The 113,399-nt window shown below is 38.8% G+C and overlaps 1 protein-coding gene across 3 annotated transcripts; it reads right to left on the reverse strand.

Annotated features, from left to right (window-relative positions):
• Positions 1–222: 222 nt before the first annotated feature.
• Positions 223–91,096, reverse strand: cntln (centlein). Of its 3 annotated transcripts, none has more exons than XM_023960276.1 (27): positions 90,945–91,096; positions 90,495–90,582; positions 86,884–86,972; positions 85,004–85,088; positions 82,143–82,277; positions 81,056–81,235; positions 78,858–78,991; positions 77,428–77,590; positions 75,980–76,213; positions 69,203–69,337; positions 65,815–65,934; positions 61,102–61,223; positions 56,570–56,686; positions 41,335–41,435; positions 37,503–37,600; positions 35,113–35,630; positions 32,180–32,261; positions 29,692–29,773; positions 29,065–29,333; positions 23,670–23,879; positions 22,059–22,156; positions 19,258–19,384; positions 18,366–18,503; positions 17,453–17,638; positions 14,623–14,820; positions 11,296–11,370; positions 223–963 (listed from the first exon to the last, which is right to left on the reverse strand). In XM_023960276.1, exons 2-27 carry the CDS (start codon positions 90,573–90,575, stop codon positions 853–855), a joined length of 3,888 nt encoding a protein of 1,295 aa, XP_023816044.1. In that variant the 5' UTR covers positions 90,576–90,582; positions 90,945–91,096; the 3' UTR covers positions 223–852. The 3 variants fall into 3 exon arrangements, with proteins under 3 accessions (XP_023816044.1, XP_023816012.1, XP_023816082.1); XM_023960244.1 differs by having other exon boundaries at positions 29,065–29,360; XM_023960314.1 differs by lacking the exon at positions 56,570–56,686 and having other exon boundaries at positions 29,065–29,360.
• Positions 91,097–113,399: the final 22,303 nt, after the last annotated feature.

Raw genomic sequence — 113,399 nt, forward strand, 5'->3', positions numbered from 1 at the left:
TGTGCCTGGCTGGAATTCTATGACATCAAGTCTTTTGTGTATTGGAATAGAGCTGTGAAAGAAAAAGATTCACCAGATTTGCACCGCTTCGACATTTCACACCAGGACTCTTCCAACTGTAAGTGGTGGACAAGCACTAGTGAACAGTACTTAAGAAGCCCCTCCCTGCTTGTCCACTGCACGACAATTTACTCAAGACGGACCAAAACAACAACAACAAAATTGAATTTTGTTTTTATTTACAAACAGGCATTTTGTGAGCAAAATGACAATCCATGTTCAGAGATTTATAACATAATTGTCAAATAAATTATTAGACAAAACGATCAAGAATAGAAGCCAAGGAAAAAGAAATCTTTCAAAAAATGCATCCTTGAAGAGGATTTGATGCACTCAGAAAGCCGCTCTTTGGCTTTCTAACATTTGTGTTACTCTACCACAGTCCTGACTTGCCACTGCAGTGTTAAGCGATAATGAGCTTCTCAGTGTGTCAAAGAAAAAGAGCAGAGAGTGTCTGGTAAAGGTTTGGGTGAGCATATGTTTTATCACCTGGGTCTGAACTGTGTGAAGGAGAGTGGCTGTGCTGGAAATGAACTTGGCACTGGAGCACCTTGTCAGTTAGATGTAGTGCGGTGAGTACTAACACAGATGTCGAGGGCTCATTTACAAAAGCTGGAGTGCTGTGTTGAGCCAGTGGCCCTGAGGGAGGAGGCCGCGCTTTTCTCACAAATATTGGTTCTGCCGCCCCGGCTCAGCTTGGCTCAGCCCAGCTCCCACAGAGGAGGAACCGGGTAAGGAAAGAGGGAGGCAAAAAGAAGAGGATGACAGTTTTCCCAGTCGCAGCCCAGGGAGTCAGGGTTTTTCGCTGACTGGTGTTGTGAGCGCGGCCAGCTCTTCTGTCAGCACTTTCCTCTCCTTCATCTTCACACGCACAGCCTGCATGAGCTGGCTGGCTGTGGGGATCTGCAGGTGAACAAAAGACAGAAATGAGACACGGAGAGGTGATTTCCGATAGAGTCGAGGAAAATGAGGAAAACACAAATGCACCACTGTTAAAAAAAAATAAAATTAAATTAAAAAGTAAATAAAAGATTTTGGAGATTTGGAAGTTTGTCAGGAGGTCTGTTTGCCATTTTGTGAAACAAGAGAGCCCCAGATGGAGCCTTTGGACCTGTGAAATGCCCGAGGAAGTGTTCCTGCTGAATATTTTGACAATACAATTCCCTCTGCAAGCAACAGAGCTGCAGCTTTCGAGTCAATCCTGCTGCTAATTACATCTAAACCTACATTTTTGAACAATGATAACATGTTTCCGTATCATTGTGGATTTTTTTTTCACACATATCAAATTCCCATTAGTATATTCCACCAGTAGCATCTATTTTGAAAGTAAACGCGCTTCCAGGCTGTGCCTCTTTGACGGATTAAACTAGAAAATGATCAGAAAGGGGAGAAATTGAAAATATTTTTTAAAAATATATAAAAAAAAAACATTATTTTGGTATGTCAGTACCAAAAAGACAGACAGCCATGAAAACCAAAGTAACCATTCTTTAGCTGCTTAATATAGAATCTATTGATTAATGCTTCTTTGAAACCTCGACATTAAACTGCTTGGAAGCTCATGAAAATGGTTTTTAGCTTTATAAAAAAAAGAGCATATCTGGAGCATAAAATGGTTTGTGCAAAGAAAGGTCTCATTGCTGCAAAGACAGGATTGTGACAACAGTCCAATAAATCATGCAATATTCAAAAGGTTAAATACGGAGATTGTGTGTGTGTGCTTAGTTGTTATGGAAACACGAAGATGCTAAGTGTGTAGCTTTTTAAGAAATGAACATACCAGGAGTTAGGTGCAGTTCATCAAGCTTACTAAAATAACAAACTTTCACCCCTTTATTAAAAAAGAAAAAAAAACTGTTATTTTTTGGGGACAGCTATAGTGGTGGTAAATGTTCAGGTTGTGATGTTTGACTGACAAGTATCATTTTAAATGGCATTATTCCCTAAAAGGTCATATAACTATTGGAATAACATTTGTGTTTTAATGAAACAAACATTCCAACACCAGGATTTGACACCTTCATAAAATCATTTGTGATCTGCCTGAAAAGCCATAACCTACTCGCACACACTCATGTAGTCTTCCTACTCCATGACATCTTTTCCTCGTTATTAAAGGGAATTCTGGGACGTGTGCACTGTGAAGTTGTGTGTTTGTGCGTGTGTGTATGCACTGGCATAAATGTGTGAACTTCAGCAGCACCGGATGCAAAAACACAGAGCTGCTCCTCAGAGAACACTACTCTCAAGTAACTGCTGAGACATCTTCCTCTGGCTCTGTCCTCCGGGGAGGATTCACCCAGTCTTACACACACACACACACACACACACACACACACACACACACACACACACACACACACCACACACACACACACACACACACACACACACACACACACACACACACACACACACACACACACACACACCAACACACACACCAACACACACACACACAAGAGTGTGTGCGCAAACACACACATGTCTTAATCAGCTAATTGCATTTAGAGCCACTAACTATGCAAACAAATGCACTAAAATAGAGACACAGCCACAACACGGGGCTCTGTGGGACGGCAAAGACAGACTGGATCATTAAGAGTCCCGATACGGGAATGTGAGTAAACAACACCAACAGGTAAACATGAGCTAGATAAACTCAGAGTTTACTTTAAGTCAAAAACTGATATCAAAACGATGAAATAAATTTCTAATTTGACCCAATATTTAGTAATTTTATAAAGAAAAGCCTCCACAAATACAATTTGAACTTTTTAAACATTTAAGCTTTTTATGAGACTGTCAACACAAACACCACATGAGGAATTAACAGCTCCAGCACAGAGTCTTCTGAAAGTTGTCAAATCAAAAGGAAAAAAGTAGTTTTTTTTTTATATATATATTTCACACTTTCTAATGATTTTCTACCTCTGTGAGCAGATTTCTGGTCAAATGTATTCATCCACATGCTCACAAAAGGGACAAGCATGACTATCATCTCTTTTATCTAACCAGCACATTGGCTGAGGACTGATACCCTGCAGGATGGTTGGAGGTTAGCTCTGATGCAGCTGCTCTGCTGGATCCCCTGGGCTGCTTAAGGCTGTTTTAAGAACTGGCACTAATGTTATGCTACAGCTGATTTAGCTTGGGCCTCTGTCCCCTCTGGCAGAACTATCACCAGAACTAGCGCTAAGCAGTCACTGTTTTGCAAGTGACCCTGTCCCCCTTGGCAAAACTACAACAGCTACAGTAGCATCATCCCATGCTAACTCCACATCCATTACTATTCAACAGGCCCTGCAGAGCAGAGCTTTTCTCTAGGTATGATTTTATGAGCGTCTTTCAGGAGCCGACTGTCGTGTAAAGGCACAGACAAGCATGCGCGAATGTGTGCGAAGATAAGATCACGGACTGTGAGCAAAAAAGTGTTTTTAGGAGCCAATTAAATGACACCGCCATTCCACAGCCCTGGGGCGCACCTAAAGGCAAGGAGCAGCTCAAAGTTTCAGCCCTCCAGTGACTGCTGTGTGATAGTGGCATTACACACGAGAGTCTTCGCTTTTACATAAAAGATCGATCATTGCAGCTCTTTTGTCTCTGAACAGCTCGGCACCGTCGTTTCAAAAGGTCCAATTTGTAAGTCCCAGTGTCGAGCAGCTGGATATCTGAATGAAACAAAGAGGGGAAATCAAAAAGCCTAAAAGGTATAAGATGAAACATCTGCATGCTGTCATCAGATAAAGTCTTTTTATGGCTCCACTGCAAACTATTTGATACTTCCAAAGATTTAAAACCTTTTTTGTAGACATTCAAGATATTTTACCAGGTTTAGCAATAGGCTGCACAAAAAAAACGGAAATTTATTGCAATATCAAGCTGTGCAATACGCATATCGCAAAAGATGGTGAAAATTGCAATAAATAATTACCTTAAATGTGCTAAAACAATCTTATGGCAGCTTAAAGCATTTAACGAATCAAATACATCCATTTATGCATTTGACCAATCAGATGAAGCCATTGGATGTTAGATTCCTGCCTCCTATATAGACGAGGGTCATTAGAGTATAATTTATGTAATTTGTTAACGATTATTTAAATGAAACTGTTGCAGTGAAATGGAATTTTGTTGTTGTTGTTTTGCTATTTGTTCATGTATCGCAAGTTATATCGTCATCACAATATAGATCACTAATATCGCATATCGCAAGTTTTCCTCATATGTTGCAGCCCTATTTAGCACCTTTCCAAGCTTTTCTCAAAGTAATTTGATCACTTTTTGTCCCATTAAGAGGTAGGAACTAAAAATAAGAACATTACTTTTTTAAATGAGTCCAAGTCATTTTTCTTCATACACTTCACCATAGAACAACTTGATTTCAGACTCAGAAAATATTCAAGATCATCTGTCATTTTTGGTTCAATTTTAAGGACGATTTTTTTAAGTTCAATAAATATTCATATGTTTGACTGGAATTCTTTTTTAGTCTTTTGCAAATGATAAAGCAGATTTATGTTCTAAGAATAAGTGCTAGTTTTAGATTTTAAGAGGATTTATTAAGATAGCCCAACTTGTACTAAGCTGCTATTCTTCTCGTTTTGTTCCAAATGAGTCATTTCCACTTATTACACCATTTCTTTGTCACTGGAAGCAAAATGAACTACAATTAGTTACTCACATACCAGTTGCTTAAAACTAGCAAAAAAATCCTTAATGGGTTGTATAACATCTAATGTGAAGTTATCCTATATAACAGTTAGCTTTTTAAACGTATTTTTCCCTTTTTCAACGTGTGTGTGTATTTTGATATCTAGAAATACGATATAAAACTCTATCAAAATCAGTTCACTTAAGTGAAAATGTACTTGCGTACTGGATAGAAATGTTTTAAAACTTTCTAGTGATTTTCCTGTTTTTAGGCCAACTCTTTTTGCAGAGAATATTGTGAATAAACGATAGATTTGGACATGATTGGGCATGTTACCAAAAATATATGTTTTTATCATTTTTACAGTAATAATAAATAACCACTGATGCGCACAAAAACTATTCTTGCATTAAATCTTTGTCCCTCGCAGGTGAGTTCTCACCAATGTAGGCCACTTGTCAAGGTAAAGAAAAAAGTAGGTATGGTAGCTTTTTCCTCATAGGGGAGAAAATAAATCTCTTTGATCTTTGATCTTCTCACTTTTGTTTGAAAATCAAATTTATTAAACTGGGGAATAACAACAACAACATTATAAGTAGATTAAAAAAAGCACAAAGGTACCAAACTAAGAAGCCTTGCATTTGATTACCTCCAATAATGAATGTGTCACATAAGCAAACAGGGCTCAGGTAAGAAAAATCACCAACAAGCCTATTCTCCTGCTCTCCTTCATAATTACCACCCCTTGCAGCAAAGAGGATCCCTCTCTTTTTCTCCCTTTTAGGCCGCCAGGGACTGATATGAAAGGGAATTGGACACTTGGGGCCACAAATACTGTAATTAAAAATCTCTCATTTTCTTGATACACTGTTTGGAAACATCATTTCGATGTACAACATGAATTTGTTAGCGATCTGACCTAAATACACCCAAGATTAAACAGCAAAAGCCCCAGTCTTTGTTGCAGGTTCCTACTCATTAGGTGAGAAAACTAGGTGATTTGGGCACGATTGGAGAATAAATATAGAAAAGAGGTAAGCGCGCAAAAGAGGTGCAACCTGCAGGTGAAATTCAGCGATCAACAAGAGGAAGTTTGACTCACTGGTTGAGGTAAAGAAAGAACTTGATATGAGAGGGTGGCTGTGGTGCAGAAGTAGAGTGCTCCACCTCTGATTGGAAGATCACAATTTCGGTTCCTTCCTTGTCTGCCCATGTGCCAAAGGGTCTTTGGGCAAGACACTGAACCATACATTGGCACCGGTGTTAGGCAGTGGAGCCGCCATCAGTGTGTGAATGGGAAGGTGAAGCTACATTCACACCGCCTTCGGCAACACACGTTCAAGCGACCACTTCTAAAGGAAAGACAATGCATTCGCGTGTTTTGGGCTTCTCCATACAAAACTCTCACATGCAAGTTTCTACAATCTTCAAGTCAAAGTTTTAGAGTTAGAGGGTTTATATCATAAAAATTAACCTATAGAGCTTTAAAGTTTTTTATATTGTTAATTCCTCACAAAAAACAAACCAAAAGGGGTATTTTGATCCATGTCTGAGTATTCCATTAAAAACAAGCCCCTCCCAATCCACGAAAATGGGGGTTCTCGTATTCATTCATTTCATACGTATGAAAGACAGTCTGCGCTGCCAGCATGGCCCCCAGGCTAACATACACACTTTCTCCATGGAACAAGATCTGCAACAACGTTTCCTTTCATATGCACAGTATGCAACCATCCGTCTTTGCAAAAGTTTGGCTCTAGGTTGACGTCATGAAATGGGCGATCCCTACACAGAGCAGAAAGGCGGTGCCTCAGAGATCGAGTCGTCTTACTTCCGGGTAGGAAAATGAGCTTCGAAAAAAACTAACATATCATAAAAATGTGTTCATTTGTGTACCAAATTATATATTAAAATATATTTGGATATAGTTTACATGCTTCAGAAAGGCCCAATATAGGCCCCTTAACGTCCCATTAAGTGTCACGCACTTCGATGAGTTTTCCACGTTTGACCCATCCCCAAGGGGGGGGCGCTGAGCTGCAGACACAGTCACACTCAGAAACCATTTGGTGGTTTAACCCCGCCCCAATTCAACCCCATAATGCTGAGTGCCAAGCAGAGAGGCACTGGGTCCCGTTTTAAGAATCTTTGGTCTGAACTGGCCTGGATTTGAACTCATGTGTCTGGGGGACACTCTTCCACAAGGTCACTGGGTTGGTTTTCAAGCTTTACGTCCATTTTGCCCTCTTCCAACCCTCTTCCAATGGTCGATGACGGACATGCACTAGTCAACACTATCACAAAAAAAAAAGAAAAGGCACCCTCCCTGCTAAATGCGCATTTAGGAATCTGTGTTTGGTGCGTTCATAAGCGCGGGTCACATGCTCTGTGTGAACATAGCTTCACTGTAAAGCCCTTTGGACCGTCAAGGAAGGCAGAAAAACATTATATAAACTAACTTCTTAAGTGGTTTTAACACATCTAGACAATTTTTTCCTCCGAAAGGTAATATTAGTTTCACTGTGCTCCAGTAGACTAGATGCATTCAGCAAGCTCTTTTCCCAATCCCCATTGCCGTTTCAGTGACGCATTTACAGAATCAAGGCTGTGCTAAAGTCCCCTCTTCACAGATACAAATGCACTCACAGAGACAAAAAAAGAGTGGATGATTTAATTTGCTCAATCATTAAATGAGGCTTAATTAGTCACTTTCCTTCAGAGAGAAGAGTGCGAGTCGGAGCCGTTTCTTGTCATTACATTGCCATAATAGGCCACACAACACGCCGTCTGTCACCCTCGCAGGACCACATAACAGAAAAGTTTGTCTGCACATTACAGCTGTCGGGAAATAAAACATCCCATGTGTTGAGAGCTGTTAGTTTAAGCACCAATGGAGTAAGTGGAGGAACAAACCCACTATGTGATATTCATATACCTGTGTCTACCCCTAATAAGGCTAAGCAAGGCCTCTCTGAAATGATTTCTGTCTTGGAGACCACACATACAAGCCTAGCATATTATATAAGGTTATGTATGTTTGGTCCAGGTTGGTCTGGCCTGTCTCTTCATCTCTCTTAAAACAAGTTTACCTGCTTGTTATGGCTGGGAAGCTGATAAGAAGTGATGCTTGTACATCTCCCCAGAGTGTGATTCTGAGGTAAATATTAGCAGGCCCTCAGCGCCACCCCAACACCAGTAAACCAAAGCGCTGTCCTCTCATAAAGAAATCAACACAGTCAATGACTTTTTAAATCTTATTATACTGTCATGAGCTTTGAGATAGGTATACAAAATGAGTGTGAAAAATTATCTGGAGGAAGTGTTTGTGTGTGTGTTTGCAGACCTGAACACACACTCGTCCTTTCATTATTGGCCGGCAGCAGAAGCCAGTCATTTCCCTGTCTTCATAAAGACTCGGCCCATTAAATTCTACCTCCAGTCAATAATTAGGACTCCACAAATAAACCAAAGGCAATTAAATCAATGCTTCCCCGGGCTGGTGTTTGGAGCTCGTGGCCCACACGGACACTCCATCTTCACTGCTGGCCTTATTCATGGTATGCAGCAGTGGAGCCACGCTGTGCACTCCCTTGCCTACTCATGATTATTAGGTATCACTGTCCCTTGATCCCGGCTATGGAGCGCTCCTCATGGTGGCTCTCCCTTGTGAAGCATCCAGTTTGATTTCATTAACTCTCCAGTAGAGTTTAGGGAAGAGAAAATGAACACAATGTTTCATTTTGTTTTGAGCGGATATATGGGCTTGTGTGGGGGGGATCTATGGCTTCTTTGACATAAAGAGAGGAGGCGGTAAAGCAGCTCACATGCAGATACATAACTTTAGATCTCCGTCGCCCAATTTGCTAGTATTTCACACGGCTCTCCTTCTTGTTATGTTGACATGTGGCAGCGCATGACAGTGATTGCGAAAAATAACCCACAGTGAGTTGAAGACACACATACCTCTTTTGGAGACTTATGACATTGTCAAGTAGAAAAAAAACTTACCCACACACACACACACACACACACACACACCCACACACAAACACACACACACAAAGACGGCAAGTGATGGGTTTGGCCATTGACAGGGCCACTGAGATAATAAAGTGCTGTCCCACTGGCAGCTCCATTAGGCACTGACAGTGACAAGATGAGGCTGTTGTGAGAGCGCACGGCTCGCGCACAAGTGTACACGGATCCGGACGTGGCACACACCAGCAGATGGACATAACCTCATCCTCTTTCAGTGACAGAACAGTCAGTTAAGGACATGGATCTCTCCCGTCTTTCTTTTCACTGGATCTATTTCTGTCTCCCCGTCTTCATCTGAGGTAGACTGTGTAAGTTCAGGTCTGCGCATCATCATTCCACCATTAGGAAAGTTGGTTATTAATGTCACAGGCAGGGTGACAAGCCGGGCTGTTAAACTTCACAGATGTTCTGGTTGGTGAGATGTGCACAGGCTAGAGAAGAAGCTAGGAGTCCCTGAAGTCCAAGAGTTACCCAAGTCACAGTCGATTTGTAGACTTCAGCAATGTGCTGCTGAATTCTCTTAAAGTCCCACTCCGATCATCTTTTGATCTATTGTAAAAGCGCTCCCAGTGGTTTTTAATTATGATTATGCGATTTTTAAGCGCAATCAACAGGCCTGTCTTTCTTGGACATAGTTTCTGCAGAGCTGGAGTAGCAAATTAGAAATTACCCTCCAAGTTGTGGCACATAGTAATCTTTCCCTTCATTCCTTTGTTTACTCTCCCCCCTGCTAGCTTACAGCCCATAACAGCTTATATATGTCTTCAATGATGAGAAAAATGCCATTATAACATGTTAAAATACAGTTTGTAATTCTTTAGTTCTTTAATGCACTTATAATGATCAGCTTTGACAATGCGCCTACCTAAAAAAAATAAAAAAGCATTCAATATTCCATTTTGGTTTAGAAATGTTCAACTGTACATAGGCAGAGAGCTTGGTGTCCATTGGATACAAAAGAACAATTTAAAAACACAGAAAGCAAAAAGAAACTGGAAGACAGAGAGAAGTACATGTATATAAATAAATAAACAAAAAACAGAACAAGATGGACTTGAAAGGGGATAGAAAAAGTCTGATTCAGTGAAGGGGGATGACTGTGGTGGTCCCAGCGGTCCCCACAGGGACCTGGGGGCAAGTCTCAGCCTTGTCATACTCGGCTCTTCTCCTCCTCCACTGCGTACAGCAGCTACAGCCCCCCCCCCCCCCTTCCTTCACCACCCCTGTTCTGCCCACGGAAAACGTCGATAGCAGGCTGCCGGTGCCGAGGTCTCTAGTGGACACTAGCTCATTCTCCCGGCATCGACAGGCCCGCCAAATCAATATTTAGTTCCCCACTAACAAGCTGCCTCGGGGTCTGAGCCAGAGAGGGAGGGAGGGAAAGAGAGGAATGCGGGACAGTGGAGGACGAAAGACAGAGCAGGGACTGAGAGCTGTCCAGCTAGAAGGGAAAAACATGGATTCAGAGAAGTGCTGTGTGTGTGTGTGTGTGTGTGTGCGCGCGCTAGTGTGGGAGGGGGAGAGGAAGGTGGAAAGGTCAGGAGAAGATCTGGGGAACAAGAGAACTGTGTCTGGTGTGTGTCGTGGTGCGGAGGCGACGCATGAGTGCCTGCAGCAGCTCCTGACATGAACAGAGACGAGACACACATTCGACACTCTCAATCACTCTCATACTCTCGAACACGTATCACAGCTAGCAGAGGTTGACAGTGCTCAAGTGAAGCTCCAGCAGAGCACTCACAGATGAGTGGCTGAGTGCACACAAAAGGCTCCAACAGAGATGATGTACTCGCCTTTTTTTGTTTCATCTTTTACATCATTGTTCTTGAGCCTAGAGCACAACTACTGGGGCGGGATGGCAGTTCTGCGTGATCTATTGTTACTGGGTAAATCTTGGTGCCCTAATTACATTTAGACTAATAAAGTGGTACATTTGTCAAACTAGTTTACGGAAAAGTCAAGACCTTGAGATAAAACACAACATTTTAGTCGCTTTGAGTAACTAATTATTAAGAATAAATAATTACCTAAATTATTATAAAAGCCGAAAAAATGTAACATCTAATAAACTGAATAATTTATCATCCTATAAACATTTTTTTAACTTTTAAAAGCAAAAATAACATTAAAAAAACATTTGCACACTCAGAAAAAAAATGTTGAAAAAGATGCTTTTCTGTGATGACATTGTAGGTCCACAAGAGTTGCATCATGCTCCATGTCATAGAAAATTCCGTTTTCTTCTTTGCCCTTTTTTTTTAAACCTAATACTAAGGAGTTGAAAAGTGTCATTCTTTATATAAAGTTCAAGTATCTTAAAACTGTACGAGTGAATGCATATGTGTGTGTTAGGAATGCCTTTTGAGGGCATAAAAGTGGAAATCAAATTTATTTTTCACTTCCAGAACTATGTGTCAACTTTGATCTTGCAGAGAAAAGTAACGTCAGTTATTAGTGGCAACTGCAAAAACGTCTTGAGTGATATTTAGCTGGAGACATCAGCATTAAAAAAAAAGTTAAATGAATGTTGGGAACCTGACCTTCTGCTGGAGGATGAGGTTTAGGTGATCAAGCCACTCCTGGTCTCTGGAACTCTGACCGTACCCCTCTGTAGTCTGTAAATAAAAACAGCAAACACACATCATTTAAAAAAAAAAAAAAAAAAAAAAAAAAAACAGGGTATGAGAAATGGTAGACACTAAAAAATGAGAACTGTGCTTGTGTCTGAAAACATTGATTCTTTTAGGATTAGTAGTATTTACTTTGTAGACAGATTATGTAAAAAAAAGTCAAAACCTTGGGTATCACAGTGTGATCCTTCCAGAGAGATAGTACCACAGTGGCTTACCTCGGCCTGACCCTGCTTAAGGCTGAAAGGTAGCATCACATTAGGTGAGACCTTGAAGAAGCTCTCTAGAGGCACAGTGGCAGTGTATGCCAGTGCACCTTTGCATAGTGCTCTATAATAAAGACCTTAAAGAGAAGCAGCCTTGTTAGCGCTAATGAACAGGTTGGACTGCCCGCTCATGTGCACCTCAGCACTTATGCATTACCTCTGCACTGCAAGTCCAAGTGTTTGCTCACGAAATGATGTGACAGGGCTTCCACTGCTGTAAATTGGCACATGTGGAGGTGTGTTTGTGTGTGTAAACTTAGAGGTTGCACCTGCAAATAAAGTTGTGAGGTTTTAGGCATCTGTGCAACAGAAATCTGCAAATTGGTTAAGACTGACATAACACAGCATTCTCCTTCTTTCAGACTCTGCTGCCTTGAATACTGACTAAAACTAGGTCTAAAAATGGATGCGGTGGCGTGTTAGTAAAGACTAAGGGAATATGCTGTCTTTTGTTGCAGTCTCACACAAACTATATGTGTTCAGTCTTTCTCTAATTGTACTGTCATGAACATAATCCCTTTACATACCAATTGTCACCAGCAGGGTTTACCATTTAACTTTCGACTTTCTTGCAGTTCATCTGAGACAAACACAATCTGAGCTCAGAGTGAAAGGCTGAAAAACTTGCCTTTAATCAGAACTCTTGGATTTCTTAGAGCAAATCTGAGATTTTCAGATTAGCAAACAGTCTCTTTCAGCTGTCACATCTACATTCTAGTTACAAAAGACAGTAAGGGTGTTAGTCTTTCCTCAAAAGACACCTTAATGATGCTTGACAGCAGAAAGAATTTACCGGTATTTAAAAGTCTCGAGTCAGTACTACTTATTTTTAACTGTGCTTCTGATGAGCCACACTTTACTATAATTTAACAAATATAATTGATAATATTAAAGGCTTTGTTCAAAGTTACTCTTTATTGATATAATTAACATTACTATTTTTAGTTTTTTATCCATTTTCTTCCTATTTTTTTGACCAAAGGTTTGGTCTATAAAGAGTTTGAGAAGAAAGGTGAACTTTAAATTGCTCTTATCCCTATATCCCTATAACTACCCCATAATACTGGGAACGTCTGCTTAGTCTAATGCAGTGTTGGATAATGACTCAAATAGGGAAATGTTCAACCCATCAACTGCATCTATAAATTCATCCAAAAAATTTAAGGTGCAAACGTAAACCTTTTGGACGCGGTTAGAACGTTAATCAAAAAGCCAGGTTGCATGGTGGTGCAGTGGTTAGCAGTGAGAAGTCCCTGGTTTGAATCCTGGCTGGGTTCTTTTTGTGTGGAGCTTGCACGTTCTCCTCGTGGGTTTTCTCCAAGCTCTCCAGCTTCCTCCCCCAGTCCAAAAACAGGTGTTTCTACATTATCCCTAGATGGAAGTGTGAATGTGTTTAGTTGCAGCCCCATAACATATTGATGACCTGCCCAGGGTGTACCCTGTCCTTGCCCAATAGCAGTTAGGACAGGCTCCAGCAACCCTGGGATCCTGAAAAGGATTTAGTAGCTTTAGAAAATGAATGGATTTATCAAAACGTCACCTGAGTCTGAAACCACACAATCCTATCATTGTACAGTGTGTATATATATATATATGTTTAAAATGTATTGACCAAAAAATGAGTTTACAATGGCGAAGAAGGAAATTAAGATACAGATCTAAAAATAAATAAATAAAAATTGCTACAATAAAAAAAATTTGAAGGGACATGTACAAACACCATATTTAAAATCTTAACTTCTGAACCATTTAGTCATGTAATACATTTAAAGAAATCACTGAGTTCATAAAAGTACTTGAATGCAGACAGTGTAAGAATCTTTCACAAAATTTGATTTTTCTGCATTTAAGCAATTTTTTAATATAACCAGACAACATAGACATTGGTGCATCTAAATCATTTGTGTAACAGTTTTCCCTAAAAAGAGCACTTTCATGGGCCTAGTTTGATGTGTGATGACATTTGTATTAAAACAGTGAAACATTTAGTATTTGGATGTAGATAAGGTTTTCCTTTTTTTAAGTCCAGTTTAAGAGCTTGTTATTATAAATGTGTTTGGATAATTAGAGTAATCTTTGAGGTAAGTTCCACCCTGAACACAATCTGGTCTCTACCTGGGAGAAGTTGTACAGCAAAAAGTTTAAATTGATGATTTTGGTTTTTTATCTGACTAAGGTCATCTCAGTAAATGCAAAATTGACTCTCAGTGACCTTCCTGGTTAAATAAAGATTGGATGAAGGAAAAAATAAAACAAATGCAAATGATAAAATCAAGCAATGGTGTTTGTATGATCAAATTGGCTTCAACAAGTATGACTACAACCTGCTTACAGATAAAAGCCAATTTCTAGGATTTTTGATCTGAGAGGAAGGAACTGTACAACAAAACTAGAGTCAAAGTAACCCAGTCAGACCTGATGCAACATGTGGGCATTGAAAGTTTCAACCCTTGGAGGAAGCCTCGGGTCTAAAGGGTTAAACCTTGTATGAGGTTTAAATATATAGCAGGCATTGACAGGTTTCTGATTGAGTCCTAATTACTGACTCCTTTACGGCAGCGTAACTTCCCAAGCCATTGGCAACACACCATGGCAGACATTTAAACCCTAACTTTGGATGCAATCAAACTTTACTCATCAATAAAAAATTGTACAAAAGACGAGATTTTTTGGGGAAGTTGGAATTGGTGGAGGAAAAAAAAAAAACCCAGAGATCTACTTTCTCCTTATTTTGTATCTATCACACCAACAGGAATCAAAGTACCTCTACCCTGAGGCCAGAGTAAAGCAGATTTTCGTCAGTGATTTTATCTGAACTGAAACAAGTAGATCAAAGGTATTATGTTTAAATATATTTACACAGAAACAATTACATAAAAACTTTTAATTAGATCTTCTTAGTAGCAATAATCATGATTTACTTATCATAAAAACTGGTATGGAATCCTAAACGACTGCTTCTTCGCCTTACCTGATCGGGTTCCATTATGTCTGCTAGATCATTCTCTGACATGTTGAGAATGGAGGCAGCAACCGACTTGGCTTTGATCATAGACTTGGCTGATAAGTTGTTCCTCGCTGCCATGGAGCTAGCCTGCTTCAGTTTCCTCCTGTTCATCAGCTGCTGCTTGACCTCTTGAACTTCTAATAGTATTTCGCTGGCCAAGGTCTGAGGGGGAGGGGAGAAAAAGAAATTAAATTTTTTAAAAAAAAGAAGAAAAAGAAAAAGAAGGGATGATGAAACTGATGAAGAAAAACAAGAGGGATAGCGATGTCTAGCAGATGAAAAAACGAAATTGATCAAGCATGCGCCAGAGAGGCCTAGTACATTATGGAGGAATATTGAGTTTGACAAAGTCAGATTCTCTTGGTTTCGTCTCGCACTCTCCTGCAGGAACGTGGACCTGAGGGTTTGTTGCCCTGTCGATTGGAAGCTGAGGGAGCACGGCTTTGATATTAAACACACCCCAAGTTTTGCAAAATTCTCCACAGACAGAAAATGATGCATCAGAGAGAGGGCGAGAGCTACTAACACATAAAATACAGCCATTCATTTATTTATTTGCTTTCTGAATGTCTCACGGTACAACAGGGCAGCATAACGCAGTTAATAATTAAGCTATGAGGGCCGTTTCAAATGGTGCCCAAGTGTATGGCAGGAAAGAAGAGGAAGGCCAAGGATGGCACGGTTATCAGGCACTAAATGAGAGTTTGCTCTAAATACAGAGAGACAATTAAATGTTAAAACTGCCACTGTACACAGGAAAGTCAATAAAGTAAACTCCCCTTTGCTTCATTTTGAGCTTATTGATCGAGGCAATAATCTTCTATATCATTCCCTTGTAAAGCTACTGAAAAGCTGACCTTGGTTTGATAGCCGTGGAAGAAAACTCAGAATACACAAAAACAAAACACAAAGCGATGCGCAACATGTCGTAGACGGGTAAAAAAAAAAATCAAATGTGTTATTACACATGCACACTGAAAAATGCTTTAAGAGACGTCATCACAAACAAAACCAGATAAACATCTTTGATTTTTTCTTTGCTTCATACAAGTTTCTCAGGGGAAATTTGTTCTGAAAAGTCCATGCAGACTCTGGTTTTCATAGTGTTTTCACTAAATACTTTATTCTTTAATTGTTTGGTCTTACCCTAAACCTTTTATTTACCACTTGTTATGTCCTAAATCTTTAAGACTCTGTGGCCCAAGTCGCCATTACTTGCAACATATTTTCATTCTTAACAATATTTTTAGTTAAAACAGAAGCCGTGTTATTTTTTGTTTTTGAGTTGACATATTTAGAACAAAACATAAATCTTATGCTGGTGATCTCAAAGCAAAGTTTAGCCAGAAGGGATTCAAATCCCATTGATTAAATGTTCTTTTCTAGTTTATTTACAGCTTAATAGATGTTCAATGGCACCAGGTAAGAGTTACATCAAACTGCAGAAAACACAACTAGAGAAGAGATCCAGGAAAAGATTCCCTCATTAAATAATCCTTGAAGTGATGATGGGGAAAGATGATGGCAAGCTAAAAAATATTCTTTTAAAACTTATGACTTACTTTTTCACTCAAGTAACCTCTCAAAATAAATATGAAAGTGCAGAAGGAGATTATAAAATATGCCCTAAAACATGGGTCTAACTGATGAAAACATTGTTAAATCACTTTTAAGGTTCTTTAAGTCTAAGTTGTGCAAAAAAACAAAAGTATTTTTGCAGCTTTTTGTGGTTGTTATTTCTCAGTGGTGATGACTAGTTAAACGTGCAGAAAACAGATCCGGTTGTGTGAAAGTGTGTATTATGTGAAATAGTCACAGCACAAGGTGCCACTGTTTAGCAGTTCAAGAGCAGAGCTTACAGCCTAAGGCGAGCACAGGGGCCAAAAGAGAGTCTGGCACACAATAAAAAATTCTCCAAACATAAATACACACACAGTGCATACGGGCACAGAGAACAAAAGAAAAAAGAAACCTTATAAAAGACACATCTACACGCATGCACTAACACACATGCAGCCCTCCGGTCCTGATCAATACATGACAAGAGTAAATCTCCTCCGGACGTCAGCCAGTCCAATCAAAGGGCTTGGTGTTCTTATAGGGGATCACAAGAGCCAGAGGGAGACAAACAATGATGTGAATCCTCAACAACAGCAAAATGGCCACAACAGCTTAGGGTTATGGGAATGGAGGAGAAGACTAATAGAAGCACGACTATTTATTTACGTGTTTTTTTGTGAATAAGCCTTGATGTGTCATGCAGCTTTCATTTCAGGACATGAGGCTTTTATCACCATCTGACCCCAGATGCAGGTAAACACAGCATCACTTGGATAGACGAAGGTCGTGGGATAAAAATCACATCGAAATGAAACAAGGCAATTTTAGAAACTTTTCCAAATTGTAGCACTAAATGGTTGGCACTGCAAAGAGTTTATTATTTGTTTTTTGTTTTGTTTTATGTGTGTGCACAGCAGCTCTGCCATGGTTATCTATCTGACAGGCCCTTTTCTACTCTGGTAGACACACGTCAGCCAAGCAGAGGAGACGAAAAGCCTTCATCAAGCTTAGTCAGGGTCTCCAATGTTCACAAAAACTAGACATTGAATTAGGCCAAAGAAACAATAATTGCAGTTTTCTTTAACCCAAAACACAATTGGGTTTTTACAGAGGTTGTTATTGAAAAAAAAGAGCTAACACCAGTCAGCAGATGCTGTTGACAGGATTCTACTATATTTATAAGACTTAATGGAAACAGCATACAAAGTGTGCACTTTTTCATTTACTGCAGTACCTTAATGAAACAATGAAGCTGCTCCAGATGGGAAGAGATTTGGCCAAGCTGTCTCTGAAGCTTGGCAATGGTGTTGGAACTCTGCAGGGTCAAACCCTCCATTTGTTCATGGGCTGTCTTTTCCAAGGCGGCCAAAGCCGCCTCACTGGCTGCTACGTGAGACTGCAGGGCTTGAATGCGCTGCTCCTGTTAAGAATAAATACGCAGGTGGAGTTAGTTACCTGATTTCAACTTAACTCAAAAGTGTAATTAATTCATTAATTAAAACTCCAAACAATTTATTTAATTTATAAAATTTCGTACAAAGTATATTCAAATAAGTGACTGCATTTTGAATCTTTAAAGCAAAGCTTAATTATTTTAAAGTCATCATCTTCCATGCCATATTCTAATTTTTAAAATTAGTAGAATTGAGCATAAAGAAGCGTACTTAAAGTGATTTTTAATGAATACAACTTTACCACTGAGAGAAGTAACAAATGTTGAATACTAACTTTTGTGTTTTTCAGACAACTAATGCAGTGAGAAAGATTTTCTTTTCCATATTTCTTTTAGTTTGGTAATAGACTCCATTCAGATACAATAAAACTGAGATCTCCATAGAAACCTCAGGTTTAAAACCACCCCTAACGCAGCTCACAGGTGGAAGCCAGGGAGGAGGGTGGGGCGACAAACGCAGAGCTCGCAGAATTGAACGAAGAGGGCTTGAGCCGCACACCTGGATCTTCAGTAGGACGCTGAACAGGTGAATTAATTGGGCTGAACCGCCCGCAGGGAGGAGTAATCAGGTTAAACGCACTGCTCGAGCTGCCTGCCCGAAATACTCCCAAGGTTGTTCATTTTGATAAGAATTTGCAAATACCTAACATTACACAATACTACTTAAAACTAAAGAAATGCTGCTTTTTTTTACCTTTTTCCCAAGACCCTCTTTCAGTTTTGCACAGGAATCTTCACATTGGCTTTTCTCTGTTGTTGCCACATTTAATCTTCTCTTTAGAGATTCAATGAAGGATTTCCTGTTGGTGCCTTCCTCTGATAAAGCCTTTACCTGTCAGTTAAGAAAAATAAATATATATGTATTTGAAATTAAAATCAGAGACATATAAAAAGAAGAAAGTCCGCCTTTAAAAACTAAAAACAGAAACTAAATCCTCTAACATATTGTTTGCTGTTAAATTGGTTACAAAGAAGTGAGTGTACACCTGGTATATACATTTAACACAAGTTAAATAGATCCTCAATTACTTTGTGTCAACTAAAATGATAAAAGAACATGTAATATCTTTTCTGTTACACAATAAACATTAGGCTTCACAACAAGGTAAAAAAGGTCTAAATGTACCTAATATTCTGTTAAATGTCATTTGCACCAGATAAAAGCACAGAAAAGCTAGTTTATTTGTAAAGTAGTTTTCATACACAGAGACAACTTGAACTGCTTTGCAGAGCTTGAAAAGCTTTTACAGCATAGATAAAAACTAAATGTTCTTTTAAGTTCTGACTGGCTCTACCAGCTGGAGGCCAAGAAGGTCTGATAATTATAAACTAGCAAACGTTCATTAGAATCAATTTTATCAAGGGACTAAGGACAAAATGACCTGCAGCTTTTTACTCTTTTCCGGAAGATCAAAAGGAAAACAGTTACAGTAGGAGGTTACTGTACTGTTACTGTAGGAGCTGAAGCCCTGACCTGGTACCTCTTATCATAAATGACAATCACAGTCCACATGTTCCCTCCAATGTCTGACAAAGCCTTAAAACAAACTCTGCTAACTAGCATACTATGGGTCGAGTGCGAGTACCTTCTTCTCCAGCTCTTCTACTTGTCCCCGGTAACTTTTCTCCATCTCCTGCAGAAACTTCAGTCTCGTCTTCAAGTCTTCCACCAGCTGCCGTTTCATGTGAACATCTCGTTCCGTGTGGTTCATCCTAAAAATCAGGGATCCAAATATAAAACAAAAGCAGCTTAGATTCTGGATGGGACATTAATCCTTTTGCACAGAAATAGCCTTTGTGAATGCAATTATCTGCAAAAGATCCACACAAACACATACACACACACCACATACACACACACACACACAAAGCTGGCAGCCACACTGTCCCCATGCGGTACATCAGGCATGACAGCTCATTATGACAACTAAATACACTGGCATGCTGCTTGGGTAAGTGGAGGGGTGTGAAATAGGGATGCATATATAATTCTAACTGGCATATATTAGCTCAAGTGCTCTGGCAGGGAATGCTGCTTTAAGTGCGGCTGGGGAGCCCTTTTTGATAAACAGTATGTCGAATCAGCAGTGACATTACTTTAGAGACTGTAATCAAGCATTTAAATGTTTATTATCTTCAACTCAGCCTTATGGCAGTCATAGAAAAACACATCAGTGGGGACACTTTGCTTGGAAGGGACTATTTAGATGAGGAATCTACTCAAAAAGAAAGGACTGCTGAGACAAGTCTTCAGAAGCTTTCACATGTTAACAGCAGAAAACAACAGCGACGTGTCACTTCTCATTTAAGTAACCCACTGTGCAAACATGTTTATTACTCTAAGTTCTACACAAAGGCCTCCTTTTAAGTAGCCCAAGAATGTTAACATGTTTTATTCTGTTTTCATAAAAGCACATATAAGGAATTTTCATCGTCGATACCTCGGGGAACTGGAACAAATAGAATAAGGATCATAAGAATGCAGCTAATTAAGCAGTTTTGCTGTTTTTTTTTTTTAATATCAAAGATTTTGTGGTGCACACATTAGGTTGTGCATGCTTTATATAAACAGATGATGCAATGCTGCAGCAAACGCTTTCGTATGTGTAAATGTCCCTGCCTCTCTAGGTGCACGGCTGCCTGAGGGTGGACTGGTTAAATAAGTGCGAGCTTGTCCTATTGGAGTGACATTAAATTAAATGAGAGAGGAGTCTAGCCTGGGGACTTTGGAGTGGGGGGTGGGGGGTGGTAGCACGAGTTGGTTACCCAATGGATTTGGCCATTAATGAGAAAACCCATATTGAACCTTTCAGATGACTGTCTGGTGTTGACTTAAAGACGGAGAGCAGCAATAAGAACCCCAGCAGCTCCCTCTGCCCCAATGCTAATGGCAATTAGATCGACAACATTTATTTTAGATGTTCTGGTCTCACACACCCCAAAAAGAATAGAGGATAAAAAAGAATGAAGGATAGATGAAGCTTCTTCTGGAGTTAGTGATTCCTATTTATGAGCGTTAGTGGAAAGAAAGAGAACCTCAAACTATATCCCGATCACTCGACCGTTTGTTCCTTTTGTTCTTAGCTTGTTGGCAATATCGTTCATCAAACATGCGTGTATTGTAATGATAACAGTCAGTGGTGTGAAGTATGTGTGCGTTAGAAAGGGTGAGAGCTGACTTTTCTGTGTATGTTGTTAAGATCGAGGTACGGGTGGATGTTTCATGTGGCTGATAGACAACGGGGCTAAAGATGAAAGAAGCAGCTTCATAAATAAGGCAGGGCCATAGTGCCGGATATTGACTGAGGACATGCCGGTGTACTTTGAAATTCATTTCTTTTTTCCCCCCTTCTCTTCTTTAAGGCGAAGCAGCCTTGCTCCCTGTGTGTGTGCTGAGATTTATATTTCAGAGATGTCTAGACATGTCTTTCATTCTGAGAAGGGATCCCTCCATGGAGGCAAATGGAGTGGTAGACCAGGAGCTATGGCGAGCTACTTGTGTGTGTGTGTGTGTGTGTGTGTGCATGGCTGAGTGTGTGACAAGAGCTAAAACAGAGGCTGAGGCGGTCGCACAGCCAGAGCTAAGGGATGCTCAGTCTGTCGAGTTGTGATCCTCAATGCCTTGGTCACGCACAAACACATATCCACTGTGATAGTACACATGCCCAGGATGCATTATTGAGACTAGCGGGCAGAGGACAGAGCATACAAGACAAAGACGACGAGAGAGAGGAAAGCAAAGTGTTGCTTTTTTTTTTTTTACCTTTTTCTCAGTTCAGATAAAAAATGCAGTCAAGATCTCAACAGTCTCCCTCAGTGGATTATGTATTACTATGCATTAGTAAGACAGCAAGCGCTGCTTTGAGTGAACCGTGTAACTCATTGGGGCTTATGGCCCGCAGGCCAGAGTGCTGCTGTGTAGGTTTTGGTGTCATGGGCCAAAATGGTCCTTTTCTGCAGCACAGCAAGAATCAATACGCTGCTTTGATCAGCATTCCTCATCAGCAACCCACGTTCTCATCTCCAAAACTACATGACACAAAAGACACCCACATGCACACATGTGTACGCATAACCGCTCCTTTGGTTATGCGCTTGTCCACCAGGACGCGCACACATCCACTAGTGAATCACAGGGAGGAGACGCATGTGGAAGTGGAGTGCAGCGCATGGAGTTCTGCCACAGGGTGGAATCAAACACTGCAGATGAGAGCTGAGCTCGGCGTCTCTGAATGCTTGCATACACTTGCATACAGAGACGCTGGGAAACAAAGGCGGAAAAAGGGGTGCAGAAAGATGAAACAAAATTTAAAAAATAGGTTCTACAGAACACAAGTAAAAAAAAAGAGAGAAGTTGAAGTAATAAAGATAAAGGTGTGACACTAACTTGTCTTGCAACTGGCAGAGCTTTTCTTCCTTTTCTTGGAGTTGGCCATGCAGGGCTTTGTTAGCGGCCATCTGCCGTGTGACCTCGGCACTCACACTCTAGGGAGAGGGCACATGTCATGTGTGTTCATTAATGTGTGCAATAGAAGGTGGAGAGGTTGTTTCATGATACAGGTAATGGCAGGTCAAGCACAGCATGCCACCTCATTATAGTTACAGTGGGAGGGTGGACAACCCAAAAGGAGGTGAAGTGATGATACATTTTCAATAGAAATAATTGGGAAAAAAACAATAAACACACAACAGTCCCAACTTTATTTTAATTTTAATACAGAAGCTCACCTGTAAGCCAACAAAAAGTGTAGTAATATATAAAGTCAATTGAATACACTAGAAATAACATCTTTCTAACCAACATAATTCTTTTTTTTGAATATTAAATAACTGGTTAATTGTAAATCATTGGACAATGACAAGATTCTTGGAGATTCAAGTACACCGACTTCCCTTTAAATGGCCCCAACCTCTAAAGGGTATTGAAAAGCACCATCTTTTGAAAATGTGCTCACTCAGAGGGTGCACCCCCATTGCGTGTCTTCACCTCCCTTTCAAGCTGTCACCTGCCATGACTTCCTCAGACGTAACGACAGCAGCAATCTGTTTTGTGACACTGATGAGCTGGCTGCTGAGAGGGTGATAATGCTGTGTGGTGCACTCCCTCCTCGTTCCCCCTGTGATGTAGGGTAACGGCACGAACCTCTCAAATACTATCAAATGTTGAAATCTCACATAACTTCAGGTGGTGGAAAGTCAAAGGCTCAAGTTATCCATGTTTAATTGTTCTTAAACCTCAGTTATTTTGAAAGGAAAACTTTTACAAAGACTGATAACTTTTACCATCCTTAAAGGCCCATTCTGATTGTAGAAGGCATGTAAAATCATAATTCAGCTTAAAATAGCATGTCTGAGTATTTCTTTATTCAAGTTGTTGTGAATCAGGAGCAGATGAAAAAAATGAATTAGTAAGAAAGCAAAACAGATTGTATTTGTTACATAGAAAATGCCCTGGGTGGGTCACAAGCCTTCCACTCCACTTAAACAGAGAGCTCTCATCAACAGTCCACTCTGCAGAAACTATGTCCTAGAAAACAACAGGGTTTTCAAAAATGTTGACTAAAAATGGCATAGTAATGATTAAAAGACCACTGGGAAGGCTTTTACAATAGATCAAAAGATGATCGGAATGGGTCTTTAAAGAGGGAGAAGATGTTGAAACCAGAGAAAAATTTGAGGCCTTTAATTAAATACAAAAAGAAGACTTTTAACAAGCTTTTTCCAAAAAAGTAATATTTACAACATTAAATAACTGGAAAGTTGTTTTGTGTTGGTTGCCTAAACTTGTTAAACCACAGTGTACACCAAAAATAAAAAGATAGATTTGAGTTTTTAGCCTAGCCAGCTACTTATAAAGCTTATACCAATATATATTTTTTAGGTAATTGAAGTTTCATTTTATACTAACTAATACAGTAATTTCAACAATCAGTTTGGATTTATCTGTACAAAATGAAGGAACACTGTAAAGTCAGACAACAGTTGGGAAATTACCAACCTTCAGCCTGCCCTGCAGTTGTTTGACCTCAGCCTCCAGGCTCTTGGGGCCAAGGTTAGCTGAGGCAGGCAAAGTTTTGCCATGGCACTCAGTGTTTACCAGTGCAGCTGATGAAGTTTGTGGGGGTAATGTGATCCGCTTCCACTGTTCTAACTCCATCTCCAAAACTTTTTTCTGCTGCTCCACACCAGCCAAGTCAGAGGTCAGCTTCTACAAATTAACCAACAGACACAACGTGTAGGTGAGAGCGTTAAACTTTTTCACACCAAAGAGAAAAAAAGAAACGTGTTTGTGTGTGCCGAATGGAAAAGCCATAGAAGCTGGGATAAACAGAAGAATACAATGACAAAACTAATTATGCTGGTTAAAAAAAGGGTCAATTGCTTTTATATCACATCATGCATGTCTTTACATAAAACACATAGACACACATAAAAAACAACGGGGAAAATAAAATCACATACTAATAATATTGACTTTTGGCTTTAAAAATTAATTCAAAAACTGTACAGTTTTAAAGCTGTTTTTTTATATGTATGTGTGTTTCAATAAAAAATTGAAAATCTTTAAATAAAGTGTTCAAAAATAAAATAAATTCAAATAAACTAAGTGACTAAATCATACTTCCATTTACACTTTCAGATAGAAAAAAATACTATTGAATATTTGCTATTAAATTTAGTTTGATGTTTCTTCTCTAATAACAGTAACTATATTTTTATATATAATGTTTTTCAAAGCTTACAAGTCTTTTTTCTGTGATTGCTATGTTAATTAACAGCAGGTTATGAGACAAAATATTGTACTACAAGTAGGTTTTCAGATTCATGGTGTAATGGGCAATCCTGCAAGGATCAGGATGAACTTTTTAAGTCCAGCACACATTGAGCGGCTCGGTTTAGATTGATGAGTAACAACCATTTGACCTGATTGATAATCTGACCTGATAATTTCTAAAAGCTGAGATAAATGATATTACCACATACAAAATATATGAAAATAGAAATTAAAAATTCTCACCTTTTTAGACCAAATTTAATTAAATCACATTGTCACAACTCTGGTTCAATATTACAACAATAGCTGATATGGTATCATCTCAAAAATCAAGTATGCTTAATGGCACAAATAGGAGACATGATACGTTGTAACATATGCCACACTCATAGAAAACACACATGCACACACAAGTGAAACCACAGATTCCCTGGGGTTTGCTCTATGCTCTGCATACATGGAGGTTATTGATATCTGGTTGCTGCCTGACACCTTTTAATAGAATCCCTCTTGTTTTAGGTTTCCTCTGCTCTGCTGAAGACACACATGCCACGTCCCCAGAGAGGGTGAGGGAGGGAGGTGTAGAGAATGAAAAGTGGGGCTATGGCCTCGGTGGCAGCGCTGAAAAGAATTAAGAGAGGCATTGATGACGCTTCCTGGAAGACGCGCTTTGATTTTCAGGGGCCATTTTCAGCCCCGGTGAGAGACGACACAGACATAAACGGATATACTGCCCCCTCAATTAGAAGAGGAGAGATGACACCACTTCTTCTCTGGTCTCACTCATGACATTGAAAGAAATCGTTAGTGAGCTGAACATGCAAATACAAGAATGAAAAAAAGTGCCCTGCGCTAGAGAACATTAAGTCTTTTTTCTTCACAAATTAACAAGTACAGGTAAAGAAAGTTGAGAATACTTTTTTCTAGCAAGTTTAAGAAGTACCGTATTTTTTGCACTATAGGTCGTATTTAAAAGCCGTAATTTTCTTTTTGAAATGACAGTGCTCTTTGTAATACGGAATGTCTTATGGATTAATTCTGGTTGTGTTTACTGTTGTTGAAGTGAATTTAAGGGGAACACTGCTCTCTGTCCAAGTGTTGGGTTGTGAGTATGCTAATGCAGCTACCGTGTAGCAGTGTCGGACTGTGTTTTTTTTTTTACGTGTTACCAACGTGGTTGAAAGTTAGCGTAATCACAGTGACTTTTATTGTAGCTCTACCATTCTATTATTTTAAATGTTGCAAATAAGGTTGGGAATTACAGGTATTGTGAAGCAATACAGGTATTACAGGTATGTGTAGCATGCTACACACTAGCTCAAGACTTACTGTGAACGCGGTTAATAGTCTGAGTGACTATGTAAACACATATGAGTGTTTCGGGGTTCGAGTGAAGTGTGAGTAGCGTCTTTTTCAAAACACGGAAGTGCCAACCGTTTGAAAAGGGATCATGAAAGAGGAATTAATAACTGCGGTTTGTTCCAGGCCGGAATTGTATGACACAGAGTCTTTCATTTTGGACAAGAGCTGTGAAAAGAAAAAGCCTGGAGCAAGATTGGCGAGATTTGCACCTCTTCAACATTTTGCACCACGTCTATTCCAACTGTGAGTGCATGCGCTTGGACCAAGTAGCGACAGCTCAGTGTGAACACCGTCTGCTTAAAACGTGTTCAAGAACGCCTGTTTAGCTTGTTCTTGAACACGCATCACATGCCCGGTGTGTACATAGCATTTTAGTTTGGTGCACCTTATATAGGACACAAGTACAAAAATAGACCCATTCAGTGACGGTGCGCCTTGTTATGTGGTGCGTTTTATCGTTCAGAAATATGGAACACAAAAACGTGGATGATCAAAGTTAACAAACTGCTTAATAACACTAGTTATTTCTTCAAGTCAGTTTTTTTTTTCACTCAGCCTAAGCCCTAATCAGTTTTAAATGATGTGTGCAGCTTTTCTTTATGATATTATACCTGTTTCATCTGCTTAATCCTGTTATAATCCCTGACAACTAAAATGTTAGGAGAGGGCAGGACAGATCCCACTTACCGAGATAAGGATAGTGAACTTCGAGGTAATGTCAGAAGTTGTGGTATTACGATTAAGGGAAGAACATCCAAAGCTACCAAATAATCCTGTTTTTAGATATGCGTGAGTAGAGGCTTTACTCATCCGTTATACTTGGAACAGCCTAGTGTGCAGGTTCACTTTCGTGTTTGAATGCATACAGATCTTTTTTCAACTGAGACCTTTTATGTCTTCTTTTCTAAACCTACTGTATTGTATTTCAGTTGTTTTAACCCTCCTGTTATGTTCGTTTGTGAGGAACAGAGATGATGTTCCTGGGACAATTTGACCCGGTGAAGGTTTTATTAATTAAAAGATGTCTGAAACCCAAAAAATCCTAACAAGCAGTGTGAATATTTCATTACTAACTTCATTACTAATTATTCTATCAAAACTTAGTGAAATGGTGTTCCTGACCTCTAGCAGCTAGTGGTTGAATTATTAGATAATTCACTCGTTTTTCTTAAAAATATACATGTTCTAACTTTTTTCAAATTTTTCACTACTGTATTACTTTTAAAAGACCACCATATAAAATAAAATACTTTTACATAACATTGAAACATAATCTTGAAATTTTGTTTTACATGCATGCACTGTGAACCAGAAAAAAAACAAAATCACAATACAACAGACAAGAAATTGCAATATGAAGTTGTCCGTGTGTGTCTGTACATCTACATAGCACAAGAGTGATCAAGTTATGTTAAGAACAGAGAGCATTTCTCATTTTTTTGGTTATATACTATTATGTTATATGATAGACTTTTAGTTTTGGTTCTGTTAAAAGAAAAACACTTTTAAAGAGATTGGAGTACTTTAACCAACACCTATGTAAATGCAATCATTGTGAAATGTATTTATTTCTATTTGTTTATGAATCTAATTAAGCTAACTCATCAGGAGAAAGAAGAACAAACTTTAGTTAATGAGGACAATGGGCAAAGAAGGAAGCAAAAAGGACAGAATGGCTGAAAGATCAGGAGACAAAGCCAGACAAACAAGTCTCTGTGAAACTGCCATGCTACCTCTCACATGATGGCCCCTGTGGAGGCTGTCCTAAGCCAATTACAAGCAGAGAGTTTTAGTTAGAGACTTGGCCGGGACCGGCTAGAACAAGTCCAGAGTCCATCACCTCTTGCCCTTTCCAGAGAGCGAAACAAGACCTAGCTTTGACCAGTCAGTCAGCACCAACTTTCTGTAGTGGAGTGGCATTAATACTGCACGAGGAAAGAGGAAACAAAGAGGAAGACAACAATTCCCCCTCTGTCCACTCATTCACTCAACATAGTGCGAGTTTGTGTGTGAGCGTCCACGTGTGCCTATACTGCTGTTCTGAGTCTAAGGTCTGGTTGGGTTTTAGCAATCGGATGCCTGGATAGACATGGACCACTTCCTAGGCAGCAACTTTATGAAAGATGCACTATGATCTTTGTGTACAAGTCCACAATACCGCATTTGTACTATTTTGCACCAAAACATTCAGATGAAAACATGCACTTAGACATGTGTCCTGTGGGTCTTTGCTGGTTACACCTTTGTCTCAATTTACCTTTTAGCTTTTTTTCAATAATGACCACCTCTGCTAAAATGCTGCTTTGGAGTGTGTGCTCATTTGCAGAAAGAATTAAAGATTTAGGAGATTTTTATTCAGAACCAAAGAGTCATATAGACGTGCGATGCACATTCAAGAACACACTACATGCGGGTTCAAGAACCAGCATTTAGCACATGGTGTTAACACTGGATGAGTAGGGAGGAGATTCTTCTTTCTGTTTTCTACTCTTTACTAGCGCATGGCGTAACATAACTAGCGAAACGTCAAAGAGGTGTAAATCTGGTGAATCTTGCTCCAGTCTATTCTGACATACGAAAGACTTGGTGTCATATATTTCCAGCCAGGAACAAACTGCAATCTTTTAATTTCTCCTCCATGATCAATTTACAAATGGTTTGTACTACAGTGAATTAAAGGGGACGTCATCCATACGTCACTACCAAATCAGAGTGCCCGATTGGTCAGGAAGCAAGACTTTTTAATGCATTTAGTGCATTTAGTGCGTTTACATTGTCTTTTCATTGGAAGTGGTCGCTTGAACGTGCGTCGTCAAGGGCAGTGTGAATGTTAGAGTTTCTGACGTGTGTGCAGCAGAAAAGAAAACTTACTGTCTCCCAAACTAAGTTTGGAATTTGAACCTCCAACCAACAAATCGGAAGGTCAGCCACTCAACCCACTAAGCTATATTCACCCTTACTGTGTGTGTCTGTGAGAAGGAAAGCAATTTTTGGAATATGTTGACAAACAGACAGACAATTGGCTAAAAAATAACAAACCAGAGGAAGAATCGATGTAACAATCAGGGGGACAAAAAGTGCTTTGTTTTCAGTTCTATTTGGATGAGGTTAGGCCTGTCAGCTTACTCATTAAATAGCTGCACTCTTACTACTGAGAAAAAAGATATGCCATAAAAAGAAAAAACTTGGTAATAAGACATTTCCAAACAGAACTGCCCTTTTCCCTTTGCACATGTGCTTATTTCTCCCCAGTTACCTGTGTTTGCTGCTTGCTGCTGTGGAGTTTCTCAGTGAGTGTGTTGAGCTGTGATGTGATCATCTCATTGGCCCTTCGCAGCTCTCTGGCTGAGAGCAGAGCATCTTTCCTGGCACTTCGCAGGATGTCAATGTGGCGCTGTAGGGACTCGACGCGCTGCTGCAGAGAAGAGGTGGAGCAGCGCTGGCTCTTCATCAGCATCCTCTTCTTCCTCCACCTCCTTTTCTCTCCTCCTGTCCCTCGGTCCCACGGCTCATGCTGTTTATCATCTAACAGGAGGAAACGTGTACTGCTGCCTGAGAGTTGAAGTGCAAAAAAAAAAAAAAGTAAAAAAACTCCACCGAATCTTTGTTTGGTTGTTACGGCTGGGAGTTAACAGGGATATGTAAAATTGTTTGTGTATTCACAAGTGAAAACTGTGATATTTTTAACCACTGGAATGATTTACATATCTATTTACAACCAATTTATGATTGTCAAGCATAGGAAAAAATCCAAAACAGGGCTAAGTTCTCAAATATTTGTAACTGATCGACAGCGTGTAAATACATTGAGTGTTCTATCTGCTTTAACTAATAGCTGATTAGTTTTTTTTAGTCAAGCAAAAAAAAGGAAAACTTGTGCTACCTTGGGCCAGAACATGAGGTTGTCTTCTGTTAGATCCAACGGAGGTGGTTTCTAAGTTTGAGCTTGATGAACACCTGTAGGACTAGAAAAACCCCTGAAAAGTCAGTATGATGAAAAGCAGTTTAATCCAACACAACAGTTGACATGCTGCGTTTCCTGAGAGGAGCTTGCGACGACACGATGATCACAGTGTGCGTTCAGCTTAACGTGGCACGACAAATCACCCTATGCTTAAATAATTCACCTGAGCATGTTCAACAGATTCCAACTTGAACAAGTCTCACTGAGGGCATTACTTCTGACACATGCTCGCAAACGCCGCCTTTGTTAAATCACTGTCTGAGAACCACAACACACTCTGACGGTATGACAGGTACGAGTGTATCGATGTGTATGCAAGTGTGTATGTGCCACCTCCCCACTGCACCACCGTTTGTAGTGACATCAAAGGCTCCCTCCCTTCCCCCAGAACCACCGATTGCACCCTCCTTCCTCTCTGCCTACATCCTTTGGATGTGATCAGTGCCAGGTTTGATCACACATGCAGGGAGGAAAAGGAGATGAACCCTTTGGTTTGTGACGTGACACGTTTTGAGGGGCTCTGGTTGTCACAGCGATGAGCTCAGGAGGAGCTGATGGGCATATTTAGTGGATCAGGAAAGAGGAAACTGAAAGGGGATCTGAGAGAAGACTCCCGACAGCTCCCAGGTTACATTTACAACAACAACAACAACACCCTTTTCTCCTTTCATTGCGAATAAACAGAGGAGGGGAGAAAAAAAAGGCATAAACCTTTTAAAGACATTTCTTTGTCTCTTTTCTTGACTGACTTTTTCTCTCTTGGCTTTGGAGCTAACATGCCCTGCTGTGAATTGGTTTGATGTGGACTAGTGCAAGGTTTAAGAGCCCATTGGTTCCAAAGTAAGCGAAACCGTTAAGAGGTGTCAAAATATGCTACAGTGTCATATTTGCTAAAATACATATATTTCCATTTTAAATTTGTGTCAATATAAAATAATCAAACATCATTTGCTCAGAAAACAGTTTATGTAACCTTTTATGGTAAAGATCCACTATGATAAAAACTGTGTTGTTGATATTTTTAATACATTCTTGTGGCATTTTTATGATAGAAGACATATATTAAAAAAATAAGTTTAAAATTCTGAGTATTTTTTTTTTTAATAATTGTAAATCAGGAGAAGACGAAAAAATGTCATTTGAAAAAGAGCCTATTTGTGACGTATAAAAATTGCTGGGTGGGTCACAAGCCACCCTCTACCCCTTTGGGAAAGGGGGCGGAGTTGCTGTATGCCAACAATGCCGCCCAAAACTCAGAGGCAAATTTCTAACGAACGCTCTGTAAAAACTGCATCCTAGATAATGATAGTTTTTTTTTGATTACGGCGAAAAACATTATAATCCTAATTAAAAGACCAATAGAAAGGCTTTTGAAATATATCAAAAGATGATCAGAGTGGGTCTTTAAACAGTCTACTGATAACCTGGGAACCCACTTCATTAACAAAGATTATTTATTTCAGACAAATTATCAACAAACAGACAAAAATCTTCAAAATTGACACTTTTCTTTACAAAGCAATACAGATAATTAAATACATATTCATACAATGATTTTGTATTGGACAACTTTTGTATTTATATAGACATATAAGATTCAATGTTTGAAGTAAATACAATGTGTTCATATTGTGGTGTAGTAATCAGGCTAAAATACTAAATCAATTTAAGTTCACAAACTCACAACTCTGTTTGCTTCAGTACAATTTAATTGTAGAGATTTCCACTCAAAACCAAATTGTTTTGATATTAGAAAAACACTTTTAACTAGTGATATAAACTAGACAAAGGTAAACATTTCCTTTGTAAAATTCAGAATTCCTACAAAAAAGAATTGAATGAAAATCCATTTAAGGATTTGATGAATCAATATTGATTTCCTATCGATAGTAACACCTCGGCATGGTGTCTGCGTTTTGCCCGTGAATACAAACAACATCCGAACTTTTGCAAAGACGGATGTGCATATTGTGCATATAAAAAGAAAGCGTTCTGCCGATCACCGCTAGCTCCAAGGAGAAAGTGGGTGTGTTAGTCCGAAGGTGGTGCTGACTCTTCTTGGAAGGGGCTGTTCCTCACTTTGTGACATCACAATGTGTTTGTCATAAACACATTCTTTATCATGGATTAGGAGGGGCTGGTGCTCAGAGCGCAGGTTTTTAGAGGATTCCTCAGAAATGGATTAAAATACCACTTTGGGGGTGTTTTTTGTGATGAATGCACATTATAATACACTTAAAAGCTCATGATATAGGCCCTTTAAACTCCCTTTCTCATAACGTCTGCTAAAAAGATTTTAGGAAAAAGATAAACGGATCTGAAAGATATTGTTGGCAGAAAAAAATAATAGTGCCCAAATTTTCTAATTATTGTTCAACACGTCATCAAGTAATAAGTAAAAGCCAACCTTTTTAGTTGAGGGTTGTCTATGAAGTACAGCCCGCGACGGCGTCCTGTTGAGACTGTCCGAGAACTCTTCTCCACTGTAGCTGTTGAGAAAGGAAAGAAAAGAAAGTTTATTACGCAGCAGAAGTTGAACCAACAACCCTGCCTGTTAAAGTACCACCCTTAGACAAAAATCCAATTTACCTTTTATGGTTGATTTAGTTGACATCAAGCAAAAATATGTGCATTTCGCCCTCCTCCTTCAAACAGAAAATCAATGTCCCATCCAATTTCTGAGCTGGAAGTGTAAATGTGGGTGTAAATTAAGTGAAAAGCTGCAGTGTCTGATGCTGTTGGTGAATGCATCAACATGTATGAGAGTGGCTGTGGCCTTCATTAGCCCTCTTGGTGTGACAGACATGTATGAAAGGCACGGTTGAGCAGAGCGCAAAGTTGCATCTGATGGGCGCATGGTAAGGGCTTCCAGAGACACACAAACACACCACACACACACACACACACACAAACCCAACACAGGTTTATTGACAGTGACCTTTGACGTGAAGGTGGAAGCCACTGACATTTACGCTGGCGGGTTTATTACGGTGGGGCCTGGAGGAAGCAGCAGAGGTAAAGACCACAGAGAGAGGATCTAACTGGAAGATGACATGGCTGGGGGCTAGTTGGGGTTAAAATCAGTCTGGTGGGGGCACAGGGACCTTCTGAGCAGTACTAATCACCATTTTTAAGTGCATGTTAGTTGACAATTCAGAAAAGTTTTTATACTATACATCTTTAAACTATTTATTTACTATTTCTCATCTTTTGAGCTATTCTGAAAGTGCCCGCAGTGGTCTTTTAATTATTAACATGCCATTTGCTGCCCAAATAAAAAAAAAAAAAACGTGTGTTGCTTTCCAGGACAAAGTTTCTGCAGAGCAGCAGTAGTTTATTAGAAATTCGCCTCTGAGTTGTGGGGAGAACCTTTAGCGCAGAGAAACCCCACGCTCATTCCCCTGTTGCTGAGAGCTTGGAGCAGGGAAATTGTGGCCCTCCCAGCTTATTTCCTACGCAACAAATACACTCCTTTTAAACTGCATTTTTTACATCTGATCCTGATTCACAGTGAGTTAAATAAAGGAAAACTAGGAAATGCAACTTTGGGCTTATTTCTCTTAATATACTGTATGTCCTCCATCCTTGCAACAAGAATGTGTCACACACCAAAAAGGCAATTTTCATTGGAGTGGGTCTTAAAACACATTTACTTGTTCAATCTAGGCTCATCTAGGTTGTTTACAACTAACTGCCTTTCAAATATTAAAAAAAAAATCAATAACAGTACTCTTTTGACCTGCAACAAAACGCCTAATACTACAAAAATAAAAATGTCCCAACTTATTTCACCTAAGTTAAAGAATTAACTGCATAAAAAATGACACTATCACTGGTTACTTGGGTAGAAAGCCCATGCTCTTTGAAACAGACAATAAGAGTACTATTGTTGGTGCACTGAAGTCATTTGACAAAGCTAGAAGTACATAGGACAAGGCCAAAGTCAACGAGAAAAGAAACGGGAGGAAAGAAATGAAGCCTCATCAGTGGCCTGATCAGGTCTGACATCTATATTTGGCACAATTTAGGCCTCTGCTCCTCGGGCAAGCGTACTGTAAATCTGAAAGGCGTAGAGCAACATATCCATGAAAATAAGACACACAGAGGGCTTTACAGCAGCAAATCACCTGACAGGTGCCTTAAATAAGACTACATCTCAGTTTAGACTCCTTCACAAATCCGCTTAGATCCACCTCTCAGGTAAAGCGTTTATTAGACTGCAGCTTATTAGCCACATAGAGAGGCATTAGGAAAGCAGGGCATTGCTGCACCCATTCCCTGCTAACTGGCCTCATGTGGATACAAGTGGATTACAGTGTGATGAATTAGTTGGTGGAATACTAGTGAGTAAGCAGGACTGCGATAAAGACAACAGATAGATAAGGCATATTGGAAAAGAGAAAAAAGCGGATAAAAGAATATCCATTAATGTGTCGGAAATCAGCAGCTATCACTCAATAAATGTTGGCTCAGTAGCCTTTTTGCATAAAACATACATGGAATAATTACTGTTGATGGTTCGTAATTTAGAGGGTGTTAAACAGCTTGTAGACATCTGGTACAGATCCGAGTTAGGTCATTCAAAATTTATCTAACTAAATTAAGGTGAATAGAGAGGAGAGGAGCATAGGGTGGAAAGGATTTGTATGTGTGTGTTGGGAGGTGGTTAAGGGGTGGCTGGAGGAAATGAGAACACCACACACACACACACACAAATTTATGAATTGACATACCACAAAATAGCCAACATAACTAGACACAAGGTGGGGTACGCTTCCGTGGTTGTGTGCGTGTTGGGGGTGGTGGCTTTTAGCTGGGGGATCCTTGGAGCTGTCAGGGGGGTATTAGTAAATATGCAAAGAACCAGTAAATTAAATCAAACTGCCAAACTGTCAGTTTCAGGGTGGCGTGACTTGTGCATGAAAATGGTATCACTGGAAGGTATCAAGGCTTCGGCGGCCCCTTTATCCCTGGGCTTTTCTGGCATTGGTTCAACTTTGTGTAGAGAGGTGGCTAATTTTGCATGCAAATTTCAGTCAATGAGCTCCAAGCACAGTGTCCCAGGATATTTCAGAGGATCTGACAGTACATTCCCCCTCCTCTCAGCTTCTCTCTATCATTCTTGCTCACCTTCTTCTTTTGGCTCCTGAATATAAACTAGACAGACAATGAAATTCAATCACCCATTTGGTTATGGTTTTGCATATGCACGTTGTCCCCTCGATGCTACGTACCCCCACAATTCAGTCATCCTATTCTCTTCTCTCCAGCCTCCTAAAAATAATGAGGGGGAAGGACAAGAGAATAAGTATATTTGTGCATGTGCGTGTGTATCATTACCTATCTATGCTCATGTCCTCCCACTCATCCTTAGTGGGACTGGGGCTGCGGCCTTGCCAACTGGTAGCTTGATTAGGACTGACTGTTTGGTGGCTGTGCGGGTGAAGAAGACGTCTACGCCTGGTTGCCTTGAATTTGACCTTGTTGTTAATACTGGTAGAGTTCCCAGTAGTTCGTGTTGGTCCTGCTGCACGATTCCTATAGAAGTCCCTAGCTGCTCTTAGGATCCCCAGCTCCTGTCTCAACTTCAGCAACTGATGATGAAGCCTGGCGATCTCTTTCTTCGATTCGCCAAGCTGGACTTCGAGAGCCATGATATCACCACGATGCTGTGCCTCCTGGGCCAGAGCTGCCTCTTCCCGGACAGCTTCTTGCACTCGTTGATGATCCGCTGAGGCATGGAGTCTGCGGCAGCTGTGGGCCAAGTCTTTGTTGGCCTCCAGCAACTGCTCTTTCTCGTCTCTCAGCTTCTCATTCTGCTCCTCCAGGAGAAACATCCTGTGCTCCAGCTGTTCAATCTGAAAGTATCAAATATGAAGCTTTCATGGTTCAAAGATTCCATCTTTTTCCATCTGTCCGTCAATAAATTTAGATATGGAAGTCCTAAATATATTTCTACAAACTGGGGCCTAAAGCATGAAAGGCGCGTACACACAATGTGTGTTCTATGCACAGGCTGGGAAGTACAAAAGGAAAATATGGATAGATTTAAAACCATATTAAACCAAATTTTCTCACTTATTCTATGCACTTTCTGTATTCATGACACATAAAAAAATTAATACACACCTAAATTAAAATCTAAAGAGAAAAACCAGACCCTGGCTTAGCTGAGTGTGATACAGCAGAGGTATTGACCTGATGTATAATACAGGAAGAATAGAGTCTGATGGGTTTTTATTTTTCTATTTTTTTTTAGGCTACCATACATTTTTGGCACAGTTTGCAGTCAGACTGGGAGCCTAAGTTGCTTTAAATCTGTGGGCCTCCCACTACAGGGTTGAAGTGAACCTGCTGGCCTCCTTACGGCTCCCAACAGCTGATGCACACTAGTAGATGGAGTCTATGACACTCACTCACTGTGAATAACAGCAAATTTAAAAATCTTTTTTATTTGCCATACTTTGAAATGTGTTTGAACTTGTCATACGTTTGTAGGAGTGTACTTGCTCAGATCAAAAACTCCCACTCACTCCTGATTTTAGCTTCTGTCTTCCTTCAGTCTTCCTGAGGCAGCAACACACCCATCAGTAGCATGCTTCAGCCACAGACGTCTTCATTGAACACCAACTTTGGTATCAATCCAGCTGTTAGTTATCTTAACCGTCGCAAAACCTTCCAAAACCTGCTGTGTTCATAATTTTTTTTCCATTTTTCTGTTTCAGTTTTTCAATTGTACCTTTTATTGCCACAAAAGTGCATAAAAAAACTAAATTAATTTTACATTTACTCACTTTTTTGTGTTGATTTATTTCAATTTTAGCCATCAAAGCTATTTTAAAGCAATATGATCAAGTAAGAAACAGTTTGGATAAAACATTTAATAAATGTTATATAAAATTAAAGATGGGATGTATGAAGTGGCCAGTGTTCGTAAAGATTCATCCATTTAAAAATGCCTATGAGCTTGTGATTTTTGTGTATTTACAAAAGTTTAGTACAAAATCTGGGCAAACGTCTTTATGTGCGGCCCCAGTTGTTTTGCTCCTCATAAGCATTCCATCTTACATGCTAAAGAAGGGTGGGGGCCAGGTATACAGCCCCTTATTATGATCTCCTTTAACTACACAGCAACCAGGAGCACTTAGTCTTTTTGTTAGATCTTCAGTGGAAACTGTTTAGGAGAACAGAGGCTGCCTGCTGGGTTCATGCCTCCAGGCGATTTCCCCCTGTTTTGGTCCCACTTTGCCTGGTGGTGAAGTTTGGTACCTTTCAAACAAAATTAGAATGCCACACAAGCCACAGATGATTTATGAAAGCAGAAGTGGGAGGCAAGCAGTATATGAACTCATTAAAGCACTGCTTTAAGACCACATGTTAAAAAAACCCACCATATATATATATATATATATATATATATATATATATATATATATATATATATATATATATATATATATATATATATATATATATATTTTAAGGTGCAACTCAACAACAGTAAATATGCATTACACTGCTTTCACCAGGGTCCTATGGTATCTCCCACAATTTCATTTTTTATCTTAAAAAGAAAAACAAACTCCTTACTTGATCGAACAGCAAACACCTTTGAAATATTTTCAAAGCAAAAGCAAATTTTCTGAAAGAAATCTTCCTGGAGATGGCCCTGTCTAGTTTCCTTTCATTGGTAATAATAAAGAGCACTTAGTGGCAGCACAGTGCTGTACCTTTTTAAATGATTGGTCCATTCGGCCTGAAGAAAGCGGAGGCTTTTTTGGAGTGCTGCTTTTGACCTGCTGCTCCTCTGCCATTTTGTAAAGCAATTCTGTAAAGAGGAACAAAGCTCATTATTGTGACACACTGTCGAATTCAGTCTGCTCAATCAACAGAATAATGATGAAAAGGTCTACATTAAATCAATTAACATTAGTAAAGTCTAATTTCTTCTCTGTGGTCCACTTTCTTTGTTCTTCTTGTCAATCACATCCCTGCTGTTGTTTTCATGTGGCCCTGATTTACATCACTAACACTCTCCCCACATTTTGACAAATGTTAGTCTTCCTTTATTTGAAATCAGTTGAAAGGTGTTTTGTTTGGTGGTTCATATGGGAAACGGTGCTCCATGTGGAACCCTCTCTAAGGGTCTTAAACAATCCAAAAGAAGTGCCTGAATCCCCAGTGAACACAGCCCCAGGCTGCTCTGCTTTGTAGTCCACACTGCTTCCTCAAAGAACCAATAGTCCCTATAGACAACTCTGATGCTTTATTGTGGGAAGTGTATTGATAGGGATGAAAAAAATATGATTTAGGCCTTGTGATTAGAAAATAAGAGTTCAGGAGCATAGGGATTTTGCATACACGTATTTTGGGGAAAAAACAACTAGATGTTGCCACCAAAGAGGACGCTGATTCTTTGTTCAGCTATTTGCAAGGGCCAATACAAAACAGTATGATACTTCCTGCCTTTCACTCTTTCCACTTAAGGATTCATGACAAGATGACCAAAATAAGTGGTACAATGAGCCTGAAAACATCAAATATTCAGGATGATGACTCCTCAGGTCAGTCGATCTCATGGCCAGCGTGCTTGGAGAAAGGTAACAGAAGTAGAGAGTAGAATGAGAGGGTTTTGTTGTAGAGAGCTGCAGCTTCTTTGCTTTGCATTGACACCTTGCCCAAGGAAGTTTGTTATATTGAATTAGGTTGCCCTTTTGTCTTTCTAACATGTCACATTCAATCCCACAGAGCAGCAAATAGTACAGGAGGGCTGCTGTGTTCACTGGGTACATAACCAGGTTGAGAGACAATTATCCAGTACCAGTGCTGGTGGCATGGGAGTTGGTACCTCAGCACTATCTTGACAAGATGAAGTGGTGGCTCCCTAGTCACACTGTAGAAGGAGGTTCTGGCACTGTTGCATACATTAATGTCTCTCCCATGTCTCCTCATAGGATACAGCTCAAAGGCCCTCTTTCTTTCATCTGCTGCTTTTTGTTAGCATGATCCATGTGCGAGCTCCTAAAGCCCATTTGATCAGGTTACAGGGGTCCCAAAGAGTAAATGCTCTGACCATTCATTATATTCTCTTGCTAAGTCAGCGGCATCTTAGGCTTTAATTATTTTTTCGTTCAATTTTTTCGGAATGTTGCTTAAGCAGGTCTGAGTTTATATTGTTTGTGCCTTACTGAGTGTATGTGTGTTGTATTAAGTCAGACTGATTTTATTGTAGATTTCTATTAATGATTGTTTGTCTCTGCACTGTATTCCCACCAGCACTGGAAAAATAAAGCAATTTTGATTTGATTTGATTTGAGATGTTGGTTGCACTTCTTACTTAAACACAGAAAAGCAGAAGTTCATTATTTTAGAATGATACCCATTTATGTAAAACGTAGAACTAAAGGAACATGATGTTTTGGCCAATTTTGTATTATGAGTTTATGTAAAAACCATTACAACACAGTTTTAAAAAGACTCCTTAGAATTATACAAACCTTTTTTAGACAATTATGGGACACATTTTGAAGAAAATATGAGCTACACTCTTATACCTAAGCCTATGAAGTAACCAATGTAAAAGTAGATTCGACAGGTTATGCATCTCAGTGAAATGACTGATGCAATTTAAATCTGAAAGCTAAAGAAAAAAGGAAAGACATTCAGAAACTACAAAGTAGTTTATGAAATAAAAACATGAATACAAATCAATATTTTCACCCCTTTGAAAAATGTACTACTTGTTAGAAAACAGGTTTTCTGGGGGGGCTTTTATCCAAGTGTCCTTAGTACGGCGGTCAATAGGACAGAATTAAGCAAACTCTTTTGTGCTACTCCAGCATTGGTAATGCCTTAGTCATAACCACTGACAGTAAATGAGAACTGGACAAAGCAACCCCTCCCCCCTCGCGTTCCAAACAGGAAGTACCTGCTGGTCCCAAGAGCGTTCTAAACAGGAAGTACCCGCTGATCCCAAAAGGCCAAAATCCCATAGACTTCTACAGAGAAATAAACAGCAATTACTCAGTCATTATGTTCGTCAGAACAACTATTCTTGCTCTGCTAGCTTTTATTTATGTTGCTTATCCTAATATTTTTCATGATTTTATTAGCTGTAGTAAAAGTTATTCAAGTTACAAACTGACCGAGCAGTTGCCTCGCAGTCAAATCGTTTGATTGAAAGATTCTCCTATGCCTGTTTTCAGTAGAAGGGGTGTGGCCTTCTTACACGTTCCCTCCTAATTGGAAAGAGTGATTGCCATAGAAATGTAGACGGACCAATCACGGTGTACCGGGGACGTCTGGCTCCAATATGGCGACGGATATATCAGGGAAAAATGGCTACTGAATTGACTTCAAGTGGTTGGAACTGGAAGTAAGACATTTTCTTTGGTTGACGCCACACTCCCTCAGTCCAGTTATATCTTATAAAGTCAATGGTCACAACTGCCCTTACGGGTGGATATTGGCAAACCTGTACAGGGTATGCAGGTATCCTGCACGATAGTTTAAAATCGAAGACCACTCACTCGGTGAGCCCATAGAGAGAAAATGTTCATGCACATGCACAGCGATAGATCATAGCAAACACTTAAACAGCATGTAAGATAAGTAAAGGTGAAGTAGGTGAGATGCACCTTTCTTTTTTTCAAACTCCCAGATACCTGTGCACTGTGCAGGGAGCCTGTTAGTTCTGTTCAAGTGAGAAGTGTGTGCCCATTGCGTGCTTCAAGTGTGCAACCTGGCTGTTAGAAATAAGGAAATTAGACAATCAGAGTGTAGTTTGTGTGGGCTTCCTATAAGTACCTTACCGGCATTCATGTAACCTGTACACATTCCGTAAGTGCAGCATTTGCTTGTGGTCAGTAAGGAGCCAGTGCGTGCACTTTACTAATGACTAGAGTGCTGCGTTAGAGGACCGTACAACAGCATCAACCTTACATCATAGGTGCATGCAGTTTCCATTATCCTAACAGATACTTCACGATACATTTACCTCACGCACAACAACTATACATTTCATTTACATGATGTCGCTTGAGTCTCAAGGGAACTGCAAGACACACCTGCGCTCCCTTTAATTTGGGGCCATGCCTTTCTACGAACCTCCACGGACAACCCAAAAATCTGCAGCACCTGTACGGGTCAATTCCTGTATGGGTTTGTGTGACTAAGACATAAAGAAATGGAAAGTTGTACTTTAGGGAACTATATGATCAGCTCAGATTAAAAAATGTCACAGGAACGATGAGAATGATGTTGGCAGACAAGATGGATATTATCTATTGCTTTTATGAAATTACCAGCAGCTGATTGGGCATTATTAGACTTGTTCAACTAATTCCTCAGGGAGAAGTTTAATGAATTCTGCACAATAACACACGGGTCTTATGTAAAGTTCTATCCTTATGTTCATACTGTATTGGTAAAACCTAACTATAGTTGGTACAATTTATTACATGTCTCCACACTATGAGAGAAAAAGCTAGTTTAAAAAATAACAGCCCCCACTTTAAGGCCAATCATTCACCACCACCCATAAATAAATAGAAGTTACTTTACCTTGTTGTTCTTTAGTGAGGCAAATGTGTAGCTCCTTCACTGTGGCCCTGTCCATCGCACTTTGTACTCGCAGAATGTCCAATTCTTCCTCCAAGCTGGCCCTGTGAACACACAAACAGAAATTTGTTTACTAAGCAATGTTCCAAACGTTTTTTTTAAATCAAAAAAATATAATTTCGTTATAAAATCAAATCGTGTCTGGTTGATATAGCAGATTAACCAAATCTTTGAACTAAGCAAACATTTATTAGAAACTATTTGGTATGGTTGCTCCAAAGCCAAATTTAGGAGCAATTTATACTAATTCTAATAAATGTTTAGGAGAAGCAGTGAATCAATTATTGCCAGCTACCTAATAAAGGTTCTAAAGCCTAAGATTCTGTAAAATGTCCTTGTTAGACCAAAATTTCTCTTTTAAATCTTACATCCATGAATGGAAGATAATTTGTCGTTTCCTGTGGAGTACAGTACAGAGGTTTTTTTAAGCTTTATGTCCTAAAGGAAGTTACATTTGCTCCTGAAAGGGACAAAACAGGTTAAAAAGACGAATGAATGAAGGATATGAAGGAGTTCACTTTTAGCAGAAATATTTAGAAAATATATAAATAATATATAAATTTGAGTGAAATTTAATAGAAAACCGTCACTCTAAAAACATGGATGCTATTTTAGACTCAGTTAACAGGGCATACCCTGCTAAAAAAAAACATTGCACAGTAAAAGAATTCAACTAATTAAAATGTAATGTATGTGGAGATCAAAATGACAAGCACAAAACACCATTATAGAAGAGGAAGGTGCACATTTGTGTGTATGTGTACATGAATATAAGAACCTGTTGTACACGATGCCCAATTACCTATCTAGAAATGATCTTGATTCTCGCTAAAGGCTAATTATGAGGAGCCACGCTTCAGACTTTGCACTTTCAAGTTATTATTAGGACCCCAACTGGAGTCTACCGAGGATACACAAAAGCTCACTGACACATCCACACCTGAAACGCACACCCAACTTCCCTCCCCTCTGCTTCTTAGAGTCAGAGAGAAACACAAAAATCGGCCTTTAGCTAGTGTAGTGGCAGTGTTCCCAGAGTTGCTCTCATTTACAAACTCTTTATCTTTGATTACTTCTGTCGACATGCTTTAACAGGCAGTAGTGTCAATGACAATGAAATTGAGTTTAATTTTAAATATTGTTGATTCATTCTAATGTTGGAACATCCAGCTTCTTTCTGTACATATGATCAAATATTTGACATAGGAAAAGCTGTTTACACAGCACAGAAAAGGGAAATAATTAGCATTTTTATCACACACAGTCCAGAGGTCTGGTCTAATGGCTGACTGAAGCTTAAATAAATACACAAATGACTCTCCCCTGAGGCGTTAAAGAAGCAGATGGACATGTGTCGCTTCTCAAAAGATTTTATTTTCATAATTGAACAGTAGTCAATGAAGAACAGACTCTTTTTTGAATGACCTGGCTATTAATAAGGCCTATGAGCTGAATCTCCAGTATGTAGTGAGATTTTTCCATGTGTTTTCCATGTCAGGCTGTTTTAGATGTTGATAGTATTGATGCTCAAGCCGAGCTCATAAGCAAAATATTCATATTTTGTTGAAGGTAAAGTATGGGCTCCGGAATGGAAAAAGATTAGTAACTTAAAGACACGAGCCACCAGTTTACAACCCTGATAATTCGGTATAATGAACAGTTTAACCTTACTTCACAAAATCTGCTTTTTGGTGCCGTTCTGTGAAAAAATAATTATTATACAGTCCATGGAGGGGCTGGCTGACCATTAGCGTAGCAAGGACCTAGATGTCATTATATGCAAACATAGACTTCAATGTAAAGCTGCCCAGATTCCATTTTCCTTGCAAAGCTTTCCATCAACATTTGAAATGTTTCTGTAATTGTATTCTCAATTTGTGAGACATTTTATGTGTTCATGCACTGATGTTGGACTTGCAATCTACCTTTACAGTATGAATAGGTTTGAGTTTGAGGTTATGGTTTTCGAGCTTCTTAATGAATTCAACCTGCCATGTCTTTATGGATCCTACCATGTTTAGTGCGACACAGTTATTTCTAAAATAGAAAAATGGATCTTCCCAAAATGTCCCCAAAAGGGTGAAACCTTGTCCAAATGCCATTTGGGAAGACAAATGGGAAATGTGGGCTCCATAAATAAGAATTAAATTTATTCATGAAGCAGTTAAAGTTCTTACATTTTTTTCAGTAGAATACTTTGCAGAAACCAGGAGAAAAAAATGTAGATAATTCAACTTGGCTGACTTTATGTTTTTAGAACAAATATAACCATTTTAAACTTACTGGTTTGAAATACAGTCGGCTACATTTAGTCAAAAAATTGGTTCTGCTAAATTGTCTTAGAGCAAAATGTGGACGGCTCAAGTAATGGAATAAGGTGGATCATTTACATTCTGTATTAATTTCCCACTTTATTAAAAGGCAAAAAATCAAATCATGTGGCAACTGGAAGAAAACACACATGATAATTGGTAAACACTAAAGGCAACAAAAAGATGATGCATTTGGTAATGATACAGTCTACAGCGCATGACTGCGTCTCACAACTCGCTTATATTCCTGCTTAATAAACATATTTTGCTCCCATGTAGCATAACGGGTTTAGGCCCTGAGCCATCCACCTCATGTAATTTGATCTCATCTGTCCCTGTTTTACACAAAAGAGCTTAGAGCAAAGTTGAAGCTCCACAAGGTTGTACCACATCACTACAACCATCTTGCTTTAGTACCCCTGCCCTTGTGTTTCTTACTGCAGACAAGGAAAAAATAAAAAATAATAAAAAAAAAGATCATAAAAAAACAAAAACACTACTGGCGTTTTTACCTTTGGGGTTATTCCTACTTTGGATCAGGGTAATGGATACATTTGGGTAGATAAACCACCTTTATTAGCAGAAATATTGACTAAAGTACTTTACTTACTCTCATCTACTTTATCTGAGGGCACTACAGTAACAGGAGACAACACAGGGGCTTAAAAAACTAAAATTGGAAAAAAACAGGTACAGACACCTAAAACAAAAATTTTAAACAATTAAATCTATTGACTATCAAGAAGAGTGGAACATTTTCAACAAACTGAAATTGAAACTAGTGAGCTCATTTCAAACAAGAGAGTACTACATATTGTCGTATTAAATTCTAAACTGGACACCTTTTATTCAATTTTTTTTCATTGACTCAAACAATAAAGAATCTGATTTAAAAATGACATTTTGATCATCATTAAAAATCTGAGAAAAAAAAAACATTTTTTCATTTTGACATGGTAACTATTGCCCCAAATAAATAATGAGGATAAAACCTTGGCTGTCTCATTTAAAAGCATGCATAAAACATTCCGCTGGTGTGTGCATGCAAAAATGTGTCCCTCCTCCAACTAAGCCCTGGTCTAGCAAAAGACTCATTACATCTAATACCTTTTAGCAAATCAGGATGAAACGAAAAGAAATAGTGGAACATGAGGAACATTAGGGCAAACTTTATTAAACTTAATTAGAGTCAAAGTCGTTTATTGGGGAGGTTCATGTCCTTAATGGTCACTCTTTACACAGGAGCACTGCAAACGATCTCAAAGGCTTTTTCCCCAGTAATAGCGATTTAATTTATGCTTTGATGTCGTCTGAGTGCATCATCTTAAGTCTGAGGGTATATTTTTTATGTTTATGGAGTCTAAATAAACCCGGCTTCTTTTTTTGGCCAACACACCTTTACAACAATTAACAAGTTTAGCCATGAAGTATCGCAGACAGATGCCTAATGATCCACATAAAAATGTGACTTTTTTTTTAAGTACACATAGTATCTGTTTACTAGGGGTGTAATTTATTTTAACAACGATTCAATTCATATGATACGATTCATAGTCAATCTTTGTTCATTTTTGAATGAGCCGATTCAATGACATAAAATCGATCTTTAGCTTGTACTGAACAGTGCAGGTGACATTTTCCAGATTCCTTTTATATCTTGTAATGATGCCACTCTACGATCGTGTTCTTATTGTTGGGGATTTTAATATTCATGTGTGTTGCCCTGAAAAGCCTTTGGTGAAGGAATTTTTAGAGATCATTGACTCTTTTAATCTTGTTCAGTGGGTGTCTGAAACCACTCATGAACAAGGACACGTACTGGATCTCGTCCTCTCCCATGGACTACCTGTTTTTAATATTGAGATCTGTGACTTAGCTGTTTTAGACCACATGCCTGTAGTGTTTGAAGCTGGACTTTCACGCACTGCTGTTAAATCTACTGCCCCTCCTCAGCGTCGCAGGATTTTTAACTCTTCCACTGCTGGTCAGTTTTCCTCTGCTTTTAACCAGCTCGTTGTCCCTTCCTTTGCTGCTGATGTTCTTGAGCTGAGTTCCTTGTTCAATTCCTCCTGCACCAGCATCCTGGATTCTGTGGCTCCTCTAAAGACACTAAAGCCCCGTCTTAAACCTGAGCCCTGGTTCAATGAGAGAACCCGGGTAGCTCGGAGGGCCTGTAGGAAAGCTGAACTCAGGTGGAGGAAGGACAAACTGCAAATCTCACTACAAATCTTGAAGAATTGTTGGCATTTTAACCAGGGCACTGTAAAACTTGCTAAACAAGAGTACTTGGCTAATATTATTGTTCTTAATCAGAACTCCCAAGGGTGCTTTTTAAAATGATAAACTCTGTTCTTAATCCTTCACAGGCGGGGTCCTTAGAAGCTTCCACTGACCTGTGCAATATGTTTTTACAGTTTTTTAACAATACGGTATCAAATATAAGGGCTGGCATTACTCTACCTTCCTCCGACCCATCGACCTGTGTTCTCTGCCCAGCTGTATTCAGAGAATTTGAGCCAGCGTCTCTTCAATTTTTAAATGAATTAGTCAGTCAAAGCAAACCATCAGGTTCTCCCCTAGACTCCATACCTCCTAAGTTTTTCAAGGAGGTCTTCCCCAGCGTTGCACAGACGGTCCTCTCTATTATCAACAGCAGTCTGGCTGCTGGTGTCGTCCCCTCCACCTTTAAACATGCAACGATTCAGCCGATACTTAAAAAACCCAGCCTGGACAGTGCTGTGCTGGCCAATTTTAGACCCATCTCCAAGATGCCCTATATCTCTAAACTCTTGGAGAAAGTGGTCTACTCACAGCTGGAGGATTTCTTAAACAAACATAAAATTCCTGAAGTCTTCCAGGCTGGGTTTAGACCCCTGCACAGCACGGAGTCAGCACTGCTAAGAGTCAGCAACGACATTCTCTTGGCCAATGATGCTGGAGATTATGTTGTTCTAGTTCTGCTGGACCTAACTGCAGCATTCGACACCGTAGACCATAGCACTTTAATTTCTAGGCTCCAGAACCTGGTGGGGATTCAAGGTACTGCACTGGACTGGTTCAAATCTTACCTGGCGGAAAGAACCATGTGTGTCAGTTTAGGTGGTTATGAATCCACCACAGCTCGGGTTTCCTATGGGGTCCCACAAGGGTCGGTTTTGGGACCTCTTCTGTTTTCTTTATATCTGTTACCTTTAGGGTCCATTCTAAGAAAACACGGCATTTCCTTTCATTTATACGCTGACGACAGTCAGATTTATCTGCCGCTTAAAAAGGATAATCTCTCTGTGACGCGGCTCCTGTTATGTCTCCATGACATTAAGGACTGGTTGGCCCTAAGTTTCTTGAGTTTAAATGAAAAGAAAACAGAAGTTGTAATTTTTGGACCTAATGATTTTAGTGGACCATCCCCGATTGATCTGGGCTCTCTGAATGGTTTCTTAAAATCAACTGTTTCTAACTTGGGTGTTAAATTGGAGAGTAATTTTAGGATGGACCAACAGATAAGCTCTGTAGTGAAGTTAAGCTTTTTAAGCCTTCGTCAACTTGCTAAGGTAAAATCTTTTTTAACACCTGCACAATTTGAAACAGTAATCCATGCTTTCATCACGTCCCGGCTGGATTACTGCAACTCTCTTTATCTTGGACTCAGCCAGTCGTCTCTCTTGCGTCTCCAACGTGTTCAAAATGCAGCTGCTCGTCTTATGGTTGAAGCACGCAAGAGAGACCACATCACGCCGATCCTAGCATCGCTTCACTGGCTGCCTGTGCATTTTAGAATTCATTTTAAGATTCTTCTGCTTGTTTTTAAATCTTTACACGGTCTTGCCCCACTGTACCTCTCTGAGCTTCTCTCTCCCTATTCGCCGGCACAGTGCCTCAGATCAGCTGATCAGATGCTTCTGGAGGTACCGAGGTCCAGACGGAAGCTCAGAGGGGACAGAGCTTTTGCTGTAGCCGCTCCGAAGCTGTGGAATACTTTGCTGCTGGCCATTAGAGAAGCCCCTTCACTGTCCATTTTTAAAACCCGTTTAAAAACCCATTTTTATGCCTTGGCTTTTAGCCCAATATGAGACCACTGTTTTTCTAACCGTTTACTGCTTTCTCTATAGTTTTATCTCCCTCTGTGTCCTTCCAAATTCACCCGTGCACATGGGCACAGAAAACCTTTTTCCGATTAGAACAAACGGTCCCATGGCTCACACTTTCGGTCGGAATGAATGATTTGGGCATGCGCAGTAGGGTAAAATCACCCGGGTGAGGAACCAGGTCCCATTGTAAACAAACCGCTGCCACAGACAGACAGCATGTGCAGCAGCTCCGTAATACGAGACGATCTTCCAAACGTGCTTTTATTAATGTCATGATTATTATGAAGCGCCTGTTCGGTCATCGTTATATTTAATCCGTGTGGTCAGTGCTTTTTTGTGGAAGAATTAAGATGGAAGAAGGCTTAGGACAGGCTAACAACATGATTAGCCTGATGGACACAAAATCCAGGACCGTGCGAGGAACGCAGCAATCTGCATATTGGCTGCACGTAAATGTGTGGGAATAACATCAGCCTATATTTTGTTGAGACACAACTGGAAACACAAATCCATGTCATTGTTTGAACCGTTTCTAAGGACTGAGCGACATTTATTTCTGCTCTGAAAAGTTCACACACCGCTCCAAAGCCACTCTGTGAGCTAGCGGCCCGAGCTCTGTTCGAACGCGGTTCCTCCTGAGTCCTGCAGCCGCTAACACAGAGGGGCGGGACGGATCGCAGTCGGATTTCTCCCACACATAACAAAACAACAAAACGCACACGTAACAAGCATCCTCCTCCCATCAGACACAAAATTATTAATACGGCTCCTCTCCTCACTCGGGTGCCAGTGGACCGAGTGAGCGTCGGGGGGCACGAAGAGCTCCTGCCCCGCATCTCTCTCGTGAGGGGTGAAAGAGAGGGGAGAGCCAGCGGGGCGAGAGCAGAGCGGCGCTTTTCACGGGGCGTCCGTGGAGCAGCTGGCCGGTCCCGTATGGAGTGATATTTCTGCCACCATGTTGCACACAAAACTTTCTAAGTTGAACAGAAAACTTTCTAAGATTTTTGCTCAAAAATTATTATTTTTTTGCTCAAATTTTCTTTTTTTTGCTTTCAAAAACGTTTTTTGCGTTTGCAAAACACATTTTTTACGTGCGTTGTGTCAAATCTTGCTTTTGTCTTCTCTTTGATTTTGCTTACTTATGACTACTTTGAGCGCGACTAAGCGTGATGTGACTGCCACTGGCATCGCCAAAAAGAAATTTGCATGCGTTGTGTGTCATTTCACTTTTTTCCTATCTTTGCTAAGTTAAGTTTCGGTTTGATGTGACAAGCTGCCATCAAACAGCTGCTGATTGGTCCAGATTCTAACCAATCAAATCGCCATATGAATCTAACATGGTGTCTGCTACCGAGGCTCAGAGGCTGAACCAGCTCTTTTTACCCTCGTTTTTGGATGAAGACGTTTTCATTTTTTAAATAATTCATACTTTTTTTTAGCATTCGTTCATTTTTATGAAGTCAGATTTGTGAATTTATGGCTGAGGATCTCCTGAAACTGTAAAGTTTATCTGCTGACATTACATCAACACGTCTGTTTGATCTGTGAATCCTGCAGAGCAAAATATTAGTGAAAAGTCTGATTTTCTTTAAGGTCTGTTTGTTAAAACAAAACAATAAAAGATTTAAAGCACATATGATTTTATGCTGTACACGTGTTTGGGATCAGATGAACAGCAGTAATAAGCAAAAGAATGATGGCTCACCACAGGAGACTCAATGCATTTATCAGAAGCATTTTTAACTTTTGTGTAAATTTTCACCAGTGTCTCATGTTTTAGAACTTGTGAGCGTTTGTCCAAAGTTTAAAAATATTAGTCATCAAAAATGCTATTTTATCTTAATATTTCAACAATTATTTATTAAAATAAAACAAAAGTTCAGATACAAATCTTAAAAAGTTTAACTTCTTCCAGCTGGATGGAGTCGGAGCTCGGACGTTTTTTTTTTTTTTACTGCAGACGTTTTAAACACGTTGGTCTCTACACAGACAGGAATAAATACAAAACTCTGTTTTATTTTAGCTGCTTTGCTGCTCCTTCTGGGTTTAACTCTGAGACAAACGGGCCAGAGTGGGTGAAAACGGCAGAACCCCGTACGAACAGAACCGACACAAAGTCCAAAGTCAATGTCTGCCTCGGAGTACCGTCAATATGAGACGGAGACACTTTATCGAATTACATAAATGCCAAAAATTGAAAGGGCGTAAAGACAACCAAGCGGGCGTATTTAGAAACTGCGTGAGTGAACCCTAAAACTGTGATGGCGCAATTCTAACCAAGCGACCCCGTATTTTACAACTGAACGGCTGAAATCCTAACTGAACAGTGATCCTGCTCGGTCAATTCTCCTTTGCGCCCTCACCTGGATTTACGCTCAGTGTTAAGGGGGCGTTTTTGTCACTTGGGGGCGGTATTCAGGGGTGTGTTTGTCACTTAGGGGCAGGAACCTTTCTGGTTGATCTGATTGGCTGAAATTTGCATGCCAAGCAGCGGGGCGGGACTTTAATTTTGGGGCTTTAATAGAAAAGGAACGGCGGCTGTAACGTGGATTAAAAGCATTAAAATGGTTAAAAAATGCAGTTAATTTCACATGAGAAAACTTACAGCACAAAAAACCTGCTGCACTTTTTTTACCTTAGTTTTGGGTCGTTGGTTAATGTTTTAATCCGCGTTACATCCGCGGTTTTTTTTTCTATGATTGCCTCCAACAGGGGGGGGGGGGGCAAGTTTGACACAAAGAGCCGACATTTCTAACTGTGATAGTCAACCACACCACACACTGACCTGCCAGACAAACACACAATTAAAGCCATGTTATTTCTCATAACCCCCTCCTCTCCTCTCCTTACAACAGCACTGGATTAAACGGCGCCGTTTCAGTTTAGTGTTTTTTCTGTGTTTAACGTAAACACACATATCGGTGAAACGTGCACGCTGGTGTGTGTTTAAAAAGGGCAGCGAGCGCAAAATGAGTTGGTTGTGATTTATTTTTTCAGTCATCAATCAGCATTTAAAATCCATCAAAGTCCTCATCTTCTGCATCTGGAACAGCTGGGCTACATCTCTATCAGACACGCCGGCTTCCCTTTCCTCATCATCAGAGTCCGTCTCTTTGCTATGCGGCTCCAAAGAACAGTGACAGTAGACACCTCAGGCCAAGTTTAAGTCCTGCAGTCCCAAAGTGTGGCGTAACTCGCCGGTGCTGCGTCCCGATAAGGGGGGGGGAGGATGGACAGCGTTTCATTGTCATCTGCTGGAAGTAGCAGCGCTCAGCCTCGAGTCGATCTTCCGACACAGGCCTTTCCTTTACCGCGGAAACACAGCAGCTGCTGCGTCTTCTTGTCCGAGTTGGTTTTCCAGCGTCCTCTCTTCCGAACCATGGATTCATTATTTTAAATTCTCTGGCAGCTGAGGTTCGATAAGTTAGAAAGCTCTTCACATATTCAGAGTACTTCCTGCTTCAATAACTCTTCTGATCAACGTTCAAATATGTCAGCAAGTATCTAAATCCTTTCGTATTAACACAGAGAGTGTTAATAGTGTTAATAACTTTCAAATGTGTCAGCAAGTATCTCAATCATTTTGTATTAACACAGAGTGAACCGCAAATGCATTTCTGAAGAAAAAAGATCGTTTTTTTCCCCTTTTAATCAGAATTGTTCGTCTCAAGGTGTAAATGCACATATGCAGCGAGCCGGCTGCCAAGGGACCGTCAACAAAGTGCCACCTCTGTGAAACACCATTCTGTAAAAATCAGTGAACTTTCAGAAAGCGAATAAATGTCTATATTTATATGAACTGGTAATGAAGACTCGTCAGCATAGTCATGCTACATTATTATTTATTATACTAAAGTCAACCTCCATTTTATTGCTTATAGTTTTAAAATTTTAATAGAGACATGAATCATAAAATAAATGCTCAATAGCTCTGAAGATACTAAAGCTTCTGTCACCAAACCTCCTGTACTGACTAATCATGACCTTATTGTCCTACTGCAATAAATATTATGTCATAATTCACGTTGTTTATTGTTAGGAATTTTTCATATTTAAATATTGATCAGATTTGGTCAAAAATGCTCAATGGCTTTGAAGATGCTGTAGTTACTGACACAAAACTTCCTGTACTGACTAATCATGACCTTATTTTCCTACTAAAATAAAGATTATGCAAAAGAAAATTCTGGCACCTTCAGAGCTATTCAGGATTTATGACCAAATCTGATCCATTTGTAAATATGAGAAATTCCTATAAATAAACATAGTGAACTATTGACATTCTTTATTTTAGTATGACAATAAGGTCATGTCAAGTTACTGATAACTTTAGTCATGATTCATATCTATTACAATTTGTAAAAGTATATGCAACAAGATAAAATCAAGATGGAATTTCCTACAAAATATGTATTGTAACAAGAATATGCTTTATAATAATTTTATGGTTTTTTTTTGTAAGATTATTGATTTTTACACAGTGGTGTTTCACAGTTCACAGAGGTCGCACTTTGTTGACGGTCCCTTGACAGCCGGCTGCTGCACGTCTGCATTCACAGCTTAAAGCGAACAATTCTGATTAAAAGGCAAAAAAACGATTTTTTTTTTCTTCAGAAATGCATTTGCGGTTCACTCTGTGTTAATACAAAATGATTGAGATACTTGCTGACACATTTGAAAGTTTATCAGAGGAGTTATTGAAGCAGGAAGTCCGAATCTGTGAAGATCTAATTTAACCGAACTGCAGCTGCTCTATTCCTGTGTTCTTCCGCGTAGCTGATAGCTTGCAGTTTAAACTGTGCCTCCTAATCGTGTCTCTTTGCATTTCCAGGGTTTCCAAAGTGAAGTTGTTCTGCATTATTCACATATCTGCTCCTTTGTACTATTGGGGGGTGTCTTCTATCACGTCCTCTCCTCTCTCCATACCGTCATCATGCTGTTCTTAGATCCTCTTTACTGAAGTCACACAACAACACATTAGGGCCGCTCTGTACATTTTGGAGAAAATGGAAGACTTTCACCTTATGGTTGTGAAAGTACTGAATATAGAAAATATGATAAAAGGCAGAGAGCCACATGCAGCTCAAGAGCCGCCTGTTAACCCCCCCCCCCCGCACTGAAAAATGAAGGTCCCGCCCCTCTGTCTCGCCGATAAGCCATGCAAATTTCAGCCAATCAGATCAACCAGAAAGGTTCCTGCCCCAAAAGTGACAAAAACGCCCCCTTAACACTGAGCGTAAATCCACATGAGCGGGCAAAAAGGAACTGACCGCGCAAGATCACTTCTCAGTTAGAATTGCGCCTGCGCGGTTTTAAGGTTCACTCACTCAGTTCCTAAATACGCCTGCTTAGTTGTCTTTACGCCCTTTCAGTTTATGGCAGATTTGTAATTCCATAACACTTGATTGGTTAGAATCTGGACCAATCAGCAGCTGTTTGATGGCAGCTTGTCACATCAAACTGAAACTTAACTTAGCAAAGATAGGAAAAAAGTGAGATGACACACAACGCATGCAAATTTCTTTTTGGCGATGCCAGTGGCAGTCACATCACGTTAAGTCGCGCTCAAAGTAGTCAGCAAAATCAAAGATAAGACAAAAGCGAGATTTGACACAACGCACGTAAAAAAAATGTGTTTTGCAAACGCAAAAAACGTTTTTGAAAGCAAAAAAAAAAAAAAATTGAGCAAAAAAAAAAATTTTTGAGCAAAAAACGTAGAAAGTTTTGTGTTCAACTTAGAAAGTTTTGTGTTCAACATGGTGGCAGAAATATCACTCCATAGTCCCGCTCTAAAGCTTTCTCACAGCGAAACACCATCTATGCATGACGTAAACCAGAGCAGTAGTGACACACGATCGGAATGACCGTTTACATGCTCCATGATCGGATAAACGATCGGTATAACCCACCTACCTCGATCAGAAAGAAATTCTGATCCCAACGAGTCTGATCGGGGCAGAGTATTCCGAACGGCATGTTTACATGACACATTTTCTTTCCGATCAGGCGTTCATTCCGATTACTTTTGCCCATGTAAACGCGGCTACTGTCTGGTCACGTTTTGCTCAATTCAAAGTGTTTCCACACATTGGACTGGAATGATGGACTGATTTTTTTTTTCAGTCATCACATGTGTCATCTGCTGTGATGGTACTTGGTTCTTTTTACGTTCTAGTAAAATAAACTTACTTTGTCTCAATCCAAATGGTATTTTCCCATATCGATATAATCTATTTATTTTATTTTGAAACAATAGATCAATTCAACTAAAAACTTGCCTCTGACGGATCGATCTGGTTGGATCGTAGGAATATAAATCAATTAAGTTGATTGATTGTTACACCCCTAATGTTTGCCACAACAAAAATAAGTTTATATTTAGTGACAAACCCAAGGCAATGCAGCAGAATACTGGTAGATTGTTCTAAATTTATGAAAAAGATTCAGGGAGAAGGAGAAAAAAGTTAAATACTGTTGTTTTTTTTTTTTAAACAATGAAAAATTTAGTGATCAAGCGTATTATAATTTTGTGTTTCTATATTTTAAAGGCTTCTATTAGAAGTTCACGTTGCAGATCCATGCTTTTCTTGAAGCACACTTAAATTATTGAGCCACAGGGTGCCTGTGTATTGACTGAAAGTTAAAAAAAAAAATAAGAAACCTCACTAATCTTCTCTCTTTACTTTTTCGGGTGTTAAGATCAAACAGTGGAAGGGGGCAGGATTTTATAACTTTCTGCTAGCGCTGTGGGGACTCGCTGTGCAGGAGTTATGACAGCGATATTCATCGTGGGAAACGGTCGTCTTGATCTCAAGACAGTGTTTTGTAAGTGTGGTTTTTTGGGGAGGGGAGAAGGTGAAAGAAAGCATCTGTGAATATCATTATGACAGTAAAATGAGGCAAATGAGAGTTTAAAGAGAGAGAGTTTTCTAAAGCCCGCCACTAGGAATTTAAAGCCATAAATATTTCAACTGCCATGGGTTAATTAGTCATTAGTGGATCATTGCAAACACTTATCTAGCATAACCTTCACAAGCTGATTATTATGGTACGGTCAGTGGAAAAAGAGGATTTAACTGCTTGCCTCATGAGCTTCTTGTCGGTTAATAATAGACTTACTGAAGCTCCAGGTTTCATGCGCTTGGAAAGGACCCTTTTTTCTACTTTTTCAGTTGCTACCAGATGACAGTTTCTGTTTTGTGCTGAATGAAAATAAAACAGTTTGGTTAAGAGTGATTTTCCACAAGCATAACTTTTCGCTCCAGCTAGCTCAAACAACAGGTACAAAGTGCTTTGTACAAGTGCACATGTGTGGAAAGATAATACAAGGAATGAAGTTTTTAAAAAAGAAAATAGAGTTTAAAGATCTACGCCAAGTATGCTTCTGCACCAGCCACCTAGGTATGGAGAGGCCAGAGTGGCCATCACTGAAGGAAATGAGGTGGAACAGGTCAGGGGCACAGAAAGGGTATCAACACCAACCCCAGTGGACAGGCCAGACCATTTACACAGCTAGGAAAAAAATAAGTCCAGCCCAAGTCAGACCTATGTGGTTTTCATAGCAGGTCAGTTCCAAGGACCTTTCCTGTTCACCATGGTCTCTTCACCTCCACATGCCCCGCCCTCAGATCATCTAATGCTTGGATCTGCTCAGTTGTAGTCGGGGGCCTGGCAAGTGGATGGACATCCCTTAACAGGCAGCAACGGCGGCACTAGGGCTGCTAGCCTTTAATTAGCTCGGACAGCTCAAGCTTGGAGAGAGGCAGCCGGGCTATATCATAATGAGTTCAGCTGGGATTAGGAGGACAGGGCAGGGGGGTGAGCAGAGAGGAAAGCTGTGGAGGGGGGGGGGGGAGTACCAGAATTCTGGCCTCAACCTTCTGCTGGATCACAGCGGGCTGGAGGGAGGCAAAGAAAAGTAGGAAGAAGGAGAGATGAGGATAAAAAGGCACAGGCTCGAAAAGGGAAGAGGTGAGGAGAGGTGAAGGCGAGGGAAAACAGGAGAGGAGGAGACTCTAGCTTTAGGCCAAGCTTTGTGTAGAATCACAGGAGCTAGTGTTTGTCAAACAATTACTGTTTTTTTCTACAGATAAAGACAGAAAATGGCTGTCCTTCAGACAGAGATAAAGACAAATATCAAAACAAATCCAGACGGGGAGAACAAAAAGAAAAAAACAGAAATAAATGTAGCTTTTATGCAACAAAGGTTGCTGTCTAAAGATAGTGGCAGAAAACAAAAGATAAGGCTTTTAGAAAAGTAAACCCCAAATGTGTGCATGGACAGTACATAGCTGCACCCATCTTAGAAAATACATTTTAAATAATCCTAAAAAAAAACAATGTCGTCAAAATTAACATTTTAGCTACATTTAGAATCCCACGCTAATTTATGAATTAAAAGCATGTCAGCATACTTCATCTAGCAACACAGCCAGCCTACTTTATTGTACTTTTATTAGAAACCACTGTTTCTCCCCAGAAAGACGTAGTCAAGGATTCTGACATTGCCTGTTTGTGATCACACTTTTTGGCAGTGTAAGTTTAATGATCTTGCCTTTGCCCCTGCCTGCTAATAATGGTGAGAGTGGATGAATGGTGTAAAGCTTGGAAAAACTAAAATTTGAACTCTCACCAACATGAAGGGACAGTAGGTTAGCTTGTGCACACTGATGAATGAGGACTTAAGTGTCAAAATACAACATTTGTTAAGGAACCAAATTCTCCCAATGGTGGCATCCATGTTTTTTTTTCCCTTGGACAGTTTAGATTGCCACTTACTTTTCGATGGAGAGTTTAGTTGTAAGGTTTTTTAAGTAGGCCAGCTCGTTCCACACAGCATCACTGTTCTCTTGTCGTAGTTGCCAAAACTCTGCTCGGTGTGCCTTTCCACTTGCCCTAGACATTTAAACACGCATACATAAAAAAAGAAAAAGCTCATATAAAAGCAGAAGTGACATTCTAGAGCCAAGAAAAAAACAATTAACATCTAAGATGAATGGACGAACAACCTCAACTGATAAGTGACCATGAAGGCAAGAGTACTCCCTTTGGTCATTTCATTTTAATCTAGTCCTAATTCTGATTTTGTTATTTAGATATGATTAGCAGCATCATGTACACATATGCATAATGGTTTGAATCCCAGGGCACGATAAACACAACCTTCACAGCGCGAAGGCCCTGGTTTGAATCCCCACAGGGACCTTTGTGTTTAGTGTTTGCCTGCTCTCATTGTGCATTTCTGGGTTTTGTTCACACACTCCAGCTTCCTGTCTTAGTCCAGAAATATACATTGTCGGTCAATTGGTGGATCTAAATTGTTATTAGGTGTGAATGTGAGTGTGTGCCTCTGTGTGTGGGCTTGTGCTGGACTGATATACCCGGCCTTCACCCAATGGTAGCTTAGATAGGCGCCAGCTACCCTGTGACGCCAAATAGGGAAAGTTATCACCGTTTTTCGTTGTTTTGTACAGTGCTGTACTATATCCAGCCTCCAGGCTGGCGTTCAAACTATGCTGACATGAGCTTTAGTGCAACATCTGTCTGTCTGAAGAACAGAATAGGGCAGGGGACACCTAAAGTCTTCTTTGGTACTCTCGTTCTTAATGGTTGCATCAGCACGTATCAGCAGCATAGTCCATCCACATTTTAACTGTTTGATTTCACATCTTTACTGAAAGCTGTAAAAAAGCGAGACCCAGCAGCATTACCATTGTCTCAATTTTCTCCTCTGTTTACTACAAAAAACTTGCCAACTTTGAGGCTGGATTCTAAGGTAATGGTAAATGGTGTATACTTATATAGCGCTTTTCTACCTTCATCGAAGGCCCAAAGCGCTTACAGTCACAGACCCATTCACACACTGGTGGTGGCTCCGCTGCCGAACACTCGCGCCAACCTTCCACCAGAGGCAAGGTGGGGTTCAGTCTTGCCCAAGGATACTTCGACACATGGGCAGGTAAGCCGGAAATCGAACCTGCAATCTTCCGATTGAAGATTGACCGCCCTACCACTGCCACTACGGCCGCCCCACCGTGGTGTTTCTTTAATTCAAAATTCAACTTAAATCAAAGCGTGTCTTGGTGTGCAGAGCAAAACTGTAAAGTAGAAAAAGTTTTAAAAAAATAATCCTAATGAGGGCTACAGGTTCCCTCACTCACAGTGCCAGAAATGCTCCAAATAAAGTACCGGTAATAAATACACACGCACACACATGAACAAACATTACTGCCTCCCAGCTACATTTCTGCAGAGATACAACTCATCAATCAGTCTTAGTCCAACACATTCAATTCCAATTTGCCTTTCATCTGCAAACTAAAAGAGGATTTAGTGATAAATCCACAAATTGCAAAAGCAGCTGTTAAGAATATAGCGTCACTCAAACGGCCTCTTTCACACAAGCACAGTTACAAACACGTGTTTATCATTTTAGCCTAATCAATGTGATAGCGCAAGAGAAATTGGCTGTAAGGGTCATTGCTATTGTTAAAGATTCCTACTTTATTTATATTGCGTTATGCAGCGCCAAAACAAGTTAAAGACTAGTAACTGGGAGTTGAACGCTGCTGAAAAATGGTAAACCTTTTTTTATTTGGTGCTAAACTGCAATTGCTCCTTTGAGTAGTATAAAGTCACTGGAGTACTTTGTTGTGTATGTTACAAATACTTTCTATGTATTTTTTTTAGACACTAAAGAGATTTTTCTTCATGTTACAAGCACAGCAAACAACCAGGACAATTTCTAATGTGTACTGTAGCAACAGCTTTCTGTAGAAAAACACATTCATAGAAAGGTATGGAAAAAACCATACAATTTAAATTGTTTACCGTAGACTTTGAAACTGTTGAACATGGGGTCAGAAGACGGTTTTCTTCTTTAGGCCGCAGTGTATGTTCCCCTATGGTATTTTAGTTTCCATTATTAAGCAGGAGGAGATAGAGAGAACATTTCCATGCTGCTGCAGCTAATTGCTCTGAATCAGGGGGAATGTGTTTATGGGTGCAACTTTGATCAGAGTACGGATGCTTTAATAACCTTTAATTTTATTTGCTCATCCCCATCATCCCCAGTCTGATTAAAAAACTTTTTCCCCTCTCTAATATAAATAGGAAGTTGGATTTTTTTCCCTTTTTCCTTTATGGCAGTTTGGGAAAATACAGTCATGCTGTAATGGTGATTGGCGGCGGGAGGGGGTCAATGGGACTGCACAGTAGCTGCATCCTGATGAGCCAAGTGATCTTACGTCTACTTTGCAACTGGCAAAAATTTGAAGGCATTTTTTAACCTGGTGAGAAAAACAAGGATTTTATGTACATGTATGTACTGTATTCTGGACGAACACACAAGTTCAGGTCTGTTTCAGTTTTTCTTTTTAAAAGATTCTGGTAAAGACCAAGTCAAGAACATTCTCTGATTCTCACAGACGTTCATACTGTGAATAAAGATTCACAACATTCTTGATGACATCTCGAAGTAACGTAGAAAGAATTGGGAAAAATGTAAACTTTAATATAGATGTATAAGTAAAAAAGAGACACATCAATAGAACAACATCATGGAAAGTATTAGGAGATCCCTAACAAGCGCAAAATTGACCAAGACTAGACTCCTATCCCAACTGACTAGTTAAGGCTCCAATTTGAGGCATTGATGGGAATATTTAAGTCCTTTTTTAATTGTGTCTTATTCAAAGCAGGGAATACCCAAGCAGTTCCAACTGCTATTAAAGGATGTGGCTTAATGCCAATAAATGCCAAGATCATAAAATTGAATGACTGACTGCTGCCAAGAAAGGCTCTGATGGAAAAGGGCAAAGCTGCCTATTGCATCAATTTATGTCAGATTGAAACATGGCACTGAGACACAGTAAGGGAGCAAATTGTTGCATAATGCTTTCTGAATTAAATCATGGTGACGATAAACAAATAAATATATTAAATTAAAGTAATTATACGGTCTTTAATAAAATATACAATATTACATTAGTTAGAAAATTACTTTCGTGACTTGATTAATATGCCGTAATGGTTTTTCTGGTGCTGGAGCTCTCTTGTTAGTCTAAAGATATTCAGTTGAGCTGTTTTGAGCTAGCATGAGCAGAGTCAAGCCTAAAGATGAACATGCTCCCTGACTTTCTCCACTTTCACACAGATTTCCATTGCACTGGTGTTTTCTTTAATTAACCCTGTGAGAAAACAGCTGACAAAGTTAACACTCCGCTCCCACAAGGCCAACAGGCAGCCACACCTTCAGCTTCTCTTTAAATGGCCTCAATGGTACTCAATTGCTAAAAAAAGAAGTATTAAAGAGGTTAAAGGGAGGCAATAGAGAAAGCAAGAGACATATGTTAATGACATATTGCAGCACACTTTCTACTTTGTGTAAAAAAAAAAAAAAATCATGTGGTTTCTGTTGAAGCAGGAAACGACTCCCCTCTCATCCCTCCCTCCACAGGCCTGGAGAAAAAAAACCCAGAGGACTAAACACCTCCAGCCTCTAGCTCTCACATATTAATGAACGCTGAGGGAAAAGCGATGCAGAGGCACAGGGACTGTCCAAGCAACTAAAATCTATGAGCAAAAAAATCTGTTCCCAAACTAGCAGTAAGTCCTCGTCTGACCTCAAATGAAGAATGAGTCAATCAGTTCATTTCAGTTTAAAAAACGCATAGAGCACCAGTTTACAACCACGCTTCACCCAAAGCGCAACTTAAAGAGCAAATAGTATCAACAATTTATTTTTTTTGTTTTTTCCCAATTGCTAAAACACATTTCCAAAAACATTAGACCAATTTCACCAAGCACGATTTGAAAAGAAAAACAAAACATAGAAAATACTCGACTCTTCAGCCAAAAGCTCACTTTGAGGTCACAGTGAAAACTCTATCGTCAAAACTAACAAACGCACAGCAAACACAACACACTACACAACAAAACACTTGACACTGTGGACAAAATGCTTTATAAATAATGGTAAAGCCCACTAGATGTCTAAAAAACATCTTAATAAAACAAACTTGTCATGTTTCCACAAATGTCAGGATTGTTTTTCCTTAAAGTCAGGGTTCATGGACAAAATATCGGACCATCATATATCTATTCATAAAAAGTTATTGGTGGGGGCGTGATTACGGATGCATTAGAAGGTATACACATATCCTCCCTTACAATTTATAGATCAAATGTAAAATATATGGAAGCAGCAGATATTGTGGTTTGTCAATATTCTTGAGCTCTCATTTTTTGCAATGTTGGGAATTATTTACAATTTACAAACAACACTACAAGAGAGTAAACAGGATACTCACAAGCCACTTGATTTCTCAATTTCTTTAAGCTGATCTCTAACTGTCTTGTAGTAGTTTTGAATCAAACACATCCTTTCACGGCGTTTCTTGTGTGCTTTTCCCAGTTCTTCATTTTCCTTGGTCTGAAATGAACAAATACAAAAATGTTTTAGTAAATAGATGTATTCTCAAAGGAAAGACACAGTTTAAAAGTAGTTAAAATAAAAGTATGCTAGTACATCAAGTTGACAGAGAACATAAAACAAACAGTTCATTATTTCCACACAGGATCAGGATAAACTAAAGAAAGACACATTTGGAGATTTAGAAAAATGTAAAATCTGACAATAATTGATAATCGTTTAAACTAAACAAATAATTAACTGGTGTCTTGTACAAGTTTTACCTTGCCATTGCCTTAAAATACCTGGATCCAATCCCAATGATGTATGCAACCTTAATAAAAAGCAGGTGTAGTTAACTGACAAACCAAAATCGAGTGCTATTTACATTCAATTCATTCATCTCTCAATCTTCATGAACTTGTGCTCTGAACTTAAACAAAAAAACATATTTTTAAGGCAAACCTACCTTTTCCAGTTTGTTATTGTGTTTTGTTTTGAACATTGAGTTTTGATTTCCGTAAATTATTTTTGATTTCCGAAATGTTTTTTTTCCTATTTACGGACACCAGGAAAGGTAAGCTACTATGGGACATCGCTGATTGGATAAAGGCGTTTGTCCATCATTTCAATCAAAAGTTATTTGACATGAAGCGATAGTGGAAATCATTATCCAATCAACAATTTCCCATAATACCTACCTTTTCTGGTTTCTCATTGTGTTTTTTCTTCTTCTAACATTTCAATTTTGTTTTCTAGAAATTATTTTTGCTTTCCAAATGTTTTTTTTTGTTTTTGATTTGGTCTCTGGAGTTTTGTCTTGTTTGCTAAAATACAATGCAGTTTTTTAATATTTGCTCTGCTTTTTTATTTATCATTGTGATCCTTAAAATGTTTTTGCGCCACGTGATTTGTTGAGTGATTTGCACTTCAGAGCCACCGTAGAAACGTATTTTGGGATAAACGGTTCTTTAGAAAGTTGTTTTTGTATTGCAGGATTTATCTTGTACTTTTGAGTGGCAATTAAATAAATGTTCCAACAAAAGGCAACCAGAACTGGTGTTTGTCCTTACTCAAAATTGTGTTGTCGCATCTGCAGAGTCGAGCCCCAGAATCCCCATAACCTCTGGTGTAAGGGGTGGGAGTGTCAACCCTCCTGTTACCTAGAGTGTTAACTGGAGGAAAGCGTGTGAGCTTTGGTGTGTGGTAGAGAACCCAAAGCAGGAGTAGCCAACACCCAGCAACAGAGTTGACCCCCGATCTGTGGACAGTTTAGCTAGCTACCAAAAAAGAAAGGTTTGAAATACGCTCTGAAGTGAGTAGAGGCGTTTGAATGTTGTTGCGTTGGCCACTTCTAGAAATGTGACGCTGGGGTCAAAATCACCAGCCAATCAGAATTGGCTTCATGAGATAAGTGCTTTTGAGGAAAAGGCAGGGGGCGTATCCCATAGTTAGACATAAAAACAAATGATATAAAAACAGAAATTTATTTAATATTGCAATAATTTTCTTGTTCTTGTGAGTGGCAATTAAACATTCATTCGAATGAGAAGGTGTGTCCAAACTTTTGGTCTGTACTGTACAGTGTTTGCTTCCCACTGAAATAAACATGTTCCTATTCTATTTATTTTTCTATTTTCAATCTTTCTAGAGCAGTTTGTCTATAAAAGTGACTGATGTCCTATAAAAGGCATTGTAGTGTCACGTTACAGTAAGCAGCGCTGCACTTTCCCAGACTGTGGGAACCATTTGATTGCATGTGTTGTGATATGGGGATTCTCGCAGAAGATTTGTAGCTGGCACTTTTGTTGACAGCTATTAAAACAAAGCAAGAATTGGCTGCTGCTTTAGAGAAGGAGCAGGAGAAGACAGCATATAGATTTTCTTGTCAGGGGCACCCGCACTCCCCATCACATTGACCTTAGTAGTAAGGGCAATGGAGGAAAGTCTTTTAACAGACAGGACATACAGAGGTGAAAAGTCAGTTCATAAAGTGGAAGAAAGACAAAGACAGGGGAGAGAAATTAGAAAAGAGAGAAGAAAGCAAAGAAGTCGAGCCAAAAGAAAAGTGAATGGAAGAGTGCAGGACAGGTTTCTGCTTGAGTGGCCAGAGCTAGCGAGAGTTGTCGAGTGCTTTCTGAAGGGAAGGAGCTTGTTTACTGCTGATATGACACAGCTACCCTGCAGAGAGGGAAATGCGAGCTCTCTGCCCTGTTATTATTAACAAGGACAAAGAGAACACAGAGAGTACACAAACATGGACTGGACACATGAGTGTGCGCACATGCATACCGTGCTCCATCCGTGCTGCCAATGTGACATGTATGGATTTTCCCTAGTGAGAATTATTCACAGAAGACATCTGCAAGACAGCCTTGCCCCCATCAAACAGCCCTGACCTCTTAAAAAAAAAACCTCTTCTCTAATGAAATGGGCTGAACCAGAGCTGTGTTAACTGGTGGAACTAAGAGCTGAGAGAAAACAGGAAAGTTGAGGCTGACAGTGGGGTTCACTGATGTAGGAGAGAAGGGAGGTGGGATAGGAGGTGATTGGAGGAGGTTGGATAAAAGTGGCCATATCATGACTTCCCCAAGTACTTATAAAGCTTCCTCAATCAATAAGTCCTTTCATTTGGCCAGCAAATACATCTGTGGACATTGAAGCTGAGAAATAATTACACAGCAACAGTTACTTCTTACCAGATAGAAGACTATAAAGAGAAATGTTTCTTTCCACTCAGCTGTCGCAATCAACATGGTGATGGCCTGACTAAAACACAATTTTGAAACAGGAGAGACTAGGACTGGGCTTCCAAAAGTTTAAATGGAAAGCTTCAAGGGCTGCTGATGAAAGGCGGGTTTCTTGCCTCAAAAAGCTAAATGTTTGTGAGGATTCTCATTGTTGATTCTTGACAGAGAATACTGGCTTAAAAGACAGGTCAGATAAGCAATACATGTACATGTTGAGAATCCTTCACTCAACAAAGGGATACAATTTATCTCCTATTTACCATGCGGCCCTTTCATTAGTTCCAAAAATCAGCTAAATCATGTGTTCGTCCAATGCCCTCAATAATCCTGGTTCCATTCTTCTGTGCCGTGCATACGTTCGCTGAATGACCCTCAAGTACCAGACAAGTAAATGGCACAATTAACTAAGACAGTCATGCATGTTGTGCCGGTCTATGTTGAACATTACGGTCTGCGAGTAATATAATTCAGACTCGTCAGATCTGACAGGGAAATGATGCCTCATGTTGTCCAGGGATTTGTATCCTAAAGGGAGATGACCTCTGCATAATCCCTCACTTCCTGGCCAGACACAAAGATGTAAAAGGACAAAGAAAAGAAGTGAAGACAGGAAATCTGAAGTAGGGCCATATAGAGAAAGGAAAAAAGTTTGATGGTAGCTGATAAAAGAAATATTAAATAAAAAAAAGCTTCAAAAGAACACCATGGAGTACATAAAGGACAAACAGTCAATCAAACCCAAAATATATACAAATAAATCGTCTATCATCAGAACATTCCCACCTGGTAATTTACAGCCTATGGACAACTCTGCTGGTCTGTACACACATACTTTCACAATAATGTGAGCATGAAAGGTAGGGACGAAAGGTAAGACCGGTCAGGACATAGTCAGAGAAGTGTGGCTACCTTAAACACACTGGAAAGTGTCATGGCTCATTGTTTTGGCTCAATCAGGAATGTCTGGTTTATAAAGAAAATAGAAAAAAACAATGCACCCAAAACACTTTACTAAAAAAAAACAAAAAAACAGTTGTGTCTAAAAACGTCTGTTTTCAGAGGAATTAAGGGGCTTAGTAAAAGCCTGTTGTAGATAATTTCATTCACAACACTTTCTGACAAAAAGCAAGTGTGAAAATCTCTACTGAAGCAGACGTTTGCAGCAGTTGTAAGGCGTATTTAGTGTGTGTCAACACTATGCCAAGAAGTACAGCCATCAGAAATGATATTAGGGAAACAACTGCTGACTTTTCTTCACACATTTGGAGCACCTCTAACTGTTAGTTGCAAACAGAAAAGGTTCATGGAAACAGCAACAAACATTTGGAAGTTGGAGTTGCATCTTGGAGTCTAAAAAGATGTTTTTATGATCAGATAAAGCATAGTAGGAAAGGTTTAAAAGAAAAAAAAAAAGCTTATTTGGGAAAATTTTGGTGGAAAAGGTTTTTTTGAAAATCAGAACCCATACAGATGGTCAATATTGATTGGTGACAAAAATATGCCTCTAGATTTAGGAAGTGTCACATTTTTTTGTGTGTTTATAGATGAAATGACAAGTTTGTGTATTTTTTAAAAACAAACTTTCTGAAACGGTAAGATCTGAGGAAAACCAACATTTTAAAAGAAATCATACTTTTCTGAGGAAAGGTTTACATTTTTAAAGCCAGGCAAAATAGCTGAACACCTACATAACAGTTTCACCTAAAGAGTGTAACATATAATGAATTGTTTCGCATCAGATATTGTAATATAATGTACTGTGTACTAATATTTTCAAAATATGGTAAAACCATTTTTTTAAAAATGTTTCTTTTACCTGAAAAGGAGTGCATTTATTTAATACGTAAAAAAAAACTATTTACCTTTAATCGCAAAAGCTCTTCAAGGTCTTGAATTCTTTGTTCGGCTCCCTTGCTGCTGCCGCTTCCCAACACCACACTGCTGGCTGGGGACAAAGACCTGGACCGCTGAACAGGTGTTCCCTGGGTGAAGGTAAGCAATGAAGCACTAAGGTGAGAACTCAAACACACTTCACTTTACAGAGAAAAGCACAAGTCCATGAAGCAATTAACTTCTGCAGACACACCGAATGAATGCCAATAATGGAAATATTCATGTTCGTCCCATTCCCTTCCCATCTTCAGTAAAACGTGAACATGTTTAGCTGCACACAAACGCACACACACAAACAACCCGGCTGCCAGAGGAATAAAGCAAGCTGGAGCCGCACCATGCAGAAGCCAAAGGGAGGAGGTTCACTTCTGTGTGTTTGGAAGCCGGAGTTGCAAGCTGAGAGAAGCAAAGGTTTCTCCCTGTGACTGGCTAATGAGTATGTTCATTTCCATTTACATTGTTTCTTTGACAATAATGATGTCCCATTAGGGGAGACTAAAGGGGCTATAGATTCCAGAATGTGCTGGGCTTCATTACAAGAGGTGGGCAGGGAGGCTGCTCTAATTGCTCTACTAGGGGCCTCCAGGTTACACTTGATAGGACAACTGGAAGAGCTACCGATTAGAGGGGGGTGCAGTTTGCGAGCCAGAGTCTTCAGTAGAAATAAATAAAGAAGTGAAGAAGTGCTGCGGCTCTGCTGTAAAAAAAGCGCTGGGAACAATATGGTAGAAGAATATGAATATGTGAGGATAGCAGGCCCCATGCAGTGCCAGGCAGGGCTGTCCAGATGGCAGGCTAAAATATGTAATGCGACTAAATGCCCAACAGTCCTTGGGCAGGACTGCATGAGCAATTGAGAAGGAGAAGGAGGAGGTTAATGATGGAATACTTAATCAGTAACACCCATAATCCGAAACTGTGTTTTGATTAACACTTACAAACTTTGTCTTTAATTAATGTCATAAAGTGTAGCATTCTATGCTGGGGACTTCAAAGGCATTGAATCTTTTGAATCTACTTCCTTTTAGCAACAGTACTGAAGAAAATCTAGTATAATGCCAGGTCAGTTTGAATCAATTAAAAAAAAAAAAATCAACATAAATTCCTTTTCATGTTAAACATGTTTGGGAATGTGCCCCGGGGCTTCAGTTGACTCCAGTGACCTGGTGGACCCGGCTCTGATAACATGTCTGCATGGGTGCCAACCATGTGTTCCAACTCTGCCTTAATGACTCTATGCAACTAATTAGCAGATTGATCTGCATATTCCTGATAAGTGGCAGGCCAACTGGCTTCGTCTGTACGTACAGGGGGAAAACCCAAACACCAAAAGGAGAATCCAAACCCAACACTGAAACTTCAAGATGACCAATTAAAAAGTAACTTGTGGGGAATATCCAAAACTCTTTAGTCAAACCTCTCTCTATGAGGGTTTGCATGTAACTTTCAGCAGAGTCTTAGAAACATGTTTATCAATCCCTAACTCTTCTATTTAAGCAAAATGTTTTTTTATTAAAAAAAATTATTAAAACATAAAATATAACAAAGGATTCTCAAAGGCCCAAAAACACAACAAGAAAGTAAACTAATATCAAATTAGGGTGGGGTATGAGTGCCAAAGATTTGAGTTCAGTTTGATTTTTACTTGCACAACGCTCAACAAAATACAATTTTTTAACTCAGATTTCCTATAAAAATTGATTGGTTATTAGAAAAAAACAGTTTTTACACAACTAGTTATGTGAAGTGTACAAAGTGGAGGGTTTTTTAGGTGAATTATTTATTTTGTATTAAAAACTTACAGCAAAGCGTTTTTTTCTGGAAGAAGAAAATTACAAAATTTGCTTTAAAAGAAAGTTAATTATTGGATTAAATGAATAATTATTGTATTTTCTAAAGGAAGACTACTTTTATTGAATATATAGATTTATTTCAACCAAACCATTTAGAAAATACATTTAAAAAATAAGTAAATAAAAATCGGAAAATGAAAGATGATGGAAATACTGTAAATCTCAAATCCAAAAGGGGTTCTGAATCAAAGTGAACATTTTTTTCAAAAACAAGACAAGACTTTTTTTGGGGGGAAAGGAATAGATTTTCCAAAATTGTAAGTATCAGTCCAACACTAAATGGTGCAAATTGCAGGCTTTGTAGGGCTGTAAATGGTCTCTGACTTCAGCTAGCAGTAACACTCACTTTAAAATCAGATTTAAAAAAAAGAACTGTGCTTGTTGCTGTAAGCTACACATCCAAACACAATGCTACTTTAAAACTTGAGTTTAATCTAACAAACAGGTTTTGTATTGCATGTAAAGCAGTGAAACATGCTTCACTTAGCTGAGGAAGGCTTCTAAACAGATACAAAGAACTATAAAAACTCATTGCAAGTCCTATTTCTTATATTTTACTTTTTTTTTTTTTTACTAAACAAACAAATAAAATGTGTAATATGATAAGCCATCTATAAAGTCTTATTGTTTTGCCATTAATAATAAATATGTGGGTGGAGTATAGTCCATAGCAGGAAAAATATAGTTTTAAAATGAGAAAGACCAGACAAAGGTTGATTGAAAGATCAATAACTACACAGAGCCTTTGATGATAATGACAAATTATGCACAACATGAAAATACATGATAATATAATTCATAGCTTTATTCTGTGTAATGAAGCATATGAAATGTGAAAAAGCTGGATTCGGAGTGTCTCCTCAGATCAAAATGGGCATATTTTTACAAAAATAAGTTGGTTTTGCATCTCATACACTTCATTTTCTGGTTATGTGTCACGGCAGACAGATTAGGTCAGCCAATCGTCTATGTAAAATCATCTAGGAAAGAACCATCTAATAAAGTAATTGTGTTGAAAGTATCAGTGCATTTAGGGGAGTATAATTGTGGTTTATTGTTAGATGTAATGAGGACAACAGCATAAATCAAACAATGTCTTTAGGCCGTCCTTGGAGTGAGTGAGGCCATCTAGAAATGTGTCCTGCCAAACTTATGAGTGAGATTCAGAGCAGATCAAAAGCCTCTTTCTTGTTCATGATGTACTGCTGAAGCGGTAAATTAGCCAGTGCCTGAGCCCAAGGCATGCGTGAAACCAGCAGCACACGCCAGTCTGCTCACAGTAGGAGGGGCGTTGTGTTTGTGTGTTGGCAAGTTCAGGACAAAGGTTGACAGAAGTTTGCTCTGCTGAATCACATGATTCTCATCAGGCACTTTTTTTTTAATGATATTTCTTCTCCGTGGCTTTGATCTATCTCATATAAGCAAAACGGTTACGTGAGGGCATGCTGACTCGTCACACAGGTGCCGTCTGTGGCATAATTACCAGTGGAGTGAGCTGAACTACCTGTTGTCTTCTGACGGGGCGAGCAGATCTGGGATGGAAATTCTTGTCTTCAGGTGTGAGATCAGAATCTGTGGTGGAGGCCTGATCAGTGTGAGAGCCGAGATTTTCAGCATCGGCCCGCTCTACAACCAAAGCCTGCACGGAAAGAAAGGCAACAAATTTGTTTGATATAAACATTAAAAAAAAGACAATAAAGGTAGGTTTTTACTAGAACATGAACATATGAATAAAACAGACTACCACAGGTGTGCAGCTGGTAAAAGAAGAACTCTGAAGACAAAAGCCTGCAGCCTACAGAAAAGTTGCAATGATGGTGGAAGATAAAGTAGTACAGTTTGGGTATCTTGTTGTTATTTTCCTTCAACTTTTTATGAATTCATTCACTGAATTAAGTGCTTCAACAAGCGCACTCATCTGTTTATATCATCACCTGCATTGTTTCTCTTAGTTTTTCATTGTAAAGCCTGATTTCAATACTGCGGAAAACTTCTGATCGGCACACTAAAGTATATAAAGTTTTGTGATAAAACAAAGACCTTTACAGAATGTTATCCGCAAGCAAATATGGGTAGAATGTCATCACCTTTTTCCAAAAAGTCCTGATTGCATTATCAGAAACCTGGCATCTGGGTGTGACCTTGTTAACTGCCAGGGTAATCAACTTTAACCAAAGGGGAGGAGAGTGGATGATAAATTATTAGTGAGGAAGATTTTGTTCATGTTTTATTAAATTGGCCTGTCAAAGGGGGCTGGTCAAATTATCTGGGGCCTCGTTTATTGGAGGTTGGCCATATTGGCGCATCTGTTACAATTACTTATAATTTTCAGGCAGGCAGCAGGACGAAGTGGGTTTTTTAGCATCAGCCACATAAAGCAATTTGGAAATTAACTGACGGAGTGAGAGGTGTTTAACTCTTTCTCAGTTCCCCACCCCCCACCTCCCACCCCATCCTGATGTTCATCCAGTAAAGACGGAAACAGGAAAAAAACTGAAGGGAATAGAAACATAAAAAGGTGCAAAATAAACATAATGAAACTGCAGCAAATCTGACAGATAGGGGAGCGCGTGAAATTAAAATGACAGGAGAGAAGATGCTGGTGGAGTGGGAGTGAACAAAAGTACGGCAAGATTGGAAAAAAGGCTAAGACATAAAAAAAGAAAAAGAAAAGAACAAGTCAGCCTTGGTAATTACTGAACACGATTAGGTTCTTAGGGGAACTTGTCGGGCACTAGTGGCCCTTGCCAGTGAGGATGCAGCAAGCAGGAACATATGGAGTGAGGCTTGTGCTTGTGCTCCCCGAAGCTCGTGACCCGTCTGCTGCCGAGCCCTTGAGCGGAATCTGAAATGAGACTTGCCAGACCTAATGTTCTGCACATGCACCGTTTATGTCACAAAACAAATCTGATCACTGTTAATTAAGGAGGGGCTATAATCAGGAGGGGGGGGGGGGGGGGCACAGAAAACCACGCAACACAGTGCTTAGAAAAATGTGTGCTCACACAGGCAAATCCAGACCAATCTTTAGAACGACAGAACGCGTGGAAAAGTATTTAAATCTAAGAGTTTTTTATGTTCCCTTATTAAAGAAGGTGTGTATGAGGGCTATGCTAACTGAGGAAAGGTACAGCACAGAGTCCGCACATGTTTTATGCCTGCGTAGGCAGGCCTGAGTCCTCCCACACAGTTTGCTTGACCCCAGTGTATGTGTTTGAATGGGTGAGTGTAGATCTCTGCAGCAGCACATGGCTGTGTTTCAGTAATGAGATGGACTGCGCAACACACCCGCTCTCATCTAATGAGAGCAGTTGAGCTTGTAAAACACACTGCTGGCCTGCATGTCATTAGCATGTCTGTGGCCCCGAATCCGGCCCGGCTTCAAACGCAAACGCCAAACTCCTGTCGACAATATTCTTTGATAAAAAACAAAAAACAAAAAAACATCCCGCGCACAAGATGAGCGGCTGACCAGAAAATGCAAGCAATTTTATTTAGGTATTTATCCTGGACGTCAGACGATTTAAGAGCTAAATGTAGATAAATACTGTGATTTTGCGTTTTCTTTACTTTTTCTGGAGAACAAAAAAAACCAAAAGTTGGCAGGTGGGGATGGGAGATTTATGCAAGAAATGCGAGTACCTGTGTAGCTAGATCCAAAAGCATAATAAGTGAGGAAGAAATATAACTAAAAGAGGCAACAAGTGTTTTATTTTCCTTTTCTTAAAATTAAAAAATACAGTATTCACAATAGCATATCTAAAACAATAAAAAATGAAGTAGCCTAAAGCACATAACAAAATACAAGTAAAAAAACAGATAAGGGGAAATTGGCAGACACAAATCAAATATATAAGAAAAAACTCAATAGTGGAGTCAATGCTGACAGCTAAAAGTAACATCTACATGGGAACCTTTCATTAGAAAAAATACTCTGATTTGTATCATTTTTTTTAAATAAACAAAACAAATTTCAGTAAACATTTTAAATACAGATTTAATTCTCTTCAGGAAGTGTCCATGTTTACTTTTCTTATTCCCATGCCAACAGGAACATTTGAGAGCTTTGAATGACTGCCTACACAATTAACAATTTGCCTTTCATTCAGTCTGATGATTAGCCAAGAAAGCCTGGGGTCTGCTATGGTTTCTAATGTGGGGGTTTAATCAGCACTCAGCTTTGATAGCCAGAGACTAAACTACTCCAGCTATTGTTCATTCATTCCTCTAATGAGGGATATTCCCTTCCTCTTTATTATGATTGTGACCACCTGACCTTGTAGCCACAACTTTGCTAATCTGTTGTTGCGTTAAGGCCACACACAGCTGATTTATGCTCCTTTAAGAGGAATAAATCTAACACAAGTGGTAAAAACTACACAGTTACTCGTAATCTTTTTGCATTGGAAAATAAGAAAAACTTTAAACACTGAACATGTTGACCTACTTTTAAAATTCTAAAAAGGAATCTGGACATTACCCTATTGAAATATTACATTTCAAATTCCTATATACACATAAATATTCACCTATTAAAGTGTCACAACTATGTTTGTTTGCAGGCTTGCAATGGGGAGGTCGAGTTTGTGCATATTGTTTAGTATCTAAAATCATAAATAAGAAAGATTAGTAAGAGAGAAATCATACAAAAAAAGAGACAAAAGTTAAAAAAAAAAAACTAAAACATGCCAAACCATAGGATTTTGAATTTTTCAAAGAATAAAAATTAGTTCTCCGTTTTGTTTTTATTTTAAACTCAGTTTCGTGTGTTTAAGAGTTTAAACTCTGAATTTACTTAAACAAAAAAAAGTCAAAACTGATAATCCTTGTTTAGATAGGTGTCGTCATTAACAGATTTTTGAATTGTAGGATCTAAAAGCGAGCCTTGTTAGTCTGTTAAACAAACTTCAGAGCATCGAAATGAACCTGTCTTTATTGTATCAAAAATGTTTAGGTAAAATAAAATAAAAAGCCCTGGAAACAGCTGTCAATCAGTGTGTCCCATCATTTTACCCCATACTTCAAATTATTACATCTTAACAGCAAATGTTAGTAAAATGAGTTTGATTTATTTATTAAGGTAAGTTCCGATGATCCAACTTTAGTTGATAAAACTCAGACTTCTCACAGCAGCTGTTTCCTTCCTGATTATCGTCTGCAGAGAGCCTAGAAAGAGCGCGGTATTCAAAGCTATGGCTCTGGCACATATTTAAATGAGCTCTGAGCCTCTCCACTGTTGTTCTCCTTTACCAATACATTTAAAATTTTAATCAAATCGGCCCTCACAACCTAGGCATTGGAAATTTAACAGGGACTTCTTGAAGAATTTAAGAATATATGTACTTCAACACTTGCAGCTTAAGTCAAACACAACAGAGCATACGTAGAAATCCACATCCTAATAGAAGGGCCCTGCAGTTACAAAGCTTTGGGTACAGGTTCGATTAGTTTGGTGTTAAGTCTTTAGTATTCAATCAAAATGTTGTAGAAACATTTTGCTAGCAATATTGTGTTGCAGCCACAAAACAAGTCTTTTTTATTTTATTTTATTTTATTATTTAGGAAGTAAAATAAATCCTCCATATCAGGCGGGTAGTCTGAAGATTCTGTTGGATATTTTTAAATTGATAACTAAGGAGAAAAGAACAATGATTAATTTTTCATTATTAGTTTTTAGTAAACTTCCCTTTTCTTTAGTAGAACACTTCCAATATATTAACAATTTGAACTATAGTCCTACAACTTAAATCTAGCACACTCTGGTACTATTGTAGTGTAGTGTGTTATTTGGAGAACATTAGTAATTGTGTTACTTTTAGCATAAAACCATCTCATTCAAACGATCATGCTTTATTTTGGTTATAGCTGTTTAAATTGTGAAGATTACAAGGAGTTTGATGCATCTTAGTTTTTCTTGGACAGAAAAACCTCAATGCTGTGCGTTTGTATTTTCTCCCCCATCCAAAGTCCACACTGCATACACACAATACTAACTGAATCTTCTCTAAATATAATATTAATTACTGGGGGAACACTGCTGTACTGTATTTAATTACTGACTAAATGAACCGTTTATACTTTACTGCTGGTTTAATTAACCAGGTTAAATGAGATAGAGCAATTGTAACTCGTTTAACATTTGAGCTGATACCTTTTGACTTCCCCAATCTGGAGGCAGCCGTTTCAGAAGATATCAACCAATCAAATTACACAATTACAGTTTCAAGAGGCAGCTACTAAAAAATATTACATTAGGCTGAAATAAGATCTTGCTGAAGTTGGTGTAAGAAATGGAGTTTAATCTGGGCCCTAATATTGCACCAACAAATATTTACATGATGGGTGAACGTTAAGAAAGACATTTTATTTTTAATACTTTTCCTCCTGCAGTTGTTGCAACTACAAGCATAATGCCCAACAAAGACTATACTTGTTTGCTAATATTTTGATATGTTTTGAGGGTTACAAGAGAAGGTTTATGAACCTAACATTCTTCATGGATCACCTGAACAAGTAGTTACTGGTTGTAGTAAAAACTTTTTTTTTATAAAACAGCTTTGACGATATATTGCGGCCTTAATAAAACTACAAAAACAAGATTATCAAAGAAATGACCATTTTTGTTGAAACCAAATTTAAAAAGAAAACATTGCAAAATAGTTACCAAATATCAGATGTGGTTGTTGAGTTTTTCATTGAAAACGAAAATGTTTTGAATATCACATAAATAGCCTAGAATACATTTTAGAGATGTTTTTCAAATAGAGTGAATATTAACATCTCAGGTAAGCACGTATCAGAGAAATATCGCCTGCTCTGTATCGTTTAGCGGGTTTCAGTGTACTCCGCAAGTCTCCAAAAGCCACTTTTCTCTACAACACTAAACGGTTGATCAACTAAAGCTAACTCTTTTGTTATTCTGTTTGCTTTGGCACTAGCCTTTGCAAACTTTTCAAATCCGCTGGTCACGGACAGAGTGCTGCTATAGGGCTGCAGGATACGAGGAAAACTGGTGATGTGCGATATAAGTGATCAATATTGCTATGACAATATGACTTTCGATATGACTTGGCTTGCATCACCACTATCTAGGGGTGTGACGGTCCATTTTGACAACGATTTGATTGATATAATAATTTGTGGTTGCTGATAGTTATTATTACTTCATTTTGAACGATCCAATTCGATCCACTTCACTGACCTAAAATGAATCCAGGGCGGCTGTGATGGCATTTGGTCGTTTTTATGTTATAGTAAAATAAACCTACCGTGCTTCAATCCAAATAGTATTTTCCAATACAGATTATAATTGATTTGTTTCATTTTGATGCCAATACATAATGGCTTAGGTCAGTTCAATTCGATTGAACAACTAGCCTCAAACAGATGGATCTGGCTGCATCATTGGAATAATAGGAAAATTAATCAATTCATCGATTAAGTTAATTAATTGTTACATTATTGTTGCATTAAATTAACATAAAATTGATTTACACAAAAATGTAAATGTGTTTAATTTATACTCCATCAAATGATGAAACTTTACTTAAACTCCAACAACTCCGTAAAAAGTTAACAGTACAGAAAATATAGTACAAGTGAGAAGTCGTAGCACCTCTATCACCACATCATTAGGAACTATTGAGGCTTTGCATTGCCTTGGGCATCCAGTTCAAAGGTACATAGCTGAAGTCAAACACCTGCTGACTGACAGATGCAAAACTGCAACCTTAACTTCATTTTCTAATGCTGAACATTACTAAGCTTCAATTAAACTCACCTCTTTTCACTTCTAATCTAGCTTTTATATCTGACTGGAGTGTGTTAAAAGGTCTTACTGCTATGTGGGTGGGGGAAGAAGATCAAGACTGATAAAGCAGGTAAATCCTGAATTCAGGCGAGAGCAAAAAAAAGGATCAGATAACTTACATAAAAAGACAGTGGCGCAAAAAGTAAGAACATAAAAAAAGAAAGGGGCAGATCAAGGCTAAACTAGAGCACCATCAAAAGACTGATTTGGATAAAGACCACCACTGCAGGCAGTGGTTGAAGTGTCAAGATAATGTGGTGCTTGCAAATGTGTCTGCCCTTGCACCACATTACCGGCTCTCTTTTGGAAAGACGGAACACAAGTTATGTTCTGTTCAATAAAATTTAAAAAACTGTCACTAAAATCATAGCAGAAAAAGCATTCGTGAAAAGTGGAGAAAGGGACGTTTTATCAAAAAATATAAATAAAAATAGTTTTGAAAATAGTAGTAAAACTTAAAAAGGAGGTTACCTTGAAGTTGGTTTGTTTGTTTGACGAGGAGTAAAGGGTTACATGTTGAGCCTGCTGTTGCTGCTGCTGCTGAGGATGTTGAATTTGCTCTTGTTGTTTCTGTAGTTGAGCCTGTAGTTGTGAGATGAGCTGGTCTTTGTCAGCTAACTGGCTTCTGAGTTCCTGGTGACTTTGACGGAGCTTGGATTCACTCATTACGAGAGCCTGGTAGCACTGACTCAACTCCTTGTAAAGCTGTCAACAAACAGAAGGATGGTGTTGGAAAAAAGGGAAATAGCATTTAAAGACCTACTCCGAAGAACACTGTGCTGTTACTGGCTTTAACGTCTTCTTGTGGCAGTTTTTTTCTGATGACGGAGTACATGTTTGAAGAAAATCAAGCTTAAAATTGCATTTCAGAGTATTTCTATATTCACATCATGGTGTATCAGATGCAGATGAAAAAAAATGCAGTTTGAAAAGCTTATATTTGTTATGAAAAACGTACAACGGCAAGCCACAAGCTCCCTGCTTGGCTCTATTCTGATGCACATCCACTTGCAGACAAATAATTCCATATACGTCTTTGTTTTCCTCTAGTGAGCTGGCAAACTGGCTAAAAACTATACAGCTGCATAGCTCCAATATTGCTCGCCATTATTTTTGCACCAGTAATGTCAGGTTGGGGTTGTGAGGGGCTGTAAGCTAACGGGCAAGAGTGTAAACAGATGGCTGTCGGGAAGCAAGGGCGGGCCTACCCTGCGCCAACTGCCCATCCCACAACTTAGAGGTGAATTTCTAATGCACTACAGTTGCTCTACAGAAAATATGTCTTTTTGATTTTGGCAAAGTTAATCAAAAGACAGAAAACAAGAGCAAAGTGGAGATATGAGCCTTTTATGGGGGTGAATGTATATTTTTGAAGTGTTTCTTTCTGTTGCTTAAGCTGTCAGTGCCAATGTGCAACTTCTTTATTCATAAAATACATCCACCCACTGCGTTTCTGCAACAAGCTGAGCTGCAGTCAACTTTACAGCTGCTAAATTTAGCAATAAAAATATAAAAAGTTTAATCTACTGAAAAGTGAAAAGACAGCTGTTAAATTCATTTCAAGATCAATGCCAGGATGGTAAAATGTTATTTCTTCACAACTCTATTAGATTATACTAGCAAATCTCCTTTTTAAAAATACAAAAGATCCATACCTTAATGTTTCAAAATTAAATGATTTATTTTGTGCAAACATATTTTCAAATCCTAACTGAAGTTGAATAGTCAGCAGGTATCCGGAGAGCATCAACAGCACCATAACAGTTTTAGAGAAATGTTCTCAGAACAGTGCAATGACTGTAAATTACAGCAAAGTGGCAAATAAATCACCATAGTAGCTAAGGGGAGAATGGAATTCAACAAATTGGCTATAGCGATGCTGAGATTGAGGATTGTCGCACGTGTGTGGCTGTGAATACCCTCTGATATGAGGTGGTGTCAGCAGTGTGTGCCTCCTCCTGGTTCCTCAGGACTCGTTGTGTGTCTAGATTGAGTACCTCCAGCTGTTTGATCAGGTGGCTTTGCTCCGCTGCATGCTCTGAGCTCTGTCTGTACAGAGTCTGCACATCTGCAAAGTCACAACTACAAAAACACACAGAACACGAAATAAAAACCATCCAACTAAAAGTCCAAATTCTAAATTTGCCCTTTAATGAATCCTAGATCATAAGTGATAGATAATACATCCTAGACATTTAATAACCCTTTTTTTAGATTTGCCAAAATATTTGAAACAAAGAATGTTAGAAAGGGGAAACTTGTGATTCACAAGATTGTCATTTACAAAATATACACTGAAAAGACATAAAATGATATTGAACTGATCAACTAAACTCGCATAACTAATTATCCAGGATGTGAAGGCGTCCATCTGATTGGTCAAATGCATAAATGGATTTATTTGATTCATTAAACACTTCAAGCTGCCATAAGATTGTTTTGGCACATTTATGGTAATCATTTATTGCAATTTTCGCTGACTTTTGGGATAAGCGTATTGCACAGCTTGATATCGCGATAACAATAATTTGGGATTTATTGTGCAGGCCTTCTAGAGACGAACAGTTCTTCAGCCATCAAAATGAAATGTTTTCTCTTTTGGTGTAGCATTCAAAAGGCTCTGTTGACCATGTAAATATTTCTAAATGCATAACGCTGCTACCAAATCAATGGATGATTTAAATTTGCAGCAAAATGCAGGAAAAGAAAAGGGCAATGAAAATGGCAACCAGTGAGTACAATATTGTATTTCCTTAGTTAACAATTTAAAAAAAAGGTCTTTAACAAAATGTCTCTTAATTATTCAAAATTACAACTTTTCACAGTTTTTAAAGAACTGTTTTTGTGATCATCTGTGAGTCTGTATTTCACTCCTGTGAAATTATAATTCACTATTGTTATAAATAAGCTAGCTAAAGATGCAACACTGGTGTGACTGACATGTCCGATTGCCTCTGGTCTTAAAAGACAAAAGTAGTTAGAAAAAAGGGTAAGATTACCAGTAAGGCTCCTGGAGTTCTCAAAGTTTTTATAGTATCGACTAAAGCTTAGCCAAAGCCGGCCCCGTTCCCTTTTCTTTCCCTTATAACGCAAATCCACTTGGCAGGGCTTATAAAATGGCTTTAAGTGAGCCAGAAAGGAAGGAATCCATGTCACCCCCAATCCTTCAAACATGGAACCTAATTCCTTGTGAAGTAACCCATGTAAAGTGATATGCATTTCAGAAGGATATCTATATGGGAATAATACATTTTTCTATCGTGTAAAAAATGACAAAGTTTCCCTATTTTGAAGGGTGAAGTGGGTTATTTACAAAAGGAAGAACCTTTTTTTAGTTGCTAGAACATACCAAAGGCGATGAAGTTGCTCCTCTTTTGTTGCCACTTCCCTCTCCTTGGTAGTGAGCTGCGCTTGGAGATCGTTACTGTGTCTCTGCAAGGTGGACAGCTCCAGCAAAGTATTATGCAGGTCCTTTTCAAGATCCTGGTGTAGGAGAATAAACAGAATACTTAAGTCAGACTAAAACAAATTCAGAATATCTTTCATCAAAGCATGTTACATAAATTAGGCATTAGTTTCTTAAAACAAAACTAGTGTTTTGAACTGAATTGTGGAGTTGGACTGCTCCAGAGATTCTTTTTTAATTTAATTTAGAATGTATAAGTCAGATTGGAACTGTGGAATCCATAATGGAGGAATTAAAAGTAAGACTGGGTACAACACAAGTACTCCAATGAAATTAGATGACTGATTCAATCACATTATCAAAGTCTTGCTTCTATAAGGGTAGAGACCTGTAGGAAAAGAAAAGATGTCCTTGTTAGCTTGCTAGCAGTGATTCACAGTGATTTAAGCGACTCATAGTTACTTTAAATGTGTTTGTAGTCACATCTAAATGCTAAAACAATGTTTAGTCACTTTGGCTTAGAATAATGTTTAAAAGACAAAAAGTGACCAAACGATGTTGTTTAGGTGGTGTGTGGTAGTTGATGAGTATTTTAAACAAACATGGACACAACCGTCCTCTCAACAGATTTTTCTATTGAGCTCTGATTGGTGGTGATCTGACAGGTGACAAAACACACAAAGACAATGCATCTTTTCTGTTTACTGAATTCCAGGTCACTATACCTGGAGTTAATAATTAAAAGAATAGTGAAAAGAACCACGGCACCTTTTTTTTAGAAAGACCCACGCACGTATATGTCTAAGCAATGAGACAAACGACCAGGGTTGTAAATGCTGTCTTATATTAAGGTTTGCCAGACTCTTTTGGAAACAATGATTTCTCTATCTGTCTTCTTTCTCAATGTAAAGTGTCTGACTCTTAACAGTTACAAAGGAACCTACAGCTTTCTTTTCATAAACGGCAAGACTGGCTGCTCTAAAACCAGCTTCTCCCCTCCATTCAGCTTTGTGTTGCAAAACTCTTTTGTGTCCAAAAGGGCTGAACAATTGTCCAAAACACTTACTGATGATCACTTAATCAAATCAACTTTATTTGCCGATCTAAAGTACTGTATTTGTGCTCTTAATCTCCTCTGGAAGAAGCAAAACTGACTTTGTAGGACTGAATGAGGTGCAAAACTCTTCACTTCAGAAAAAAAGTCACATTTTTTGTGACAAACTGAAAGAAAAAGATTCTTTCTGGGAAATAAATATTTCTAAATTCTGTAGACTATGTCAGATCATGCTGCTTCTATATTTTAACCTGCTATGTAACACAGAGGTGGGAAAATTGAGAGGGCCTAAGACCCATTCTAGATCTGTATCAAGTATCTGAATACTCGGATACTTGAAACTGTGCAATCAGTTCCCGAAAATTTCTGATTGTGTCAGAACTGTGTGCAATTGTGTCAATCTATACATTTTCTGAAACTTATTATTTGTGTCAAACAAGTTGTCGAATTACTCAGTGAATTCCCATATTTTTCATAATCCAAGTCGAGTATTCAAAATAATGTGAAACCGAGGTACTAATAAATATGCATTGTACAAAATTATAATTAATGGCATGCAAGTACAAATCTGCAAAAAAATTCCTAACAAAGTAAAAAGAAAGGACGAGCAAAAAGGATTTAATTTCAATTTGAATGCTTAAACAGCAATAGTATCAGTGTACAAATATGTCTATTTATGATTTAAGACTACGGTAATTATAATGGCATAAATTACATGTGTATGTGAATGTACATATATGGAGATGCATCTTCTTTTACTTTTAATCTTTATTCTTCCAATCAAGTCACAATCAATCATCCAAAGTTTTGATTGCTTGAAATAAACAAATTCTAAAAAGCTGTAGTTTCTATCGCATTATATTTATCTACAACAAAAATAAATAAAATATTTTAATATTGTGTATTAGGGGAAAAATGACAATACTGCAAACCCTTTAAATCAGTCGCATGTCAGATGGTAATTTTAGGGTTTGATCAAAGTTTTTTCTACATTCATAGGGAGTGTGTGTGTGTGTGGGGGGGGGGATGGGAGATTAAAGAGTTCAAGGTCTTTGTGGCTCTAATGGTTCTGTCCCTGCGCTCATACCTTTAATCTGGCCTGGGCGGCATTCTTCTGGTCTTGCTGACTGTTGACCTGCTGCTGTTTCTCCTCCAGGTCAGCTCTCAGGGCAGCACAGCAGGACATTAATCCCTCTTTTTCCTTCTCCAGAGCATGCACCACCTGCTGCTCCTCCTCTTCTTTCTTCATACTTTTGGTCTTCATTTCCTGGACACACATAGGGAGTGTGTGTGTGTGTGTGTGTGTGTGTAAGAAAAGGAGAGGGTAAAGTAAACAATGGCGACAACACAAAAAAAACCACACTCACACACACAAAAATACACAATAATAATGAGAAAATAAAGAGGGAAGCCTGGAGACACAAAAAGCGGAGTAGCCCATAGGGCTGGAGCTGAAATGAATACATAAACAGTGAAATCGGCTTTTCTGTACAAGCCCCCCGCGTAGGTTGCTGATTGGCCAAGGTCATCTGAACTGGAGGACTGGACCCTAGCGAGCAGGTGTTGGTTGGTATGGGCCAAGACGTGCTGCAAGAGCCGGCCTCATATGGGCATAGGGGCCAGACTGTCAGCTTTAATGAAAGATCCTAATGAGAATGCTGTTTGCTGCAAGACCCATTAGATTCAACCCAGGTATCCTTTGATGCTGTCCCCCACCATTTCTCACCATGAGACGCAACCAAGCCTGTGGAAGGACCATTTCTTTATTAATTAATCATAACCGTGTCCCATCTAAGCATAATTAGAGAGAAGCCACACCATCACGTGTGCAGTGTACACTTTCCTCCACTGAAGGAGGCATTAAGTATTTATGTGCAGGTAACAACCTCCTTTTCTTAGCTCCCTTTTTCCATCAGGCACACAGTTTCCAGTTGTGAAGGATTCTCTGTTGTCAGTAGAAGGAGAGAAAACTGAACCCAAGAGTGGGTGAGACATAGTAAGGATAAAGAACAGAGAGGAAGACAGATTCTGTTCAAGAGGCATGAAGAACCCTTACCATCCACTAAATGATTCAAATGCCTGAGGCCTCAGCTATGGGGGCTTCTTGTGTTGCATGTCATATAGAAACGAGACTTTAAAATCGGAAATCCTGCAGAAAAGAATGTTCTACCTACCTCAAGTTCTTGACTCTTTCTGGTCAGGTGTTCCTGCAGAGCTTTCAACTCCTCCTTTTTTAAGGCTCCCTCCTCTTCAACTGTTGTTCTTTTTTGCAACAAGTTGTCAATTTCCTGCTTGTGTTCCTTCACTTTCTGTGGCAGATTCATAGAAACAGAAGAATAAAGAGAAAAGCACTGGACACTAATAAAACCGAAGCAAACAGAGCAGTAAGTTGCAGGCTACTGAGACTTATTGTTTAGAATCCATTGACTGTAAATGAGAACTGGACTGAGTAGTGTGACATTTAGAAGAAGATTTTCTTCCAGTTGTAATGAAATAAAGTCAATTCGATTGCTGCTTTTTCAGTGTATATACGTTGCCATCAGGAACCATTGATTGGTCTGAATAAACATTTTCATGACAACCACTCTCTTCAATCAAGACTTGGTTTGCTGGAAGGCCACACCCCTACCAATTGAAAGTGGGCTTGGGCGAATCTGTCAATCAAACACTTAGAAAGTTCGACAGGAGGCCACCTACTTTTATTGAGGCATCTGATTGGACAGTTTATAACGTGAATGACTTATAGATAAATTATTATTAGTAAAATGATCAAAAATTAAAACTAAAGTATCTGGGCTAGAATGGTTATTCTTACAAACATAAAGACTAAGTAATAGTTGTTTATTTCTCAATAGAAGTCTATGGGATTTTGGCTTCTTGGGACCATCGGGTACTTCCCATTTGGAACGTGAGAGGTGAGGGGTCACTCAGTCCAGTTCTTTTATACAGTCAATTGTAGCACCTGGCAAACAACAAAAACATACAGGATCATTAATTATTCTCTTAAAATCAGTAAAATGAATGCTGAATGTGCCAAACTACATTCATAAAAACTGCAAAGAGAAAATAAAACTCTTTAATTTTTTAATGTTGGAACAGAAGTGGGTCCTGTCTAAAATTGCTCAAAAAGCACCCTTGCGCTTAAAATAAATAAATAGAACTGGAAAGTATTAATTGTTGATACAATGTACAATTTGCTTAGCCAAAGAGAATGAAAGTGTCACAGATTTCATGATTTCCCACTTTTAATGACATCTACTTGGTATTTGACAACTCTTGTGGGCTCAGAAGGAGGAGAATGGTTCCTTAACACTGCTTTAGAAAAGGTCATGCATTGGATGGTAATCCACAGCCAGCTGTGGGTACACTGTCTTCAATAACACTGTGCTCGGGATGAAATTAATTGCTCCGTTGAGGAATATTGCTCAGAATTATCCAAATAGCGGATTTAGCGTTACTTACTACTTCTAGCCGGTCATGCTAAGAACAGAAGGGCTTTAATAGAGATTTATACTGGAGAGCAGAAAATACATTCAAACACAGATAATGAGCTAGGCAAGAACAACCTGAACTCCAGCAGCACTAACTCAACTGACAGATGAAAGGAGCGGAGCATGTAAAGTTAGGAGGTCTGGACAAAGAGATCAGAAAAGAAAACTTTTGAATTGCATTCAAGAATGAATATATTACATTAGAAAATTGAAAATGGACAAAAATGGACACACAATACCTCCATACCTTTAAGACAAAACCTTTTAGCAATTTTGCATACCTTTTTAAAAGGCCAAGTGGCCACCAGATCCAATAAAGAAATGAAACATTTTCTTTTTCCCTTATCCCAGTGTATAATGTGAGAGTAGTTAGCGAAAGTTATTGCTAATTTAATATAAAGAAAAACACACGCGATTCAAGTGGTTAACAATGTCAAATGTGTCATTTTGGGTGGATTATATTATATTTGAATACATTTTTTTTATCTCAAATGTATATCTCTGAGTTTAAAAGTGTGTATTTTATTGTCCATACCCCAAAGGTATCCATAAACACTGGATTAACTGGCTAAAAGAGAAATAGGTTTGCATAAGAATTTCCAATAATTTAAAAATCAATTAATTCATGAAAAATTATGAATTACTTTAGTATTTCAAAAAGTAAACTTAGAGTTTAGACGTTTTACTGCACTCAGGAATAAGGCGGAATTCACTGCCTAATTCTTGATTAAATTCCATTTAAGATATATTTGTATATTTTTGTAAAAAATGTTTTCACATAGATTTTATTTTAAGCCAAACAGTCAGGTAGAACAATCCTAAAAAATATAAACTGCTACATTGAATATGAACACAAGAGCAGTTTTGAAAAATACAAAAAACGTTTGAAAGGAAATCTATTTTTTCTTGAGTTAATATTTTATTGTTTGAGTAAGGATAAATTCAATGAATTAAATGTTTGTTTTGTTTTTCCATCCCAACATGGAATCCTATATTTCAGATGTTTTTTCAATCAAGACAATCTCCAGTTAATGGTGAGAGAGAACTTCTTTTCTAACATGTTAATGTCTTTTCTGTGTTTACTTTTTCAACAGGAACGCTAAATATTTATGATTCTTTTGCCGCACATCATTACAGCATTAGTAAGTGCTAAAAAGACGTGGCAAACATCAGTATACCGGTAGTCTCAATTAGAATTAACTTTTTTTTAATGAACAAAGTGATGCAAAAATGATGATGATATCAAGTAAATTACATTGGTCATTGTAAACCCATATGTCATCAGGTTCAGGAAGTTTAATAAAACTTTGCATTACATCTAAACTTGTTTCATGTGTTTTACTTTTTCTTTGGGCGATAAAGGAATAAAGACTCATTTGTCCTAGCAATGCAAAGGGCATCACAAACAAGAAATATTCAGTTGAGTACATGATGGCAGGCTTGGACAGTAGAATCTGAACACCTTGTTGCAGTTTTAAGTTCATTTTTTATATGATCAGCATGTACTTGGTTTTCAGCGTATTAAAAGCAGAACTGCAGTGTACCTGTTCTAGCTCCTGTATCATGTAGTCTTTGCACTGGAGGATCTCCAACACCTTCCTGTCCTTAATCTCAGTTTTGTGTTTCTCACTGAAGGAAAGAAGGAAAAAAAACATATTTGATTGCTTAGCAAATATAATGCCTTCCATAATTGGCTTGTTACATTTCTTCGAAATCCAAAAACAAACATTTGTGAAATAATTCCTTCATATAAAAAGACATCCGTCTGTTTTTTCTCCCTTAGGGTTTTCTGGGCAAAGTTTCTGTGACAGACAATGTTCTAACTAACTAAGTGGATTAACATGAATTTGGATTTTTTTTTGGTTATACATTAGGCAGACAAAAACAAGACAGCATTTGGGGACACGTCGGTTTTAACTGTATAAGAACACCTGGGACCACCCATTCTAATCCCTCATCTCCTGTCCCTTTACATCGCCCATCTCTTAGGTCTTTCTTTTTATTTCTTTTTCTTTTGGTCTCTTCTGAACAATCCTCTCCCCTGATAGACACTAAAATACATTTCTGTTGTTCTTGGAGAGGCTGGAACACAGGCAGGCTAAGCTGCATCTCCTCACATATTGGGCTCTGTTCATTCTGTCCTGAGCAACCAACCAATCCCTTTACAAGATCCACATGGTAAGGGGAGAGAGGGATGAATGGCAATTCCCAGCGGGCACCAGCGCTTGACTGGAGTCGACACAATTACCATGTCAATATCCTCTTGCGCATCAGGTGATTCAATGCACATATGCTCTCTAGGTGCATGTTCCACTTCCAGTCTCAGAGGACCAGCATTCTTTGATGCCTTTCCTAAGAGGACTATAAGGAACTGTAGAGAGTGTAGATTAGAACCGAGAAGCAGTGGTTCTAAAAAAAAAAACGGGGGGGGGGGGGGGGGTGCCTTCTGCAAGTTGCAGTAAATGCATTTAGGCAGCATTTTCAGCCCACTAATGTACCTCAAGAACTAAGTCACATACCAATAAGTGTGTACGTATGTTCAAACGTAAAATGGTCACACTTCGATGAAAACCATGTTTTTGCGATGTTTTTAACATCTTCTTGAGGCATTTTTTTATAATGGAGGACATATCTGAAGAAAATTAAGCTGAAATTTACATTTCTGAGTATTTCTTTATTCAAATGCTTGTCAATCAGGAAAAGTGCCAACCACAGTCTCACCCACAACTCAGAGGCAAATTTCTAATGAACTATTGCAGCTCTGCAGAAACTATGTCTTAGAAAAGGACACAGGTTTTATTTTTTAATTTTGGCTAAAACCGGCATAATCATAATTAAAAGACCACTGGGAAGGATTTTTACAATAGATCAAAAGATGATTGTAGTGGGACATTATAAAAAGGATTTAATAAAGCATTCCATTGAATTGTGTTCCAACTTTCTGGATAAGCCAATTTTAAGTCTTGTTTTATTCCTATAGTAAAGGGGAAATATTTTATTAATCTAAATGTCTGTCGTCAGGAATGAAAGCTTCTCTGAAAGTTCCCATGCTGCTGTTTTCCTTGTGGCTTACCCATCCAGGAAAAAAGGGTCTTATCAAATCTTACAATTTATCCAAGAAAGATCAGAATTTGGCAGCACTGTTTCAATTGTCCAGCGTATGAGCCGCAGAGGGAAAGTGTTTTCATTAAAACGGTTTCCACTGTTTGAACTGAAAGATGGGGGATAAGAAGGCTTAAATCAGCGTTTGCTCCAGATTCCCTCATAACCCCTATAGAATGGACAAGGTGCTTGAAAAACCCACTAAATGACTTTCACACACACATATAAATATATATATTATTTTTTTGTGTGTGTGAGATAAAGCCACCTTCAACTGTTGAGCTTCTCCGGTGGCAACGTGAAAGATGAAGAATCCACTCACCGCTCAACTACCAAACTGACAGCCTGGGTCAAATCAGGATTTGCCACTTGCAAGCGTTTCCATAGAGACCACACAAACTCCTTGTCTGCCTGTTAAAAAAACAAAACAAAAAAAGCATGTCAAGAGCTGTTACTTCAGAAAAAAAAAGTATTTTTGTATACTTTTAGCATCAACAATAAGTTTGATCTTAATGAATTCCTAAAAGGAAAACAGGTAACACATCAGAATTGACTAAACTGAATACGATGCTTCTTGACATTACCATAAGGCAGTAAGGGGGGAGTCAATTAATAATTTAAACAACTTGTACAAAGCTGTATTTTTTTTATCTAGCACTTCCTTTTTAATCATGAGGCTCTTTTTGCAGAGATCTCCATCTCTGAGATGTGACCTTCGACTCAAGGGAAGTGAGCATTGACACTTGTCATTATGAACTATTTATGACTTGGGAGCAAGAATCCCAATCAAAACACAGCAGTGGAGCCTGCCGCTTCCTTATTAATAAATAGCTCTCTAAATGTGTTTTCCAGCGCAGCTCCAAAGTAACTTAACCCAAAGAAAGTCAAAACTGTTGACGGAGGGTGTCAACTCAAAACCGGCAAACCTAGCCGATGCATTTCCAATTCAAATTGTCTCGCTGGCTTTTCAAACATTTGAAGCTACATTACATTTAATGAGGGACATCTAAGAGCTACATTTTCTGACATTAAAAGACAGAATTATACCAGATCAACTTAATATAAAATTATCTGATAAATTATGTTCACATCATCATAAGATAAAAGTCCTCCCTCCCACAGGGATTTACTGGTCTCCAATTAGTACATGAATTTTAACCCCCTTCTAGAAAGTGTCTAATCAATTATTTACCAAGATGGCAGCATCAGACCTTGATAAGGCCATGAGCTGAACATATAAAGTGGAGAGATGGTCCTGTACTTGTCAGTGTAACTGAGTGCTAGTGTCTGTGTGCGTCTGGGGGGAGGGCAATGACTTAAGGTGGGCAGAAATTTCACCAAAAAATAAATACATCAACCCTGGAATGCAGCTTGAGTTGATATCAAGCAACACTGTGTATCTAAAATATGTGGTCGCCCCCTCTGTCGGGCTTTTAGCTGCCATTAGCTGTTGCGCTGACAACAGTTCGGTCAGGATGCTCATCAAAAGCTCTCCTCTGCCGTATGTGTGCTTAAAGATGCACTGAATGTCTTTTTGATGATTGCTGAATTATTCATTTTGAATCTGGAAACTAAAACACCATGGGCTAAACACAACAGAGAGAGCCACTGGAATTCAGCACATATTAGTAAATTAGCACTGTCTAGCAGGACCATTTGCTGCCTGACAGATCAAACTCTTTGTAGTTAATGGCCCTCCTGAAATACATCTCGCCAAAGACTTAGGACATCAGTGGTATTCAAATGCCACTATTTAAAATGTACACTGTAAAACTCACGGCTCTTATTAAATTTACAAAATCTCTGACGCTCACGTTTGCACAAGACCACCAAGGACGACCTCCAAGTCAGTACGAAGACAAACCTCAAATATGACACCTAGAACCTTAAATTAGGGTTTGAGTTTGCAAAACGAGTTCATTTAACACAATGAATGAATGATTATATTTGTACATATTTTAGATTTGTATGTACCAAGCATACATTCAAATTTTTTAAATGCCAATGGCCTTTTTTTTAAATTATTGTTCACTTTCATGCAAATGAGTTTCACTTTTGTAAAAGAATTTAGCTTAAAAAAACAACAACTCCCAAATATGTGCTTATATTGTACTTGCATAGGATTAGATTAGTAACTGACTGCTTTAAGTATCAGCAACGGACATAGGTGATAATGTAGCACCCCTTTTACCCAATCATGCAGAACCTTCAGATGCTTGTGTCCATCTAGCAAAGGGATTTCTGTTTATGTATTGTTTAACTGCTGATATTCAATCTCACTGATTTTTTTTTCATCTAACAAAAACTCATTTGGTCACATATCAAAGCTTCAAAGTTTAGAGTAAGATCCATCCATTTTCTTAACCCGCTGTATCCCTTTAGGGGTCATGGGCCTGCCAGAGCCTAACCTGGCTACTGTTGGCCTTTGCCAAACAGAAGCCAGAACAATTCAGAATCATCAATTAACCTATGAAGCGTGTGTTTTTTTCTGACTGTGTTTAGAGTAAAATGTCAAACAACAATACTTTATGTGACCCTTTTCTTGTCTGGCAGCCTCTACAAAGGTGCATGAGTTCACACTTGTTCAAAACTCCTAACATATTAATGAATCACACCAGTGATGTGCCTTACAAATACCGTACATTTAGATTTTACAATGAATAAAATCAGTCTGCTGAATATAAAGCTGAAGTAATAAAGTGCTTTTCACATTTTTGAACAGGCTGTAGAGCACTGCTGGAAGACAAACTACAGAAATAAAAATGTTTTGAAAAGGTGACCACACTAAATAAGCCTCCAAAGATACTCTGTCACTGCAAAAAAAAAGGCTTTTAACTCTAATTTTGGTCTTAAAGCATCTTTAAAAGGAAGAATCCCGAGGTTTTATCAGAAAAGTTGGTAGATGGATTACCAATAGAGATATTGGGACTTGGAAAATGTAGATGGAAACTCATCTAACAAAACTGAAGCTTAAACCTTCATATTCATCAACTTTAAATTTCTTCTGCCCCCTGCAACATTATGTGGATATTTAAAGTTCCACATGCTGGGTCAGTATCCTCATGTCATTAGACACCACCTGGTGGTGAATATGCAGGCCTCTCTAAACAGGTTTACAAAATGAAGCTGAATACTTCTTACTGCTTCCTAATATCCCTATATAGTTACATAAAATACAGAAGAAAGGTGTGCATCTAAACAGTTTTTCACTAGCTATATTATAAGTTCATGAATAATTAAAAAAAAAATCTGAAATAGAAAAAAAGGCTTTATGCATTCTTCTAAAACAGAAAATCTTTTATAAAACTTGATTACTTTCACAATTCCTAAGTGGTAAGAGTTTTTTTATGTGATGATTTTATCTGCTGGAGGCTGAGTCAGAAGACTACTATGCTTTGAAGCATGTGCTGTTCTCCAAGTCCAAAATATCACCTCCCTCAATATTTTCATCCTATTTTAAGGTCAAGAGGAGCAGCAACCTCTACATCTCAGATATAAACCCTGAAAGTGGAGTTTTCTCTGGACAACCATACCAGCCATCTATAAGGCGTCTTTATTGTTAGATGCTGCCGTTCAGAGACAAAGGACAAGAGTGAAGGAAACTAAAATAAACTTTAGTTTTGAAGAAAGTCATTTGGATATTAGTCATTTGTAGCAGTTTGCAAATGCTCAGTGGAACTGGATCAAAACAGAAACTTTTATTTAAACTTGTCTAAGGGACTGAATGTATGAATTAAAAAAACATATTTGAGCAACTCAGTTTCATGAAAAGTAATAAACTGGGACTTAGTGGTTATTCTGCATATCATACTGACAGCCTTTTATTAAATGCTGTTAACATGAAAGCACATTTCTTGCAGGTATAATAGACAACAAATCAAATCGTACAGATTTTACACAGCAAATATACTTAAACAACGTGGTTTTACAGACCTGGCATTGCGTTAACTCGTTGGATAAATTCTTCACCTCCTCCTCCAGATCCAAGATGCGAGCTTCACTGTTGGAATCCATTCTCGGACTGCAAGGAAGTCACATTAATAAGGCTGCTGGGAAAACTCATAGACGATCGGAGCAAATAGAAATCCCAGGGACTTTTACATGCTTCTGGTCCTTTAGGCAGAGAATAACTCAACGGGGCTAAAACATTTCAGTATTTGCACTTTACCTGACGTAATTGAGAGTAGACTGAATAGAAACTAACATTGAAAGAATAACAGCTGCGGCACTTTTTGCAATATCAACTGATACAAGAATGTCAGCTACCATTTTGATTAGCCAAGCATCAACGAAACGTTACTTCCCACAACAGCAGACTAATGAAAGTCCTGTGAAAGTACCGACACTATATTATCCAAGCGGTAGTACGTAAACTTTCATTACTTGTTGATATAGTCTCCCACAAACTAGAAGATGATGTTAGCTCTTGTCACCGCTGTCGGTCACCACGGAAACTCTTGCTTTCAAACATGCCCGCTGTTTTGGTTTGGCTCTTGACGCGTCAGTGACGTTGCGACATTTTACGACAGTTCCCGCAGTAGCACGGCGGTTGATGAAGTACAGCAGAAAAAAGCTGTTATAAATTCATTTTAATTCTTTACTCAAGATATTCCTACTGCTGGAACCCTATTTAGTTTATTTTATTCCGTTTCACATTATCTGTATGTTTGTCTTGATGTAAAATGTATAATAATAGTTTTTGTATTGAAACTGATTTTTACAATTTTTTTTTAATCCTTTACTAAAGTTGAGCAATAGCTGTAAGAAATAATTGCAACTAAAAAATCAAAAACATTTATGGGATGTCTCTTTAAAGAAAAAAGTCCATCAGTACAAAGAATTGTGATGTTCAACTACCATAAGTGCTCAGTCTTTTATACTCTTGCTGTCATTTTACTCTCCCATTCAGCATTCAAAAAAGTAAACAGTGCATGGTGTGAAAAAATGTTTTAACTGGGCAAATGCACATTTTACCATACAGTTCTTTTTCAATGCATACCAGCTTAAACAGTAAGTTGTAATATTAAATGTTTTATTTAATTCCAGATAAATTTAGATAGATGCTGTCTTTCCATGTTTTTGAGAAATCCTAAAGTAGCTCAAAAGAGGCAGGAATAAAAAAGAAAACACGGTAAAATCTTGTGGTCACAGTATTTTCTTTTTCTTTTAGGCTTGTTTGTGCAACTATCTTAACTGGTGCTCTGAGTAGATGTGGACTACATTTCATAAAGGTTCCCTAGTGACCCAGAACCCTGTTTACAAGGCTGTAAATCTCTGTTGTTATATTAACGTTCAACAGCTGCATGCCTGGTAGTGAAACAAAACGACACTGACATATGATATTGATGTTTATTTTGTGGCTTATGTTTTACACATTATTTTTCTTTGTTATAGACTCATTTACACTTTGCTCATATATCAGTATTCCTAATGATCCGTCGTACCAAGAAAAACAACGCAATATGAATCTTGACTCGTGAGAAATGTAAGTGTTGAATATGATCAAGAGGAGAGCAAGAAAAAGGGGATGTCTGACATCTGGCTTGATGGTAAGACAAGACAACTCCATATTGTGTGCCTAATGTATTTAACTGTCCAGCCAGATTTGTAGCCAAGGATGAGAGTGGGAAATTAAGAAATATGATGACCAGCAGTCCTTTTGAGTTATGTTGGTTTGCATGCTCACTGCCAAATTTAAAAACATACATACACAGACACACACATATAAAGCAAGAGAAAATCTACAATTGACTTGCCATGATTAGGCTGTTACTTGACCCACAAACATTGCCTCTCATTAGGATCCTAATTTGTAGAGCATTTTTAGAATCAGTTGACTGGATTCATAATATGCAACAGCTGCCCGCTCCCTGTTTCTTGTCCAGACAAGAAACGCAAATGACACATGGATCTATGAAAAACCATCTGGGGGGTGGACTATCATGCAGCAGGAAATTTAAAATCGTACACTGTTGTTGCACCTTCTAGTACAGGTGAAACTTGTATATATGATTGTAAATGTCCATATTAATGTCCAATTTGATAGGGATGGTACACCCCAAACAGGTCAGCAGGAAAAGTCAGTCAACTCCAACTTCCATTCAAAATATATTCACTGAAATATCAGGTAACTCAATGTGGTCTTGTTATGACTTTTTCCTCTAAACGATTATGAAGTTTTTGTACCCAGATATTCACAGCCGACACAGACATGTTCCACCTTGTTTTGTCAAGGTACACACTCCCCTCTTCCCATGTTTAGTTGACACAGGAAGTTTACGTACACCACATAAAAACACACATATTCTTTTTTTCTCACTGTCAGGCCTGAATTTAAAGTAAACTTTTCCTGTTTTAGGTTAATTACAATTAACAAAATTATTTCTATTTGCTAAATGTCAGAATAATGAGACTGCGTTTTTTTAAGACAAGTTTTTATTACTATTATTAAAGTAAAGAGTTTACATTTCATTAGTATTCCATACTATTGGGTTTGAACTGTAGTACTTGAGTCAAACGTCTTAGATGTCCTTCCACAAGCTTGTCACAAGGTTTGGTAGGAATTTTGGTCCAATCCTCCTGACAGAACTGGTTCAACTGAGCCAAGTTTGTAGGTTACCTTGTATGTACACGCCTTTTCAGCTCTGACTATGAATTTTCAATTGGTTTTAGATCCGGGCTCTGTGATGGCCACTCAAAACACCGACTTAGTTACACTCAAGCCCCTTTGTAACCGGTTTGGCAGTATGCTTCAGGTCATTGTCCTTTTGGAAGATTCATTTACTTTCCGGCAGATGTCTTTAGATTTTGCTTCAGTATTTCTTAAAGTGCAACAGTCCCTCCAGCGGCAAAACAACCCCACAACATGATGCTACCACCCCCATGTTTTACAGTTGGGAGTTGTTCCGAGGCCTGCAGGCTTCCCCCTTTTTCCTCCAAATATAACAATGCTCATTGTGGCCAAACAGTTCAATTTTAGTTTCATCAGACCGCAGGACTTGTATCCAAAAATTAAAGTTTTTATCCTTTTGTGCGCTAGCAAACTTTAATCTGGCTTTTCTGTGTTTCTTTTGGAGTAATAGCTTCTTCCTGGCAGAGCAGCCTTTCACCCAATCTCTGTACAGAACTCGTTTCACTGTTGATAATGATGCATTCTTACCATCTTCAGCCTGCATCTTTGGGTTCTGAACTTATCGGACCAAAGTACCTTTATCCCTTGGACACGGAACCCGTCTCCTTCCTGGCTGGACGTTCCCATGATGCTTATACTTGTGTACAGTTGTCTGAACAGATGAACGTAGCACCTTCAGGTATCTGGAAATTGCACCCAAAGATGAACCAGACCTGTGCAAATCCAAAGTTGTCTTCCTAATATCTTGACTGATTTCTTTTGACTGTCCCATGATGTTTTACAAACAAGCAAGCGTGTTTCAAATGTGCCCTAATATATATCCACAGGTGTTTTTCTAATTAACTCAAATGCTCAATAAACGTATCAAAAGCTTCCAAAGAGATAACATCATCATCTGGGGTTTCTCAAATTGTTTAAAGGTGTAGTGATCTTAGCGTTTTTAACCTTTGTGCTATCCTAGGCACTTTAATGTTGGGAGTTGAGTCATCTAGACCCCAAAAGACAGTACGCTGAACTTTTTTTCTTCAATGATTTGTGAACTTCACTGGTGTCCATGGATTACATGAAATCTTTCCACCTTTGTCCACCTTTGTCATGGTAGGGAGAACACGTCAATGCAAGGGTGGGGTCATCTAAGATAGCACAAGGGTTAAACTTCTGACTATGATAAAAGTAACAAAAACTTGTCTAAAAAAACATAGTCTCATTATTCTGACATTTACAAACAGAAATGATTTTGTTAATTATAATTTACCCTAAACCAGAGAAGTTTATATTTATTTCAGTCTGACGGTGAGAAAAAAAGCATATGTGTGTTTTTCTGTAGTGTATGTAAACTTCTGGTTTCAACTGTAGCTGTTGAACCAGTGGCATAGAGGTACAGTGTCTGACCTGACTGGGAGATTGTGGGTTTCAATCTGCAGTCAGGTCATGCTCAAACACTCAAAAAAATGGGGCTTCCCTGCTTGACACACAGCATCAAAGTTGGAATGGGGAGGTACATCCTAAAGCATGACTGTGACTGCAGCTCACTGCTCCCAATAGGGATGACATTTTTAGGTTTGTTACAATATGGATGGTTTCAATGACAACATATTGTTCTCCATCTAAGAGCAACTGAGGGTCATAAAAGTCTTTAGGTTTTTATATATTGAGGGCAAAATAAATAAAAAGATGTGTTAAAATATGTTTCATCCCAATTTTTTTATTAAAATGATGGTCAAACTTGCCCAGAGCAAAACAATGGTTTTAGAACTAATCTCATCAATGTAATTGTTTTCCATAATTGCTAAAAAACAAAACAAAAACTAAAAGTTTTTGATATGACAATGTGCGTTTTTTAAGAAAATTTCTGGGGAATTTGTATTAACAACCACAATAAAATCATGATTTCACTTACTACAGCCTTTTAGCAGAGCAATGCAATGCAAACATACATTAAAAGGAAAAAAAAGTGAAAACACAGATGTGGTAATTGTGGACATGACAGGAAGTAGCTCAAGAAATAACTTTCGGTTTTACAGTGGTATCCTAATTTAACTGATAATGGCCAAAATAGCTTAAATATTCTCTTTTATTTATTATCTTTTTGGATGAAATAGGAAAAAATACTTGGAAATAAAACCCACCTTAATTCACCCTTGTATAAGAACACTTCTCTATATGACTCAACAATTGCAACTGTAATTGAGCTGCAAATGTGAACTGACTGATGCTTTAAGTTGTCCTTGCAGGCTTCTTGCAGCTAATAGCCCGATTGCGCAGAGCCTTGAAACAAGATGGCTCTTGCACTGACAATCCCAATAAGCATGCTTATCTCACTTCTGTTCTGCCTCAGTGGAGTCACAGAGAAGTTGGAGTGCTCGCCAGCATTTAGTTTACCAGGGGAAGAAGTGACACAGGAATGCGATCATGCAAATGCACCTGCATGAAAAATTCAAGAACCAAATGACAAGCCCTGGTGTGCCGACGCTGACAGAGGAAGGAAGAGCAGCACATCCCGAGGAAAAACATGACACTCCGTGGAGATTTGTGTGAAAACATGGTCTCCGCCTGCTGCCTCAGGTAAGAAAGGATATTGTCTGCATTAATGTGGCCCAGCTTTGATACTGAAGGAACAAAGTGCCTCAGAAGTGCAGGAGATGACAAAAGACACTAAAGAGTCACAAGTCCCCAGCTTTAAAGAAACATTGATTGCTCAAATGCCTGTTGGGATGTTAAACCTGCACAGTGCTTAACAGAACATCACACCTCCTACATCAAAATGAGACAGGCCTCAACATGTGAGAGTTTATTGCATGGCTTTGAACACAGCCTTCTGTAATGTGACTGATGACTCTATTTGTCGAGTTAAAGAGGAAGATTAAATAATAATGAGCTATAATCACACCGGGTGCCATTTGGAGTCTTAATTTGCCATCTTTAAACTTAACTTTACCCTCTAAAATAATGTTGTATTGCTGACATTTTAAGCCTGGTTTGCCCAAGAAGAAGAGTTGTAATTTCTCCCAGTGGAAAAACAGACACTTTTGACCCTGAGCATGAGCCATCCTCATGCTGGATCCTGTGAAACCTTGGCCTGGCTTTAAAAAGCAGAGGACAGAGAGGCCATTGATTACATGGCATATATGTGCTCTTAAATCAGACCACTTCTTGCACAAAACTTTTCACTCCGTTTGACATTATGTGCATTCTTGCTTACACGTGATGCTGATGACGTCCCGCAGACCCGTGCTTGCCGATTTCTGCTCTGTGCACAAGCCCCTTTTCTTCATGTCCTAACCTGAGCTCCAATGAGATGATGAGGACTTCTGCTTGACTCCCATCTGATGACCTTCTGGTTCCATTCTCAACAGCCAAGAGCCCTCATAAAGGCGGAATTGATCCTCACCTCTTTGACGCAGCAGCATGTATGTGTATGAGACTGTGTTTTTGTGTAAGCACACTGCCATGAACTGAGTGCGGACTCAGTAGCAGTTCACCCGTACAGTATGCCATAGCAGCCATCCAAAGGTGCGTGGGAACAAGGAGTCAGGCTATTTCCCTTGGGCTTCCTGTCAGAGAGCTTGTCCTTTGCTTGGTAAAAGGGTAAATTAAGGTGGAGAGTTTGTATTTAAGTTCATATTTCCCCTGAGTTTCAGAGAAAAGAATGAGGACATGGGACATCGATTGCCGTGAGTAAATGTTGTCAGGTCAGCAAGCAGCTTTTAGACGAGAAAGTATTTGTCTTAAGTACAACTCTGGGGCTTTCATCTCGGAGAGTGAGAAGGGATCAAACTGAGAAACCTATTTTTGGTCACTAAAACAAAAAAATAAAAATGAATAAAAAACAATATTTTTCATAAAAAATGCTCAGTTTTCCAGCAGAACTAAAAAGGTTAAATGTACTGTATAACCTACAGGTCAATTGCAAAATTTAACCTTTAAATTGACCTAAAATTTTAAACACTTCTACTTCAAAAGACAAAAGAAAAAGACTTTAGTTGAGAAATCTAAGTTAAAGTATAAAAATGGGAGTTTTAAGCAATTTCCCAGCTCTTTTCTGGTGTGGAGGAGAATAGTGTTGGAAGTACTCAGAAAACTCTTCAGTGTTCAGGATCATTGAAATGACCTTTGCAGACATTTTATATGCTTCAGTAGTGACCGGGAGTTAATGAACAGAAGCATCTCCGTGGATTTGATGAATCCACAAACTTGGCGCAGCAGCTGATGGTCATCCCAGGAGGTGGAACACTTCGGCAGTGGGTTCAATAGCTCATTATCAGTGGTCCCGCTGGGTAATTAGTGAACAGTGGGATCCTGTCACAACGACAAATAAATACATACTCCCTTTCTATATAAAAATGCCTCAACTATACTGTATTCATGGTGTGGCTGTCGTTTTAAGTAAAAAAAAGTATGCTTAAAATTACAATGTTTATTTTATTTAGGCTTTTTAAAATAACAAATGGGCCAACTACTTTAATCTTTTAAATAATAACAAAAAAATGCTAATTGTATAAATACATATTGTGTTTTACTCTGCTTGATGATTCCAAGAAGCTTTCAAATAACTGCTCTATTTTTCTACTTTGTTCTAGTTTGGTTGCTGTTCCAAAATTTATCTGAACCCAGATCATTTTGCTGTGACATAACACCAGAACTACTGCAAACCACTATGTAGCAGAAATGCTGTTTTAATCTTTTAAAATTCTCACTATTATCTTTTTGTCCCACTTATCTAAATTGTTTCTGGGGTTTTTTTGTATTCCACACACTTGATGTTTATCTACCCTGTACAATAATAATTTCTCAAAGTTTCAAATTGTTACATGTTTTGATTTTTAAAAAACATTTCCAAACTATTGAAACTTAAATCTTATTATTTACAATTACTGCACAAAAAAGTTGACTTTTTCTGGGAATTTAATTTTAGCATAATTTTATAGTGAAAAGCTGAAATATAGCAGCACTCTTATCTATCTGCTTTGTTACTGCTTTGTGCAACAAAGAGCTAAATCCAGTCAAAAATCAAATGCACGCATGAGCTAAATTTTATAATATATTTTTTAGATTTAGAAGCACTAGCTTATAATCTTGTCAGTGTGCTTCATAGTTACAATGGCTGCATGATTACTCAGCTCACGCAAAGGTAAAAAACAACAACTTCCCTCTATTATTTTAATTAAACAGAAGCATAACTTAAAATTCTTAAAAATATATAAAAATAAAGGTATTTAAAAAAATATTCTCTTGATGCAGTTGCTACAAATGTGAGATGATTTGAAGGCTTTGAGAAGGCCAACAATAGCACTCCAAAAGAGTGAACACATTTTATTTTGAAAGAGTGGCGGATGCAGGCCATTTTGCATACAACCACGTATAACTTCGTAAAAAACAAACAAACGCAATCTTAAGTGGTGTTAACTCAGAACACAGGAGAACCAGTGTGGTGATGCAAAGAGTAGAGAGTGGAAAGCGTTACCGCATGTTGAATTTATTTTGCTGCTACATAAACTTGCAAACTTGCAGAGAAGTTTTTGGGGGCTAAATAAATTCTCCCTCAATATACAGTGGGCCAAAGTAGCTTATCAGAATAATTAAAAATGACAGTAATTAGCTCAATGCAAGTAGAAATTCAAATAGTCTTGTTAATTAATAATTAACAAGGTTGATGTTGTCGTGATTACTGTTATTAACCCCTAAAAAATAAACAGTTTAACTTAGGTCTTCGCTTTCATGTAGATGTGAAATTAAAATCATATTTGAGCCAAAGTGGTTTGGTGAAAAATTGGAATCAGAAGCCATCAAGGGGTTAAAGACCCATTCCAATGAAAATTGTGTTTTTGGTGTTTTTAACATGTTCTTGTGCCATTTTTTCTGATGATGGAGGACATTATGTAAAGAAGAGTATGCTTAAAATTGCAATTCTGAGTATTTCTTTATTCAAATCGTTGTGGATCAGGAGCCATGCCATTGGAAAAAACTTGTAGGTGTGGCGAGGCACCTACAACTGCAAGCCGCAAGCTCTCTGCTCCGCCGCATTCACTTGTAGACAAACAGATCCATGTGTGTCTTTGCTTTCCTCGTCTGAGTTGGCATCTGGCTCAAAACTGTACGGCTAGATAGCTCCAATATTGCTCGACATTTTTGTTGCATCGCTAACAACGCTTGGGGTTGTAAGCTAGGAGAGAGTCTGAAGGGAGGGCAGGCTTATTCCACGCAAAAGTCCCGCCCACAATTTAGAGGAACTCCTGCTGCTCTGCAGAATGTGTAAGGTTGAATTTGAAGATAAATATTATGTTTAATAAGTTTTACGATATTGTAAATTTCTGGTTTGAGTGAACAGAGGGAGAATAAAAGTGTAAAAAGGACTAAAGAGAAAAGACAGAGTTTGCAAAGAAAGTTGCTTGAGGTTTACTATTGGGCTAAAATTATGCACAAACACACACACTCATACATCTGCCTTAACACAAACGATAAACACATGGCAAATCACAAACATTCAATCCATGCAAGACATATATATTACATAAAGACTAACCTTTGTTGAACATGTATCATACCTGCCTGCATTAGAATGTCAAGGTTGGTACAAAGGTGAGCAGGTATCTGTGCTCAAGTGAGTGTGTATTTTCTGAAACGTTCAAGGATGTTATGGAATATGTAAAGGAATGCTGGAACCCCAACCTCCCACACCACAGCCTACAGGCCCTCCAGATCACTTCTGTGCAGAGAGCCGGACCAAAGGATATCAACCTTTGGACAATCCAAAGCCAGACACCCTGAAACAGGATTCCAAAGGGCAGGAAGGCACAGAAGCATAGAGAAGGTAATACCCCACATGGTCAGCTGAGGTTATTCCAGTGCAGGATACAGTCAGGGACTGCCCCCATTCCCCGCAGAGGAGGGTTTAAGGCAGATGTCTGAGATAGAGGTCTGACAGGATAAAAAACATGATGGGTTACGACCAACACAACCCCCACCAACCCTACCTCCCTCACCCTTCACAGCATAGATGCACTGTGATCCCCAGATCCCCTTAGCCTGATCTCAGGGATCCAACTCTCTGTGTGGAGAGAGGGCCAACAGGCCCAGGTAGCAACCACCACCATCATAGCCAATGGCTCCTCCCACAATGGACTGGTGGATGGGGGGAAAGGGACAAAATTACGTGATGCAACCACTGACCTTGTGGAATAAAACGAATCCTATGGGAATTCAAGAACGGCTGAACATATGGCATTCATACAGGACTGTCACCCAACACTAGCATATGTTGGAAGAGGTTTGGTGCGTAATGTCAAAGAAAAGGTTTGACCGAGGAAGCCCGAAAAGCACATTTACGTGCTATGACATTTAGTTTTCATTGGAAGTGGTCAGTTGAACGTGTGTTGGTCACTCCTTCAGAAGCAGACCTGGCCCGTCGTCTCCAATCATCAGACCCTCATGAGAGACCTGGCTGGAGCTGATCTGGTCTGAGGAGCTTGACCAACAGAGCTGCCCAGATGGGTCTCGTGGGTGCTCCAACCAGCCAAACATCCCCAGACTCCATTCTGCCGAAAGATTTCCGCCCATCAGCCACAGAGTTTTAGATTTTAGTTGTTGAATGCAACACACAGCCGTGTTTAGTCCTGACTCATGCATTGCAGGCGACAGCTATCACTCGTTTTTGCATAATACTTTTAATTTAATTCTCACTGTGCAAATAAGTGCATTACCTACTATGCAATGAAAAATTACAGTAAAGGACAATATATTTGTTTCTACAAATCAACTTCCAAATGAGTATGGATTAAAGCCTACCTTTTGATCCCGATGTTTAAGTCCGAAAAGGTGCAGCATTAAAAGTGTACTGATTTCATATTTACATAGTGTGATTTTGAAACCACTGTATACACTGTGTTCATCATTAAGTAAACCAATGTTCTGGTCTGGCAGTCCTTTCATAATATCTGCTCTCAATAACCAGCTGTGATTGTTACTGACTATCAGAGCCCTTCTGTGATTTCTTGACACAGATTTGTAGCTCACTAATGTTTTGTGTTTTGGCTGGCAAAGGTTTGATTTCAGGTGCTCCATCAGTTCATGTATTAAAAATGGACTGACACTAGAAAGGTCAATATTTTGGCATAGACCTGGCACGGGGTAATCAGGGTTATATAACATTTATAGCACATTTAAGCTTTCTAGAGCTTAGGTGAAAAGTGGCTTAATAACATTGTGATTTCAATTGCACCTCCTCTGCCTAATTTTATGATCAAATTTAAAAGATTTGCTTTTCTTGTAATGAACAGACTTGTAAAGCTACGTTCACTCCGCCCTCAGCAATACGTGTTCAAGCAACCATTTCTTATGAAAAGTCTATGTAAACGTGCTTAAATGTGGGTTTCAGGCTGGTGCCTTCAAAACTGTTGTGTAGCTACACAAGTTTCTACAATCATTTTTGGGTTCTGCGTACAAAACGCTTGGCCTCTAAATGCGGATTGCAAGTCAAACCAGGTCCAACTTTTACCAATCGTAGTCGGATTTGGTGGAGACATATGGATTGCGTCTCTGTTCATTTGTGGAAGTGCCAACTGCTTAAAAATTGATCATGGAGGCAAAGTCTTTCATGTATCGTAATAGAGCTGTGAAAGAAAATGCAAGTTTCATGAGATTTGGATCGCTTCAACATTTTGCCTATAGCCTGTAGGTGGATGTGCTGGTACCAACAGCTGAAAAAAGAGGAAGCCCTTCCCTGCTTGTCCGGTGTGAACACCATTCGCTAAATGTGTGGAAAGAGTAGAATGCTAAACGCAGTTTCTTGAAGGCGTGCCACATAACTGTTGTGTCTGGCAGTTTCGACTGAGAAAAAGAGAGTGTTCCTTCTCCAGGTGAGCAACAATGAAGCACATAGAGGACCCATGTCAACTCTGACATGGGGCAGGAAATAGCAAGAATCAAACCACCAACCTGGGAGGAGACTGTGCGACCTGCTTTAGCCATGTTATGGTGTTGAAAGTCCAATATGGCTATTTGTATTTATGTATATATTCTCCCCCAGGTGTTTTTTAAATAGACAATCTTTTAAAGGTTTTATGTTCTGCTGCTTGCATAAGTTTGTAATATCTCATTTAATTAGTAATATAACCCTTCTGACAAACAAGCATATGGTCCTGCTCTCCCACGGCCTTGGCCAAGGAATGAATATGCAGATCCTGGGACCTCAGTAGCTTGTTACTCTGAAATGAATTCTACACAAGCCTAATCCCTGATCTATTATTTACCCCCTGACCAAACATGCAAGTGGGGCATCCAGACGCTTGACTCGATAGAAATGACTGCAGTGGGATTTAGCAGCCTGTCTCACCCCACAGATGAGCCAGGCTGAGGCGGGCAGGCAAGTCACTCTGAGGAACACAGACTGCTTCTCTCAGAGCTAGAGTCTATCCTCAAAACACACACACACACACATCCTAAAGTATAAACACACACATCCCTCAGTCCTTCAATCCCCTCACTCTGGAGATGTCAAAGTCCCATTTCAAACAAATTCACTTAAAAAACATAAGTTCACGATGAAAGTTTTATGAGCGTGCTCAGCTCTGAAGGGTCTGAGGGACACTTTATGAAATCAGTGTGACATTCTCAGCTCACACAGAGATGTCCTAAACTGTTTCCGACTGTCAAGCGTGCATGCAAGCGCAAAGGAGCGCGTGTGTGGCATGGGTTGTAGAAAAAGTTGGGGGGGGGGGGGTCACGTTGATGATATGCAGTGTTTTAAGAGTGCTCAGATTGCACAGACGTTTTGGTTAATTTGATTTATTTGTTCAAAAAAATAAAACAAATTTTATTTATTCAAAATTATTACTAGGTATGGGCAGACAGAAAGACAAAAAAAAAACATTTGTGAGTCCTTGCTGGTTATTTGGCGTTGCACAAGCTCTTCAACGCTTTTTTTTTTGTCTTGAGGCTAAGGGTTTTCTGGCACACTTTTGTTGCGCAAAGATGCGACTATTCATACTGACACAACGCGTAAATCAGGGCTGGGCACTCAAACTCTCTGGATCCACAGTCACCTGGTTAAGGGTGTCAACCAACGCGTAAAACACTGCTTTGAATTCATCAAACTTTCCAAGGCAGACGCCTTTTCTACAGCCGCGGAGGATCCGCAGCTTCTCGGCGCGCTGTGCTAACTCCGCAGAAGGAAACCACCGGGGAATACTTTTTTCTCCCCCCTCTTTAAGGTAGGAAAAGCACTTGCGACCAGCTTGTGTTCTTGACATTGATCCCCCTCTCGATCTGTAAGTTTACGGCTTCAAGAAGAAGAGGCAAAAGGGGTTCCTGTCATCGGGAGTCCTTAGGCGCAACCGACGCACGTTGTTCCTTCAGCGCAGGAGCCGTGACATTTCGATCTTCGTGGATGAAAAAGGAGAGTTCCTTTTCCCCCCCCGTGATACACCAAACTGCCATAAACATTGAAGCAAAGTTTGCGAAAAAAGAACCCTTACGGTGATCCCCCCCCCCCTCGCCCCGGTACGACAGACTGGACTGAGAAGAAGAAAGTTCCCCACTTGAGGGCGAAATCAGACTTTTTTGAAGACGCCAAGTTTGGAAAGTGCAGTAGCCCCGGGGTCTGTCACATACAGCATGCAGCAATGGTAAATATGGCTTTATTGCTTTTGCTTCTGGGTTTAATAAAAGCAGTAAGAACTCCACATTTACGCATTAAAAGTGCAGCCTTTTTAACAGCTCTTTGTTGAACTGTAATAGGATGAAATATTACTAATACACCAAAAGTGTTTGTCTAAGTGGTCAGTAAGTTTTAAGGAGCTTTATGTGTGTTTCTTGTGTGTGCATTCTTTAATTTAAAACAGCAAACAAACACATTAGTCTCTCTGCATTAAAAAGGTCTTGTTTCTGTTAAGAGACCCCCCCCCCCCAAAAAACAGTAGAATATATATATATATATATATATAATATATATATATATATATATATAATATATATATATATAATATATATATATATATATATATATATATATATATATAATATATATATATATATATATATACATATATATATATATATATATATATATATATATATATATTCTACTGGTTTTTGTCATTTTTGTTATTTACAAAACGTTGTATCCTTTTTATGCTTTTTTAAAAATTTAAAATCACTAAGATGAATGGTGGAAGTGTTTGATAATACAGCAAACCTAAAACTTAAAACTTATTTTGAAATCTGAAAAGTCCACATTTGTGTAATGGTTTAAAAATTCCAAGTTTCTTTTTCTCTCACAAAATGAAAGCAGCTTGAAACCAACCTGTGGGGGGTGTAGTATTCAGAAGTCTACCGTTATAATTTAAGTTTCGACATATGCAAAAGAGATTGGAAGGAGATGGGGCACTGATGGGGAGATCCACTTGATCAGCCTTCACAGTTTGGTCATTGCAGATTTTTGTCTAACATACTTATCTAGCTGTATGTTAGGAATGTTTTATGGATGGATACTGTGAAGAGATGTACATTCCTGGAGATTCGTTTTATTAGCAATCTACATGTACTGCTGTCTGTCTGAGAGATCTGCTTCAGCTTAGTGAAAGTCACATTTTATCTACTGAATTAGCAAAACGGAGAAAAAAGAAGGAAAACAGAAGTCTTTTTTTTCTGTTGTGCAGCACAGCTAGTACCTTTTAAAATTCCCTTTTCAGTCACAGCAAAAGTGAGCATTTGAACAGTAATAAATGACAAATGAAAGTAGAAGAATAATTTAATTTCCCATTGGTAAGTAGAAAAATTGTGTTAAATTCCTGTGATCGATTAGGGTGTGCCATGCGTCTTGCCCCTATGACAACAGAGATAGACTCTGGCTCTTCTGTGACCCTGAACAGGATGAAGCAGGTATGGACGATGAGTGAATTAATGCGGCGGGAGATGTCCTTGTTGTGCAGGAAATAGATGCCCAGCATCAGCCTGTGATGCTGCTACGTGAGGTTAAAGAAAAAGTTAAAGTTGTCAGAGAGACCGCAGCTAGGTCGTGATTCCTCTGAGTCTCTGAGAATAAGAGATGGGAGTGTGTGTGCACTTGTGTGTGTGTGTGGACAGGGTGCCACTGGTTAGCCGGTTCAATAATCTGCTGGACAGGTGGGCCTGTGACGCCCCCCTCAGAGACGCTGCTAATGAAGAGAAGGGCTGCTTAGTGGTGCTCTGCTCTGACCCCACCATCCCTCCCTGTCCCCCCTGCCAGCTTCCTCTGATTACTGCTCACATTGCTACCCCCCACCTCAACTCACCCCACCCCAACACTCCTTCGACCTCTCTTCTCCTCCCAGTTGTCTTGGTTTGCCAAACTGAGTTTCTATATTTCAAACCAAAGCTTGGTTGCTAAAGCATGTGGCTCTTTAAGATGTTGTTTTTGTGGATCCTTGGATATTGCTTATTTTTTATATTTTATTTTCTATTATGATGCCCAAGTGGCCTGCATGGCCAGCGCCATTGTCCACTACATGTGGCTCGTCTTCAGATAATCAAGTGTGGGAGAAAAAAAATTAAAGTCTCCCTTTTGTTAAAACTGATTTAACCCAAGCTAATGTTTGAACTAACCCTCTAAACCAGACATGTCCGGCCCATGGGTCAAATGCAGCCCATGCTCAAATTTCCCCCAGCCTGCAGTTTTTTTTAAATATATAATCAATAATATGCAGCCTGGAGCATTTTCTAAAAAAAACCATAAAAATAACAGTGTGTGTAATAATTGTTATTTTTGTAAATTTGCCAAGAGACTATGGCTGTTTTCAAGGAGCTCAATACGAAAAAAGACTACCAGACGAGACATGCTACCTACTACAAGCTATAATAATAATAATAATATTCATTCATTCATTCATTCATTCATTCATTCATTCATTCATTCATTCATTCATTCATTCATTCATTCATTCATTCATTTATTCATTCATTCATTCATTCATTCATTCATTCATTCATTCATTCATCTTCTTCCGTTTGTCCCTTTCGGGGTCACAAGGCTGCTGGAGCCTATCCCGGCCACTTATGGGCGAAGGCAGAGGACACCCTGGACAGGTCGCCAGTCCGTCGCAGGGTCACACACATCACACACCCATGTACACTCATAATAATAATAATTAATAATTAAAAGAACAATAAATAGAAATTGACAGAAAATCAAAAGTGAGTCAAGATGAAAAGGCAGAAATAAACAGATGATTATTGATTTTAAAGTTTGTAAAGAGTCTATGTTACGGGGGTCAGGAGGGAGGGAAGTCCAGAGTTTGGGAGCCGAACAGCTGAAGGCTCTGCTTCCTATGGTAATGAGGCGGGCCGGAAAACAGAGAGCTAAACAGAGGAGGACCAAAGAAAACGAAAAGAGGTTTTGACATGGAGTAGGTCTGAAAGATAAGGGGGAGCCAGGTTATGGAGGGCCTTAAAGGTGAACAGGAGGAGTTTGAATTTGATTCTGGAGGTTATGGGGAGCCGGTGCAGCTGGTGGAGAACCGGGGTGACATGACTGAAGGAGGGGGTTCTGGAGAAGAAATGTTTCTAAAAATGAACAACTTGACAGTAGTTTTGTTAAAAACGTCTTTAGATGTATTTGTTTTCTGTGTGAACAAAATACATTTATGCCACTGCAATAAAATGCTCATTAGGTAATTTGCATTTAATGTTTTTCAAACAGTTCAAACAATGTCAGGCTGAATCACTGGCCCTCAATTATTTTTATCTCACCAAATCTGGCCCATTTTGCAAAAAGTTTGGACACCCCTGCTCTAAGCATGTAGTCACAGGACCCCAGTTAAACGGAATTAACTACTGTGGTAATATAAGCCAAAATGAGATGTCCACGCATGTGGACGCCAGGTCCTTAGAGGTTAAAACGAGGCTGCGGGAACACTTTTCCTGCTTGCTCCAGATGATACTTTGCAACATCAAAGGAGCATTCTTGCAGTGTTTTGGTTTAACTAGAGTCGGATCATTGCCGTACCTGCTCTGCTCCATCTATCCTCAATAATCTCTGGTGTGACTGATAGTGTGTGTTGGCAGTGACAGAAAAGGAAATGTTTGGAAAGAGGGAAGGGGGCAGGTCGCATACCTGGTGGCAGCTCAGAAAAACAAAACAAAAAAGAGACATACAGTAAGCTCCGGGATTTACTTACCAAACAGAGACTCTGAGAAATATTCAAACAAATTAGATCGCAGGAGTCCTAATTTAATAAGGAGCACAGTGTGAGACAGATTTGATTTAAAACAATATACATGGGAGAGACATAATTGCATTCTTTTGTACCTCAGCACACAAAAAAGAAAACTGAATCTTTAGACACTTAAACTCTTAAAAACATTAGGAGATTTGGTCAGTGTCTGCCTGATTTCTCAACTCAAAAGAGAGGCTTTTGTAACACAGTGAAATGAATAGGTTTAACAGCTGGTTTGACATTTGCATTAAGGATGCTCTGACCTCATATCTAGAAAGCCTCAATCTGCTAAATGATTGTATCAACTGTGGTGCAAAAAGTGGGAAATTGTTGAATAATTGGATTGAAATCTGCCTCTTTGCTTCTAAAGGCCATGTCACACAGCCTCTATAGTACATTTTCTGCATATTGCACAGATAAAAATTGGTTATATGTGATTATACATGGAAAAAGTGAGAAAAGTTGTGGTCTTTAGGTGAAAATTTTACTGATATATCCCGAATGAACCACATTAAAACCACGGGAGAAGTACGAATAAACCACGCAAAATACACGCAAGTCAACATATAACATGAACCGTACGTGATTAGTTTGCTGATTATATGCAATTTGAATGTGATTCATGCCTCAATCCCATAATTTTAACGTGACGTGTGTGCTTTTTTACGGGATATAAAAGCTATACATCGGTGGTACATGGGTGAAATGTTTGTTAGACACGGGGCGGAGTTGCAGGGGGGAAATATTAAGAATTATACCATGGTCCGGGTGAATACTCGATTCTGATTGGCTGCTGGATGTGCATTAAAAAGTGATATACAGTGATCCCTTGCTAAAACGCGGTGTACTTTTCACGGTTTCGCTACTTCACGGATTTGCATCGTGCATTGTGTTCTGCATTCTGATTGGCTACAAAAGTCACGCCGCTTCTTCTCTACCTGTGCGTCAATAACGTTGCAGTTTAATATGTACACGTATGTAAAACAGCTTGCCAAATTTACATGCAAATCACCTTGAATTTGGAATTTCTCTAAAACCCATAGAAAAAAGAGCGACAACAACTGCCTATCACTATGTTCTTCCCCCGAACAAACACACCTGCACCGCGGGCTTCAAAAGAAGAAAACACTGCAGAGCGGAGACAGGATGCAGCGGCTCAGTCTGATGAGCAGTGAAATACACCTGAGTCACTATTTGTCCCACTGTACTTTGTATTTTATTCATAATCATTTTAAATTTTCTCCCGTTTAATCCAATTACTCCCGGGTTGCGGTGGGCGGGGCTAATCTCCGCGATTTGAAGCCTTCTGTTCACATCGATGATTAAAATTATTATTTGACAGAACAGAAGTTATTTGTTGAAAAAAACGTTTCTAAAGTACTTTGGTTTGTGAAACAAATGCTTGAGCCTGTAAAATTGTTTGTTCTTTTGTTTCAATGTATAATAGAGTTTTTAACTGTATAATAATTGTAAAAAAAAAAAAAGGTTTCTACTTCACGGATTTTGTCTATCACGGGTTCTTTTTGGAACATAACCCCCGCGATAAACAAGGGTTTACTGTACTTTACCGCACGGTTAAAAAAGAAGTTCCGGTCATCTAGCTTAAATGTTTTGTATCACTGCGCCGGCTTCTTTAAAACAACCTTCTGCTTCATCATTTGGACAAAAACAAGCGGTAAGAGGTTAACTTTCTCTCTGAACTGATGCTTTCTTCAACCTATCGGAAAGATCAGCATATATATATATATATATATATATATATATAATATATATATATATATATATATATATATATATATCACTGAGTCTTGACTGTGTGCGGCGTGACGCAGACTATTTGTCATGACACGCCGCACCATTTAACAAATATTCTGCTTTTTGTGAGAGAAGCGATGTAAATTGGAAAAAAAACAAGAATTAAGGACTAAAACCGGTTTACTATTTATTTCTTTTGTAAATGACCATGGTATAAGCGGGTTAATGGCCTTCGAAGTATGCATTATCACTTTTTAACGCACTTCGCGTTGGACGGTTCAGGCCTCCACGGCGTGCGTTACAAAGTGATAATGCATACTTCGAAGGCCATTAACCCTTACATCGTCAATACAAGTTTCTTGGAAAAATAACAAAAGCAACATTAAAAAAAGAAAACAATAATAATAATAAAAATGTTAGAAATACATATTTTAATCCTTTCATGTGTAATGGCCTTCTACTCTGGTGTTTTACCACCCTTTCAAAGTCTTTTGCCCCCATCTCCACCCCCCATGTAAAATGTTCTAGCTCTGCCCCTGGTTAGACACATGTGGACATACACGGAAAAATTCTAATAATTGCAGATAATCTACTTAAAATACATGCAAACTGTGTAATTCTTTTGATCAGCTCAAGAAAGACAAACACAAGAAAGACTTATGAATTACGTATATCACGCATGTTTCGTGAAAGTTTGAGATTTCATCCGTGGAAAATGCACAGAGTGTACGTAGTAACTGTGTGACATGAATGGCCCTAGTGTTTTTGTTCGGTAAAATGATATATTTTTTACCCTATATGTGTTCAGTTATTATGTCACTGTTTCTCTCTATATAATTCACTGTATGAGTTTCAGCCACCCACCTTTTTTTAATGGGGAAACCTTAAAAAACACTTACATTTTGCTTGGAAATATACATGCCTCATGCAGTTTTTTGTCGTCTGACTAAAAGTCATCATTTATAACATTTTCAGCTGCAAATCGGATTGGCTTTAATTGATTATGTCCAGGAATAATTACCAGCCACTGTGTAAAATAAACAATTCCGTGTCACTGGGTGGCATGTGTTTAGCCAGTAGGGAAGCTGAATTTTACTTGTAATCCATACGTTCTCGTGCAGGGCTAGAATATAATTCATGTCGACGCAACAGAAATACCAGAGAAGCTGAAGCTGTAGCGAACAGGAGTACAGTTGTAACCAAATGGCTCATTTGGGAGGTATAAGGTTATGTGGTATAATTTATATTTTATAGCTCCCGCCTGCATGAACTGCAGTCCAGAATGAAGTTGTTCGATCTGTTCCATGAGAAGGCAGTGAGAAAATATGGGGTTTTACTTGTAATGCAAAATCCAGGCGTTTGTCGTTTTACTCCTTTTTGGCTCCTTCTTCTTGTTGTTGTTTTCTTATTCCAATTTTTTTTTTAGAAGAATAAAAATAAAAAGATAAAACTGCTACTTGTATACCAACTTGAGGAATATATTTTTTTTGTGCGAAGACGCTTTTGTGTCCTTTTTTGGGGCACTACCCCATGCATCAGTGATTTAAAAGGAAAGGAAACATTTCCTCAGGTCATACAGGAATTTGATTAAAAGAGAATAATTTGCCCTAAAGGTGTCTTTTTTTCTTCTCTACAAAAACTGGTGGAAGAAATCTGATATGACAAGATAAGTGGTGGCTCATGAAAAATTCCTGAGGACTGAGCAGCAGAATGTTGACTTTGGAATTATTGCCCCAAGTGTCTAGTTCCTTGCAAGTAACCGTGCCTGACAATGTTATTTTTACCTGAACAGCTTTTGAATTCATTCGACTGCTCCTCAAACCATAGTCCGTCTAATTAAACAGTTCAAATAAAGACTGGATGAAACAAACTTTACTGGTCATTCAAGGAATTTTCCTCTAAAGAGAAAGACCAACATCTTATATAAACTAGATGACAAAGACTAGAAATATAACATGAATCTTATTTATGGAAAATGAAAGGGTTATAACAAAGTACCGTGTTTTCCGGACTATAAGTCGCCCTTTTTTTCATAGTTTGGCAAGGGGAGCGACTTATACTCCGCAGCGACTTATATTAGAAAATAAATTGAAATAAATACATTGTTAACCCTCCTGTTATGTTCATTTGTGAGGAACAGAGATGATGTTCCTGGGTCAATTTGATGTATGAGGTATGTTAAGCGTTAAGAGTATGTTAAGTGACACAGAGAATCAGCAAAGCTTTTTTACAGTAAGATCTTGAAGGCTAAAAAACATAATATTCTATTTTCCAATGATTTCATAGATTCAAAAAGCAATAAAAATGACAACTGTTTCTACAAATACAGGATGAAAACAGAGTATTAGTTGGTCAATGATGCTTCATGAAAGGAATAAATAAATAAGTATGAGAAAGAATTACTGTGAAATTATGAGATAAACAGTCTGCTATGATTGTGTCAAATGAGTTTGTACAAGTTATTAGTTCTTGGTCTCAGATTTTGTCAAATAAATTTCCTGTCAAAATGCGACTTATAGTCCGGTGCGACTTATCTGTGTTTTTTTCTACTTTATAATGCAATTTTGGGCTGGTGCGACTTATACTCCGCCGGGACTTATAGTCCGGAAAAAACAGTAAACACATTTTTCGTTTTCCTTCTTTTTTAGATGTGCACAATCTTTTGAACAACTTTTTTTCCTCTAAAATGTTTGTCGTGCTTCCGTTTTACTCAAAAAGGTAAACGTTTACATGCACACCAAACGTTCAATCTGATTTTTAAGATTGTTTTGAGTTACTGAGTTTTTCGAAAGACGTGTAGAGCAGATAACTCAATGTCGTTTATCTGATGATGGTATATCGGGCACTGAGATATTGAAAGCATGCAGATTTTTTTCCTGACAAGACGATACTTCCCGGCATCTAATATCATTTGTAGCTTCACGTCTGCCCATGTGAAAAGGAAACCCAAGATAAGGATGATACGATTCATAGTTGATATTGGTCCATTGATTCGATCTGATTCACTGACCTAAAATCAATCCAGAACATCTTTAGCCAAAAACTGCACCAGTGTGACTCAGAGATAAATACCTGGTACTGAACAGTACAGCTGAAGTTTTCCGGAATCCTTGTATTTCTTGCAAGATTCTCAAGTGTAAATTAAATGTGTTCAAACAAATAAGTCAACAAGAATTTATGGCAAATCTATCCACATTTTATTTTCATAAAGTTCGATCCACTGTTGTTTTTCTACATCAAAATAATCCAGAGAGCATTATTAGAACATTCTAGCAGACTGTATGGTCACGTCTTTAATAAATTCAAAGTGTTTCCACTTTAATGACGGCTTGATCATTTTTGACTTTACGTTCTTGTAAAATAATCCGTTTGCTCCCTGCAAACGTAATACTCTGACTGTTGTCAGTGTTGTAGTAATAAAGGTCAGACCAGTTAAGGTTTTGAAAGTAGCAGGAAGTTTGAACATTACATCATCAGGTAGTTCAAATGAGAAAATGGAATAATGGACTGCTGTTCCATGTAGAGTGGGATTTTCTGGTGATCACATTTCCTTAGTCAATTTGGAAGAGTCTGATTACCTCCAGTTATTCAATATTTACAGGATGCAAACAAGCTAAATATAGATATATATAAAAAGTTTAAGGCAGATGTTTTTTTTTTTTAATATAAACCATTTTATATAAAATATTTGTCCATAATAGATCATCTCAAGCTTTGTGATGGCTGATAAAGGTTCTACTCTCAGACATGTTGGTCACCCCCCCCCCCATTTGAAGTATCATTGAGTTAAAAGGACTAAATAATAAACTTTATGATCCTTAAACATGACACTTTTAGTTCACATACAAACATTTGTTTGGTATTTTTGTAATATTATTATTTAAAAGGAACTTTTGATTCATAGAAGGTAATCCTTCAGTGAATACTAATCTAACACTTTAATTTCCTCAAGAAAAACTAAAAAACAAATTAAACTCATAATTGTATTTCTAGTTTTAAAGATAACAGAAAACAGACTTTAATTATTAAAAGGCCAAACTGAAATTATTTTAAATGATCTTGAAGAGTAGTTTCTCATGCTCTCTGAAGGTTCTACTTACTCTTGGTTTGGGTTTTTTTTAAAGCATTTTTAGCTCAGTCCTTGTACAGGACCATCTTTCAAGGAGAAAACTGATTCTTTTTCAAATTCTAAGATCTCCCTTTAGACACAACATTGCATCATTGCTTCAGTGACTTTCCATGTCGAAAATGTTAGTAGTGTCA

Source organism: Oryzias latipes, chromosome 1 (genome assembly GCF_002234675.1).
Source record: "Oryzias latipes chromosome 1, ASM223467v1".
In the NCBI taxonomy this organism is placed as follows: Eukaryota; Metazoa; Chordata; class Actinopteri; order Beloniformes; family Adrianichthyidae; genus Oryzias; species Oryzias latipes.

Coding starts and splice junctions, on each gene's coding strand:
- cntln (XM_023960244.1), bottom strand. CDS start 90,575: ATGGATTCCAACAGTGAAGCTCGCATCTTGGATCTGGAGGAGGAGGTG. Junction 69,338..75,979: donor ACAAACAAACCAACTTCAAG/GTAACCTCCTTT, acceptor CTTTCCGTGCAG/GCTTTGGTTGTAGAGCGGGC. Junction 65,935..69,202: donor GCCCCGTCAGAAGACAACAG/GTAGTTCAGCTC, acceptor ACCTTCACCCAG/GGAACACCTGTTCAGCGGTC.